Genomic DNA, 105,233 nt, shown 5'->3' on the forward strand with positions numbered 1-105,233 from the left:
TGTCAACATTCTGAATGGTGTGTGGTAAAAGTATGTTTGAAACAGGCAACATGATCTGGGTCACTCCAGAATTGGAGGACACTTTACGTCCCACTCATCAAATTTCAAACAATCCATGTACAAAATACTAAAACATGAAGTTGTGTAAATTTGTTTTGGCCCAGCTATAAAAAAAATCTAGGAGAAAACAATGTCTGAAAATATTTTTAAAATTCAAAATAAGTCTGGAGTTCGCCCTAAATTGCCATTTTTCCCTTGTCCCAACCCCCTAATGACTAAATTGAATTGCAAATAAAACAGTTAAAATAAAATTTAAATATCTTGTTTTTGGTATTATTTTTTCATTGATGTCTCTTGTAATTGTTGGAAAAAAAATTTAATCAACATATTTTAAAGAATAATTATTATGCATGGAACGTGTGTCCACTAACATGCAACGGACAAGGACAAGGTACGTTTTATCCGTTTGATTCCCGGCTGTAAAACACACAAGCAGAAACAAAAAAACAAGCCGTTTTTTCGTTTTTTCGTTTTGAGCAAAAAACAAAAAAACAGGAAACGGTTCGTTTTTTCGTTTTTTCGTGCAACCCTGCTACCATAACCTTTTTAGCAGTTAGAAGATCACAGTGAATCACATGATACACTGTAATTAACATCATCAAACAGTTTTCCAAATAAATTGGTAAAGCGAAGCTATGTTCTCTCTTCTATTTTTCATATTTTCATAACATTATCAGATTGACTGAATGTCTCACTCTCCCTCCTGCAATCCTGTTATGCATATTATAAGGATTTACCTTTTTCATTACTTTTTCCATCAGTCAGTTTGTCCTCTTGGTCAGCAGAAACAGCTAGCTAAATATCTAGCTTCTACTGCTGAGAAAAAGCTAACATTAGCATGGATTAGCAACCCTGTTACTGTGATTGGAGTAGGGTTAGCAAACAACAAATTAAACATGGAATAAAAATGGTGCCATTGGTGTGTAAGCTGAGCCTATGAAGCCTTTGATTGTTTATTACCTATTATTGATGAATAAGGAGCAGAAAATTGTAAAAGAGAAGGTAATTTTTCAAAAAATTTGGAAGCCCAATCCTCATCCAATTCTGGAATGACCTATCTAGTGTCACAGCTCTATTGTTGTTTCAAGTCCATTCAAAGTGTTTCAGTAGAACAATTATTCTAATGTTTTGTTTTTACCTAAATATACTGAATTTGTATATTAGAGGATATCCACATTTAACAGATAAATCTAAAATTGATATTTCTGGAAATACACTAATACTTAAACACTGCTTGAATTCATCCATCAGCTATTCCCACTGTTTCCTGCAGAGGACCGCAGGGTGTTGGAGTCTGTCCAGCTGACATCTGGTGAAGGCAGAGTGTACCCTGGTTAGGTGACCAGTCTGTCGCATGGCTCACACAAGGAGACAAACAACCATGTTCCAACCCCCCCAATTTAGAATCACCAGTCAACCTACCATGCATGCCTTTGGACTGTGGGAGAAAGCCAGAGATACAGAGAATTCCCACATTGACAGGGCAACAACATGCAACGAAGCCCCATCTGACCAAAAGTTCAAACCCAGAGGCTACCTGAAATTAAATAAATCAATTTAATTAAACTGATTTGAAAATATCTTTTTTAAAAATGTAGAACAGTAACATCTTTACCTATTAATAAACACCTCCGATGTAAATGCCAGAGAGACGTAAGCAAGAGTCACACACTAAGATGCATACTAAATGCTTTAAACGTTGCCCTGTGCCCCGATAAGGCTGTTTAACATAAGAGGCAAGTCCTTTTCACAGAAAAAGAGATGAAGCACAAAGAATGCTGTCAGCACACAGCCAAGGTTAAAGGCAAGAGAGAAACAGGACACAGTTTAATTGTCAAGTCAAATGAGATCACTGTTTTACATTCTCACAATGTACAGTCACAAGCATTATCATACTGTATGTATCTTGAACTTGACCTTCAATGCCCTGTGGATGTTTGAGTGTGCACAATATGCCCTTGACTATTAGAAGATTTACATTTTTTCTACCATTTAGCTCATTATAGAAGGCAGCTGATGAAAAAAGCCTCATGGTTGGCAAACTGTTCCTCATGGATACACACTGAATCAAATTTCCATTGTTTTTCTGTGACAGAATCACATGTTCTAAACAGGTGAATCTGCTTTGGGGTGGTTCTTTGTACTTTAATATATTTAGCACTTGTATATGTACATCTAAATGTGTCCATAATATGCAGACAAATGTTTAAATGCATATTTTCTCTTCATTTCTGTCCTCTGATGTCATGAGGCTGCTTTTTTTTTTTAAGATGACAGGTTTGCCCCTTGCAACAGTTACTGCCCCACATAAGCAAATCTATTTTATATTCTTTCTTTGCAATCATCCAGAGCAAATTTTTAATGTGCAGTTCATGTCTATAATATTTGCCATCAGCCATCGCCTCCTGCCTTTATTAACCACCACTGATCAGCAAAGTCACTTCTTACCACAGTTTGCCACAGCTAGTTTTGTTGTTTGTCAGCACTAAACCTCCGGAAGGCAATTCTGGCATACGCAAATTAAATCCAGGAAGAAACTATATATGGACTCACAAGTTCAATAAGTAGGGAAGTTGTGAAGGTGATATCCAAGAAAGGTTCCTATGTTAACATGTAACTTGACCTATAAAGATGTTTTTGATTGAAAGCGCATTTATTTTGAGAAAAAATATCCCTTAATACAGAAAATATAACAGATTTCCATTTTCTGTTCTTTATAACCTATTGAATGCTTTGAAACTCTGTTGTGCTTAATAATTTGGAACACTGCATTTTGAGATATTTAAAAACAAATACTGTTGTCATCATCTGAACTTTTGTTTAAGAAAACCCTGATTATAATATAATAATTGAGGATTAAAAAAATGGACCGACCATCATTTGTACTGGCTATTTAGGAAAAATGAACAAAAACAGCATATGCAGAATAACTCGAAACAAAGTGTAAATAGATTAAATTAAATAAAGGTTGATGAAATGCAAACTGTCAGTAAACATAGACATTTATAGACATTCTTGATGAATTTCAAGCTTTAGAATAGAGAGTTACTCAAGCCAAAAATACACAGAGAACAAAAATAGCATAGAAAAGACAGGAGAGCCAGAATGTAACTCAGTCCTATCTGATAGATGTTCCTCACTCTGTTGTAGTAGACTGTATAGGGTGCTTTGCCTCATGCAGCTTAATTAACAGTTATTTTATAACCTCCCCATAGTCATGCCAGTAAAAAGCTGGCTTCCAAACTCACCCCTGTGACCACCTTTGCTGTTTTCAAGATATCTGAGATCCCTGGGAAATAAAAGCTATAGGCTACTTGCGTAGCCCCGGTTCTCAGGGTAGCATGAGTGAGATGTCTCACTATGGGATACGCCCCCTGCCTATGCCTCTGAAGCATTCATCTCATTATGCCAGTCCTGACTGGCTGGTGATCACCACCAACCTTTAAGTAGACTGCTCTAACATACAGCACCACTCAAATAAGCACCTCTTCTCACTTTGCCGAGTAAGAAGGGCTGTCTGGTGAGACATCTCACTCATGCTACTGTGAGAACTGGGGTTACGCAAGTAACCTATTGTTCTCATTCCTAGCATTCATTTTGATGTCTCATTATGGGATATGGAAACTCCCGTACTCAGATCAATCACCAGCACAGCAGGTCTGCGCGGTCTGTACTGGCAGACCTGCTGTCATCATGGGGGCATTTCTGGGCCAGTCGGTCTTCACTTCCAGTCTTGAGCACTAGGGGCAGGATGGGCTTTAGGCTGCTTCAGGATTTTGAACTGAGCGAACGGAGGTCGTGTCCTAGCCTGTGCTAAAGTCTGTTGTGTGGGGTTGGGGCAGGTGTGGGCTCAGCTCAGAGCTGGAGAACTTAGTCCTCCTTTTTCGCCTCGTAACGCTACAGCATTGAGATGAGAGTGGAGCCAAAGATGCCGTCTGGTATGATTGGCAAGTTCAAAATGTCCTCCTTCTCTCTGTCAGATAAGTTGGCCAGGTTGAGCCATCTGGCTCTTTCCTGCAACACCACCATTCCCAGAGATGTACCCATGGCTTGGACTGCCCATGCTGTGCATGGAGGCAGATGTCCATTATCACGGTAATCTCGCCCCACACCGCTGGGTCAGGTTTGGTATACTGTGAACATGGAAGAGATATTCAGCACTCTGACAGTCAGCGCTGCTGCCCTGTAGGCTGACTTCGTCACAGTGGACTGGAAGCGGTTTGCTTTGGATGGCAGCGTGGGGTTCACGGCTCCATGGGGGAAGGCAGGATTTGGTGGTCTCTGTTATTACCCCAAGGCATGTTCAGCCGGGATGCAACGCATTTGCACATAGACTTCATATTCATACTGGTGGAGGAGGAAGTGGGCGCGCCTCCCTCCTCATCCTTGAAGGCAGCCACAGCACCTCATATGGCAAACTGAGGATGAGGATGTCCTCCTCACCCTCGTCCTCCTCGGATATGAGGAGTTCCCAGGTATTTTCATCGTTACCCTCATAATCCAACTCCAGTACGTCTTCCAGAAGCGAAGCTGGCGTGGCTGGTTGAGTGTCTCTTGCTATGGTGAGGGCAGGATGGTCACAGGTGTGCCAGCTAGCATTCGGCAACAGAGCCAAGCCAAGTTAGCTCCAATATATGAACTGTTCAGCTAGCTGCCACATACAAAGTTGAGATTTGCTACACAGAGTGAGAAGAGGTGTTTGAGTGATGCTGCATAGTAGTGCAGGCTACTTAAGGGTAGGTGGCTCCACCTGATGCAGGCGTCGTGATCACCAGCCAGTCAGGATTGGCATAATGAGATAAACGCAGGGGGCATATCCCATAGCGAGACATCGAAACAAATGCTATGAATGAGAAGCACAGTTATTAAACTCTTCTGCATGAGGAGAAACACAGTGTGCTGTTTTTACATCCAACTGTTCATTTTTCCAAAGAATTTAAGATAAAGGGACTTAGCGCTAGACTACATCGCTCTGCTGTTTACTGTAAGCATAGGCACTTCATACCATGCAAATGACAATTATGTCAAAAAAGATAAATACCATCAATGCAGATACACAAGTCAGGCACATATGCAATTAAAAGCAACACGAACATCAAGCTTTTTTAAAGACTGAGACAACCAAAGCAAATAAGGCAGAATTAGGAATTAAGTAGTGTTGTTTGTTACAAACCTGAGCCATAACACTGCTAAGCATTGGATGCCTGCATTATAGTTTTCTTGATGTGCACTTGTGTACATTTTGCTCAGCAACAGGAGAAGACATGCTGTGGCAGTAAAACAAAACCAAGCATAACTGCTACTGTAAAGGCTAAATGCCTACAGACTGTCCGAGCAGTAATGCTCACTGGGCATAGTCTCAAGCAAATACCCATTAAAAGTATTTATAAAACATACAAAATCTCTATTTGTGTCTTGCAGTTAAAGGAATACACAAAGACCTCTCTGCATAATTAAAAGGACACTCCAGAATTTTGGTATTCTGCTTCCATAGGTTGAGGAACTTCTAAAGTACAGAAGCCCATATCCTGTCTTAATCCCTCATGAGGATGAAGCTTAAACTCCTGGGATCTTACTCTTCCCTTAATGTAATTTGGCAATGTCTTTTGATGTTTCCATCCTCCATGAAAAACACCGGTGGGTTCTGTGATAAAGTTGCCATCTCAAGGTTGTAGTCTCTCCCCAATCTTGACAAAACTTCTTCAGAGCCACAGAAAGCAGAAACTCAACAATGTGACTCCCCATGACTAGAAAACTGGCACATCGAGTTTTTATATTATTTTCCACATCTACACAAGTTGTAAATGCAAATCCTGTTGATATTTCCTTGGTACCTTATATGTTTTGTGACCTACATCATTGCCTGCCAATTTGTAATTCCAGACAGTAAAGGGAGAGTGCAGTCAGTCAAGGCTGCTGTCCAGTTGCTTTTACTGATTGTGTTTGGTCAGCCAACAGGAATGTATGATTGCCACAGGGCTCATGAAGACATCTCTAGGTACAAACAACCAAGTTTATGTGCTTTTTTTGGGATTGTATCACCCCATCAATGGCTTTCTGGGCAGACAGAATCCCTTCTAGACAAAGTATCTTCTGTCTCAAAGACTGGAACCCTGAAGTGCATCAACATTTTAGAAAAATTGAAATTCTCTAAAGTTATACACAAAGAATAACATTCATGTTGATTTACCATTTTACTTGCTTGTCATTTACAGCCTGTGAAATGGAATGGATTGCACTACCACAATACAGAATCCATGAAGAACCTTCCTTTTCCTTTTGGTGGCCTTGTCATGGGTGGCTTCTGACATGTTAGTCATCTAAGAGCTGTTCCTCCCATGTGGAGGTAGGGATTGCACTGTATGGGTCCATTATGACCTTAGCACAGCGGATGATCATGGCCAGCAGTAGCAGGCAGAGGAAGGCAATGTAGGCCAAAGTCAAGCCCTGGTCCACGTCCACGAAAGCTGGCTCCGCAGTGCCCTCCACTTCCATGACTGTTGTCTACTGCTGTTCTCCTTAGACACGCCCTCATATCCTGCTACCATTCTGAAGACCCATCTGCAGATAGAGAGGGCGTAAATGGTTATATTTGGACTTAAAGCAGACAGAGAAATGTGGGTGGACAGAAAAAAAGGCCTAATTTAGTCACATTATGCTTAAGAACAATGCACAAGGTAATGATTTGACTGCATGCATGTCATCATGAACCACTGAGCAAAGGGCATGTTGGTTGTTTCATTTGAGAAACTCTATTCCAGCATTATTAGTGTTATTAGCATCTTCATCATTGTTTGAAATATATGATTTTTCAATATAATGAGTTGAAAAGAAGTCACTGACACAGCCAACTTGATTTCTTTTAGCTGCTGACAAACTTTTCTTTCAATAGCTGAAGAATTTTCAGTGTGATCCAACATCCCAGCCAGCCAAAGTCACACATTCAGCACACCATACCTTATTTAACCTAGCTGGGATTGTGTGCTTAGGCAATTCTTTTTGTTCTCAAGAGCGAGTTCTAGTGTTTTTCTTCACCTAATAATAAGATTAAATACTATTTTAAATGCATGTCATTTGACAATTCCGGGTGATGACAAATTTTTGCTTCAAATATATTTTAATGAAACATTCAGTTATGTGTGAGAAAATACTGAAAATCAGCCTGGTCAATTTGAGATCACATTGACCTATAAGGGTTGTTAATTTGTTTTGCATCAGAAGATTAAAAATGGCCTGACCAAACACTATTAAATGTTCAGTTCTTCATGCCATATGTCAGTGCAAGTGACTGTGGCTGTGACTGAAAGTGAAAAGTTAATCTATATTTTGAGAAAAGCCAATTGAGTTTAATAATTAATTAAATGCTGTGCTGTGGCTATGGTTTTCATCATCCACATGAATGCTGCAGTCACCCACTGCATTTATTGTATCTGCACTGAGCACTAAATCAGATTAAAAAAAAAATCAGAAAACTCATAGAAGACCTCTGAGTAAGAGGCAGAGGCCTGTCCTACGAAGCGAGACGAAAGGGTTCGCATGTATTTTGAGCCGAAAGTCAGAGTTTTCAGTGTCACAAAGGTACCTACCAGATCACGATGGTAAATGATGCTGCAGAACTCATCTGCTCAGAAACTGATTTGTTATGAGCAACACAGGTTCTCATCTGAGGGACTGCATCACATCTGTAATCCACTAACAATCCTGAATGGGCCTACAGCTTTGCACACAGGATGTTTTGCATTGCCAATGGAACCTACATGTATTCAGTTGGTGATGCACATAATGCAATAATATGTTGTTATACTGTTGCGGTTCACAGTCAAGTCGGCCCCGACCAAGTCGACCCATAGTCAAGTCGGCCCCATGCAAACTCGGCCTCTTATCACAAACACAATTGAGGCCAGTGTTGACTGTCAGTGAATAGGTGCCAGCTTATTAATTAATTTAATCCAATTGGCCAGAACTTTGTATGTTACTCCCGGCTTGAATTATAATATGAACAACAGAGACCATTTACCATTATATCAGTTCATTACATACATCAGTATATAACAATACAATCATTATCTGCAACAACTGCAAAAACTGCCTGTAATTGCTGTAATAATGGGGCCGTAATTGCTGTCATAATAGCCCTGTATTACTAACAATACAATCATTATCTGCAACAACTGCAGTCACTGCAATAACTGCAAAAACTGCCTGTAATTGCTGTCATAATGGGGCCGAGTAGACTAGGGGCCGACTTGGTATGGGGCCGAGTTGACTGACCCCCTACTGTTGCTACTCCAGCTAACACAACAGTTTAAAATAGACTAGTCTGTTGGATTCATTACAGAAATTATTCAGTCAATAAGCAGCTGCACTGATCACTAAAATAAATATATGAAAACAGGATAATGGTTTACCACCATTGTAGAAGTTTGTAGAAGTTACACTGTTTACCATCGTAATTGCTTACATTTTTCTTTGTTCTCCACTCTAACAACCTGCTCCTCTGACTGAAAGGGGTGGCACAATATTGGCTCATTACATGTAGAAGAAAAGTCACATGATGCACTAAAGTGCCCTCATCAATGTGTCATAATACCCTTTACCTCTGATTGATATCTGTTTTCTCTAAATTGAGGTTTTGTTAAGCTTACAAAGAAAGCTTGAGGATGTCAAACTTGCTTTGTGGCACTGCCCTTTGATGAAAGATACACAGTAGCACACAGTGCAAATGAGAAGGTTTCTGCTAACATTTCTGCAAACAAATCACTCCATTTTTTTAAGGAGGTTAGAAGCAGAGTGGTTTAACCCACAAAAATCCAAACTGAATTTTGTATAATTTCTGTAATACTTTATGGTCTAGATTTTAGTGGAAAAGTGGTCTAACCCACAACCCAAATACAGAATTGCAGTGGTGCTTTGAATGTTAGACCACTCCTGAAAACACAAAACGTTGAACCCGTTTTTCTCAAAAACTACAGCACGTTTGTTAGACCACTCTGCTTCTAACCCTTCAATTATAGTTGGATAACTCAAGCGCAAAATGATGATGTGAAGTGAGTTAGAGAATTCACGGTATCTCTTAACTGAGTACACTACTGAGTGCCTGATATACGGAATACTTTAAACAGCCACAACATTAAAATAACCTGCCTGTGTGGCCCCTGGATATCAGCACCGGATCCTTTGGTTCCTTGTGTTCTGTGGGTTGCGGCCTTTGTGGATTAGACTTGCATCCCACAGACGCTCAGTGGGATTGGACTATGGAGAGTTTGGAGGATGAAGCAAAACCTTGGGCTCTTTGTGTTTCTTGAGCTGCGCCTGTGCAGCTTTTGTTGTGTAGCAGGGGATAATGTCCTACTGGAGGAGATCACTGTGAGTGTAGTTGTAACCGGGAGTGTGCTTGGTTCAGAACAATGTTTAAGCGGTAGGTCTCAAAGTACCATTCATATGTTAGGATTCAACATTCCCCAGCAGAACATTGTATTACAGGAATGATCAGTGTTGTTCATTTCACCTGTCAGTGGTTTTAATATTGTGGCTGATTGGTCTATGGTGAGCAGTCAAATGTATTTCTACCGCAACTACTTTTGTTCTATTGTGGATTTCTTTTCACCTCTTGTAATCTCAATCAAACAAATAAACAAACACATTAAAAAAAAAGCCCCTTAGCTGATTAAGAACCCATCTATCTCATAATGACTTCATGACTGAAATCGTTCACAGTTGTTTGGGGATTTAAGAAACAATTTGAATTTGGATATGTGAGTCTCTTGTCAGATAACAGGTCCATTTTTTAGAATTAGTAGGTGAGTCAAATGTGTTTTCCCAGTGCATCAGGATAATGTCAACACACTTTAAATAATAATGTGGAAGTAAGAAAAAGAATGCAGCTGAGCTGGAGCTAAATGGGAGTGGCACAACTTATTTGCTTGAGGGAGCATCGCTAATGTATGTGATGGGACGAGGCATGTAACTGCCAAGTGCCAGAAGGAAGCATTGTGCAACAGTCTGTAGGTTGGCTGTAATGCAAAGTTGCTTAAGCTATTGAAGCAGTCCATAAACAATAAAGGAAAGGTGCAAAAAAAATCCAGGAGTCATTATCCGACATAACTGCCTGGGTGTTGGTGAGTTCGTAGGTGGCAGACTCACAAGTTGGATTAAGAAGCTGCTTGAAAATCTATTTAAGTCTCCCTTTCTTGGTTTCCTTATGTCATTGTGAAAGGGTTGTAGCCTGAATAAAAGGATTTGAATGTTAAGTTGCCCCAGTAGCAAATTCTGAATAAGTGCTGCTCTTGGTGCACCGCAACAAGACCAAGCAGTGGTAGGACTGGTAGGACTGGGGTGCAAGGGAATAACACAGTGGAAATGGGAGAGGGTGGAGAAAACAAAGTAGATCCTAACTGTTCAGATTAAATGGTGTTATGGCTATATGTGTTCAAGACATACTATATTAACATTAATATCATTGATTAAATCAGATATGACACTATACAGTAGGTAACATTTGGGACTAATACAGTCTATTAAAATTCAACTTCCACTGCAAACAAACTGTCAGACAAAAGTACTTTAGTGTCACTATCCTTTTTCAGCTGAAATGCACTGCATTGTGTAAAAGTAGCCTGGGAGTGTAAAACCTTACCTGAGGGTGACTCATAAAGATGCTGTAAACAATGAACATTTGTAGCCATAAACTCTTCACAAACATCTGAGGGCTGTCAGTCTTACCTTCATTGGCACCAGCCTTCCACCTGCCCCACTGGGTGATGCCAGAGAAGATGATCTTCAGGTCTGGATACTGCAGATGGAGGTGGATCCAGTCCTCTGTCATTGCTGCGATGAGACTGATACTTAAGACATTCTCCAGGTTATTCTCACCCAGCAGATGGATACATCTGGCATTGCTCTTCTTCATAAGAATGGATGAAGAAAGAGAGAAGGTTTGTCCACCTCAGTGCACCAAAGCTGAACAAACTGATGTAGATACCATCAACACAAAGGTTTTTAGTTGTCCTCAAAACACTGTGATAGTAAGTCTATTGTCATCATAATGGCAATAGAAAAATGGAAACTAGCAGTACTTAAATTTGATGAGATCTACAGAGTTATTATAAAATACATACAGTATTTAGTATTTACAATTTAGAATAAATGTGGCCATTTATTTGTGCAATGCGATTTTGAAGAAAATGCAGTTAACTAATAGTGCTACAAATATTTCTGTGACATTTTACTCATGAAAATATATCCTTCAGCCTTTCCATAGCTTCCTGTAAGTCATGCTGCATTCGTACTAGCAGTTTTAAGCATTGTGTACAGAAGACAGGTGTAGTAATGTATAGCATGCACTAAACGAAGAAAAATCAGAAGAGCAGTGGAGCCCCTCTTGTGTCATGGGTAATAAATGACAATAGCTCTTCCATGAACTCCTAATTAAACTGATGAATGGGCTTCATAATGCTGGGATTCTGCTCAAATCTTTCAGCAGCAATGGAGACTACCAGTGAGTTATAGGTTTGTGCTACATGAGGAAATTAGTTTCAGGCCTGACATGAGCAGCAGCAGCCTGCAGTTCGTGCAGTAAAAAGCCTTTATAAGCTAACTGTGAGGTACCTGTGCATAACCAAACGCTAGACGGACACAGTGAGAGACTAACTGGCAACTACCATAGAGCAGATAAAGAGTCAGACATTTTTCTCAAGAGCAGACAGAGGCAAAAACAGAGATGCCCGAAAGGAGCATAAACATGCGACTTGGATTAAAACTGGCAAAAAACATGACTTAACATAAACGCCTGCGGTTCTCTGTGTCTGCTAGATATGTAAATGATATCCACATCATAACAACTTTCAAAGGTAATAATGATCTATATTATTTATGATAACAATGTTCGTGTTGTGCCTGTATAAAAAGGATGCTAAATCCTGTTTCATTAGTGTTGATACTTTAATTGATCAGCCGTGTTCATGAAGAACAACATTTCTGATCTTTTACATTGATGTGCGACAGCGAGGCATTCTGATTGTTTGCAGCTCTGCTTCCTGCTGGCAAAGTGGGCATGCTGATCACTTTTCACTATTGTATTAATTAGCTGAGAGCCACATTAACCGTCTAACTCGGCTTTATCTTTTAGGCTGACTGACCAACATGGAAAACATCTCTATATGCAAATGCAGCCTTCACACTAGTAATCAGATGTTCACAGTAGGCAGGTCAAAAACACCAGTATTAATGACCAAATTATACTCCTTCAGTACTGGTAGCTAAATCCCCTGCTCTCTTTGACCACATTTCCAGTCAGTCTACCCTCCACTTGCTCTTTCATCATCTGTGTCACATAATTTGCCATGGCCTCTGTGTGTGGCAGAGCAGATGAGAAGAGCCGGTCTGCACACCATTCTTTCTCATTTTGCTCTAATGGCCTGGGTGGAGGGAGAAACGCTTCCCCTCCCTGATAGGGCACTTCTCTTCCTTAGCAAGTTAATTTCTGAGGCAAACTGAGCTAACATGTATCAGTCAAGGGAGTATATCATGTTAGCATTTCAGACACCTGTGTGTTAGAGCACCAGTCTAAACACCGACCATCCACAACCTAAAAACCAACCTAATATTGTGTAGGTAGCCCTTGCGCCGCCAAAACAGCTCTGATAAGTCAAGGCGCAAGTTGTCACCATTGCTATTGTTGCCATGGAGAAAGCTGCTGAGAGCAAACACCTATACATGTGGGGAAGGACTGCTGTCAGTGTCTAAATTGCCAAGGATGTTGCTTGAGAGGTTAGTGCATGTTGAAAAGAAACAAGCATAAGATATTTGTTTGGGCCAAGAAACACAAGGAATGGATACTAGACCAGTGGAAATCTGTGCTTTGGTCTGATGAGTCCAAATTTGAGATCTTTGGTTCCACCTGCCGTGTCTTTGTGCGACGCAGAAAAGGTGAACGGATGGTCTCTACATGCATGGTTCCCACCGTGAAGCATGAAGGAGGAGGCGTGAATCGTGATGGTGTGGGGGTGCTTTGCTGGTGACACTGTTGGGGATTTATTTAAAACTGAAGGCACATTGAACCAGGATGGCTACCACAGCATCATGCAACGAGATGCCATCCCATGCAGTTTGCGTTTAGTTGGACCATCATTTATTTTTCATTCATTCATTATTGCATTAATATGCTACTTCAACTCGACTTCCTGGATCATGTTATTGTCTCACAAATACTTATAAAAAATAACCCCAGCACCACCTTTTAACTGAAGAACAATCAGAGCTTAAAACCATTATGTTCATTGGATTCCTACAGTAAAAACAGCGTGCAGCACACAGTCAGAACACGTACGCGCCCCCATAGAGGGCCTCTTTTGCTGTGTATACACTACATTATTTTTGGTGAGGGCATTAATATTTTATAATGGTTTACACAATAGAAATTGTGAATCTTTGTCACTTCAAAAAATGTGTTGCTTGTTCAATTCAAATAAAAATGGGCTGTTCGGATACATGAATCAACACAGGTTGTGATATTGAATTTTCTACATACTTTATTAGTATTTAATATAATTTGCGTAAACCTAACCGGACTTTAAAGTTGCAGTTTTGAAACAGATTTTTTTTTAACAATGCATCTTACCAAAATGAATACGCTCTCTTTAGCACATTTTTAGCTCCAGCTTTTTTACAGCCCACATTTTTTCTGATTGGTTCAGTTTCATTGCTGTCACCAATCTTGTTTCCAACACAACAACAACAAATGTTTCCACTGACAAAAGTCTCATGTACTCCCTAAACAGCAGGCAGGCTAGCTGGTGAACTTAAAACAAAAAAATTGCAGCGATGATTAAGGAGTGTACATTTTATGTCACTGAATATTTATAGTCATCTGACTCTGACTGTTGGTAACACAAAGCCAGACAACTGAACATAATGCCATGGACTGTAAACTGTTTTTATCCGCATTTTAAGGACATTGGGACAATATATCGATAGATCAAAAGCAGCTCTGAATGTAATTCATCCTTCTATAAACTAATCATTCCAATTTGGCAAAATAATGTTTCCCAAGGTCCCAGTGGCACTGAGCAATCAACAGAAAGTTGCCTGAAGATAACACTTTAAAATAAGCACCCTGCACTGTTCTCCAACTTAGGAACATCTGACTGATCAGATCCAGATGTAGCTAGACATAAGAAACAAGAATTGAAAATTACAATTACAATCACTTATACTAACACACAACTTCACACTCCACTGCACATTAACCTCTTAGATTGCTGCTAGAAAAACCTCAGACAGACACATCAAGGCATCTCTGATTGAAATCATCCAGCCCGTATCACAGCACGCACCACTAAACAGAGAACTGTTGCCTGTGCAGGACAAATACAGAGAGAGAGAGACGGTCAGAGACAGGAATCTTAGGGCTTCTTACCTGCTTCCCCTACATCCTGCACAGTTGCCGAAAGTAGGACAGCCCCACTGCACTGAGGAACCGCCATGAAAGAGAGGGGCGAAAGGGAGGAGGTAAGAATGAAGTCGAGGTAGGATGACGGGTTAATGGAAAGACAGAATAAAGGGGGGCCAGATGAGATGATGAGAGCAGATCGGTGGAAAGCAGAAAAAACGAGTCACTGGTGGCTGCAGCATCCCATCTCTGCATATGAAGCCCCACCAACAAGACAGAGCAGAGCAGAGTGCTGTACACATCTCTGCTCCTTCTCCACTCACATTCCCTGTGTGGTGCAGCTGCATGTGTGTCTACAGAAAAATGCAGCAATTCTGTATGGCACCACATTTGTTTAACTGCCAACTAAAGGTGTGCAATACCTCAGTGAAATGCGTATCTGGTCTAAAGAATCCTTAAAGATTAAAGAGATGACAAAATTTTATGTTGTTCATCTTTACTTGTACAAAGATGCACATGCCAAGAGATTTCCAGTTTAGGGCAAAGCTTAAAACCAAGATTAGGATCAGTTAGGGTAAAGTTTAAACCTGCATTTAACTATGTGTCTGATGATATTTTAGATTTTGCTTATTATCAACAAATCTCTTAAGAAGATCCAAACTAACAATGATTTGATCCTGTCACATATCATCTGTGAATCCAAAGTGAACCCCAGTTTAGTGTCTGTATCTGTATTTGAATCCTTTAGGTGACATGTCCCCTTCTTGCCATACACTGAATGAAATTATTTTGAATCAATCTCATATATACAGTCCTGTTGTCCCTCCATACGAAGGGTTTGTAGCATGTTGGTACTACTTTACTGATGGATCATTTGAATACATAAAATTTACTAAAGATGTATAGATGTATGTAAAGGTTTTAAGCTTTTTACATGAACATTGTTCAGTTATTTTGATAACACTGAAGCCCACTGGTGTAAAGTAACACTAACTAAAGTACCTTACAATTCGACGATACTTATCCTTTAATGGCCTGACATCTATAAGGGCTGACTGACTGGATTGTGGCATTGTGTGAGTTTGTGTGTGTGTGTGTGTGTGTGTGTGTGTGTGTGTGTGTGTGTGTGTGTGTGTGTGTGTGGGTGGTTAGAGGGTTACACGTTTATAATGTTGTCTGTGCTGTTTTTAATAGTCCTGTTTTTCCTATGACTGCCTTTACTGAAAAGCCCATTCTGGGATGGGAGTTGAAAATTAGCTTAATGTTATCCACTATATATGTAATACATCAGATGTGTTCTACGTTAATTGCATGGTTCCTGATAAAATAAATGAATAAATAAAAAAATAAATGGCACTTTGTGTCCACTATACCTTGTTTGATGGCTAGTTTCTGTCCATATTGCTGGGAAGTGTTTGCATACTGAGCATATGATTAGTCTTTACACTGTGATGAATACAAATTAAACCACCCAAATGCCTACAACAGTGAAACTGAAAAAAGTCCACCTCAACCTGTTACAACCTCAAAACACTTTCTTATCTTAATTCACCAGTCCTAAAAAAATCACAATATAATACTAACAGAGAGGAATTGTGCAAAACTAAGTGCATAAATGTCTGAGTGGACAACGAATATTAGTAGAATGTGAAAAAAAATCTTCACCCCAACAAGGTCAGCTCCCCCAGAACGACACGGAACATGACATTCAAAGCGCCATACACAACAGCCATCACCACACCAGCCTCTCTGTGTGGAACATTAATTTATTCAAGCAAGCCGAAAATCTCGCGGTGTTACCATTCAGACATATTGCATGTTATTAAGTCGAAGATTTTTTCATTAAAGATACATAATATATGCGTGTACGTACTCTCCTCAGAAACTGTGTCACAGTGTGAATCCACTGTATTTTTTTCTGCGCGTGAACGGATGTGAGATTGGGGGTTAAACCGAGCGTCGCGTGCCAATCCCGCGGAGTTTCGACGCTCTCTCACGGGGCTCTCAGCCGTATTGTGCGTCATCTCCATCGCCGCCGTTTTGTTATTTCTCTCCGTAAAGGAAGATGGCAACTCCCGCTGCGGTCAACCCATCCGGTAAGTCACCGTTCAGCCTGTCGGCGGAGACGCACCGTTTGCTAATGTTATTTGTAACGTACACCGTGGAGCTGGGTTTTGTTCAGACTGAAGAGGGCTTAAGCGGCGACAGGCCGCCGAAGCCTGGCTCCAGCATCCATCCCCTTCCCCCACAGTGCCGACCTGCACACCGCTGCTATCCTTCACAGTTTTGCGTTCAACTTATGCATTCTAAAACGAAAACGAATGTGATGCTATGTGACAGTGGTATTTGTGCCCGTTTGTTGTCGTGTTTTTGCTCCTGTTCGTGTCGGTAAAGCTAGCTTAATGTTCGTTTCTGTCACCCCTAGCTTTCCCCACCCGGTGATACAAAAGGTTATTTTGCATATCGTTGCCATACATCTCTGCCCTTCATGTGTTAGCCTGTATGTCTATCTGTTGTCAGGCATGGACAGTCATTTCTGTGTGGGTCTGTCTCTTCTTCGCCTGTTGGTTCTTTATTGCACAGAAAGGCTTTAGATATGTTCGCCCTCAGTTGTTAACAGACAGATGAAAATGCCAAACCGTAGCCTGTGTAATAATATACCGATCGAAGATGTATGCGTTCCTTTTGACTTGACATACTGGAGTAAACATGAAATATTTCGCGATCCCTTTAGAGCCACTGTGCAATTCTACAACTGGCCAGTATGGAAGGCAGTGGCACGAATTTGAAGAATATTTAAAGTTAAAGAAAACATGCTCATGATGTTGACTCAGTCCAGGACACACTGTAAAAAAAAAGAATAAAAAAAAGTTAACTTTGATCCAGATACGTGGTCCTCAGTGATTCACATGCTGGCTGTTGTGGTAGAATTTGATGTTAGTGATTGACTGATCTGTTTTTTAGGGACTGATTAGGGATTATTGGGAGCCAAGAAAAGGGCAGTAACTGATATCTAGAACCGATGCACATTAGAACTTTTATCTTGACAACATTTGATAGTGGAAAACCTGTCAGTCATAACTGGATTACCTACATAATAAGGATTGCTGTTACTGAATTTATATAAGCAGACCTCTTTACAAGTAAGGATTGTTTTGACTGAGTATGTACTGTAGAGATAGGGCTGATGACATTTGATGCTAAGATGCTCTCCTGTGCCACGTGAAAGCAGCTCATGTTCTGATTTGTGGACGTGTCAGCTAGACAGACATGTCTGTCAGTTGGAACAGAGTGTTAAAGTTCAAATTACTTCAGAAAGATCTTGAAGTTACTCCAGATAGAGTTAGCTGCACATTAAGAGGCACAGCTGATCCTGAGATACACTAGACATGCTTATTGAAGTCTGCAGTGTTTTTTAAACATTCAGCAGTGTCTGTTACCTCACCTTTCAACCTTTGTTCTGCAAATGTTGGTCTTAGTCCCACTCTGAAATCAATAGCTTTCATTGTCTGCCTTCTTAAGTCAATTACCTGTTTGTTACTGCAGAGAGAGAGAGAACTGTTGAAATTAGAACCGAAGCAGCACATTTTATTTATTTTGCAAAAATCTGTAATTAAAAGGGATGATACCAAAGTTCCAAATATCAGCCTAATGGTATGCATGCTTCCACTCAAGCAAAGGGAATATAAATGAATTAATGTTTAAATGGAGTCTGGCATGATGCCACCACATTTGGTTGCTGAGACTGAATCTGCTCGTGTAAATGATTACTTACAAATGGTGCTAAAGTAATTATTCTTGTGTGGAAGGCAGAGACTCTAAGCTTCTGAGATCTGCATATGAAAACAGGTCAGCCATATTCTGCCTCACGCTCTGTGCCACTTCATTGACAATGTAAATGAAAAGGAAATATAAATAAAGAATTGTCTGGTTATTAATACTTTAGCTGCATACAGAGTGTTGACATGAAGTGTGTTAGAATAAGAAACCAATAGATGAAAACACAGTCCTGTCAGATAGTAGGAGGGCATTTGGAGAGCACCAAAAATTCCTTCCTGTTTCTTTCGGTCAAAGAATGAAATTCTGTTAGTCATTGCAGATGAGAGTCTTACATCTTGCTTGGAAGAAAAGAAAACTCCCCTGACCAGGGACAAACCTAAACCTTTAATTGCAATCCTTTACATGCTGTGCTCGTTGTAATTTAATGATCATTCAGATGTCTGATGGAAGCATGCAGTGAGAGCTACGTGCAGCTCCTCTGCTCAGTGATGACAGTGAGTTCGAGTTAAGTCACGTGACTGCTGTTGCTGCTATAGCCAGAGGAGAACAAAATGAACTGACTGATCTGTGATCAGCTTTGCAGTTGTCCCCTGGCATGACAGTAGATCAGGTACATTGACCTCAGAGCAGATACACAGTGATGTGGGAATGCTGTGTCACTGTAGGATTATCGCTAACTGGCTGTCACTTAGATCCAATTGGTGTAAGAGCATGTGAATCATAATAAGTGTCGTGCTTTGTGAGGACAAATATAATTCAGGGTCGTGAACTGAATACAGCAAAGTGCAGAACACAGAACTAAAATGACTGAAAAGTAGCAGACCATGCTTGATTGCATCCTTAGCTTTGTTTATTTGTTCTTTGATCAGATCCTTCTTGATTCAAACTGCAGTTTGGAAATTAACAATTACGTTGATACTGACTGATATTGATCAATTTGCAAGTCATTTATTAAGGAAAACTGTCAGATATTTATTGATTCCAGCTTGTCAGTTGTGAGTGAACTGCTTGTCTGTTTTATTTCACCGTAAATTGATTATTAATCAGATAAAACACGGCATTCAAACATGTCTCTCGCACCTCCATGAAATTGTGAGGGGCATTTGGCACGTTTTTTTGATACGTTTCCAAAATAAACAGTCAAGTAATTCTTTTGAGAAGTAGTGACCAGACTAATGAAGAACACATCTTTGTGCATTGGAGCTGTTGGCTTCTTTCTTTAAGTTGCAAAAAGGCATAAAACATGTTTGCACTCTGGGAAATTCAGATTTCAGAAAGAAATACTGGCCTGGATATTGTTTTGTTTTTAATGGGATTTAAATTCATAACTTAGAGCACCAGTGCTCAGTGTGGCTTGTGTAATGATTCCTGTTTACTAGGGGGAAGAGAGAATTGAAAATAGATTTGTGGTTGTATTTGTTCAGTATGTGTACACTCTACTGATGGCTAGTTACATGCTGTTGGTAGAGACAACATAAATTTCAGACAGAGGCTTACATATTAGGAACAGGGACTCATTATAGTGTATGTGAGCAGGTATTTTAGATACTTCAGACAGCGAATGGTTAGTCTTGGCCTGGGGCTCATCAGTACTATGATTCTGACTGTAGTACTCAAACAGTAGTACCACTTAAATACATTTTTTAGGCCCAAGTTAGTACCATGATTACAAGGAAATTATTTCAGTCAAATTAAACTGAAAATGGTACAAAATATTTAAACAAACTGCTTAATAATTGTTAAACTGAACTTACTAATTTTGCACCAGGTTCTAGTTAGTACTTTTTTCAAGTGTGTATAATATTTAATTATTAATTGTTATTAATAACTTTCCTGAAGCTCTATAGTAAACTTCAAGGTTGGGGAAAAGACAATGGTGGGAACAAGTGAAGCGTGACAAGGAAAAGAGAGAATAGAAACAATCTTGACTGAGGCAGATCAGTGATCAAGAAGAAGAGAATCTGAAACATTTCTATTGGCTGTTCTTCCAACAGGCTTATTAATGCGTTTCACCCCAGGGCTTTAGTTTTGGGCAGTCTGAGAATGAATATGCCACCGATTTAAAACCAGGCTTCTGACTGAATGATTGTAATTGTGTCTCTGTAAGATACAAAATAGTCATCAGTATGATCATATACATAGTATATACACTACCGTTTAAAATGTGGGTATAGAGGCTCATTTCCAGCAACCATCACTCCTGCATTCTAATAGTACATTGTATTAGCTGTTTGTGTTGAAAGGCTAATTGGTGATTAGAAAACTCTTGTGCAGTTATGTTAGCACATGATTTAAAATGTGAGTTCTCATGGAAAACTTGAAATTGTCTGAGTGACCCCAAACTTTTGAATGGTTGTGTATATACCAGGGCTCCAGACTAAGTTCTTTTCTTAGGAACACAGTGGCCCCTAACTTAAAATTTTAGGAGCACAAGCAGAAAATTTAGGAGCACACACCAAAATTGACTTGCAAAGTAAATATTCACATTTCCTCTCATTTTCACTGTATAAATACTTGCACAATAAATGCAGAAACTATGTTTTCAATTCACATTTTATAGTGCAGCAGTTGACACAACATAACAAGAAAAGAACTCAGAGAGTGCAGTACTCCACCAAGGCTGCTCAGTTGATGTATAATTTCCGACGGATGAAATCTGTAATAAAAATGACCTTGTGCTGAGCACAGGCATGTGTTATGCGTGTGCACGTTATGTATTTATACCGAATCACATGTAAATTACTCTTATAAAGGTCTGTTGATCAGTTCATCAATTTTGGCAAGCCTTTGTTTTGCTAGTGTTGAAATAACCGTTTCCTCCAGGCTTTTATTTTGAAGGCTTTTTTTTTTTGAAAGCGTGTTCTTAATGCTACGGGCTTTTATTTCGTGACCAAGTCACCGGCACAGGAAGTGATTCTCTAAGAAGAGGTTTCTTGACATGACAAAGACGCTGCAGAAAAGTCCGAAAATCCACGTAAAGATGAAAGAGAACGGTTACATGCTGTTGCTGTGTAGCAAAGGATGTGTCTAAAGTTATAAGCAGCTGGAATGGACACAAGAAAGGACTGAAGGACAGAAAGGTGAATTTGTGTTCAAAATAATGCTGAACGTAAATTTACTCGCACTCGCTCAAATTTTGGTTGCAAAATGCGACCATTTAGTCGCAGTCTGGAACCCTGTATACATGTAATGAAATGCAGAGTTTGTTAGTTGATCCAATAATAGGAAGCTTTTACTTTTTTTTGGTTTTATGTGGACCTGGATCTGAGACCTTTCTCTGTGGAGTTTGCATGTTCTCACTGCTGCCGCACGGGCTTTCTCCAGGTTCTCCAGCTTCCTCCCATAGTCAAAAACATGTTGAGTTTCATTGATGATTCTAAATTGTCCATAGGTGTGAATGTGAGCATGTTTGTTTGTCTCTATGTGTAGCCCTGTGAGAGACTGGTGACTTGTCCACTGTGTCCCCTGTCTTCACCTCAAGTCACCTGGAATAGACTCCAGCCACCCTCGATCCTACCAAAAATTAATCCGTGCAGAGATAATGGATGGATGTTTTAAATGACATTGCGAAAGGAAAAGTGAACTGAAAGAGCATTGTCACAAAAATTTTCAGTTTCACTCAGCAGAACTTTAGAGGGAGTTTCAGTTTGTTGTTTATCTATCTGTCCTTTAAAGTTATTGTTTGGGTTTATGCCCATGCTCATAATGATGTTTCTGGCTGCAGCACACAGCTGCTTCAGAAAAAGTTCTTTGCATTACATCCCCACAAAATGACAGACAGGCAGAGTTAGTTACTGGCTACTGTAACTCACTGCATGTAGACTGCAGGTATAAGCCTGCCATTGGCTGCTAATTTCAGGTGGCTTTTTCCTCTTCTTCCTCTGTCTTCATGGCACAGTTTTCAGAATCCACTTTACCATGGAAAACAACAACAGCCACATACCACAGACTGAAAATTTCAAGTTTTGCCAAGGATTTGGCAGCACTGCTAGTTTTTTTTTTTTTTTGTGGATTATGCATTTAATGACAGTGCTTGTCTCTCTGCGTGCAAATGTTCCTCCACATTTCCACCCGTCATCATTTTGAAGAAACATTGAAGTTGCCCCAGACAACTATGATTGGTTTAAAGAAACACAAAGAGGCCAAAACATTTTTTTTCTCCTGTAACAGAATGATAATGAGATGCAACCAGAGCATTATGTACAATAGAACAGGCTGCCCAAGTGATACTGACTGATGAATGTAATGACATATTTAGCAGCTAAAGAAACAGATACTCCCCTTAGGAATTGGTGAAGATCACATAGAATGATAGAGTAACAAATGAGTGAAGCCTTGAAATTTGCCAGGCAGCCAGAGATCCAGTGCCAAATGAATGCAAATGTTGCTCTGGCTGTGGGGATGTTGTAATACCTGAAATCTGATAATTGCCATCAATAATTCTGAATTAATTTCCAGTGAAATAAATCAATTTCAGAAACATCTTGCCCACAACCCTATTTAACTGGTTGTGTATCACAAGTAATGCAGGGATGGCAATTTTCCGCGGATCCGTGGGTTTCCACAGATTTAATTTCAAATTTGAACACTTTATTGTCGCTGATGTTAACGTTGTTAACATCTCGCGGGAGTCCGCGAGACTCCTGCGAGACTTTCACTGAAGCTATCATTCGATTGTAAACAGCCCAGCCATAGACATATATACGTAGACGCCTCATAGGCTGTCGAGAGACGTGCTTTCAGCGCCGCCATCTTGAAACGGGGCCAGCGGAGGCAGCAGTGCATAGACATCTACGAGGCAAGAGGTACTGCTGAATCTCAAAGTGGAATTATTCGCTGAATTTTGAACCGATTGCCAAACTGTTTGATTTTTTTAGAAACGTCACACGTGTAGCTACTATACAATGTGCTCGGATATTTTTTACAATGCTGGTTTTGCCACTCAACACTTAAGCTACACAGTATCTCTCTCTGACTCCAGCATAGTTATTTAAACAGCAGACGAGCTTCGCAAAAGATGCCGGACTTCTGTTCAGCCTATGGATGCTCTAATGAGCGCTGTAAGGAAACAAGAGCTCGTGGGATTACTTTTCACATGTAAGATGTACGTAAGGAATAATATATTGTTAGCAGGTTGTCATAGCTAGAGTGAAATAAACACTGACAAGACGGATAGAATGCCATCAGCTCCGTGTCTGGCTTCTACCCATGATCTAACCAGCTCTCTACATCATCCTGTGTATTACACAGCTGCTTACCAGTGAAATCACTAATCTGAGACAATTTTTTGTTTAAAATTCGATGTTATGAATCTAGCGTTCCTAGCAACAGCCTGTTACAAAGGAAAAAAACAGACTTACTGCAGTAATTGGTGGGTTAGAATACAGCATCTGATAGATCTAAAAATAGCCCTGACTTAAACAAGTCGAGTATTATTATGTTTTTGTTTCTTTTTCAGCCCCCCCCCATTAAAACAACCTGTTGACTGAAGCACCTGCGCATGATCAGTTCATTTTGTGCAAAAGAGTCAGATGACGTGTTAACCGTTCACTTTTATGTGAATGGACACAGATTCTGAAGCAGAAAGTCTGAGTTAAAGAAAATTGAAAACCACCTTTGTGATATGTGCTGACTCTGACAGAGGCTTTAGTTTTTGTCGAGCCGACTGACACAATGTAAATCTTGCAGACTTTCATCTCACTGGTCTCACTGTAAGATATATCTGCATGTCGTCTGCATAGCAGTGAACAGATACATTGTGCCTTTGGATGATTTGACCCAGTGGAAACAAGTATGTAATGAATGAAATAAGACCTAAAATTACTTTAAGTAGTTATGCTGGCTTAATTTTATCATAATATGTTACAAGTGATGACCATCGGTACTGTCTCTGCAAGTCATTTTTTAAGACCCAAGCTTTACATTTTGAATGAAAACCTTCAGAATGGTTTGTCTATTATCAGTACCTATTCCTGTTCAGACTTTCAGTGAAAGGGTGACAATACAGTATGTATGTGTGTGTGAGAGTGTGTGTGCACACACTGTTCCTTCTAAGCTAAATAAGTGCACTGATTGTCAGATGAAGTTATGTCGAATTGCTCACTCCTGCTATACGTTACCATCAATAACAGACTACTAAACATAGAACAAGTTACTCTGGTTGTGTGTGCTGGTTGGCATCAGTGAAGGTTGGATGGCACGTCATCCTTTCGCCTTATTTCCAGGTTTTCGTTGGCAGCCCGACCAATTCTGTGCCGACCCAATATCCTGACATCCATCCTCATTGGTGGTACAGCGAAGCTCTATTTGTATATTAGATTGGCACAAAGAGGAAGACCACAGAGCATAGGAAAACTACACGTACACGACCAGTCATAACAGTCTTCATCTGATGACGCTAGTTCAGAGCAATGCAGCACCCACTTGTATGCATCATGGAGTACTACTCCTTGGAAGGTCCTTCACTGCTCTGTGAATGTGTGTGTTTTTATGAAGGCAAAGATGCCTAAGGGGAATGCACACGGTATCAAATATTAACTATGTTACTTGGTGCACTGGAGCATACCAGAGGGTTTGTTTGGTCTATCCATTGCATCTGACTAAATGAATGAATGAGTGAGTGAGTGAATGGAGCGGAAAGATAGATAGGCAAACAGCAAGGCAAACAGAATTGACTTGTGGATGAGCCAGAAAGAAAATATTGCTTTAATAAAGGGAGGTAAATATGAAAGGAAAATGGACAATAAATTTGCATGCGGTATAATCCCTCTCAGCTGTAATGACACACAGCAAAGTAACTTGATATTCATTTGGACAGCCAGTATGAATAGTCTTTATTCACATTGAAATTGAATAAAAGGTTTTAAAGGGAATTGTGTGCATGAACATATGTGTGTATTTCAAAAAAAATCATCGTAGATAGAAATTGGTATTCGGCATAGCCACAGCATAGTGCATGTCGGTGTGTGTCGACTGACGGCTGTACAGATCTTGGAGATGTTGTGGTAGTTGTGAAATTGCAGGTTGAGCATTATGCAGCCTCCTAGCATGAGCCTTTAGCCTCAGGGGAGTTAATTTCCATGTTTGTGTAGAAGCTAACAGATTTTTTTTTACATATGTTGAGTGCAACAGTTTTGGTCATATTTTATATTCTGTGTTACATTGCAGATCAATGATTGTTATCTGACTGCTGTGCTACTCTCTGTGGGCTCCTTCTCTCTTCTCTGAGCTCCGTGAGCCCCTGCTACCTGCTCCTAACAATGCATTGCTGTTTCCAAGGCTTTGACTCACAGCTGCTTCTGCCGTTTGTGGTAGGCCATAACGTTGAATTGCTGCAGTTCAGGGCTCCAGTGATTAATCAGCATATTAAATGTCATCAGTGCTGAAAATGCATAGAGACTGTCAATATTTTTTATGAATGCATGTTTCCTTTAAACTTCACTTCATTTCAACCAATGCTCTTTGGTATCAGTGAATAGTTATATAATGATGCCAGTCGTTTTTAGCGAAACCCATTGGTCAGCTGCAGTGAGTGCTACAGTTGAAGACAATGGTGGTGGCAGCAGGGTTTGACTTGGTTCAGTGTAAAAGTTTACAAAGACCCAAGGATTTGAGAGTATGGAGATAAATGATCCTAGCATAAAGGTGGTTTCCATACTGCAGAATTTGGATTGCAGAACACTGCAGCACAGCACACACACGTACATCTGAAGAAAAACACACAGGAGGCACTTTACATCTGTAGTCTTCCCTCTGTGTTCACATATATTGTATTTTAATGCAGCTATATTCCCAATAATGCTTTTCTCATTTGAATAGTTTCAGTTTCAGACAATGGAGCAAGTACACAATAATGACAGAAACATGGCTTATTGAGATTAAATGTTGAGCAAACTGCTGTTCTGCATCATTAAAACCTTGATTTTACAAACTCATAACCCAAGGTAAAGAGAACTGCTGTACATATTAATTTGTGCATATATTTTCATACCAAAGTTTAGGAACAGGTGCACAATAGGAGAAAAGGATGTGATCTAGCTGATGGGTGTTTTGTAAAATTTCCACTGTGTCCATAATCCATGTTGTTTAAGATACACACCAAACTTTTTCACTTCGTTAAGGGGCTTCATAGAAACGTGCATGTTTTTGGAGTTGCACTGCTGATAATAATAAATATTATAATAATCAAATAATAGGCCCTCTTTTTATCCCTTTTTTAAATCATGTTTGAGTTTCCAGTTTGCTATGCAGTGTTGTATTTTAATACATCAAGTCTGTTTGAATTTGTTGCTGTGCTACATTTTTCAATAACAGTTAATCAAAATATATATAGCCGAATATTCGGATACCAAAATTAATATCCGGATACCACCGCAGCGAACAGATATTCAGGATATTTGGGTCCAGCCCTAGCTGTATGATGATGTGCATGCTGAGTACTGTACTAGTGACATTTGTTCATACTTGCTTTCCTGTCTATTTTGTGTTTTAATGTCCTTCTGCACTTTAACAGTGTTGCATTCTGCTAATAGTCTTTACTTTTATTTTCTAACTTGCTAGCAAATAAAAGTAAAGTGATGCCAAAAGTCTTGGTAAACAATCTTGTGTGCAACTAAAATCAAAAATTACACGCTCCAGAGTAGGGCTGCACAGTGGAATAGTGGTTAGCACTTTCGCCTTGCAGCAAGAATCTGGAATCTTTCTGCATGGAGTTTGCATGTTCTCCCTGTGCATGTGTGGGTTTTCTCCGGGCACTCCGGCTTCCTCCCACAGTCCAAAAACATGCTGAGGTTAATTGGTTACTCTAAATTGTCCGTAGGTGTGAATGCGAGTGTGATTGTGTCTGTATATCTAGCCCCGCAACAGACTGGCGACCTGTCCAGGGTCCCCAGTCAGTCCCCCCCCCCCCCGCGACCCTAGTGAGGATAAAGCGGTGGATAGAGAATGGATGGATGGACGCTCCAGAGCAATTCATGTTAAAACTTAGTCTGCTGCCTTGGCATTCACACCACACAGCACACTTCTACAAATTTGCATACAAGTTTGCAAATACCTGCACACATTCACAAATCAGACTAAACATTTACAGATTTTGCACACATTTACAGAATACACGCAAACATAGATACAGTTTCACAACCCTCCTCTCACATGTGCGAATACTGTTTCTGACATAATAGTCTGACGATGAAATATGCTGCTGAAAACAGAGTACAAAAGGACCAGATGGTTCTTCCAGTTGCAGGTCCAATAAGAACGCCAGATTGTTTTTAGAATTTTAAATTCATTAACTAACTAACCAAGAAAAGCACTCAAAGTCCAGCATTCTGCCAAGGCTGTTCATTCTCCCATATGGGATTGTCAGAAATGCAACATTTACTAATTTTCTTTTTTAGAAATGCAGCATTTGTTCATTCGTTTTTGATGATCTGAAATCACCACAACATAGAATGTGGCCATTTAATATGAATGTACCCACAAACAAACTGTTCTTTTTACTTGTGTCATTTCTGACCTTCCAGGAAAATTTCATCCAAATCCATTCGTTAGTTTACACATAATGTTGCGAACGGACAGACAGACAAACAAATGCTGATTGTCACATAACTCCACCGTGTTCCTTGGCGCAGTAATTAACCTGGTCTAAATCACTATTCTTTTACACTAATGGGCCTTCCCCTGGAGTCAGGCCTGGTGGGGAGCTCATAGAAGAGTGTTTGGTGGCTGAGCCTTGGGGTCCCGTATGGCTCCGGTTTGGCACAGCCCGAAGAAGTAACACAGGGCCACCGCTCAGTTGGCCCACCACCTACAGGGCAGGAAGTCGGGGTCGGGTGCTATGTCCACCGGGCAGTAGGCAGGAGCGGGCGCCTGGGCGTGCCGCCCCCTGGTGGCGTAGACTAGCTCTGGGGACGTGGAACGTCACCTCACTGGCGGGGAAGGAACCTGAGCTGGTGTGGGAGGTGGAGCGATACCGGCTAGATATAGTTGGGCTCACCTCCACGCACAGCAAGGGTTCTGGAACCAGAATCCTAGAGAGGGGTTGAACTCTCTCCTACTCCAGAGTTGCCCAAAGTGAGAGGCGCCGGGCGAGTGTCGGGATATTTACAAGCCCCCGACTGAGCGCCGCTTTGTTGGCGTTCTCCCCGGAGAACGAGAGGGTCGCCTCTCTGCAACTTCGTGTTGCAGAGGGGAAAACTCTGACTGTAGTCTGTGCTTATGCACCGAACAGCAGTTCAGAGTATTCGGCCTTCTTGGAGTCTCTGGGTGGTGTCCTGGAAGGGGTATTGCACGGGGATTCTATAGTTCACCTGGGAGACTTCAACGCTCATGTGGGCAACGATGGAGAAACCTGGAGGGGGGTGATTGGGAGGAATGGCCTGCCCGATCTGAAACCGAGTGGTGTTTTTATTGGACTTCTGTGCTAGTCATAGATTGTCCATAACAAACACCATGTTCGAGCATAAGGTTGCTCATAAGTGTTGCTCATAAGTGTACTTGGTACCAGAGCATCTTAAGCCAAAGGTCGATGATCGACTTTATAGTCGTAACGTCAGACCTGCGGCCGTATGTCTTGGACACTCGGGTGAAGAGAGGTGCAGAACTGTCAACTGATCACCACCTGGTGGTGAGTTGGATCCGATGGCGGGGAAGACTGCCGGACAGACCTGGTAAACCCAAAGGTGTAGTGCGGGTGAACTGGGAACGTCTGGCGGAGGACCCTGTCCGTTGGGTTTTCAACTCCACCTCCAGAAGAGTTTCTCCTGCATCCCAGGGGAGGTTGGGGACATGGATTCTGAGTGGTCCATGTTCAAAGCCTCCATTGCAGAAGCAGCTGCTAGGAGCTGTGGTCTGAAGGTCACTGGTGCCTGTCGCGGCGGCAACCCAAAGACCCGCTGGTGGACACCAGTGGTGAGGGAGGCCGTCAGGCTGAAAAAGGAGACTTTATGAGCCTGGTTGGCTCGGGGGTCTCCCGAAGCAGCTGACAGGTACCAGCTGGCCAAAAGGGCGGCAGCTGTGGCAGTTGTGGAAGCTAAAACTCGGGTGTGGGAGGAGTTCAGGGAGGCCATGGGGAAGGACTTTCGGTCAGCCTCGGGGAAGTTCTGGCAAACCGTTCGACGCCTCAGGAAGGGGAGGCAGGGCTTCACTCAGGCAGTGTACAGTCGGGGTGGAGAACTGTTGACCCATACAGGGGATATCGTCGAGTAGTGGAAAGAGCACTTTGCGGAACTCCTGAACCCGGTAAACACGTTCTCTATGGAGGAGGCAGAGCCTGAAGACTCAGGGGGATCTTCGTCCATATCCGTGGCAGAGGTTGTCGAGGCACTTAAGAAGCTCCTCAGTGGCAAGGTGCCAGGTGTGGACGAGATTCGCCCTGAGATGTTGAGGGCTCTGGACATTGTTGGACAGTCATGGTTGGCACGTCTATACAATGTCGCGTGGGCATCGGGTACAGTACCTGTGGATTGACAGACCGGGGTGGTGGTCCCTATTTTCAAAAAGGGGGATCGGAGAGTGTGTGCCAACTACCGCGGTATCACACTTCTCAGCCTCCCAGGGAAAGTTTACTCTAGGGTGCTGGAAGGGAGTATCCGACCGATAGTCGAACCTCGGATTCATGAGGAGCAATGCGGATTCCGTCCCAGTCGTGGAATAGCGGACCAGCTCTTTACCCTTGCGGAGCTGCTGAGGGGGTCATGAGAGTATGACCTGCCAGTCTACATGTGTTTTGTGGATCTGGAGAAGGCCTATGACCGTGTCCCCTGAGGGGCTTTGTGGGGGGCACTGCGGGAGTATGGGGTCCCGGACTCGTTGCTACGAGCCGTTTGGTCCCTGTACGACCAAAGGGAGAGCTGTGTCCGCATACTTGGCACTAAGTCAGACACGTTTCTGGTGGGTGTTGGACACTGCCAGGGCTGCTCCTTGTCTCCAATCCTGTTTGTGGTTTTCATGGACAGGATTTCAAGGCGCAATCGTGGTGGGGAGGGTTTTCGGTTTGGGAGCCTCAGGATCGCATCTCTGCTTTTTGCGGATGATGTGGTTTTGTTGGCGTCCTCAGACCGTGACCTCCAGCACGCACTGGAGTGGTTTGCAGCTGAGTGTGAAACGTCAGATCAGCACCTCCAAGTCCGAGGCCATGGTTTTCTGCCGGAAACCGGTGGATTGCTCCCTCCGGGTTGAGGGGAGTTGCTTCCCCAAGCGAAGGAGTTTAAGTATCTCGGGATCTTGCTCACGAGTGATGGGAAAATGGAGCGAGAGATGGACAGGCGGATTGGTGTGACGTCAGCAGTAATGCGGGGGTTTTACCGAACCGTCGTGGTGAAGAGGGAGCTGAGCCATAAAGCGAAGCTCTCGATTTACCAGTCCATCAACGTTCCAACCCTCACCTATGGTCATGAGCTTTGGGTAGTGACCGAAAGAACAAGATCGCGGATACAAGCGGCCGAAATGAGTTTCCTCCGTAGGGTGGCTAGACTCAGCCTTAGAGATAGGATGAGGAGCTCAGACATCCGGAGGGAGCTCGGAGTAGAGCTGCTCCTTTGCATCGAAAGGAGCCAGTTGAGGTGGTTTGACCATCTGATTCGGATGCCTCCAGGGAGACTTCCTTTGGAGGTTTTCGGAGCACGTCCGTCCGGGAGGAGACCCCGGGGTAGACCCAGAACTCGCTGGAGGGATTATATATCTCGTCGGGCCTGGGAACGCCTCGGAATCCTCCAGGAAGAGCTGGAAAGTGTTGCTGGGGGGAGGGACGTCTGGAACGACCTGCTTCGCCTGCTGCCTCCGCGACCCGGCCCGGGATAAGCTGAAGAAAATGGATGGATGGATGGAATAAATCACTATTCACTATGAAGATTTAGTTGAACAAATGTGATTAGATAATTAGTGATGCATTTGGTTACATTAATACAAAGAATGTCCCCTTAACTCATGGCTGAAGTCCAGGTCATCAGTCTCTACATCTTGTTTGCACTCTGATTTAATTCTGAGAGCTTCGACATGGTGAAATAGAGTTTGGTATCTTTGCTGCTGTAAAGCTTCTTTTATGGTCTTGCTCTGCTGTTCTTCACTCTTCATGTTTACGAAATAAACTTCTGGATCACTGTTGTTCACTGAGCTGCCGATCCAGTGAGCCTTGTCTTCTGCAGATGGCAACTACGGGCTACTATCCCACCGTGGATCAACTTAAGTCTAACTTTACGTCTTTCTTCTGTTCTCGAGCCTTTGCGAACTTAGTGTAGCGGCACATGACCCAGTTCCCCACCTACTGCAGGTTCTGGTTGGAGTGACTCTCCAGCCCAAAGGAGGCCAGAGCAAGGATGACTGCCGCAAATTTATTCGCAGTTTGGGAGACTCACTGGAGAGGCATGTCAGTGACGTGGAAGAACACTACAATAGCGACCTGGCCAGCCTGCAAGGAGGGAAGCATGAGATGGGACAGGCCTCGCTGGTTAGAAGCGACTGAACTTTCAAAAAATAAAATACTTAACATATAGGACCTTTAATGACCCCAGTAATCTGTACAATTCCTCTGAAAAGCACGTCATTTGTAAAATAGGAATTGTCCACAATGTATGATCTTTAGATCGCCCGCCCTTCCTTGACACTAACTGGTGCTAGTGCTCACCCACTGTTTGCTGATGTCTTCCAGAAATGGGCAGTGAGTTGCCAGGGACCGTAGCAATGCCCGGAGCAGTTGGGTCTGGTCAGGTCAGGATGGGAGGAGGCGTACAAGGCCGTGGGGGCAAAAGAAGATCGGGAGGGTGAGTATCTTGTATCTTCACTACTGACCTGCAATGTTAAACAACAATGGCAAATCCATTTTCAAAAGTTTTTTCAAAACATTTTTATAGAAAGGTATAAAAATATTACATGACAGTCCCTGATAGCTTTTTTTGGGTCATTTTTCACAATAGTTACATTAATTACTATATATATTAAAGAAAACAGAGGATAAAACCATAAAGCAAGGGTAAAGGAAACAAATAAAATAAATAAGGCAATAATTGTTATTTTTTAAAGTGTTTTAAGTGATTTAGTTAAAGACAAACCTGCAACCCTTTTCTCTGTAGGCAGGTTGTTTCAAAGCTGAGGGACCTTGATGGCAACAGTTTAGTCATTGTTAAGTTTAGACTTTGGCTTTGGAACAGATAAAGGGTCCCACCTGAGGACCTAAAGCTAACAGGCTCATATGGGGTCAGCTTTTCTAGAAGAGAGTGCCTTCATGACTCCATGCTTTTTATAGAATAGAATAGAATAGAATAGAATAGAATAGAACAATGTTTTATTGATCCTTTACAGGAAATGACTTTGTTACAGTTACATGTTTACACGCGGACAACCTACAAACCCAACAGAACACCAACACTAATAGTCAGCAGTATGACTATATACTTAGTATATACGCTAATGCTACTGTTCAAAAGTTTGGGGTCACCTAGAAATGTCCTTATTTTTGAAAGGAAAAACATTTTTTTTCAATGAAGATAACATTAAATGAATCAGAAATACAGTCTAGACATTGTTAATGTGGTAAATGACTGTTCTAGCTGGAATTTTAATGGAATATCTCCATAGAGGTACAGAGGAACATTTCCAGCAACCATCACTCCTGTATTCTAATGCTACATTGTGTTAGCTAATGGTGTTGAAAGGCTAATTGGTGATTAGAAAACCCTTGTGCATTTATGTTAGCACATGAATTAAAGTAAATTTTCATGGAATACATGAAACTTTTGAGTGGTGGTGTAAGTTAGAAAAAAATTATGAAAGTTTAAACACATGCACAGCAAATAAATCACAAGTTAACATATTAATGTGATTTCAAATTGCCATGGTGATTTGGTCCCATCAGTTGATCAATGAAAGTGCTTGTCACTTGTGCCTGTGGTGAGATGCTAAGATGAAAGAATCTAGAAAGATAAACACATTTATCTGGCAAGATAAATGATTCATTGGTTTATGTCAACAGGCACAGCTTGGTTACTTACTGTTATAGCAGCAGAGTCATCTAAGAATAAGAACTTTCACACCAAACCAGTGTCTGCTGTCTGCTGCTGTTTAAAGTTATTATTGTAGATATACATACGGTCATGGAAAAAATGATTAGACTACCCTTGTTTTCTTCTTTCTCTTGTTAATTTTGATGCCTGGTACTACTAAAGGCAGATTTGTTTGGACAAATATAATAAAAAAAATAGCTAATCAGAGTTTCATTTAAGAGCTGATATGCAGCTATTTTTCATGATTTTCTTGATATTAACCAAAATCAGTTCAATTATTACATCAATAGCTATGGCATTGTGCTGCCAAAAACAGTGCTTTTAGGCATAGCTCCAAATTCCTGGCTTCAAATCTTGGCCTGGGGTCTTTTTATGTGGCGATTGCATTTTTCCCTGTGTCTGTGTGAGCTCTCACCGAGTTCATCGGCTTCCTCCCACAGTCCAAAATCATGTTAATGTCAAATTCATTGGTGATTCGAAATTGTCCGTAAATGTGTGTGCCTTGTTGTCATTCTTTCTGCGTGACCTTGTGATAGACTGGCAACCTGTCCAGGTGTCCCCTGCCTTCACCCTAAGTCAGCTGGGATAGACTTCAGCCCCCCTGTGACCCTACAGAGGATAAAGTGGTGTACAGATAATGAATGGATATACATGAAATACATTGAATTAAGTCACAAGTGAATGATACCAGCTCCCACTGTAATAGAAGTAGTAACTGTGTTTCTTGTTTTTGTTTCTCAGAATGGACTTTGATGACGAAGACGGAGAGGGACCGAGCAAATTTTCAAGGTGAGAACACCGAAAACAGACAGCACCAATCCCGTCTAAAATGTTTTCAGACTAGTTTATAAAAGTCATGCAGTTCTTGTTTCAGGGTATCAGTGGGTACAATAAATTGGAATTATTCAAAAACATATAAAAACGGTGGATTGTGAACTTATGGTTTAAAATTTGAAGGTGCTTACTGGAACAAAAATGTAGTTGGTTTTAAAGTGCTCTTTTAAATTCCAGAAGTACTAAAAAGATCAAAAAATCACTCACTGGAATGTGTGTTTTCAAACCCTGCAGATACCCTATTGTAGCTCTGACATGGACACCTCATAACTTGTTTTATTTTTCTCCATCAAAAACACATTGTTGTTATGTATTCAACACATCTTCCTCTGTCACTGCATCAACTGTCCTCTCACGTTTATTTTATCTCACCTTTTTTCCTTTTCTTCCTTCTCATGTTGTGTGTATTTCTATAGGATGTACAGTAAGTGGTTATTTCTGATTTGACAAGATGGCAGTTGATCTGTATCTGCCAAGTTGAGTGGTGACAGTTGTGAGGAGGAGCTGCTCTCTGCTGACCACACGAGGAACTGCACTCTTATTGATGAGCACATTATAAGAAAGCTTCCAATTCATTTTGTGAAATGATTTCCACCATCTATACACTTTGTCAATATGCTATTGCTACTAAATAGATTATTCACTGCCATCTCCAGTAGCTTGGGAGTTGAGAGACTACAGGGGCTAAACTGGAAAAGAAAGAAGAGATGATCCAGTTTGTAATGTTTTGGGGGTGGTGTGTTGGATGTAGTACACTATTCACGCTGTAACACCAGTAAATGTTAAAACAGCTAGTAATAGGATGTCAGTCATTCCTGTTACACTGGGTTCTAACTGTAGTTCCACAGTCCACTTTTAGTAACCTAATAACCTGTCAACATTAAACATTAACTAAGCTTTACATTCGGGTACAGTCTCCACCCCCGTTGTTGCTGCTTTATTCACTAAGCCAAGACCAGTGATCTCACCTAGCCCCAAGATGTCAGCAATTTATTTTGTGAGTCAATGTAAGCAATATAAACAATGCAAGAAGTACATTTAGTAACTTGGAATATAAGAAACATAGTTTTGAGGCCTGTCTTTACCTACAGTGGAGCAGAATACTTTTATTACTGCACCATTTACAGTCATGAACAAAAGTTTACATACACTTGTAAAGACCATGAATATCATGGCAGTCTTGACTTTCCAGTAACTTCAGTAATTCTGAATTTTGTAGTATGGGATCATTGAAACTAGGGATGTGCGCGACTAGTCATTTAATTGTTTAACCACCTACTCATTTATTAAACATTTAGTATTTTACTAGTCGGTTAAATGCTGCATTAAGCATCATGCACCTTGTTCTTCGCGCCTCTGCCTCGACTTCTTTGTAAACAGGCTGAGCCATAGATATATACAAACACTAGATGTCTCGAGACGGAGTCGGCGTCGTCGTCACTTGGCAGCCATCTTAGGACAGGGGACTGCTCTGGCGCACTGTACTGTAGTCAATGGTAAGGTGGATGATTTCCTCACTTTAACACTCATAACTCGCTCAATTCTTGATTGATTTACAAACGGTTTAGTTTATTACAAACCTTATTAACGTGGCTATGATTCAGGCTCAATTCCGAAACCGCAGCTTTTCGTTTTGAAAAATGCGGCATAGTTGTGTGTTTTTTCTGCCTGGCTACTCACATTGAAGATGGTGTTACTCACAATCTGATTTTCAATTATTAGGTTTTCCTGAGACCAACGTTTTTTGAGAACCGAATCTTTAAGTGAAATTACATTCTTTGTGGTTGTGGTTGTATTTATTTGCTTGTTAAGAGACTCTGATTGAGACCTTAGACTTATTGTTTGTATACATCTATGCCTGGATTAGTTTGCCTGCAGCCGAAATGCATTGTGGGTAATGTAGGCACCGGGTTCATGAAAAGAAAAGACATCATCTCTTTTTGTTGTGCATTGATTTTGGTTGAGCTTTGTTTTTATCTGTGCATTAGAAAGCTGATAGTAATAAAAAAGTGCAATGTTAAATATTAAAATTACATTTACATCCATTTATGCTGAAAAAAGATGATATCTGTGTTCATTATTATATGAATTCAATGGTTTTAATTATTCTTATGTAAGCAGTAAAACAAGTACATCTCTGACGTTTATAACAAACCAAGCTGTTGTAAAATCGGTTGAAAATTGAGCAATCTACAGTGATTTTAAAATCCATGCTCCATTGACTTTAATGTTATGAGTGATCGAGCAGCCCTGTCCCAAGATGGCCGCCATGTGGCGACGTTGCTCCCCATAGGCTGACAGCGCTCATGAGCCATCTAGTGTTTGTATATATCTATGGGCTGAGCAGCCAGGGAGAGAATTGCTCCTCCTCCCCTCCCCTCACACGCACACATAGCAGGGGGCAGGGCCACACAGTTTGGGGAAGAAAGTTTGGAAAAGTAAAGTGGGAAGATGGCGACACTCCCGCGTAACCCCGAATTTCCACATAACGCGAAAGCGCCGTGCTCTTGAATCGTACTGCGCAGCACTTGCAACCCATTCTCTTCTGTCAGACAATTTCCACTGCACACGCTGCGGAGCGCCAGCGCGCCGCGTCCCTGAAGCGCCGGCGCTACGGCGCTGGAGATTCGCTTCAGGTCTATTTTCTGAAATTGGGGGTCAGCGAGTTTACACAGCTGACAGGCGACCTTGTTGTCATCTGCTACGTCAAAATGCTGCCAACCGGTGCTGATTTACGCTCTGCTGCCCTGCCCCTGTGGCTCTCAGCGGCAAGACCGAGACGCCCCGTCTGCTCCAGTTGCCCGACCACGGAGCCCGTCGCCAGGTTCGCCAGCCCCCGCCAGCCCCGGCCGCTAAATTGCAGGTTTTCTGGCTTTATAGACTAGTCGACTAGCCGCAAATTTTATTTGCGGCTAGTCGGTGGGGAAATTAGTTGAAATTCCCATCCCTAATTGAAACACGTGTCTTTGTCTCAAAAAATTTCATATATTCATTATAGGGCTTTTGGATATCAGAAATTATGCTGGGTCAAAAATATGTATACAGCAACTTTGTGACATGACCTCTGAACTTCTTGTGAGTGATAATAGTTGTTGATCTCTCTGAGCCATTTTATATAAGGCCTGTTTGATACATCCCATTACACTCTCAAACACAGCAATAGGAAAGTCTGAGGAGTTCAGCAAAGATCTGAAGAATCAAATCATTAGCTGGAACAAATCAGGAAAGTCACCTGGAAACACTTCAAAGCAGTTACAGATCAAGAGTCAACATAGAATCACATTGCATGGACAAAGAAAAGGCTTTCCTGAGGAAAGTTCTGAGTTCAGATGAAGCAAAAAATAGATTTTTGGCCTCAATGACCAGAAATATGTTTAGAGGGAAGAAGGTGTTGCCTTTAACCCAAAGAACACCAAACATACTGTCAAGCATGGTGGCGGTAGTATGATGCTCTGGGGCTGTTTTGCTGCCAGTGGTATTGGCACGTTACGCAAAGTAAATTAAATGATAAAAAAGGATTATTTAGGAAAATGTAAAATCATCAGCCAGAAAGTTCTGTCATGAACACAAACAGGTGTTCCAGACAATGACCCCAAACAAACTAAATTAGGCTAAAATTAAGGTTTTAGACTGGTCTTCCCAAAGTTCTTCACCACCATCAAGAATCTATGGACTGTAATAAAGACAAATGTCTGTTCCAGAAAACCAACAAATTTAGTTTGTTTACCAATTCTGTCAAGAGGTCTGGTCAAACATACAACCAGACACTTGTGGATGGCTCCCAAAAGCTCCTAGTCCAGATGAAAATGGCCAAGGAACATCCATCATTAGGATTGCGGGAGGGCTGGAGACTCTCCCCGCTTACTTAGGGTGAAGACATCTTGGACAGGGCACCAGTCTATCACAAGGCTACATATACAGACAAACACACTTACATTCATACCTACAGACAATTTAGAATCAGCACTTAACCTCAACATATTTTTGGACATGTGGGAAGAAGCCAGAGTTGAAAACCCATGCAAGCACAGGGAGAACATGCAAACTCCATGCAAAAAGATCCCAGGCCCAGGCCGGGATGTGAACCAGGGTCCTTCTAGCTGCAAGGTGACAGTGCTAACCACTGAACTGTTCAGCCAGCCAAGGAACATTTCACCAAAAGTTAGCATTGCTGAATCTATATTTTTGACGCAATAGATTTTTATCGTATTTCTAAAAGCCCTGTCATAAATCTGTGAAATAACCACAATGTATGTTTTTTTTTTTTGTAATGAGAGCTTTAGAGCTGTCATTGGAATCACTGAAATCTCAAGACTACCTTGATATTCATGGTCTTTACAAGTGTATGTAAACTTTTGTCCTTGACCATACATCAGCCATTGCTAGACTGTTGTGTCCAGTTTTCTCCATGATGTTACCATGAAATTTTTAACCATCTGCAGTCATTTCGAATATGTGATAACCATTGCATGTGAATTAAATATGGATACTGAAGATGCTGAACTTTTCGTCTGTGTGTGTACACTGAGTTACATCCTGTGCCCTCTTTCCTGTAGGTATGATGATGATCAGATTCCTGGTGGAGATAAGGAAAGATATGCCAGGTAGGCCTAGCCAGCTAGGATCACAGAGGATTTTCCTTTGACTCAGAGATCAACGACATGAGCACTTACCCCTTTTCTGATCCTAAACAAAGAGAAATACTAACAAGTGCAAAAAACACAACACAGGATAGTGGTTGTGTTAAGACTGAGTGATAAATTTTTTTTATTTAAGTTGATGAATTTGATATTTATTCAATTACCTATTTTTTAAAAAATACCAAGAGAAGAGGGATTTATTTTGAATTTTGGCACTTGTACCTATTTATCAAGGTAAGCATTTTAATGTCAACACAGCAGCAGCACCGGGGGGAGGACCCCGCACCGGCATCTGCTGTCAACAAAGTTGGTCTGCTCTCAGAGCAGACTGATGGGAGTGCTTTGGTTAAGTGGAGGTTGTTTGTGTTTTTAGGCCGTGAAGCCTGTCTTTACCAGCCACAGGAAATAATACTATCTAACATTCTTTTTGAACAATCTCAATCTGATGGAGGGCAGATACAATAAACTACAACAAACTATTGTTTTAATGCCCTGACCTAGTTTGTCTACAAACTATGTCAATATTGGTACAGGTGTTTAGAAGTCATTGCTTGACAATTGAAGAGATCATTTACAAAAACAGGTAACTCCGTTTTATAAATTTTCAAAAAACTCATTTTTTTGTTGTTTACTTAAGATAATAATAATAATAATAACACTGATAATTTATTTTTTCTGTATTTTGTCATGTATTTTTCTACTGAGTCAAATCCACTCAACTTTAGTTTGATTATTATCTTCAGTAAACAATAAAAAAAAGTTTTCTGAAAATTTATCAAAACGGACTTATCTGTTTTTGCAAATGAACTCTTCAATTACTAATAAATGATGGGTATTTCCCTCTTTGTACCCAATTGAATGCAAATATTTTTTGAACAGACAGTTTGTCCAACAGTAGGTTTGATTGAGTTTGCTAAACATAAATAATGATGTTGTATTGGCATCCAGTGTCAGATAGACAAGAGAAGTGACATATCAGAATAAGAAAATCTTTTTGCCCAGAAAGAACCCAGCATAACCCAAGAGCTTTACTGAATAAATAAGGAAACAAAGATGCTGGTGGTGTGGTAGTACTTTGGCTTCTTAAAACTCTGACACACAGTGGATGAGTAAGCCCTCAAAGTAAAAAAAAAAAAAAAAAGCATGATGAAAATCTTTAAGTCTGACAGAAATGTGCATCAACAAAGACAGGAAATAATACAAACTCAGTTTATCACCAGAGGCATTACTGTCCAAGAAAAGATGCAAAGTAAATACAGTTGTAAACAAAAGTGTACGTACACTTGTGAAGACTATGTATATTATGGCAGTCTTGAATTTCCAGTGACTTCTACAGCTTTTGATTATATACGATGGAATCATTGATTCACATACATCTTTGTCACAAAAAACAACATTGTACTTTGTTTCTTTCTTTTTAGTAGCTTTCCACAGATTCTGGTTGTACCTTTGACCACTCCTCTTGACAGAATTGGTCCAGTTCAACTAAATTTGTTTGCTTTCTGGTGCTGACTTGTTCCTTCCATGCAGTCTACAGGTTCTTGAAGGGGCTCAAGGTAGGACTTTGGGGAGAGCAGTCTAAAACCTCAGTTCTAGCCTGATTCAGCATTTTCTTGATTACTTTCGATGTGTTAGGGGTCATTGTTGAAACGCCCAACTGCATCCAAGACCCAGTCTTCTGGCCTATGATCATAATTTTTTCTCCTTTTTCATTGTTTTCGTTGTCCTTTTTCATTGGTGCTTTACTTGTAAAGCACCAGTTCCACTTGCAGCAAAACAATCCCAGTGCATAATAATAGTGCCACCATGCTTGGAGGTGTTCTTGGGGACAATGGCCTCTCCTTTTCTTCTCCAAACATATTTCTGGTCATCGTGGCCAAGTAGCTCAATTTTTGTTTCATCTGACCCCAGACCTGGCCTCCAGCCTCACCCATCGTGTTCATCACAGAACATTAAGAGTTGCAGGAGTCATTGAAACTCAAGACTGCCACGATTGTCTTTACAGGTGTATGAAGCTTTTGCTCGACTGTACACGCACAGTAACATACACCAGGAATTAGACCCATCCTTTGGAACTATCAGAAAGACACTCAGAACACCCTTGAAATATCTGAAAATATTATTGTTCTTTTCTTCTCCTTTTAACATTTTAATGGACAGTAAGTGCAGAAATAGGCACATTAGGCAATATTTTTAAAATCGTGTGGATTCCTACTTCGTAAATGAGGGAGTCGGATTCACCAACATTAAACTAAAATATGAACTCCTAGCTCTTAACATTTCATAGTTTGAGAATATTCAGATTTTTTCTTTGTCATTTTTTAGAAGGATGAATAGATAGGTATTTACAAACATAGAAAAACATGTAGTATAAATCTTCTGTCTGAGTTTGCAAAAACAGCTATTAAACCTGCTGCATTCTACTTGTAGAAGCTGCAAACCTAGCTAGAAGAAATTTATTTGTGGTTCCCAGCCTGTGTCCTCCAAACGTGAACTGTTCTTTTTTCGGTTTCAGAGAGAACCACAGTGAGATCGAGCGACGCCGACGCAACAAAATGACCCAGTACATCACTGAGCTGTCAGATATGGTCCCTACCTGCAGCGCCCTGGCCCGAAAACCTGATAAGCTGACTATCCTGCGTATGGCAGTCTCCCATATGAAATCCATGAGGGGCACTGGAAACACATCCACTGATGGGGCCTATAAGCCCTCCTTTCTCACTGAACAGGTATTGCACTGTCAAAGATCCAGAGCATCATCATAAATGGGATTACGGCAGTTGATCAACAACAAATATCTCAATGTCAAAATGAAAATCAACATTTTGGAAGGGAATATACACAAAATAACAGTGGGTATGATCAGCGGCCTTCTGTTTATTTATAGTGCTAGATGTGAATGGAATATAACAGCTGATAGGTAGAAACTGTTCCTGAACCAACTGATCCTGACTAGACCAGTTTTAGGTCTTATCGTGTCCAAACCAGGCCTTGCTGTCCCATATGAACCAGGGTTTTTTTTAAAGCTTGTTAGTGAGTGTTAAGGAGTAAATTTAGAGCGTGACTTGAGACACCTCCTGAGACAAATCAACCCTGATGTCCACATGTTGCAATTTTTTTTTACAGAGAAAGTAGAATATAATGTATGTGAAACTGTCAAATATTACACAACCTATTTTGTTATTTAATAGGCTTGGTATCTGTCAATTTGCAGCTATGATTTGACTTGTTTTGAGTTGAAAATGATGGCGGTAGAGTGCTCTTTCAGCTGTCCAAGAATTTTAAATATGGCTAATTAGTTAGTGTAATCCAGCATACAGCTAATTATTATAAGGCTACCTTCTACATTTGAGCTGCCTCTTTTACTGTCTATTTGATTTATATATCTCCTGGTTGTATATGTGTGTGTGTTTGCTTATGTTTCCAAGTTGATTTCTGGATGCTCATACCATCTTTTCTCCTTGTAGGAACTGAAGCACCTGATCCTGGAGGCAGCGGATGGCTTCCTGTTTGTGGTTGCTGCCGAGACCGGCCGGGTCATCTACGTGTCCGACTCTGTGACACCGGTGCTGAACCATCCCCAGTCAGAGTGGTTTGGCAGCACTCTGTATGAACAGGTTCACCCCGATGATGTGGACAAGCTGAGGGAACAGCTTAGCACTTCAGAAAACTCAATGACAGGTAAAGAGCTAAGAATCCTTTCCTCGTGTGATAATATGTTGTTTTGCCTGAGTTCCACTCTGCATGCTTCTGTATCCTTCGTTCCACTCTGTTTTCTTCAGTCTCCTCACTTGTGTGGTTCTGCTTTTGGATTTCTCTTTGATTAATGTTGGACTTAGTTTTAGACTGTCAGCTTTTTTCTTTTCATTTTTTTTCCTCACCTGCCTATCTGGCTCCTGTGTCTGTGTTTGGTCCCTGTTCTGACTCCACTCAAACTTTTTTCAAATCTTGTTGAGCCAAATTTTTTGAATAATGAGGGCTTAAAGTCAAAACTGATGTCAGATGTAACTGAAAAAAGCATTTCTTGACATACACTAGTAAGTTTTACGTAAGTTTTCCACTTCAAAATCACCATTTGTAAGAAGGGATTTTTGTTTAACCTGAAGAGTTGAAGATGTCAGCTAGACAATGTTGCATTATTAAATTGCTGGAGATGTATTATGGAGTTTGAAAGACACGTTTACCAGGCAGAGAAGTTCTAGCACAGACAAACCGTAATCTCAGGCCTAGTGGCTATATTGTTCTCTCCTTGGGGAAAGCCACGGTCTGCTTGTCTTTACCCCTATCCCCCCCATACTGTCTGGAAGAGTAATGTAATCCTGGCAACTTTTCTTCAGATAGACAGGCAGAAATTCCGAATTTTTAAGTCCATAAAAATCTATACATGGTTTCACTTCTCTTAAATCTATCTGTGTTTTGACTAGGGATGGGTACCGAGTCCTGGTATTAAAGTAGCACCGTGGTGTACTTTGTAACAGTTCTGCTAATAGTACTTTAAAAAGTGAGTATGACGTTGAGTTGCACATTATTTCTCAGCACCATGAGATATGTGTCTATGATGCGTTCTCGTTTTCCAGACAGAGATCTGTCTGTTGGAGCTGCAGGACAGACAGAAACAGACAGAATTCAGTTTCTCCCAGTTCTGTTGCTCACCTGCAGTAATCAGTAGGAGAGAAATAAACACCCTCAAGTATGATTAAGCTTCACTACAGGTGATACAGAAAACGTTAGTTGTGACAGGAGTAGCCAGTTCTTTCTATACAGGGTACAATATTTTGTTTTGAGGCTCTGAATGCGAAAGCGCCACTTTAATTGTAAAAACATATGACATACTCATAATACTCACTAGAGGGCACCATTGTCTTGTCATCTCTTTCAATGGTGGTCTGCAGACTCTACAAAATCTTAGTGAACCCACTGAGTTTGTATCTCAGTCTGTAAGTCTGCCTATTTGACCCCAGAGGCCCTCTGAACCACACTAACCCACCAGTGTAATGCCCATAACTCAGGAATCTCCATATAAAGATAAAAACACACACAGAAGCATTGCACACATGCCGGAATGTGTGCTGTACCAGCCTTTGAAGACCCTGAGTTTAATTCACTCAAACAAAACCAACATACTTTGTAGGCTCCCTATCTTTGTACTGCTCGGAGGTGAAAGCACACATTTTGGGAGTACACAAGAAATGGCTCCATCACATATCTCATCAAGGAACATTGATGGTGATATATATATATTTTTTTTACAGGATAAACAAAGAAGATAAAATGTGTTACTAACAAAACTGAAAGGGATTCATAGATGTATATTTGGAGAGAGATTTTTAATTTTTTTTAGCTCTCTGTCTTTGTGCTAAGGTTGACTCCAACTCCACTTTCACAAAGCAAGCAAATAAGTGTATTTCCAAAAATGTTGAACTGGAGAGAGGAACATCTATAAACATGTCTCTTGTTTACTTTTGAATGCTTACAATGTTGTTGATCTTGGCAGTAAACTCTGACACTTGCATTCAAAACTAGAATGAAAACAGCTCCCTGCTTCCTGAACGCTCTCATTCAGGTGGACGCTCACTGCGCTCGGCCAGCAGAAGGCGCCTGATCCAACCACTACAACAGGGCCAGTTGATAGCTAGACTCTTCTCCTCTGTGGTTCCCCGATGGTGGAAGGAGTTACCAATCTCTGTTCGATCTGCAGAGCCTCTCTCAGTCTTTAAGAGAAGACTAAAACCCAGCATTTCAGTGAACGCCGTTGCACTTGACAGACTGCACAGCTTGTAGGCACCATAGTCACATTATCACAATCGAACTTGTTTTACGGCACTTCTCTGTGTTGTTTTCTCCTGACTAGATCCTTGCTTATGTTTTATATACTCTGACATGTATGTCGGTTTGGATAAAAGTGTCTGCTAAATGAAATTGTAGGATTGTAGCCTGATATCAGTATCAATCACCAGGACAAAAAATCTGGTCTACGTTGCTTTTGATGTTTGAATGAAGCAACAGGGTTGTGTGCACTCAAGTATTACTGTGTTTGCATAATGCATGGAATTGCTTCAGAGCTTCAGATAAGTCGACTCTCTGTCTCATGCCTTATGGTGGTACAGTCTCCCACATCCTCTGGAATGTGACATGGGAAAAGATGGAAGAATGCCCTTTTAAGCTATCTGTCCTCTTTAGAGTTTTTGTACTGCTTCCAATGTAAGCAAATACCCGTGGAGGATAAACGAATGGTGAAACATCAAAACATCCACATTTTGTATCAGAAAATGGAGGAACAGACAGTGTGTGTCTTACTGCACATTAAGTGTAGAAGAATTAATGGATTGCATAGAGAGCTCCAGTCCTGCTGGAAGTCTTCCTGGTAGAAACACTATGGTTGTAGTACAAGTCATTGTTACTGGTACCGATGTGAGTTGAAGTTTTGTTCATTTGCTTGTGTTTCTTGCTACATGCACAGAAAGGGCCACATATTGAAGAGTTAACTTACGAGTGTTATAAAGTGTGATACTGGTATTGACAAGTAAGGACTAGCATCTTAGACTGAACTGACATTTGCAGCTATGTGTTGCAACTGATGTTCACAGTAACTGTGTGAATGTTTGGTTCGTTCAAGGTCTTGTTTTACTGTTGCGGTTCCTCACAGCAGTGTTGATAGTTCTGAAAACTGAACAAAAGACACAAAAATTGAGGGTAACTCTATGTTCCTTATGGCATTTAGACTTCTTTTAAGTTGGAATATCGTTTCTGCAATTGAGTAATCACCTGACTTATTGGGCCTTCACAGTCATTTTTCTCTGTTCACATCTGTCTCTGCCAGTAAATAGAATTGTTTGAGGAAATTCCTGTACACTTGGACACAGTCTAAAATAGCAGTGTGATGATAAATAAACAATAATATATATAGTAAATTAGACCCATAATGAACTTTTGATGGAGTTAGTTACCTCCGCCAAGGAGGTTATGTGACACCTGGCGTTTGTGTGTCTGTCTGTCTGTCTGTTAGCAAGATAACTCAAAAATGCCTGGGCAGATTCAGATGAAATTTTGAGGGGATGCAGACTATGGTAAGAGGAAGAGCTGATTTAATTTTGGTGGCAATCCGGAAAGGATCCTGGATTCTGGATCACTTTGAATTTTTTAGTATGTTTTAGTATATGGTCCAAAATATGACAAAAACATCATAGGTTTGTATGTCGTCCAACAAATTGGAACAAGGTGTCCAGGTAGCTCAACTGGTTAAGAAGGTGATTTGTAAACAGAACTGTGTCAGAGACGCAGGTTTGATTCCAGCTCATGATCCTTTGCTGCATGGGTTTCCTGTTTTCCTCTCTATCCTTGGCGGAGGTTTGCACTCTCTGAGCGCTTTTCTTGTAAAATTAAAGTACTTTTACATTGAGGATATTACAGTTACATGGATATGGAAGGAGTTACCATGACCCAGATTCTTTTTTATTTGTTAACAATGTACAATGCATGAATATAATCCTGGCATAACCAAAAGGCTACAAGATAAGCTGTTTTTCATTGAAGATAAATGAAATTTTCCAGGAAATTTTTTTTGTTTGTTTTACTAGTCCTAAATACTAATCCGAATTAAGCTTTTCTTAAAAGAGTGCCAGTATACACCTTAAATGAAAGCCCTGGGAATTTCAGAAGTTGTCAGCTGTAAACAGACTTTATTCACCTAGGTCAAAACAAATCATAAATTAGCAGTTACCAGTGCTGCCAGTAATGTCATGTTATTTATTATTGTAGAAAAGGCTAGCCGTAGTGCCTTCTTCAGCAAAATTACATCAGTTACATCTCTTTACTGCAACTTTAGACACTGTTTCTTGTAATTTGATCTTGATGTTATTTTGGGCTAGTGCCACCCTATTGATCTGCTCTCCTTGTATTTCAACAGGGCGAATTCTGGACCTGAAGACAGGAACAGTGAAGAAGGAGGGACAGCAGTCCTCCATGAGGATGTGCATGGGCTCTCGACGCTCTTTTATCTGCCGCATGAGGTGTGTTTGACTAAGTGTGTTCTTGTTTCGGTCCTGTACATCCAGAACTAGCCTAACAGCAATCATGAACAACTATTACATTAGTTTTTGTTCGTGAAGATCAAAGTGCTGTATTACAAAAACCTTTAACACCATCATACCATGCAGCTCCATCTGGGTTAGTTGGAGGAAGCTAAATGGAAGGTCCTGATTGATGTGAAAAGTAGGGCTGAACAATAAAATATAAATCATAAGAATAAACACAGGCTGCACCTCTGAAGGTGTTCTGAAGAGGCCACTACCATAACAGAACGCTACTTCCATGAGGGGATGTACGTAATGTTTAGGTGCTACATTTAAAATCATTCCACGTTTATTCATTATACATTACCTGGAACATTGCCCAGAGCATCACTCTGCCTTTGCACACTTTTGGTAGTGGACAGGAGTCGGAATGAACACTTGGACCAATCAGTCTACGCAGCCCCATATGCAGCAAACTGCTATGCACTGTTATACCTGACACCTTTCAGTCACAGCAGCATTAGGTTTTCAGCAGCTTTTGCTACATTATTGAACTATGCCAGCCAGCCTTGGTTCCCCACAGCCTTGGGCATCCATTACCCTGCTGTCAGTTCACCAATAATAGTTCCTTTGACCACTTTCGGTAGGTACTAACCACTCCATACCTGCCCCACTCAGGACTTGTCATTTTAGAGCTGCTCTAAACCAGTCACTCAGCGATCACACTTTTGCCCTTGTCAGAGTTGTCCAGACTTAACATGCACAGGGTTAATGTTTCCTTGTGATAAAGGGGAGGTGGGGATGTCATCAGTAACATGTTATTGTGAAAGCCTACCAGAAAAATTTAAGCTGAAATAAGTGGACTACTTAGCCAACTAGTACTTACTAGCAGGAATTGGTTCCAGAATAACACATTGTGTTCTATGGATGGTAATTGTTGAGAGTAAGAGTAACTTTGCTTCTGGAAAGAGATGCTGCAGTTGATTTTTTTTTAAATATCTGTTTAAAGCACATTCACAAAACAACATACTCAGCAAGCAGACATGGGCTGATTGTGGCTTGAGGCAATGTGTGTGAGGAACAATTAAGGATACATAGATCACATATAACAACTGTACTAACAGTAAGAAACTACTTGTTGAGGTGTTATTATGGTAGATGGTAGAATTTTGTTGTCTTTTGTTCAAACTCTTTTCGAAGGTGTCTGTACTTTGTCAAAAACATGATAGAGTTCAAATGTGATGGACAGGAAAATTCTTGTTTTATAACACTGGCTTTGAACCTAGACAGCTGTGACAGAGTGCACACACTGCACTCTTTAATGCCACACATTTAAAGTACAAGTGCAGCTATGAGAACAACTTGACCTGTTTTTTAAATTGAGATGTTCATGGACCCATAACCTATTTCACACCACATGACCTCAAGCCATATGGCTTTCTACCCTGATGTAATAGCATTAATATTTTGCCTCTCCTGAGGCTCTTGGTTCAGTGACTGATGTTTCCATAGTTCACGTATAATTAGACTTAGCAGGCTTGCCAGCTACGTATGTTATAGTAATTGTTGCCGTCCGTTGGATCACTGTATCTCTACTCTGCAGCCTCAGACCCTCTGCAAACCCATTGCTAAATTTGTCTCTTTCTTTGTCCTGTTCCATGTCAGCATATGACACAGTTTACCCCACATATTTCTTTTCTCATTGGCTACAAACTACATCAAAGGAGCTTTGACTCCCTCAAGGGCTTGTAAGAGCGTGTGTTTAGTTTAACAAAATAACATACCTTTTTCAAATTTTTGTGATTCTCTGTGGTTGTGCTAGTGTGTAGAAGCATCATGTGCTCTTTTAGGCTTGTTTGCCATGGATCTGTCTAAAAGATGTGAGAGTTGCACGAAAGCCACGGTGTGTTATGTTGTTAGAAATCTGAGGGGTTGACATTTTTTATGTTGCTACTCAGGCTCTGCATAACTCAAACGTTATGCTGCTGGGACAGTCTGAAAGAGACTGCAAGCAAACAGTGAAACACAAGCCCTTCTGTGACACGTACATAAACATCGTAGAAAAGAACATGGCATGATCAGCAGGCTAACATTACAGGGAAGCTATTATTAAAACCAGACTCGCTTATGTAATGTTCAGTCACACAACTAGCCTTTCCACAGAAAAACACCCACTGTGCATTAGCCTTCAGGATACCTCAACTGAAGGCTGTGAGCTATTTGACTCACGGTTACATTCCATATACTGAGCAGGGTTGACTGGAATCAGGCCTCTTTCTGGCTGCAGCACAAAAAGGACAAACAGCGATGAACAAAACTTTGCAAAGTATGGTTACTCACTCATGATTCCGGCAAACTATGGAGAAATCCAAACAGAGAAAGAACTGTTTATAAGGACCTTGTTATTGTCTTGTAACTGTCACCACTACAATACAAACTTGTAATATGAAAATTATTTTACTTAGGAAAAGAGTTGGGCATTGAGAGTTGGTTCCAATTTAGAAGTGGTTCCAAAATTCCAATTCTAAAAGAACCATGAAGAAATTTTGATTTGGATCCAACATTGGATTGGAGCACCCTGATGTGAAACAAACTTCTCAAGATTATCCTATTTAAATGGGACAGCAACATATTTTACTACATTTTTCTTCTTAAAATTTCGTCTTTTGCTGGGATCAGAGTAATCCTGAATTTTTGAATCATTGGTATCCCAAACCTACGAAAACATTTTCAAAAACACACTGAAGTTTGATTATGTTCAGACCAAACTGGATTATATGATGTATTTTTCTCAGAATTCTTTGTTTTTCTTTAGATTTCTCCTAATATCAGATCAGATTGCTTCACTCAAACTAGTAGTCTCTGGAGTGGAACAAATCTTCTCTTGTAGTTAAGTGAGTTAATAGATGGCAGTGAGGTTGCGTATACGTTGTTGTGTAGTGTAGCGCATTTGTTCCTCTTTCCACCACTTTCATACTGCTAAGGTAAGTTTAGTCTTTGCCTTGTGACAGAAGAACTATTTTAAATGAATTAAATCATATTTTACAGAAAAATGCTGAAACAGGGTATCTGTACACTTGTTTACATCTCCTAAAATATAATGCACTAAAAAGGCAACATCTAATGAAGATCCACCAGTATAGTACTTTTTTGAGGCCTCCAGTGTGCTTCTCTACATTTGTTTTCACTGATTATCTACTTCAGCACCTGACATAAGTATGGTATGGAAGGCTACACTATTTAACTCAATATAAATAAATTCACAACTTAAGTCATGCCAGTGCACTTAACAGAGTAAGACTTTGCAAATTATTTTATACAGAGGGTATTAACAAATCCCCACACTTCCCTTTGAGCATGGTGTTTGGCAACACCAGAAAGAAAACAAAACCCTTTTAACAGGAAGAAATCTCCAACAGAAACAGACTCAGGGAGGGCAGCCATCTGTCTTATCCGGTTGGGGTGAGAGACAAGGATAAGGGCAGTAATGAACCTTCTTGCTAGTTCTTAGCAGAACTCTGACTGCAGCATTTTGGAACAGCTGGAGGTTTTTAGTCAATTTCACTTCCAAAACTCACATCAGCTATTCTTGAATTACATAACAATATAACAATCACTGGATTAATTCTACTATTGTATCAGGGTGTAAATTTTGAAAAGCATGAGATAATTACACTATTACTCTATTACACTACTGTGATTAGTAGATACTGGCCAACATCATGAATTTCTTTTAGATGTTATATTCCATGCTGTTTTATTGCTGTTTATTGTATTATTTTATTATATAGTATACATAGGCTAAACAGTGGCGTGGTGGTTAGCACTTCTCGTCTTGCAGCTAGAAGATCCCTGGTTTGTGTCCCAGCCTTCCCGGGGTCTTTCTACATGGAGTTTGCATTTTCTCCCTGTGCTTGTGTGGGTTTCCTCCCACAGTCCAAAAATATGCTGAGGTTAATTGATTATTCTAAATTTGCCCGTAGGTGTGAGTGTGATTGTTTGTTCTGTTTTAAGGTACTGTAGTGTAGTTATTTTCTTTTTTTTTTTTTTACTGTGAGGCACTTTGGTCACCCTTTGGGCTGCTGTAAATGGCTATATAAATAAACTTTGCTTGATTGATTGAATGTAATGTATGCGGTTGTCTTTATTATGTAACTGTTTTTAGGTGCGGCAGTGCTCCTTTGGATCATATCTCCCTAAATCGCCTGTCTAACATGAGGAAGAGATACAGGTACAGGCATTCTTCTCCTACAGTAATTGTGATCCAGTCTGAATTAAAACAGTTTGATTCAGGGTTTCAAAGACCATACACTGACTCTGCTGTGTAGAACGTTTGTAAAACAGTTTTACGTCTACAAGCTCTTACTTGTACAGAAGATAGTCAGTACCATATGTTTGAGGTCTGTATTGTTTTTGAGTTCTTCCATACTGATGTCTGTGTATCTAACATACTGCTACATCTGTGTGTGTTTGATGATCAGGAATGGCCTTGGTCCCTCAAAAGAAGGAGAAGCTCAGTACTCTGTAGTGCATTGTACTGGCTACATCAAAGCCTGGCCCCCTGCAGGTAAGCAATTTCATACACATCATATTTTAGCTCGATTTGCTTATGTACACTCAACAGACACAACATTACAATCCCTTGCTAGTTGTGTGTTGGTCCCCCCTTGGGCCACTAAACAGCTAAGACCCATCAGAGCATGGACACAGGCCTCTGGGACGGTCCTGTGTTGTCTGGGACTCTGACATTGGCAGTGGATGATTTGCGTTCTGTGGGTTGCAGTTTGGTGCCTCTGTTGATCAGATTTGTTTCGGCGCAACCTATAGATGCTCAATCAAATGGGGATTTATGAATTTGGAGATCTGGTCAATGTTTTGGTCTCTTTTGGGTGTTCCGTAGGCGGTTCCTGAGCAGTTTTTATGGTTCGTTGGGCACATTGTCCTGCTTGGCTACTGCCGTCAAGAAGTGGTATTTCCAATGGGAGGTTTAGCTTGATCTGCACAGTTATTAAGTGGATGGTACGTGTCTAAGAAACATTCACATGACTACCAGGATCCAAGGTTTCCAAGCAGAACATTTCATTTCATGAGATGATTATTGTCATTCTTTCACCTGTCAATGTTTATAATGTTGTGTCTGATCAATGTATGTCCATGCTTAACCCACACTGCACTTCCCTGCATGGGTCCCTGCCCAGAATAAGTGTGGTCTGGTATAACGTAAAGCAGCTGTGGACATGAGTTGAGCTCTGGATCAGGAGTTGGATTCAGCCACAAATTCACAACAGCCTGCATGGTTCTGGAGTGACTTTTTTGAAAGTCTGTTCTCTTTTAACATAAAAATTTTCTCCATCCAGCTGATGCTCAGATAAAGCTGCGTGTATTTTATCTTTTCATCGATGTGGAAATTGACAGCTGGAAGGTTTTTGCAGTCTTCTTTTAGCTGATTAATTTCCAAACTAACAGGCCAAAGTGCAACTGTAAAAATACAAAGCTCCCATACTCCTCCTATTCCCTATTCCATCCACACAATTTCATTGTAATTAGAAATCATCCATCCGTTCATTGTCTATACATCGCTTATTCCTCATTTGGGTCACGGGGGGCTGGAGTCTCTCCCAACTGATTTATGGTGAAGACAAATGACACCTTGGACAGGTCACCAATCTATCACAGGGCTACACATAGAGACAAACGGAAAGATCCCAGGCTGGGATAAGAACCAGAGATCTTCTAGCTGTGAGGCGACAGTGCTACCAAACAAGCCACAACGCAGTCCAATTAGAAATCGATCCACAGATATTAATCAAAGCTCTTTTGGTCTGAGTCTAACCATTTCATAGACTTGTCCTCCTGACATGCTGAAACAAAGCCAAGCTAAAAAACTCAGCACCCTAATGACTCAAATCCTGGACAAAAAGCTACACTTTCACTGTCACATTTCTTACCTTTCTTGCTGTTTTGGGTGGTGTTGTGACACCACTGTCAATGAACTCACTTTAGCAGGCAGAAAATTTTAAGCTAAATCAATTTCTTTAGAACCTCTTTGAAGAGTCACGTGGAAAGATATGATGTATCTTATGTGCAGCAAAGCTTCATTGCTGTCTAAAAATTATTGCACCTCAATGAATCAGACTATTTCACTGCGTGACACTTTCCTTCATTACTATGAGCACACACTGTTGTTTGTTATGACTCGATTCTACATTGATTGGGGTCATACATCCTGCTTTTGGAAATAAGTCACAAAAGCACCAAATGTGGATCATTCTGTTCTTGAAAACAGTCTCTAACAAGTGCACTATTTCTTCTTGTTTTAGTAATCTTTGGTTAAAAACAAACAACAGAAACTATATATCAGATTGACATTTTCAGTAGGAACTGGTGGGCTTGGGGCAAACAGTTCAAGAGCAAGTGAGGAAGGCATAAAGTATTGATAAATGGAGCAGTGCATTGTTTATTTTTATTGTTTTGAAGTTGTTGAGAATAAGAAAATCTACATCTATTGTACCTATTTCTGAACCCTGCCCTCAGTGATTTATACAACATCTGTAAGTCTTCTATATGTTAATGTCTGACTAACACCTTATGCTGTTAATCAGTGTAGCTATTTTATGCAGTGGATCTGAGATTATGCAAGATCTCATGCCAGATGCACACGCACACACAAATGCATACAGACAACCGCTGTGCAGTGTTTATAAAGGAAAAGACTGGAATGCGCTGCCTTGATCTCAAACCAGGTGTCTAAATGCTGATGTTAAAGTAAGGTGATGAAACTGAACAACATCAAGCAAACACAGCTAAATTGCCTCTTTGAACTTTGAGGTCACGCTGGAATATTTCCAGGTAGAACACAAACACACATACCCACCACATGTGTTTTCAGTTCATTTACACATGGCTCACTTCCTTGCACTAAAAATACTCCTTTGGAATGTTCTGGACATAATACTGCCGGCAAGGGCCATCAGGCTAGACACACGCACATCGACTCATAAATTGCAGATGGATAACAGACAGACACGAGTTACGAACACAGATATTTTGCACGTTGGGTTCCTGTGTATTTGGTGCTGACTGAAGTGTAAGAAGGAAAGAATGTAGCCAGGAATGAGGATAAAGTGTTACGTGTGGAGAAGCGCTGATGGCAGCTCATCTCTTTGAATTTCATCGTAAACTGTTCTTGTTAACTAGCAGGGAATTTCTGCTCTGTTATTACTACATTTTAAAAGGAACACATATCTGGATGTGATTGTGGGCCATTTTTTTATAATCTCCAGACTCTTCCATGTGATGTTTGTTCAGATGGTATCTTTAAGATTTTCCAGCCTTTGTTTAAGCTATAGATTTTTTGAAGTCATTGTAAGATTGTTAGAAAATGGGTTAAAAACATTTGACAGAATATTTGCATAATGGCATAGATACAAGCAAGTGGTAAGGAAAGCAGTAATGTCAAGGTCACGAGAAGTAGAATACTCAGCTGAATCATTGTAGAAGCCAGAGAGTAACTGTTGTACCAAAGGTGTGAAATGATGTGGCAAAGCAGTGAAGGAAAGCCCTGAGTTTTATGGAGTTGAGGAAAGGAGCTGCAGGTGAACCTCATCAGACAAAAGGGAGGAGGGGAGGAGGGGAGAGGAGCAGGGAGAAAACAAACCAATCTAATCCAAAGCACGAAAAATAGTACAATAATGGTATAAAGTGTAATTTTTTGTTGTTGTACCCTACAGAGTTTTCTTGAAAACAAAATTGTAATTACATTTCAGTGTGAAAAGTGTTTGCTCTTGAAGTGTAATTAATGTTCTATACAGGTGCATCTCTTGTCCTTTGAATATGGAGAACTGTTCAGTAGTTTTCATCAGACATTTCTCACAGTGAAAATCTAATATATTCTAGACTCATTACACATAAACTGAAGTATTTCAAGCTTTTATCGTTTTAACTTTGATGATTACAGCTTACAGCTCATGGACCCCCTCAAAAATGAGTCTCAGAATATTGGAATATTCCATAGTGGGCCACAGACATGAAAATCAGGTCTCTTAGAACTCACACAGTCCTGAGAAGAGTTCTAATCATCTAATTAATTCAAAACACCTGAAAAGAGCCTTAAAATTCTTAGTATGGTTAAAAATACAGTGCTATTAAAATTGTATTGATTTGTCTGTGTGTTTTTCTGGTCTTTATTTCTCTTTGACTGAGTTATTTGTAGTAGCACAGTGGAGCCAGCATTTGTCAAAATATGCTGGCAGCATTTGATGTTGTGTCTGAAATATAACTTGCACACTGGGGAGGCTTAATGGTGAAAAGACAATTTATATGTCATTGTAGAGGAGCGGTGGCAGCCAGTAAATTATCTCTTACTGCCGTGTTCAAGTAACAAATCTATAAACAAATAGGTGTTTACATGTCATGAAAAATTACTTTTTGTTTCATACTTTCTTTGTCTCTCTTTTACTCAGGCATGACTATACCAGAAGAAGACACAGAGGCAGGTCAGACGGGAAAATACTGCCTAGTGGCTATTGGGAGACTGCAGGTATGTGGTAATACAGTAATTTTATCCATTTTGATCAACTGAAGAGATGAGCAAAATATCTCTGAGCGTGTTTGTGTGTACCGGAATCAAGAAATATATTAGCTTTGAATAGCAGATTGAGTTACTGTGTTTTCTCTCTTTTATTTCAAATATGTATTTGCTATTCCGCATGTCTGTCGCATCACAAACATGTCTAACTTGACCAAAATGCTGACCTTGATGCCTAAATAAACTGATACACATATTAAAACAATACCACAACAAAAACCACAAGGTTGCAGCATTGTTGCAAAATTGAAGCACCGACACTGTCTGCTCTCACATTCCCTCACATCTTACCCTCTGTTTTGCGGGAATCAATCTTTATTTACGCGTACTGCAAATTCACATACATATAGCTTTGCCAGTGTGGTTCCTTCTCGCAGCTGATCAAGATGGCCAAAAGATTGCCTGCTCAGAGGGCCTTGCAATTTATTTTGGAAGAGAGGGAAGCTTTTGATGATGATGTAGAGGCAGAGATTTCAGAATGTGAGGATCGTATTTCTGAAAATTCAGGGTCTGACAGTGACTTTGAAGAAGAGGATGAGGTTGAGCATCAGCTAGTTCCAAAATGAAGATGATCACAGGACCAGCCTATCAGCAGCAAGCAGGTGATTAAATTTTGATGTCAAAAATGGTGAAACTGAGTGGTCTTCTTGCCCAAGAAATGAGCCATCGCTGCTGATGTGATAGGGATGTAAGCAGGGCCAACACACATGGCAGTGACTCATGTAGAGGACATCAAGTCTTCTTTTGAGCTTTTCATCCCAGATTCCATCCAGAAAATGATTCTGTATTGAACTAATTTAGAAGGAAGGTGTGTTTTTGGAAAGAGGTGGAAGGAGATTGACCAAAACCATTTACATGCTTACTTTGGGGTTCTTATCCTTGCTGGAGTTTTCAGGTCCAAAGGGAAATCCACAGAATCCCTGTGGGATGCAGAAACTGGCAGAGAATTTTTCATGCAACAATGTCTCTGGAAAATTTCCACATACTTTTAAGGATTTTCCACTTGGATAATCGAGACAGAGAGACAAGCTAGCTGCCATGAGAACAGTGGGGGACAAGGGGGTGACACTGACATGGTTACTGTATGTTTTCAGCTTGTGTTGTGTGCAGTGACCTAAATGGGCTAAATTTCTAATGAAGTTCAAATAAATAAAAATCAGTAGTTATGAACAGCCTTGCTTCATTTGTAAATTTGTTTTTTCCCCACTCATATCTTGATTAAAATTGATTTTCTTTTTGAATTACATTTTATTAAAACACAAACAAGAAACGAGGAGCACTTTAACTCGTAAATATAATCTAACAAAGGTAAAGTACTGATATCAACCATATACAGCCATGGCCATAAGTTTGGACACAGCATGACTTACTATGTCTGTTTTGATGTCTATTACAGAACATAACTAATATTTTTTGACAGCACCAGTTTAATTAGTCAACAAATCAACAAGGGATATAATATTATCAATAAATTCCAACAATTGCCAGTCGTACAGACAACAGTACCTATTTGTGTGAAACACTGACTATTTTCTCCATTTACCCTCCACAATACCTTCTTCATTGTGCCTAAATGCTGCATTTTGAATATTGCTGTGCCTCCCTCAGGTAACCAGCTCTCCAGTTTCCATGGATATGAATGGTCTGTCGGTTCCCACAGAGTTCCTCTCACGTCACAACTCGGATGGTGTCATCACTTTTGTCGACCCGCGCTGCATCAACGTCATTGGTTATCAGCCTCAGGTCAGCCAGGCTAATTAAAGACTTTGTATTGTGAATATCCTTAAAATTTGGAGATATGGATACAAGTGTCATCGACTTGTTTTCAACATCCTAACTTGGACATTCAGCCTCTCATGCCTTTATAGAAGCGGAAGTACTGCAGTTGTATTAACTATGCAAGATGCCTTTATTCTGCCTTTTACTGCAATTGGTCAGTTCTATTGTGCACCCCATGTTTATATTTTCCTTTGTGTTTTACATGAGCTAATTCATTAAAGACACAGAAACCAATCCCTCATCATGAGCAGCCTCAGGTACATCTGAATGTGCAGAGCTCTTGTTATCACACCCATACAGAATTAAAGAAAGTGCTGTTCTAAATTAAACCTAGTTGCAGCAGCCGCACCATCACGTTAATATGACAGTAAGCCAGTTCAACACACTTATGTATACAATGGGACAGCAATGTCAAAGTACAATGAAGCAAAACTACAAATTGAAATGTTGCCTTCTACCACTGTTGTTAAAAATGTGTTGCATTGCTTCACAACTGTGACTTAAGTATTTACAGTCTTATGATTCTTTGATATCTCTGGTTATACAGCTATCTTTGGCTGTCTTGTAAATCTAGAGTATCTATAATATCAACTGAAAAAAATAACACTGATTTGATTAGTTTTGTTGGGGTAGGCAGGCATTTCATTGTCTGTCTGTCTGTAGACAAATTTTGCCACACCGTAAATGTTTAAAGTTTGTGTAGTATGCGTCCCACACTATTTTAGATAAATATCAACATATATTGTGCCTGAAGGTTTTAAAAAATGTGGACAAAAAGGTTTTAATTCTCTAGAGGGATAAACTGCCTGGTTTTCAGTTATTTTTGTATTAATTTTAAATACTTGTTTTCTATTATTGTTGCAATATCCCAGTCATACTATGTTTTCAGATGAGGATATGCAATGGCTCTGCAGTACTTTGCGAAATCAGTTACAGATTGGAGTTTTTGAGTTCAAAACGGAAATAATTAGACTAAGATGGAAAACACTGGTTGGCTGCACTAGTTTTTTTAAACACATTCCTGTGGCCTGTAAGCTTCTGCTTTGCTAAATTCTAAGTCATATTTTTGTTATTTTAACCTAGAACAAGTACATTGCGTTTGAAAATACTACTCTGACTATACTTGTTATATTCCTACAGGGCCTTTTTTGTCTTTTATTGTATCAACTTTTTCTTTATTTTCAAATTAAATATCTGGTCTCCAGTTTATTACATCACTCACATTATACCATCTGCAAGTACCTCTCATTTTTAAGGAAAAATGTTTGAATCACCTTTTCCTGCATTCAGTGTCTTGACAGATGATTCACAGTTTCAAAAAACACTCAGGAATATATAAAACCAATGATTTGGAACTCATGGTTGTTGATCAACCATAAAATTACATTCCGTTTTGACAAAACTCTGCAGCATTATCTGTGTTCAGCATTTGTTTGTCTTGTTTCAGAATTTGTTGGTATATACAGGAGTTCCTCAGTTTACAGGGTCATCAATCTACAGCGTTTTATCGTTGTGTCGGAACTGGTTACATGGAACTAGTTGGCGAGTGGCGCAGACAAATAAGTCTTCATGCGGCGCTATAGGACAGCTTTGTTTACAGTCGCTGGTGGTATGCCACCTTGGATTGTGCTACATTTACTATCTTTTTGCCCTTCATTATGGCTCCCAAGCTTTAGTCAAACTCTTATGATGGCAGCGCTGTAAAGAAAAGGAAAGTCATCTTCATGAAAGGGAAATTATATATAATAAAATGCCCGGAACAGAGCGAAGTGCCAACGAACATCGGTCAGGGTGTTAAAACAGTGCAACATATTTTAGCGACCCACTGAAATGAATGAGTCAGACTTTATCCTGTATCCTTCACACAGGCTTCTGTGAACCGTAGCCAACACCAAAATAACTACAAACACCCTATAAATTAGCTCCAGAGTTAGCCTCCGTTCCCAGCTCTCTCTCTCTCGCTGGACACACGCATCAGCGCTGCACGGAGCAACACACACACACACACACACACACACACACACACACACACACACACACTACTGCTGACTCTCAGCCAATCAGAGGTGAGCTAACTAACATGTTCACCGACATTAGGTAAATCTCGAACTGAACAATAAAATTTGAAACAACATCAACAACAATATCAGTCCGTTAGAATTTTCTGTTATTTTCTTGTAAAATGATTCATACATGCATGGAAGTCATTGGCATTTATGACTTTTCTAAAGAACTGATTGATATCGTGATGCATGTAACAGCTTTGTTTACATATTTTTGCCGGAGTTCCTACTTGTGGTGAAAACTGACTTACATTGATCCCTAGGAAAGGAACTCCGAGGCAGGTCGAAGACCCCCTGTACTTGAAGAGCGCATTTGTGTGTACCAAGAGAGTTCTGTCTACACTCATTTTGATTTGGCAACATGTTAAGTGTGTTTGTAGCATTTTGGCCTCAGTTTTGTTTTGGAGTATATTTTTGATTATTTTTATTGAGTAAGTGCTGATGAATAGAACTGTGAAGGAAAAGAGTGCACACAAGGGAGCGCCTCATCATGTTGCAATGGAACAGATCCAGAGTTGATATCGTGGACGTAGGGCCAGAGTCACTGTCAGTCCTCATGGGTAGTGTCAAGCCCAGATAAAGAAGGGGCTTGAGGCATTTGTGAAGAACCACAGAGGAGTGTAGTCTTGCTTTACTGCATGATTAACAACATGCTACTCCTGCTTCTGCTCCTGTGTGAATGTGCATGGCTTATGTGGTATGAGAACAGAGTTGCGAGAGCAAGTAGCTAAAACAAAGGTAGGGGTTCTGGTTTAAATTTATGAACAGTACATGGTGTAATCCCTTCAATTACAGTGAAGGAGATGATCTGCTGTCCAGATATTGAGCTTTCAGACCTTGCTATGTACCGAGAGAGTTCTGACCATGTTGTCATCGTTGTTTACATTCCGCTATGGAGAGCTGCTCTATTAGCATGTGACTTTATTTATGAGGCTGTTGGGAGAATAGAGACCCTCTGCCCTGATCCATTCATTGCAGTATTTCGAACATTTTAAAGGAATTCAATTAGGCAACCCTAACCTCCCACCTGAACAGCTTTTTGCAGCTTGTTGACTGTCCTGCGAAGAAAAATGCTACATGCTACACTGGTCCTATATAAGTCTATGGTCTTATAAACCTATGGCTGCTGAATTTTAGCAATTTATTTAAAATACTATCAGAACTACTGGTTTTCCATTGTTTTAGGGCCAGGATTTTAGCCAGTAGCTCATCTTCAATGATGTGATAATCTCAAGGGTTTTTATTGTCTTTAGCCACTGATTCTAGGATTTTTAATCTGCTAAAGAGATCGATTTGTGATTTCAGTGTACTAAAACTGAAGTTATTTGAGTCAGTGAGTGCTTCAGTTATATCAAGTTGGTTGGTCTGTTTTAGTTCTGAGTGTTCTTCTGTAAAATTTCAGTGACTCCCAAAATGAAGCTGGATCTCAGGGTTGCCAGGTTGTCTGTGTTTTCGATGGATTAACTTTAAGTGCAAACAGTATGTTCAGCAGAAACATAGTAAAGGGAAGAGGCCTGCTAAAAACTGATATAAAAAACTCTCTGTAGCTCTTGTTGTCGTTATATGTCCATGACTTTGTTAGCATCGACAACCATTTGGTACTCCACATTTCTACAGAGGATTGGAGAGGAAGTCCCCTGCAGGCCCTGTCTGTGCTACTAAGAGTGTTTGCTGAAAAAAAAAAGATGGACATTCATATGTTTTGAGAGGACAGTGGACTACTTCATTCCCTAAAAACACCAGTGCGTTGTAATTTTAGCTCTTGGCACTTTTTTTCTCAGCTACACTAGGGGATCTCAGCTAATATGCACTGTGAGCTACAGCACACCTAAACTGAACTATCATCTGTGCAGTTATGCTCAAATACTACTTTTCTTATAGCCAATTACATTACCCGTTTTGTGATGTATTCTGTGTACTGTGCCTGTATTGCCTATTGTGTGATGTATTGTCATGTGTTGTTGATTGCTTGTTGTGAGCTACTGGACACCTGATATCCCCAAGGGAATGAATAGAGTAGCTATTTACCTGTGTATCAAGTCTAAATGCACCAGCTGTTGCTTTACTAACATCCTTTTGGACATCACAATTTATTTAACAGAAGAAACTAATTTGTGGACATGCAGTCTGACTACAGGATTAAATGTATAGTATGAAATATGTTTGTTTTATTTTTGTATATATCTGGTATGCTTAATATTGCTTATCATATACAATCCTTTATTTGACAATGATAAGTTCTCATCATTGAACCGTTGTCTTGTCTTGCAGGACTTACTGGGGAAAGATATTTTAGAGTTCTGCCATCCTGAGGACCAGAGTCACCTGAGAGAAAGTTTCCAACAGGTAAGACTGGACTTGAGCCATTAATTTAAGGTTAATGGTGGAAGTCGAAAAGTTGACAACTGCACAGACCATGGGGTTAAAATATAGAGGAGAAAAATAATAAAGCAAACTGAAAAACTGCTGTCATCTCAGGTGTAAGTCTTGTTGTGGAGATTTAAATTGCTACACAGGAGTGACAGAAAGTTATTTTCTCTTGTTCAGTGTCATAAGAAGGAAAGCTTGCTCGTATGTTTGTAAAACAAAGGAACGCAGCATCCTATTGGCTTTGCATCTCACCTTTGGAAATCTGGACATTTCCAATTCGACTTTGGGAAATATCCTTACATATGATTTCAGTAAGGTCCAGTTAGACATTCTCCTGTATTTGTTTCACATCAGCAGAGGAAGCTTTTGAGAGCAGGCTTTTTAAAAAAAAAAAAAAAAATCTTTATTTAATCAGATTAAACCCATTGATATCAGGATCTCTGTGACAAGAGTGGCCTGGCCAATAGGTTAGCAGGACACATCATAAAAACAATTACAAGGAGGTGACAGTATAAGTTAAAACATGCAATTTTTAAGGTACAAAAGTGTTTTACAATAAAAAAAAGTGCGAGAGCTGTACCACAGACAACAAACAACAGTTTTCGATTTAAAAGCACATGCACTGTCCAGTGGTCTCACACTGTCTATCCCTCAGGAGAGAATGGAAGGCTCCAAGTGGAATAAATTCAAACAGTTTGTTCAGTCTGTAAGGTATTCCATGCTGAGGGGATAGCAAAGCTGAAAGCTCTTTTTCCAAATTCAGTTCTTACATGAGTTACAGATAAAACAAGAGTAGTGTAGGAATGTATAGCAACTGTTTGTTCTTTGTAATAAAGTGCACAAACAGAGAAGAATTAAGCCTGAAAGAGCCTTATAAATTAGAATCGGCCAATGTGTGTTTATCTGTTTACACTTAGAGAAGGCAAGTGCGATTTAACATTCAGTTCACAATGGTTGGTGAGACGACTACAGCTTGTAACAGAACTCAGCATCAAGTGAAAAACAGTGTTCAAGGACTGGAGACATTTTGATGAAGCACTCAAATAACGCACGTGTCCATAATCAATTCAAGCAGGTTTTTATTTCTGAACTTGAACCTGAGCTTCATCCTAGGTTTAGTGACCAAGGTGTTAATATGGGCTTTAAATGAAAGCTCCCAATCAAGAATAAAACCAGAGTACTTGTAATTTAAAAGCAGCTCTATAGGGTTTCCTTTTGATGTTACAATATTTGGAATGTTCTGTGGTGGCAATCTTGTATAAAAAAACATGCCCTTGGTTTTGTTTGTGTTTAAAACCACTTGAAGATTATACAAACAAGACTAGATAACATGAAAAACATCTTGTAAAAACTCAAAAGCCTGAGTGAAGTTGAACAGCAATAAATATTAGTGTCGTCTACATAAAAATAACACCTTGCATTTGACAGGTTGCTACAGAGATTGTTTATGTAGATTGAAAATAAAATGGATCCAGCACTGAACCTTGGGGCATCCCTTTGGTAGTGTCCAGAAAAGAAGAGGAAGTTCCAGCCACCTGAACACATTGCGTTCTGTTGGAAAGGTAGCTGGCAAAGCTACAATGGGGCAATGATCACGCAGGTCATTTGCAAACACACCTTTGTCCCTGTACTTATGGGGAGCGTTTGTTGAGATAAGGACAAGTAAGAAAGATTTTGGGATTCATCTTGTTTCGATATTCTGTGGTGCGGTGCTTTTTTTTTCAAATCCTTAGTTACATTTGTGGTCTAACCAAGGTTAGAAATCATCTCTGTTAAAAAGAGTGTTAGAGAGCATAGAGTTTTACAAAGAATTAAAATAGCCTTTATCTTTAAAGTGAGTTTTAAATCCAGATGAACTCTGTAATATATGGGAGTGAAGCACATATTTTAGTCTCAGCTTTATTTGGTTTCTGCATTTGGTTTATTAAATCTGGCCAACTACTTTAATTGATTTTGGATGTTGATTTTTATGTAGGTATCTAGTTTAGTAGATTTATCTCATTTGATCAAGGTACAGGGTTTATCTTGAATTTTTCTGTAGTTAATTTGATCTGATTATCTGGTCCATTTGATCTGGCTGGTAAAGAATCCTTGAATATCAGCACCTCAGAGAACGAAGTGTAGAACTTGTTAATGATTTAATAAATAAAAATGTAACCGATCTGCAAAATAAATTTGGTCAGTCTGATGAAGAATTTTCTGGATTTATGATAAGTTTTTTTTGTTTTTTTTTAAAAAACTCTAATCATTTAGACAGCAGACTGTGTTATCTGGATGACAGCCAGAGGTTTCTGCAGTGAGCAGAGAAAGTATCAATTGAGAGACAGCATTTTAGACGAAATTACTTTTAATTCAAAAGCAGGAAATAAACTAACAGGTAACCTTTACTGGATTCTGCATAAATCATCATTTGTGCAATGTAGAGTACCTTTGTGGATCCAAGATTTCAGGAAAGAGATTTATGGGATTTAATGAAAGTTATTATGGTCAATGAAAATGTGGATTTATTTAATATATACAATAATATACATAAATTATTATTAAAGAGATTAAGTTATTAAATTTGGTTAAGATATGTCAGGGAATCGTTTTAATGTGGGATTGCAGATTTGTAAATCCATACTTTCTGGAAATAGCAAAATTTGTAAGATTTGCTCCATATTTTGCTTTTTTTTTAGGTAGTGTCTACAGATACGGACCCGTAGCCTGTGGCCTACGGATACGGCACTTTCCCTTAACATAAATATTAATGAGACGTACATGAATATTAATGAGCCGGCTGATGAACGCGCTTTGTGATTGGCTGGTAATCCGACGTACATAAATATTAATGAGCCGGCTTGGTAATCCGAGTGATGAAGGCGCTTCCGTGATTCGAGGTGAATCTGCGTGCCGAGCCTGTCATGTCAGTCATCTGCTGTTCTCTTTTCTATCATGTATAATGTCTTATAAATATCATTATCTGACTTTTTCACGGACAGCAATTTGGGGGTTGAAATCAGCACTACTATTAAAAATAGCAAAACTTTTTATTCACGTGACCCTGTTCTAATAAAGCACAAACAGCAAACAAAACAAATGGCGGAACTAACAGCCAGCAAACGAAAAGTATTTTTTACCTTCAAAAGTAGCGACAGACTATTACATATTAACAACCTAAACAAAACCCTGACGTATTTTCTGCGTCTGTCAACACAGACCCTGTCACAGTCACTTTAATGTTAGCGGACTCTGTTGAATGGCTAAGTTACATCACCACAAACAAATCTCACAATATCACAGTAAATCAAGTTTGTGGTTTTTTTTTTAATTCATGCCGAATTAAAGAGCTGCTCCTCACCATTCACGAGTGTTTGTTTCATATTCGACATCCTTAATTTTATCTTGTAAATTAGCGTCCGAAATTAAATGGGAACATTTGCAATGGAGTTCGTCAGCCGCTTCCACCACTGAACGCGGTAAACTAATTAATAGGAACTGGACTTCAAACAATTTATACACGGCGTCTAAAAGCGTAAAAACTGCAATGTCTAAAGTGTGAGAGGAGACGGTGTATTTTTGGTTAAATTATACAATGTTCGCCGTCAAAGTCATTCATATAAACTGCCTGTAATGTGCAGCAAATAGTAGTTAACCGGCGCCAGCTCTTCAGTGACCTTAACGGGTCCGTACCTCTAGTACAGATGCTACAGGTACGGGTCCGTACCTGTAGCATCAACCTTTTTTTTAAGTTATATAGAGTGTTCATTAGTTTTGCTAATGTGGGAAGTGTGTATTGGACTTATTGAGAAATTTGAATAAAATCTTAGAATAATACAAAGGAAAACACATTAAGACTTAACTGGATCATTAAGACATAATATAAAGGTAATATTCAGTGCTTTTTCTGCCTCTGCAGGTGGTGAAATTGAAGGGTCAGGTCCTGTCAGTGATGTATCGTTTCCGGATGAAAAACAGGGAGTGGATGCTAATCCGAACCAGCAGTTTCACCTTCCAGAACCCATACTCTGATGAGATAGAGTACATCATCTGCACCAACACCAATGTCAAGTAGGTCTTCCATACGTCACATTTTTTGTCTTTATGTATTTATTTTGTTCTCGCTGCTTTGAGCAGCTGCCACACTGGTTGACAAAGAATGCAAGTGAATACTTTCATGATGACTTCTGACTTTTATTTATTTTTTGAGATTTCCAACATGGGACACACTGTGCGAAACTTGATTAAATATCAAATTTATTCACGTCAGCAAGTGTAAACCATCTGCAGTAGTGGAGATAAAATAACAAGACTCTTAGGCGAAACAGACTGATTGTGGTTAGCCATATTTAATATCACAGAGTTTAGAAGGCTTTTCTGTCATTATTTTGTAACCTGCTAAACAAATAATAACTTTGTACTATAAGTGTTATTGGGATTTGCTATAAACAGTACAAGAAGTTCAAACATAAACATTTGGTGACTCAAGTTAGAAAACAGACTTAACAGAATCAGGTGAAGTTAATTATACAAAATATGATTGCCTCTTCCTTGTTGAAAAGGGCATCCAGCCAGTGTTGATGTTGCGGTCATATGAAGCCTACAGTACCATCTCATTAAACACTGACACCTTTAATCAGCAGGGAAAAGATGCAGGGAGGCTCAGAGGGAAGGTTGGTGTGTTAATGCAGTATTATACGGTGAACGTGGAGCTTTATTACCATGAAATAAATAGTACCTATGTGCACTGGAATTAAATCCACTTCATATGTAATTGGTTATGGGATTGTTGGCACAGATGTGTAAACAACCAGCAGCACACAGAGGTGTTTGACAGTAGAGGCAGAGGGCTCACTGTTGATTCAGTTGAGGGACTTAGGTGCACATTAAGTGAATAGACACAGCCCTTCATCTGAGCACCGATCAACATGAGTTCAGAGGCTTACACACTCCAACCATATATACTGTTCCACCTGGATGAACTCATCGTAATAAGGACTGCCATGAGCTCAGCCAATTAGCAGTATCAACATACAGCTCATAGCTTTTAGGCACATGTTTGTTTAGGGAACAGTAGGAAATTTGAAAAAATAGTAAAAGTACAAAAAGGTAAAAAACTGAATAAGTGAAGAACTTCCATCTGATTCATAAAATATGTATGTACCACTGATTACTTTTATATTGGCAGGTAATCAGATGCATCAGTAGTGCTAGTAATCATGAATATGTACATAACTTGTGTGGAAGTGGAAGCAGAAGTATTCTAAATGAGATCCATAGCCTCAGTGTGTTGCACTCTTTGAGAGTCTTCAGTAACAGTTATGATACTTGCATACTTGAATGCATATGCAAAAGAAACAGTGATTCTAGTGATTGCCAAGTTATGCACTTGTCCCTAGCACTGTGTTAATATTTAGTTATTGTTACATATACTGTTGTATATTGTTGGCACTATAATCGGACTCAAAAGCTATTTTTATAGATATTTTTTTAGAGACAACCCACCAAAGTGTTTTTGGCCATGGACTGACAAATTGTTTTGCATAATTCTTTTGCTGTTTCCTTTTAAATATGACTGAGAAGTTAAAGTATAATTGGCAAAGTATGTCACATTTCATCATGTTTGCAGTACTTTGTTGCTCTTCCTAAATTGCTCAGATTTTTTTCAAACCTTCCATCTTATCTTTCCGCTTCAAAATGTTGTCATCTGTCTACCGTGTTTTTTAAATTAATTTTAAAGTGACATAAATTCACCACAGACATGCCCCACCTGCTCTGAAATAGCAGTGTTTTTTTCTCCCCAGCCACTTTAACAGCCTCTACATTTAAATTGCCACTTCAGCTACAGTTTACTCCTAATACGCTAATCCAAATGATAATTAGAAAGGCAGTTAGCTAGCTGTTGATTTGAGAACTTGGAATCTGAGGTATTTCTGCTGAAAGGTCCGATGCCTCTCCTGTGCTGCCTTTATGCAGCAGCTGAACACAACTGACAGGTTCTGGACGTGTTGCAAAATTTGTTGTGGCATCACTGACCAAGAGTATTAGTCGATAGACCTGACCTGCCGTGGCAACATGCTCCTCAGCCCGCACTGCTCTCTATCAAATTGCAAGAAACGTGCTATTCAGCTAGCCCAGGTTATGCTTCTTCTGTGTTGAATTTCTACTTCATGACTTTATGCCTGTTGACATGTTAAAACTAGGCCCTCCCTCCTTTTTTTTCTATTAAAGGGCCAATGCCTCCATCTCTAAGATTCATCACATCTCTCTTCTCTTGGTGATAGCAGAGACTTCATCCTACTTTGGAGTATTACTGTTTGCCTTTAAACAACACTTTGTGCAGCCCATTCTCTGTCATTGCCCCAATGCGGACATATTACAGAATTTTTTGATTTCATGTGAATTACATTTAGTGTATTTGCATTACACACAAATGTGTACATGCCTTAATAGATTGATGGTTCTTTTGATGGCTACACTGCCCCTGCTCACCGTTGTACAGCTACTACTTCCTGTTTATACCCATCTGTCATTATTTTTGTCATATAAATTCAGTCGAACTAATTCCCTATTCGTTGTATTGGTTTTCTCCATATATTGAATTTATGTTTACAGGAGCTTCAGTTCAGTAAAGCGCTGCTTATGTCTGTTTGTAGTCGGAGGTGCTGATCATGCATGTGGTGTATTTGCTTTGCAGGCAGTTGCAGCAGCAGCAGGCAGAGCTAGAGGTTCACCAGAGAGATGGGCTGACTGCGTACGATCTTTCCCAGGTAACCTTGTCCTTTACAACTACTCCACAAGTCAAATTAACTGTCTTGGAAGGTATTTGCAGAATCTATGGAATTTCAGCTGAAATAATTTGATAGAATTATGAAAAAAATCAACAACTTTGAAGTTGATGTACATCATACTTGTGTTTCTTGTATTCATGAAAAGATTTTTCTTGTGTATTGAATGACAATGTATTAGTGTATACCAGGAGTTGGTGTGAAGCAAAACACAGTAGATATCAGTGCTGTTCTTGATACTTTCACATGATGTAGATTTTTCAGGAGTTTAACGTTGAACACAATCGTTTTCCAATGAGTCAGAGTCCCAAAGTTGTAATAAAACACCATCCATATTTAAAGTTTCGTCCATTGTCATATTGGTCAAGGTTGTAAACACATACAAGAAATCTGACTCTGCCGTTTCTTTTAATCAACTTACACATTCATAGTCTTCAGCATATTTATTATATGAGTCTGGAGAGACGTGGATGCAAATTGCCTCTTACTGGGTTGACAGAAGCACTCTGAGCTGGCAATTTCATTTTATCCTTTTGACTTGGCTTCTTGACTGACCCTTCCAATCCACATGGGAATTATTTAGATTTGTGTCCAGCTTGTGAGACATCTGTTTATTTTGTATGTAGGCACATGTGCAGATTGTATGTTTTAATATGTAGTCATCTCCTCTTCCAACATCAAAATTTACCCCAAACCTCAGGTACCTGTGGCCAGCGTCAGCAGTGGAGTCCATGAAGCAGGGAAGAACATCGACAAGACAGAAGCCCTGTTCTCCCAGGAGAGAGACCCACGCTTTGCTGAGATGTACACCAGCATTTCTGGATGTATGACACACGCACACACACACACACACACACACACACACACACACACACACACACACACACACACACACACACACACACACACACACACACACACACACACACACACACACAAAGAATATCTGTACTCAGAGTTGCTTGTTTAACTTTATATTTCTCTCTTTCACCAGCTGTTTTTTTCTGCATTTCTGACCCTGCTGTGTGTACTTGTGTGTATAGCGGGAGACAAAAAGATGATGGTTCCCTCCTCTACAGCTGGAGGCCAGCAGATCTACTCTCAGAGCTCTCCCTTCCAGCAGGGACACTCTGGCAAAAGTTTCAGGTAAATGTCAGAGATGTGTGTTAGTGCATGTAATTACATGATTAAATTACAGCAGCTTTCAGCCGTAACTGAATGTTGTGATAGCCTCTTGAGAAAAGTGAAGGCTGACTGAGCTGCATCTTTCACTCTTTCCTTTATGTTTGGTGGTGGTGGTGGTGGTGGTGGTGGTGGTGGTGGTGGTGGTGGTGGTGTGTGTGTGTGTGTGTGTGTGTGTGTGTGTAGTTCCTCTGTGATCCATGTCCCTGGTGTGAACGACATCCAGCCAGCTGGCTCATCTAATCAGAATCTAGCTCAAATCTCAAGACAGCTTAACCCAGGCCAAGTGGCATGGTCAGGCAACCGACCCCCCTTCTCTGGACAGGTAACACATACAGACACACACACATACAGACACACACACATACACTATGGTTTTGCTGATTTCAAACTCGTTTTTGTCCAATTTTGTCCGATCTCTGGTGCCTGTTAACAGATGGACCTGTCATGCTTGCCATGTTTGGTGTGTCTGTTTTACAAACTTGCTCGGGGAATGTGCACGGCATGTGTTTCTGAACAGGCTCATCTGTCTTCTACACACACTGCACCACTTATCAGGTCATTCCACTCAACTGAATTCTTCAAGTTCTTTGTTTAGTAACCCCTAAATTATCAAAATAAATAGAGCCAGATGATATGAGTGGAAAAGCTGCTTGAATGTTTTCAACACTGTAAACACTGGGTTTCCACATGCCCTGAAAAACCCGGATAACATAAAGTTATTCAATGTGCCGTTGCCCCATAATGAAAAATCCAATTTGCTGACAGTGTTGTTGAAAACAGTAACTGTGTTTACATAGACTTGAGTATCCTGACTATGATTCAGTTAAAGTGTTCTATTTTTGTTTAAGCAAGTAAACATCATATCCTGATTTCAGAAACCTCAATAAGTCCTCATCTCAGGTTTAGAAAACTCTTTTTTTTGCCAGGATGCTGTTGCATGTATACATTGTATCCCCGTTTAGGACTACTGCCAACTACCTATGCAGGCACAACTTCAGAAAAGTGACAAAGAGAAACATAAACCATCTAGATGGCTTCTTTATAGTTGTTGATTTTTATGAAGTGCCTCATAGCCTCCAAACTGCGACAGAACATACATAGAACTTTTGTGGCTCTGCTTCCATCCCTTAAACTGAAACGAGTAACCAACATTCCCCAAAGCCCCGCCGTATGCTGCCCTCATTATGAACTGGACTAGTTCTCAAACTGCTGCTTTATTGGCTGTCATGAATAGTTGAACTGTATCATACAGACACTAAGAGGGTGCTCCACTAATACAGAAATTTTCTTTCTGCCCGGGGTCACAGAACTCCATTATGACAATCATGATGTACATGGAGATATGAATAAGGCACAACAAATATTTCCTTTTTTAATGTAAATGCTTTGTCTCAACTGTGGTGAGAACACATAATTAGGACATTGGTGCACATGGCTGTGAAACGATATCACCAGGTTGTGTTTGAAAATGACAAGCCTTCATTTGCTTGCAGCAGCTTAATGCTTTCTTTGCAGGAGTAAAGGTGCATCAGTCTCTAACAGCAGCAACCCCAAATGCATATTAACGCAATTAATTAATAGATAAATAATGAATGACTGAATTCATGTAAGTAAATCAAAAGTAAGTTCATCCCTATGGCCATTTCTAAGCTACAGCTATTGTGTAACTCCTGTTTTACTTTTTACCATACAAACATATTTACAGGTGGAGGTATCGGTCCTAGGGCTGCACAGTGGAGTAGTGGTTAGCGCTTTCGCCTTGCAGCAAGAAGAGCCCAATTTAAATCCCAGCTTGGGTCTGGGATCTTTCTGCATGGAGTTTGCATGTTCTCCTGTGCATGCATGGGATTTCTCTGGGTACTCTGGCTTCCTCCCACAGTCCAAAAATATGCTGAGGTTAATTGATCACTCTAAATTGTCCGTAGGTGTGAATGTGAGTGTGATTGTTTGTCTGTATATGTAGCCCTGTGACAGACTGGCGACCTGTCCAGGGTGTCCCCTGCCCTCACCCGAGTCAGCTGGGATAGGCTCCAGCACCCCTATCCCCTATAAAGCGGTGTATAGAGAATGGATGGATGGATGGTATCGGTCCTGATGGGCAGTGTTTGTTGGGATAGGGTTGTCATGTTGTCTGAGTGGACGGAGTGGGGTACAGTCATTTCTGAATGAACTTCAGGAAAGAAGGTGTTATGGAATGGGATTAGTTTGTCCTTTAGACTTGATGTGAGCTTTTCTGGCATTGTGCCGTCTGTTGACTGACTGAGCCAGTGGATTGCTGATGACTTAGTCCGGACTTTCCAGTTGAGTAATGTGTTTTTTTTGGTCATACTCAATGTGATTCAAATAAAGTTTGGAGATGTTGTGGGACTGTAAATATCAAAGATCCTCACTCAACTGTAGAGATCTGGACCTAAAGCGAGATCATCAGAGGGGAGACGGGGAGATAGGGGATGTAGAGGTTGAGGGTCTTTCTGTCTATGTAGAAAATATGATACACTGTATTGAATCGTGTATGTCAAGAAGAGTTTGTAAATCTGTGATAGTATTTTTTGAGTCAAACAGAAGGTAGTGTAGTAGCAGTTTAAGTGAATTGTTTGTCCAGTGGTGGATGTACTAAAGGGGAGTGGAAGTAATGGTAAAAATTGGGTGACCTGAATCAGACTGATTGTTTGGGTTTTTGGAGTGAAGTTATTTTGATCCCTGATCTTTTGCTTTTCTAATAAAATATGGCAAGGAGAAGGAACCCGGGGTTAGATTAACATGGGTCATTTCAAAAACATAGTGAACAGATTTTCAACAGCATTAAAATTTTGATGTTGTCAATGCAACCAATTTAAGAGAGTGTGAGTTCATTTTATCTATCCAGATCTTCTTTCATGGCATGTAGTAAAGGGGTAAAATTTAATTTTAAAGTGTTTTTGGTTTTTCGACACATATGTTCTTAGGGATTAATGCATAGAGTTTTGTTGCGTCACCAAACTCAGCATCCCAGTCAGAACAGCTTAGAGACAGAATGTGACATGTTGTTGTGTCACATGGCTGAGGTGAGTGCTTTTATGGAAAAGGTTTCAAGTAACTGTGATGATGGGCATCCTTGTCTTGTACTTCTGTTTAGGGTAAACAATTGTCAGTTCCTAAGGGCATGGTACACAGAGTCTTAATCCACTTGAAAAAGTCAAGGATGTAAAGGGGAAAGGCTGGCCTACCTGAACAAATGCCTTTTCAGCATTTAGAATTAAAATAGTTGCAGAATGTTTAATCTTTATATCTGCTGTGGTTTTAGATCGATGAACTATTTTAAATTCTCTTTAATATGTTTACTCTCTTCCTTTGATGAAGCAAGTTTGACTGCAGTTTCCCTCAAAACCCATGAAAATAATAAGTTGGATGAAGGACATTCACTTAATTCATGTTGTTGGAGAGAAAGTTCAAACTAGTTAAAAATGTATAATTTGTTTTTTTTTTACTTATTTCATGTTTGCAGAAAGCATAAATATTCTACATTTCTTACACTCATAATGCTGCATAATTTTTCTGTGTCTGTGTTCTCCAGTCCAACAAAGCCCAGTCCAGTCCATTTGGTATTGGTTCTGGCCACAGCTACCAGACTGACCCGGCCTCCTACAGTCCCTTGTCATCACCAGCCACTTCCTCCCCCAGTGGCAACGCCTACTCGGGACTGACAAACCGCAGCACAGCTTTTGGTGAGCCCTCCTCTGCTGTCTTTCCCTCTTTTTAATTAATACTGGGTAATCTGTTGTAACATCCCACCTGTGTGGTATGGGGAGTGTTACACTGATATTTGGTGCAGATGTCTCTGTGTCATTCTCTCTCTGTCTTTGATAACAAAACGGAATTAACTGCAAGTTAATAAATCAGGACAGATTCTGTTCTGTAGAAGAAAAGTATTGAGACTGGTAAAAAACACTATGTTAATAAAAATACATTTTACTGTATATCACAGTACAAAAATGTGAATCAAAAATGGGATTTGAAATAATCAAACATATTTCATTATTTAAATTATGCAAATCTTTGGATCAGTATATAAAAAAGTCTGAGTGATGAGTTGATCCCAAATTCTAATTGTCTTGGAATCAGTCATGTAAAATGACAGCAGTCATCTGATTGTATCATCAAGCCAGGATTCCACATCAGACAGTAATACTAGTTATCATTAAGCCATTTTTATAAGGCGTGGTAGTGCTTTCTTCATCTGTGTGCCTTCATCTCATCTTCATCTCTTTACTATGAACCAGTGACACTTGATGTTATTAAAAATGTTGTAAAAATTCTGCAGCTGCAACACTTCCAGACAGCAGGCAGCAGAAGACGTGGAATGCAGTGAGATTATTATTTTTTCTATAGACTATGACTGTGTCTACAGAGACACTCATTCCACTTAGTACAGTTACAGTAAATTGCCTTTTTTCCCATTTGGTTAAGGAAAGATGCTTCTGTGGAAAAAGCATTATGGTAATTACAGAATGGACGTCCCATTAAAACCCACTATAAAACTGCCTCAACTGCTGATTCTTCTGCTATTAGGGTCACACTAAAATGATTGGTAGCCTCAGATAGTTAAAGTCATTATATGAAGTGTTTGATGTTTTGAACTAGTTCAGAATTTTACTTTCCTTACTTTAAAATTAAGCACATGAGACTTCTGGAAACCAGTGCTGAATATTAAGTGAAGAACTAAGGAACCGTCTGACTCTTTTACAGCAGAAAACATGAGAAATGTTGCCCTTTGCAAAAAGGAGTTGATCAAATAATCATGCTTTAAACATCACAAGTAACTGAGATTATCCTAATTATTTAATTTAGTTCAATAAAAAGTTTCATGTACAAGCTGATAACGACAGGGCACCCCTGTAGCTTAACAGGGACTATAGTGTCTGATGCAGCAGTCATGACTTCATGTCCAACCAATGACCATTTACTGCAGGTTTTGCCCCCACTCTTCTCTCCATGTTTCTTGTCTCTATTATAAAGGGCAAAAAATGCTTTAAAAAAAACTAATGAAGACACACATCATAAATAATTGTAATTTGAAACAGGATAACAGTAGTAGTGTGTGAGCTGCAGATAATGATGTTAACGATCCATAAAACCGTGTTGATTAGATGCTCAGATGGAGATCAGAAAACTGATGTCGGTGGCTGTGCTGTTTATATTTAAGATATTTTTTTATTATTGTGAAATCTTTTTTCTGAAGAGCTGTTTTCAGGAATGATTGTATGTTTCCAGATGTGTCGGGGGAAAGCAGTCAAAGTGGAGCCCAGTTCCAGGGTCGTCCCAGTGAGGTCTGGTCCCAGTGGCAGAACCAGCATCACTCTCAGCAGGCCGGAGAACAACACACACACCCCAACCCCAGCCAGACAGAAGTCTTTCAGGTATGATGGACACTGACAAACACTCTGCTGCTTCTCATCTGTTTAGTATGTCAGAGCATCTTCCAGCTGACCGTTCTGACCCCTCCATCCCCCTCTCTGTGTCTCTGCAGGACATGTTACCCATGGCTGGAGATCCCACACAGGGAACAGCTAACTATAACATTGAGGACTTTGCCGACCTCGGCATGTTCCCACCCTTCTCTGAGTAATAACTTCCTCTCTCCGTCACTCTCCCTTTCAAAACTGGACTGATGTTTGCATTTATCTCTCATGTTCTGTCTCGTTTTATGTATAGCTGCATCACCAACACACATCCATGTGCAGCACGGTGAATGTCTGGGTGAACTCATCATTTGCGCACATACAAACACACAGTGCACTCATGTTTGGGCTCCAAGGCCTGCAGTATGTATCTGTGAGCATGCACATACCTCATCACTGCCAAGACGAAGGCTCCATGTGGAAGGACCACCATCAGTCTGCTGTTATCAGCTCTTTGTTTTAACGGGCGTTGTTTGAAGCTCTCTGAACAAATGAAGCAGTCTGTGACATTTAGGCCAGGGAGGCTGCTCTCTGCGGTCGGCATCAGCAAGACCAGCCGGGTCATTACAGCATTTTCTGTCAGTGTATGCATAGACTAAGGTCAGTATTATCATTTTACTCTTCCTCTCTTTAAGATTTGATCGAACAAAACTTTTTCAGATGCGTTCCTACACCTACAGTATTCACATTATTTATGACTGTCTGTGCCAAATGTGCATGAGGAGTAGCCAGTGATAGAAAGCAAGGTTTTGTTTTCAGGCAAGAACGAGTACATCTGAGCAAAAACTAAGTAAAGCATAAACTGCTTTCAACACCACAGGTGGAACCTTTGTTACATTTTATGTAACACGGTGGTTTTATCATAAATGTAGAGTTGCTGGATTGCATTAATTTCCTAACATCAGTTAATTCAACCTGACTTTCGTGTGACATTTTGAGTGTCAGATCCTTTTCATGTGATTGTTTTAGCTCCATAATGGCTTTGGACAGTGGAAGCATGCTGCAGTTTTAGCCAGAGAAGGTAAAACTATGGAGATTATTCATAATTTATATAATGAAGGAATAGCACTACTCCACTTACAGTTGTCCAGAATTATTGTAGCCATTGGCAGGCTCTGGGCAAGTGGAAGATTATTTGGTTTTTTTTGTTTGTTTCTTTGCTTGTTTGTTTTTGCAGACCATTCTAAGGACAATATGTGTATCTCTACACTTTGGACACAATCCTACAGACCTGAGATCACCCACATGCTGCTATAGGCCTCATCACAGACTCACAGTCCTGTTCAGTGATCATCACACTGTAATAACTGCTGCACTAACGGCCCTTTTACATTCTAGCGTGATTATATTGTAGTGTGCAGGGTTCTCGCCAGGATTTTTTTTCAGCGTAACGGCAGGTCCTCCTGCACGCACGCGCAATAAACGGGAACGCGCATGCGCAATAGACGGGAACGGGTCAATCGACAGGAAAGTACGGCTGAGGTGGGGAGACATAAATTAACCTAGATAGGCACCCAGTCGATTTAAAACAAACGCACATGGCGTTATCTGTCAAAATAACAGCGCAGCGGCCCTAATCACAGTGTTAACCCTTCCTGTTCAGCCCGTGGTCAGGAAGCCCGGGGTTAACCCCCTTCACTTCCTCAGCAGCCGTAGAGGCAAAGACACAGGAGCCCAGCCGCATCGAAGAACACTGCAGCCTTTATTGTCTATCAACAGTGGCTGAACCGCACAGTACCGCCAACCCAGGAACTACACACCTCTCCACCTCTACTGACTGCCGTCTCGGGCTGCATTCAAGGTAGCTTGGACATCTCGCTCTCCCCCTCTCTCCCACACACACACGCTGCTCTCTCTCCCTCTCTCATGACGGAGCCACACACTCTCATAACAACAGCGTAATCTTTGAAATGCGCTGGCGTAGCGGCCCTAATCACAGCGTAATCTTTTAAACTGAGCGTAATGGGCTGTTAAGACTGCGTAACGGCCCGTTAGACAGTGTAACGGGCTGTTATGACAGCGTAACGGGCCGTTACGCTGAAATGCGCTGGCGAGAACCCTGGTGTGAGGGCAGAGGATAGTAGATGGACATGTAGTTTAGACTGCAGGAAATAACATACATGAGGTGGCACATTTGACCTGCTAATATCCATGAGGGCCGTCACAGCTTGCATGTTTTGACATTTTATGTGACACAAAGTTTGCTTTTAGGCATCAGGAAAATGTTTTCAACTAACAAGAAAAGTTTGTGTTCAGTCACGTTGACACCCATTTGTAACTGAGGCAAAGTGGACCCGCAACAACGCTGGTCAAAGACTGTATGCACAGTTCTATTTTTAGATTTGAGGTCCTGGTTTTTATTTCGACGGCGTGGCTCTTGCCTGATCTTAGACCAGCAGGTGAGCGGTCACTCTCTGGTTCCCACCTGGACTGACTGTAGAGAGCACCAATTAACAACACTATTGATGTAAATTTACACAAAGTACCAACACTACCCGTTGGCATGAACACACAGTAAGATATATGTAAGTGTTCCAGATGTACACCTCCATGTGTCTGGTGCCGCTTTTTGCACACCATCATCGAGCGCTAAGCAGCAGCAGGAGAGGAGAAGCCGCTCATCTCCACCTGCTGCTGTCATATCTCTGTCCATCAACCTTATTGTGTAACCTATATGTAGTAATGTCCTGAACTCTAGAAAATAACTTTAAGCGAGTATAGAAGGATTCTATGTATAAATGAAACAACCTTCTTTTTTTCAAAAAAGTCATTGCAGACAGTTGCTAAGCTAAGGCTTAAAGTGCACTTCATGAAGCTAACCGCTAATCACACCAGCCTGCTTTAAAAGGGAAGAACTGCCATACCGTCCAAGCAAAGCGCAGTATTTACTAGTATATTTGGTGTTCTTCAGCTCTCGCTACTTGACTTTATTACTTTCTAATCTTTTCAACAATTAAGAGACTGAATAATACTTTCTAGTTGGGGAGCTTTTACATGATAGATTGTATAATGTCTCTGACAGATGAGAGAACCTTCAGACATTGGAGTCCTTTTGCTAAAGATCTCAAATTGATGTTTTTTTGTAAATAATGTGATTTTTATGTCAACTCGTGTTAATTTCACACAGTACTTTTTGTGTAGTTTTAACGATATGGTGTGCAATGTGAGTACGTATTTAACGATTGGTATTTAGTTAGATGATTAATTGTACATTGAGTTCTAGACTTGTATAAATTGTGTAAATGTGACCCATTACTTTTGTGTAACAAATTGTGCTTGTGACAATAAATTCTTTTTGGTTATGTGGCTTCCATTCAAAGTTTAGTCTTCTATTATTCAGACATATTTGACTATCAGAACTTTATGAAGTAAAATCTTTCAATATATCATGTTTTTTTATGCACAGCAGCAACAGTTATAGACACAAAACATTCACAACACAAACAACCAGCAGAACTCCATAGATTCACAATCCATTGTAGAAGTAAGTTCAGACTCGCTTCAAAACTCACTTTTTGTTCAGAACATGTTATGGATGAGACTTGAACCACAGTGTAACATACGTGGTATATGACCAGTGGGCAAACATAAGCACATTTTGAAAGTTTCAGTATGCTTAAATTACATCAAAATTAATTCTAAATTGTCTGTGTTTTACTGTACAGTCATGGATAACATTATTAGATCACCCTTAAACTACTAAAGGTGCATTTGTTTGGACAAATATGACAAAAATAGCTCATCAGAGTTTAATTTAAGAGCTGATATCTCGCCATTTTCCTTGCTTTTCTTGATGATAACCAAAATCACTTAAGTCCTTACATCACAATATATGGCATTGTCCTGCTAAAAACAGTGCTTTCACACATTCTATGTTTTCTTTTCTGTCTGTTTTAGTCACGATACACACAGGAATCAGTACTTGAATGGCTGTTCTGGAGATCTTCAGTTTTTTTGCTACCTGTCTCTCACTCTAATTGCCATCAGTATGTAAAGACTCTGTTGACCCTAATGAAATGAACCCACCTTGGAGCCACTGTTACCCATGATCTATCAGTGACAGCCTGTAGGCTTGATTTTGTGTGTAAAATGACCTGTTAATATTTTCACATTCTGGGCCTGACTTCATTTAGAAAGAAAAGCAAGTATAGCTGTAAGTAGTTAATAGTATTATTATTATTACTTTATTATTAATAATACTAATTGTTACTCCTACAATTCAATTTAATACAAATACTTCAATTAAGGTAAAACAAAAAAAAGGATAAGAGTTAGGAAAAAAGTAAGTACTGGTGATCAGAAATGTATTGGTGAGTGCAGGAAATGAATAAGTCAGTGTAATGTCCTCTGAAATGATACAAATACGACTGTGATGTGACAGAAAGAGCTGAGAGGACAGAAGTCTAAATGATTGTCAACTTCCAAAAAACTCATGACTGTTGGAAAAATGATTTATTTATCCATCCATTATTTATCCACCGCTTAATCCTCATTAGGGTCATGGGGGGCTGGAGTCTATCCCAGCTGACTTAAGGTGAAGGCAGGAGACCCCCTGAACAGGTCACCAGTCTATCATAGGGCTACATATAGAGACAAACAATCACTCTCACATTTACACCTACAAATAATTTAGAATCACCGATTAACCTCAGCATGTTTTTGGACTATGGGAGGAAGTCAGAGAACCTGGTGAAAACTCATGCATGCACAAGGAGAACATGTAAACTCTATGCAGAAAGATCCCATGCTTGGACACAAACCGGGGATCTTCTAGCTGTGAGCCACTGTGCAGCCAAAATGATTCATATGGGCCTTAATATTAACAACTTAGGTTTGATAAAGCAATAAAACTGTTTAGATAATGTTTGGTAATGATTGTGGTCATGATTAAAAAATAAAAATAAATGAGTAAAATAAAATAGTACCTTCCTAATGGGGAAACCCCGGTCTACTGGCTTTGCTTCTGAATATCAAACTATTTACTGATGCTGTACAGCTCAGCCAACTTCATTCACAGAACTTCTGGGTTGTTTGAGACCTTTTTGGTCTCTTTGACACTGTTCTTTTTTGTTTTCAAATGAATGAGAATTGAAAACACAGACTGGTTAAGGGGCCCATGTATTATGATTGGAAGGGTTTTAATAATATCATTCTGCAGGGGCCCACAAGAGGAAATCATGTTGTAGTGACTGACAGCAGAGCATGCAGCACTTTATGGGAAACTGGTGTGTTCATGGGCATTATGAGTTCAGGTGGACATGGATGTGGGGTGGAGAGCCGGGGCCAGCTGGGCTCCTCGTAATAAGACATGAGCTCCTCTCAAAACATCTATCCATCCATCCATCCTCTATACACCGCTTTATCCTCACGAGGGTCGCGGGGGTGTTGGAGCCTATCCCAGCTGACTCGAGCGAAGGCAGGAGACACCCTGGACAGGTCGCCAGTCTGTGGCAGGGCTACATATACAGACACACAATCACACTCACATTCACACCTACGGGCAATTTAGAGTAACCAACTAACCTCAGCATGTTTTTGGACTGTGGGAGGAAGCCGGAGTGCCCGGAGAAAACCCACACATGCACAGAGAGAACATGCAAACTCCATGCAGAAAGATCCCAGGCTGGGATTTGAACCGGGGATGTTCTCACTGCAAGGCAGAAGTGCTAACCACTACTCCACTGTGATTGAGCTGTGGCTCAGGTGGTAGAGCGGGTCGTCCAATGATCGAAGGGTCAGTGGTTCGATTCTCGCTCTCGCCTAGTCATGTGCTGCATGCTGAAGTTTCCTTGGGCAAGATTCTGAACCCTGAAGTGCCTACCAGTGACTGTTCCACTGGTGTATGAATGTATACTGACTGATGTTGCAGTTTGATTAGCAACCTGCACATTAGTGTGTGAATGTCTGGGTGAATGGGAGCAATTGTTGTAAAAGTGCTTTGAGTACTCTGATGAGTAGAAAAGCGCTATATAAGAGCAAATCCATTTAAAATTTTCAGACCTCCTAAATATTGACATTCTTCTAATTTGTTGTTCTTTATTATTTTTCTGGTCCTGTGATGGACTGATGGAGTTGTACCCTGCCTGTGCCTTTAGCCAGCTGAGAGAATCTTTAACTTCACTGTAAACCCCCACAGGATTAAAGATGCATCGCTAATAAATGGATGAATGGACTTCTATCTTTCTGTATCTTCATCAACATGGAGCCCACATATTTAACTATTATTGATGTGTGGTTTGTAAGTGAGGCAGATAGCTGGCAGCAGGCAGACAGCAGACACTTTTCATTTCTCTCACTCCTGTTTTTCATATCCTCATTCATAGGAATAATGATACATAAAAGTTAAATTAGATGCTTCATAATATTGTATGTATGTGAATAAATAGGCTGTTTTTTGGTAGTGAAAAAGTTTTTTTTAATTGCTTCCCCAAAAGCCACGATGTAGTTTGTGTACTGTTCCAGACCAAAACAGCAGCAAATCCGTTCATAAATAAAGACAGTAGAATATCCAAACAAAACACTAAGCTGTAATTTAGAGAATTTAGAGCGATACCAAGGCAGCTTAACAACATATTTCCCATCACTAGAACATTGTTCAGGAGATGTCCATCAGTCATGAACTATGTGAAACTGTCCTTAAAAGTTCAGTTTAACTGGAATTTGTGTCAGAACATGAATCATTCTGTTTAAGATGATAAAAGCACCCAGCAGACTTACTAAATGTGAACATATGAATGTATGTAGTAACATGTTTAGAGATGGATGCATAAAGACAGAAGCTCTTACAGGCAAATATTGAATGTATGTCTGTGTAAAGCACTGATCTATCTGTGGTGTTGCCTTTTGTTCAGTAAATACTGAGACAAGCTCCCTCTAATCAGTTTTCAGCAGTCACAACTACCGTAATAGAGCTACACAACAGAGCTGCCTTGATGCTATTTCTCCATTAAAGTGACTTGCTGTTATGTTGTTGGATTTATGTGACATTTATCATGTTTAAGGACAAATATTTGAACATCAGACAGTGTTTTTCAGCTGTGTTCAGTCCAGCTGTAGATATACTTCTGTTTGTCCACAGATCTGTGGGGGAGGAGGAGTGGTCCTTCTCTATTGCATATGCGGATGTCCAGTGGACAGTTTGGCACCAAGGCAATCACCGGTGCATAAAAATAAGCATGGCTACAGGTGGTGGTGCTAGCTGATGTGCTGCTTCTCTCTTTCTTCTATTATTCGGCTTGCACCACCTTCGTTGGCTTTTGCACATTTGTCACCTCCACAGCACACCACACACATCAATGCTTGCGTTACTGATCTTTGCTGGTTTACACCTCACTCTTGTTTTTGTCTTAATTCCACTCAGTTGTGTTAGTTTTCATTTAATGCCAAATAGCATTCGTTTCAACTACAACCTGTGCATGGCCTCAGTCCTGGTGATATTCTTTGAGCCGGTGTGGGAATCACTAATAGACACAGCCAACAGTGATGTAACGTGTTCCAAGAATACACCTGAACATCACTGCAGAAAGGTGAGTCACATCACTGGAGGACAGAACAGACAAGACTCTCACGGTGTGTTCAGTTGCTTTTTATAGAACGTGGTCACATGGTACCACTGCAAATAAGCAAAATATAAGACATTTACTGTGAGGATACAGAATAATAAACAATAAAGTAAGTTATGCTGGCAATCACTGTTCTCTCTAACAACTCTGAGGACATCCTCCTGGACAACATAAACTGTTGCTGGTGAATCAGAATCTTGAAGACAGAACTGAAAAATCTATTAAAACATACTCAGGTCTAACCACTGATTCTGTGTTTTTAGTGATTTTATTTTGTTTACACAGATCTGCACTGTTGTTCTCTGTCATGGACATAGTGCTGGCATGCTGTGTGTGTGTGAGTGATCCGCTACTACGTGTAACTTTACAATATGCGTCTTCTTCATCCCATCGTGGACTTTTGCTGTAGACAGAATGCTGTTCTTGGAGCCGATGTGCATTTGGCAGGTCAGTGGCAGCACGCTGCAGGAGTACTAACTGACTCAGCCGAGCTCCTTTTCAGTGCAGTTCTCTAATATGCCTACAGGTGGCGACCTACCCTCAGACAGAACAGCAGCAAACAGTCAAACAGGTCAACCACCAGGCACTGCTTCTTGGTCTGAGCTCAAATCAGAAATTAGATTGGAAGCATATCTGGATGTCTCTTACCCAAGTCACTGGATTCAAACTCAGGATCGTGCAAATCAATAACCTCAGGGGAAGGATGCGTTTTGCTACTAGCGATGCTATTTCCCAGTGGTGAAGTCCAAACCATCAATAGGAAGAAGAGGATAAGCAACCACCAGGATGAAACCAGTTACCAGTTTAGATTGCACATGAATACAGTAAATAGCAGAATTAATTTGAATTTCTCTCGCAGTGGCAGTCACATCTTGGGTAACTTACTATGAAAAAGTAGACATTGTAAAGGATGAAGGATGGCAAACCACTGCTATTTTGCAGCATTGTGATAGGTTTCTGGTCCTCAGCCTTCCTTGAAGGACGCACAGATCCCTTGAAGATGAACAGCTTAAAACAAGCATCAGATACTTTAGCAGCAGCAAACTGGTTAGTGGAAGACACGGTTTTAATTAACTTCACCCCTTCCTGCTTTGGAGCTCTCACCTGCTGTTTCACACTCAGCAAGTCAGTATCCAAACTTAAAGTCAGAGAAACTTTTCCCCCCTTAGGAAACAGCAGAAAGTGTGAGTTGCATATCACAAGCTTTAAAAAAAAAATCACAAATCCATTTATTTCAGTAGGAAAGTATACACACGTGGACAAAATTGTTGGTACCCCTCAGTTAAAGAAGGAAAACCCCACAATTCTCACTGAAATCACTTGAAACTCACAAAAGTAACAATAAATAAAAATTTATTGAAAATTAAATAATCAAAAACAGCCATTACTTTTGAATTGTTGATTAACATAATTATTTAAAAAAACAAACTAATGAAACAGGCCTGGACAAAAATGATGGTACCTCTATAAAAGATTGAAAACTATTTGACCAGAGTGACATGATTAACTCAGGTGTGTCATTTAATTGACATCACAGGTGTTTCCAAACTCATAATCAGTCAGTCTGCCTATTTAAAGGGAGACAAGTAGTCACCCTGCTGTTTGGTGAAAAGGTGTGTACCACACTGAACATGGACAACAGAAAGCGAAGGAGAGAATTGTCCCAGGACATCCGAAAAAAATTAGAGACAAACATCTTAAAGGTAAAGGCTATAAGACCATCTCTAAACAGCTTGAAGTTCCTGTGACAACAGTGGCTCATATTATTCAGAAGTTCAAGACCCACAGGACAGTAGCCAACCTCCCTGGACGTGGCCGCAAGAGGAAAATTGATGACAAATTGAAGAGACGGATCGTTGGAATTGTATCCAAAGAGCCCAGAGCAACCTCCAAAGAAATTAAAGGTGAACTCCAAGGCCAAGGTACATCAGTGTCAGATCGCACCATTCGTCGTTGTTTGAGCCAAAGTGGACTTCGTGGGAGACGACCAAGGAGGACACCACTGCTGAAAAAAACTCATAAAAAAGCCAGACTGGAATTTGCAAAAATGCATGTTGACAAGCCACAAAGCTTCTGGGAGAATGTCCTTTGGACAGATGAGACCAAACTGGAGCTTTTTGGTAAGGCACATCAACTCTATGTTCATAGACTCAAAAACCAAGCATACGAAGAAAAGAACACTGTCCCTACGGTGAAACATGGAGGAGGCTCAGTAATGTTTTGGGGCTGCTTTGCTGCATCTGGCACAGGGTGTCTTGAAAGTGTGCAAGGTACGATGAAATCTGAAGACTATCAAGGCATTCTGGAGAGAAATGTGCTGCCTAGTGTCAGAAAGCTTGGTCTCAGTCGCAGGTCATGGGTCTTCCAACAGGACAACGATCCAAAACACACAGCCAAAAACACCCAAGAATGGCTGAGAGAAAAGCGTTGGACTATTCTAAAGTGGCCTTCTATGAGCCCAGATCTGAATCCCATTGAACATATGTGGAAGGAGCTGAAACATGCCATTTGGAGAAGACACCCATCAAACCTGAGACAACTGGAGCTGTTTGCTCATGAGGAGTGGGCCAAAATACCTGTTGACAGCTGCAGAACGCTCATTGACAAATACAGAAATTGTTTAATTGCAGTGATTGCCTCAAAAGGTTGTGCAACAAAATATTAAGTTATGGGTATCATCATTTTTGTCCAGCCCTATTTCATTAGTTTGTTTTTTTAAATAATTATGTTAATCAACAATTCAAAAGTGATGGCTGATTTTGATTATTTAATTTTCAATAAATTTTTACTTATTGTTACTTTTGAGAGTTTCAAGTGATTTCAGTGAGAATTGTGGGTTTTTCCTTCTTTAACTGAGGGGTACCAACAATTTTGTCCACGTGTGTACATTGAGACAAGGCTTTTTAACTCCAACAAAATTAGCTCATGCTAGATGCTGGAGGTAGGCTGCAAGCACTGTCTATCAAAGAGGACCCCTTTCTTTCTAGTAAAGTCAGTATAGAGACAGATGACAATTTAAAGGAAAAAGCCTAACCTTTGATCTCTGCAGTGATGGTGCGGTGAATTTTCCTTGCGTGTTTTGGTTTCACTTGTCAACGCTCTTCAACACCATCATCAAAACACAGAATGAGGCAAAATCTTCTGGAAAAATGGTGTTCCATCCCTCCAGTGGACTTCCAGAGACTTTAGGAATCAATGCCAAGGCCCATTTAAAGTGTTCTTACACTTCATGGTGACCCAACAACTGACCAAAGCACTTTATGAACACCTCATAAAAAATAAGTGTTTTTACTTATGTCAGATGTAAGAGTAGAACCTGAGGGGACCTGTGTACAAGTAGGACAAACTGAACCTGAACAGCAACTCTTACTGCGGTTTTTCTGAACTCCAACTCTGTGGCTTCTCTGTCTGGAATTTCTCAAACTCCAAGTCCCTGCAGAGCTGAAACTTTCAGAATGTCCTCTTTGTCCAACTGAAGATGCACTAAACACACAAATAAATGCCCAACCACAAACCATGAGATGACTACAGACAAAATGTATGAAACTGTGGCAGTGTAGCTGTCTTTTCTTCACTGCTTTGTACTTTGGGAGGAAGATTAAAAAGCTTCTTTTAAGTTATCTCTACCGGAGTAAAGAAGTCTTCACCTAAGGGTGCTGCTGCCACGACCAAACCAGGGGATTCTGCAGATACTGAAACTTGAAGACTTTCTAACCAGGTCCTCAACAACAACCACTCCCAGCTCTTCTTCAGTCAGGGAATTCAAGACAGGAATTCAAATGCCTGGCAATCTCACACAAATCATTTTTCCTGCAATGATGTAACTGAAGGCCTGAGCATGACACTGCTCAACAATCAGTCCTAAAACACATGAAAGCCTGCTCTGGTTGCTCTGGCAAAAACAGCTTGATCTGCTAACATGCAATGAAGGTGATGAAATAGTAAACCTATGGATAAGCAGGTGCCACGAGTTACTTTTAGCTTTGGTTTTCACCCAAACAGCACCAGATGTTCTCAAACATAACTTGTGCATTTCAAATATCCCATAGCATTTCAGCTTCCCACTTACCATATGAGCCCCACATAAGCCATGAAAACTTTTCTAAAACCTGCCTACAGTGTGTATGGGATGCCAAAGCTCAGACGTATATTTCTGAACACAAACTGCAGCTCTTGGCACCTCTCCCGCTTGGCACTTTAACACCTTTCTTCATTCTCGCCTCTTGAACAAACTAGTAAGTGATTTAAAAAGAAATTGCTTCCCACATTCTTTCCTGACACGACACGCACTACGATTACCCTCCTAAATTCCCCTCTGACATTTGCTAAGCTTGACAGCACTTGTGAAGGACTGGCAGGGAGTGAGGAGAGAAGAGAATTTCATTCTCAGGATGTCTTCACTTTGCATCTACATGTTGCTGTTGTCTGGCTGCAATCCACATCTCCTGCTGGATTGTAATCAGCTGATAAGTGCTAAATAGACGGTGCCTGCTTGGAAAAAGTCCCAACCCAAGTGGTGCATAGTGTTTGAATGGCATCTTTCATCTGGCCCTGAAACCATCACAGAGACACTGTGCTGTGCTGCATGTCTTGGAGTGGGTGTGTATTTGAGATAATGCTCAATTTGCATAAACCACTGAGATGTTATGCAGTATGTGTGTTCTCTGTGGTTGGCGGAGCATAGCTGCATTCTTGTCTGCAGTCAGCATGTCTCCATGCTGACAGGTCTATCATAAATCATGCTGCTGTGAATCGCCTCCAAATACACTGGCAATCATATTCAAGCCACAGGGAACAAAAAAAAAACAACCTATTGTGCCCATAAACACTTGCTATATGTTTACCTGCAGTCCCACAGTCAACCTAACTTTAGAATTTCCCACCCATCTCCATCCTCCATTTAAATTTCTCCTTGAGTTTGGACAGTTAAGTCAACTGGACATGAAAGCTGAGTGTAATATGCCTGATCATAAGTCTGGAGACCACAAGCAGTCATTCTATTTCAGATCATTACATCTCTTGAACAATTTCTGCTTCACTAGACTTGAGGCTATGTTTGAACCGCAGTATGTCAGAGACCAAATATATTCAATGTTATTGCTCTTTGATTCATTTGAATTGGAAATATTTGGCAGATCAGTTCTGATTAAGGGCGAGTTGAAATGTGGGGGGAAAAAATGCTGTAATGAAAAGACACACAGTAACAAAAAACACAAATAAAATGACGATGCAGAAGTTATCTACTGATGTTTTCTGGACCACATGTAGACGCATGTCACAAAGACACAAACTTAAATGTATAGAATATTTTTAAATATGAAATACTTGGCCATCAAAACTGAGAAAAGCTATTTTATTGGAGTTTCATTACTGATTAAGCAAGAAGGACAAGTTGTACCATAAAAAGAAAAAAAATGTTATGGGCACATTTTTTTTTGTCCCCGACTGGCTGGAGAAACAGACTAAACTGTTACCTATTATACTTACCTAATTCACCTACCTATTGGAAGAGATGCTTGAAGGTAAACTCTAAAAGCTTTAGCCATAGACACCACTTTGTGACATTGTTCCTGAAAGCCAGGTTTATTCCCAGTGGAACACAAAGCAAGGGAGTCCATTTAATCCTATGAAACTGTATCCATAATGATCAGAGAATAAACTTGCTTCTTAATATGAAAAAAAGTAAAACACAAAGATATTTTTTGTCTAAGTGTTATTACTTATCGAGAAGATAGGACAAGCTGTAAAATAAAAACAAACATAATGGTAAATAGTCTGAGCCAAGTAGAACAAAGTTCTGCTTTCAAAATGACTCTCTAAATATAACTAGGAACTACTTTTTTAATGTTGGCCTATCTTATATTTTCAGACATTTTCAAATTTTGCAGATTCTGAACCAATGGTACAATAAAGGATAACTGAAAATCAAGCTTTTATCATTATTGATTTCTGATATTGTCATCCAAACATAGCCTCAGATTTCAATGTGTAAAAAAATTGTGCTGCAAATGGCTCAAAGAGTAACTTAAAAACATCGTGGAGTGTTTGACATTTAAACCTAAAGTTTTACAGAGATAAAAAAAACAAAACAACGAAATGAGCAGAAGAGAGATGATTGAGCTGAGGGCTCCTGATGATCTGAGATAGAATGACCCCTCAGCAAATCAGCTGATCATGGGTTTGATACCATGCAGGAAATGGGAATGTTCTTTGTGTCGGTAACAGCTTCTTCTCTTTAGAACAGGACATTTAAATGGCAAAAAAACAAAGAATTGTTTCATATTGATAAACTGTTAATGTATGCAACTGACATAAAACACACATTCACTGATCAGAATAACATTCAGACCACTGACAGATGAAGTGAATAACACTGATTGTCTCATCACCGTGACACCCGTTAGTGGCTTGGAAAAATCAGGCAGCAAGCGAACATTTTGTCCTCAAAGTCGATGAGTTAGAAGCAGGAAAAATGGGCAAGCATAAGGATTTGAGCGAGTTTGACAAGGGCCAAATTATGATGGATAGATGACAGGGTCAGAGCATCTCCGAATCTGCAGCTCTTGTGGGGTGTTCCTGGTCTGCAGCGGAGAGTATCTATCAAAAGTAGTCCAAGGAAGGAACACTGGTGAACTGGCGACAGGATCATGGATGGCCGAAGTTCACTGATGGACGTGGGGCGTGAAGGCTGGCCCATGTGTTCCAATCCAACAGAATATTGTTGCTCAGATTGCTGATTCTGATTGAAAGATGTCAGAATACACAGTTCATCAGTTTGTTGTGTATGGGGCTGCATAGCCACAGACCAGTCAGGGTGCCCATGCTGACCCCTGTGCATTGCCGTAAGCACCAACAGTGGGCATGTGAGCATCAGAAGTGGACCACAGAGCAATGGAAGAAGGTGGCCTGTTCTGATGAATCACATTTTCTTTTACATGACTTGGATGGCCAGGTTTGTGTGTGTCGCTTCCCTGGGGAACATATGACACCAGGATGCATTATGGGAAGATGGGAAGCTGATGGAGGCAGTGTGATGCTTTGGGCAATGCTCTGATGGGAAACCTTGGGTCCTGTCATCCATGTGGATGCTGCTTTGACGCGTACCACCTACCTAAGCATTGTTACAGACCATGTACACCCTTTCATGGAAACAGTATTCCCTGATGGCTGTGGCTTCTTTCTTTGCCACAAAGCAAAAACGGTTCAGGAGTGTTTTGAGGAGCATAGCAACACGTTTACCTGCTGTTTACAGGTCAGGGCTGTTTTGGCAGCAAAATGGGGACCAAGACAATACTGGGCAGGTGATTATAATGTTATTCCTGATCGGTGTAAAGAATGGATATACTTGATTTAAATTTACAATTGCTCTTTGTCTGGACCAATCAGTGCCAACAGAACCACTGATAGGTGTAGGTAGGTATCAGTACATCAGTATATAGTGCTCAGTACCTACTAAAAGTTCCACAACAGCTGCTCATTTAGATGTTAAATTATAGTAATAGTGTAGTCCTGCTGTCAACTCTTCTCTATTCTTAGCATTTTCTACTTGCAGCAGCAATTAGCTTTGAAATCTGTGATTAGACATGAAAAGCCTGTGAGCCATTTGTGACAGTACATGCAGAGCTGGACATGCCTCGACTGAATGATAGCAATTATGCTATCACAAAGTGCAGCTAATGTAGTGCAGAAGCCTGTTGACTAAAACTGAAGTTTTTTGTTTTTCTGTCTCCCAGGGCTTTACGTGCTAATTGACTGTGAACAGTACTCCTGTCAGGGGACCGATGATTTCTGAGAATAGAAGCAGTCACGGCTGGTCTTACTCATTTTGTTCTAATGTCTGCTTCAAAGCTGTGGGAAGTGCATGTTAAAATGACTACTCTTTAGGCATCCAATCACACCCAGTGTTACTGACTCCATTCATTTGCTTTATTATAACATGAATCTCTGAGACACACTTGTTTCCAGGCAGCTTGATTCTCTAGTGATTTTCATTTGCAGGAAGCCATCAACACAAACCTTGAATGGACTGGGTATATCTCAACCCTAAAGACACAATGGTAAGGCCCCCTTTGAAACAATAGTGACAAACCAAAGGATAAGGGATGCCATTCCCCAGAGAATCATCCTGCTCTTAACCCTTTGATGTGCAGTGTGTCATAAGCAGCCCTGCATATGCAAAGGCCTAGAGTGGGTTCATGCTTACATTCACACTATAGCACAACTCAGAAATTGTCAGCTGTCACATAATGCCAAAAACAAAAGGATAATGTGAAGCAACAAAGGCAGCCATCTTGGCACTGCTGGAAATTGACATGAGTGAGAGACAGGTAGTGAATATACTGAAGATCTCAAAGACAGTCATTCATTACATCAAGAAAAAAACAAGTCGGACATTGTACTACCAAACTGCTAGCTGGTTGCGGCAGGAATCACCTTTCTACCTCACGAGATGACTGTGCACTCATCCGTTCCTGTGTCAGGAATCGTCCTCAGACCTTAAGAAAAAGGGGGCACTGTGGAGAAATGTGACTTGTCCGGCAAGGACAGTTCAAAACGGACTTCTTGAAGCTGGTCTGAAGTCACACAGGGACTGTTTAATGAATAATGAAAACACTGTTGTTGTTGTATTTTAAAGATATCTTTATTATTTTCCAGTTTATACAAGAAAAGCATTACATAAAAACCTAAAAGCGCTTCATACTACACAGAACATGGTGAACAACAACTCCCACACAGTGAAAACAAACAGAATAAGCCTAATAAGTAAAAATAAATTCACAAAAGATTAATATGAAGAATGGGAATATGTAACAACATAAGGAAAGAAAAAAGAAAAAACTAACATGCAACAGCACTGAAATCTCAAATTGACAGTTGAAGGGATACATAAGCAGATATCCAGGTGTTACGGTATTACTATAAGGTGTTTGGTTCTTACCAAAACTCACATGTGGTTTTTTCTAGAAATGTCTGACCAGATAAGTCCATAGAGGCCCTTCTGCAGGGTCTGCACACTCTCCATACTGATAGAATTTAAAAACAGGTTCCAAGTTTTATAAAATAACAGAGGTGTGTCCTTAAGCTAGTAGGTCATTGCTTCCAGGGGAATAAGTTCAGGTTTGTAAACCTATGGATCTCGTTTGAATATTTGCTACTACCACCAAGATCTGCTTCTCCACTGTGAGAGCTTAGGAGGTTTATCAGAGATCCACTGAATTATGACATGCCGTCTTCAAAGAATAACAAAATTAATTCTACTTACTTTTCTTCAAAGCACTGACAACCGAATGTTAATTTCATTTGCTCTATGTACATTTTCATGTGACGCACTCAGCAAATAAAATAAGTTTGCTGATAAATTTTGTTATTTACTGATCTGTGATACTGTTTCGCCTGTACTTGCTTGTTTGGTGACATCTTTCTCTGCAAGGATTTCTTGGTACATGTCCTGCAGGCTACGAGTTCGGTCGCTCTTAGATGGGGGGTCCTGGTCCTCCTGGTCCTCATCTGCACCAGTAGCTTCTTTTTTTTTTTTTTTCCCAGCAGCTTCTTCTTTCTGATCATTGCCCTCACTGGCCATTTTATCCACAACATTCAGCAGTATATTCCATGCTGCACGGTTGCCACTGCACAAAGAGGTTCACTTTGCACAACATTAAAGCATTTACCGACAGCTTACAATAGAGTGTGTTTGACTGTTTGCACACCTTTGTCTGATTCAGCCATCTTGGCAAGCAGCTGTGTCAGGGATACCACACCAGGGATGACATCTGCAGCAGTGGCCTGGTGAGCTGATGTCCCTGGTTAGCTGCTCAAATGGTTCTAGTAGGGTGATCATCTTCTCCATAATTCCCCACTGAGTTGTTGTCCATGTTGTAGGGAGTTAACAATCAACAGCATATTCACTTAAAGCCCTCTTCTGCTCCATCAGGCTCTGCATCACATAACACGGCACATGGAATTCCACCTGGTAGGGACTTCTTGCTGCAGCTTTTTCATGGGCATGTTGAGTTCTTTTTGTGTGTCCTCAAAACGACTCCTCAAAGCCAGAGCAAGGTATGCACCATACAGGAGAAATTTGGGACACCAAATGCCAAGGTAGCTTTGGCCATGTTGCGTGTGTTCTCTCTGACCACTACATGTACATTCTCCTTTGGAATTTTCACGTCTCAAACATCCGTTCAAAAGCAGATGCAATTTCTTCTGCCGTATGAGACTCACGACACTCGTGGGAATGTAGCACACACCTTCTCAGCAAAAAAACCTTTAACTAGCCATTGAGCAGTCTAGCTCAACATGCTAACCTGGCTAATGCTTGAAGACCAGATATCTGTTGTGAAGCTAATGGATACAGCATCAGTAATTAGCTTCTTGATGTGGCTGCAAAACATTGTACAACTCAGGTAGGGAAACATCTGAGAAATACATGTAATTGGACATGGCAAAACGTGGCTCGAGGAACTCCATAAGATTGGGGGATCAAGAGTCTAGCACGATAGAAAAGGGCTAGTTTTCCAGTGCGATACACTCCATGATTTTCTGATTGATGGCTTTCACCCTGAGGTGGTCCTTATTGTATTTTGTTTTTTCTCAGTTGACTCTTTAAGCATCAACTGACTGTTGTTTTTTTTCTGTGCTGCCTGTCCCTGTTGCTTCTTCTCATTACTTTGCGGAACAAATGCTGTCTATCTCTTTGAATGATTCATCCTGAGGTGGGAGATTAAATGAAGTACTGAAGGAAGAAGCCTTGGTTCCGCCTCACATGCTTTGCAGGTATTGCAAGTCGCAAGTTTAAAATCCGAAGGAGACACTTGGAAATAATTCCAAACCACTGACATATTGTTTGTCAAGCACAGCAAGCTTGTTACTGTAGCCACACTTGTTTACATGCTTCATGATGCAGTTTGATGTCTTCCTTTGTGTGCCAGCGAAATCCAGGCATTATTTTATCGGTTTTCATGATAGGCAAAAAAATCGATAACGATATTGACTGCCAATATCGGTGGGCCAATATTATCGGACATCCCTAAAGATAATTAACTATTTAGGATGGAGAGTAACCTTCTAGTCAGAAGAACTGGGACCATTTGGAACATGTAAAGCAGACAAGGAAGTATGTTCAGATTTTCCCTATTTATAAGAGACAATGGAAGACTGGTCCAGTGTGCCAGATCCTCTCTTCTTTTACAAATTAAAGGTATAAAATTGGCTTTATAAAGACCAGAGAGGGAGGGAGTTATATGTATACCAAGACAGATGAGCCCAGAAGGTGACCATTGAAAAGGGGTAGCACAGAATAGGTCCAGGGGGAATAAGGGGTTAGGGGCATAGTCTCTGACTTTAATAATTAATCTTGTAGGCCGAAAACTGACTGAAAGTTTTAACTATTTTAACAATTCTGACAGTAGAGACTTCAGGCTTACTTAGAAAGAGCAACACGTCATAAAGCCAAATGGTGTGCCTTTGGGGACCTATAGCAATGCCAGCCATCTGAGGATCACTCCTTATCATCTCCACTAAGGGCTCAATGGTGAGCGCAAACAGGAGAGGAGAGACTGGACAGCCTTGGTGAGTGCCACGTGTAACTGGAAATGTGGAAGATTTCCAACCATTTGAAATGATGGATGTGCAATGGCAATCATATAAGAGAGAAATCAGTTTGATGATTCTATCTCCGAAATTAAATTTAGAGAGGACCCTTAGCAAATATGGCCACTCAACTCAGTCGAAAGCCTCCTTGGCATCAAGAGAGACTATGACAGCTTTAGCTTTCAAATTTGTCCCACACTGAATAATACTCAGAAGCCTCCTAATGTTATTACACGAGTTACATGCTAAAATAAAACCGGTCTGGTCCATCGAAATAAGGTCAGGAAGGACATGCTCTAATCTTCTAGCTAAAATTTTTGCGATAAGTTTTCTGTCTACATCAAGCAAAGCAATCGGCCTGTATGAGGAGCAATCCTCTAATAGTGTGCCCTTCTTCAGAATCAGTGAAATGTTGGTACCCATCATAGTATAGGGGAGGTGGCCAAAATTAAATGAGTGGGATAACATTTAAGCAGAGGATCAGCTGACAGGTTCTGAGAAGGTTATTAAAAACCCAGGAGTCTGACCATCAGGCCATGGGGGCTTCTTATTTTGCAATTCATTAATAGCAGCAATGACTTCCTCTCATGAGATGGGACTGTTTAACAGATCTTTCTGGGTCTGAGAAGTCTGAGGTAGATTGATGGCTGACAAAATTTTTCATCAGGGCCTCAGACTAACCCTCAGTTTCAGATTTATATGAAGATTCATAAAACACCTGAACGCATCTGTTGATATCCTTGCCATAATGGACTATTTTTATCGCTGAAATAACCTGTGAGTCAGACCTACTCCTAATTAAATTTGCTAAGCATGTATTGGACTTATTCCCAAACTCATACATTCTGTGTTTAGCAAGAAATCGAGATTTCTGAGCCTCTGATGACATGAGTGTATCCAGAGCTGCTGTTGTGGTATCGAATTGAGATCTCAAGTCACTGGAAGGGTTAATATCAGCTTCTCTCTGAAGCTTCTTTAATTAATTCTGCTGTTCTGCCTCCGTATGTTTGAGATGTTCTGAAAAAGATATTGTAAAGCCCCTCAACACAGCTTTATCAGTCTCCCAGAGCACATTAAAAGAGGCTTTTGGGGTATCATTCTCAGCCAAAAAGAGCTTGAACTGCTCTGTAAAATATTGTATGAAATCTGGGTTTATAAGAAGATAGTTGTTAAATCACCACTGTGGCGGAGAACGTTGCTTTTTACTTAACATGACCAAAAACAATGGGGAATGATCTGAGATAATATTACCAATTGAGCATGAGATCACTTTTTGAAGGGCATGACTAGGTGTAAAAAAATAATCAATCCTCGAGGAGGATTTGTGGACCTTAGAATAGAATGAATTTAGTTTGTCTGTAGGGTGGAGGGTCCTCCAGTTATCGATGGGATCTAAATCTCTGCAGCAGTCTAAAAGAGTCTGACTAGTACTGACACGAGATCTCGACCCAGTATGTGATTTATCTAGGCGGGGATTGAGACGGCAAATAAAATCACTTGCAACTAACGAGGATTCAACAACCCAATCCGAAAAACAGGCAGCATACTTTGGTGTGGAAGTCAGGAGGACATATTGGTGGAACATAGACAGAAACGCTATCACAATATAGTGTCCCTAAGATCATTACAAAATGTCCAAGTTTATCACTCTTGACCTTCACTTCAATAAGGAGTAAGGCTGTCAGGATTCTGCCCTATTGCTGCCTCTTTGTTCCTTCTTCCACCTTTAGTCCCCTCGTTTGAATTTAACCTTTTAGATTCTGTTGTTTGTTCCTTCCGTGTTGGTTGCCCTTCTGTGTGTGTTTTTGCTTGTGTGTCTCTGTCTCCCTCTGGCTGTGTTTTCACCTTCTGTCTCGCTCATCCCCTGGCTCTGTCATCTGATTAGTTCATCACCCTCACCTGTAGCAATCAGCTCAATTCAATCCACCTGGTTCTCTTCCCTGTTATTTAAACTCTGCCATTCCCCTCAGTCTTTGCTGGCGTATAGTTGGATCTACATGCAGCTTCTCTCTTCACTCCCCGCTTTCCCCTCCACCGCTGGATTATCAGTTTGTTGGACTTCGTCATTTTTCACCCTTTTCTGGATAACCTCTTTTGGACTCGACTTGTTATTTGGACTCTTGTTTGCTCTTGCGTTAGTCATTTGTTCTCCTTATGTAAGTACCTCTTTAGTCTGCCGTTTTGCCTTTGTCTAGTTAGTTTCTGTCCCCCCTTCTCAGTCTGCCATTTTGCCTCTGTCTAGTTTATTTTTTTTGTTCACTCAGTCTCGCTTCCAGTTTGTAAAGGTTTTTGATTTTGTTAATGAATTCTTTTAACTATGCCTAGTGTTCTGTCTGTGATGTCTGCGCCTGGGCTCACCACACCCCCCCAATCCTAACAAAGGCTTTATTGATCAGAATTGCAACCCCTCTGCTCCTCAGTGGAAAAAGAGGAATAAAATATCTAGCCAACCTAATCTCTCTTTATTTCTTGGTGCTCTTCATTACTCAGGTGAGACTCCTGTGTGAAAGTTGTTTGTACCTTTTCCTTCTTTAACAAATTAAGAACTTTCTTCTGTTTGACAGGGCTCTGGATCCCGTGTACATTCCTTGAGCAGAGTTTCACTGTTGAGTTATCAACCGTAATCAAACAAATTGGAACAGACTAATGCATGCCTGAGATCTTCACAGAAATATGTTTAACCCCCCAATGTCAAATTGGAGAAATTGCTGGAGATCGGACAATCTAGAAATAAACAAATGGGGGGAAAAAAACAACACACATGTGGGAGATAAAACCCAAGTAATAAAAATAAAACCTGCCCCAACCCCCTCAGTACTTCCCCAAACGAAGCACCAAAATCCTAAGCTACAACTGTACATAAACTGTGCACTAAACCAGTACTCCAGATGCATACATGTGCAAAATTACAATATGAGGAATAATTTAACACATGTAATTTAACTGTAAAAATATAAACAAAGAAGAGAAACAATATCCTGACAGGCCCCCATGGTGGCACCTAAAACAGTTTGGAATGACAAGTCATCAAGCAGTGCAAACTGTTAGGCTTATTTTAAAAAGAAAAACAAACCATGGCCCACTACATGACAGTTAAAGCACAAATATTGATTGCCATGTAACAAATACAGCCGCCAGAGTCCTGAACGTCATACGGCAAAACGAATGCTTTGTGGAGCCAGTTTATTAAGCAATTCAATTTGTGAAACCTGCAATGTTTAAAGATGTATCTCACCCTGAAGCAGAAGTCTCAGTCCCAAACATTAAGTCCACAAATTTCTACCTGGCCAACATGGACCCTGAATAGAGAGAAAAAAAATGTAACCATTTGGGGCAGGTCCCATCTTGGAGTGGCCGGAATGGGGCACTCTTTTCCTCATCGTGTTTTTTGCTGGCCTCTTTAGTGTTGAAGCTGTACTTCTCATTGGTGAATGTGAGCTGCAGTCGTGCGGGAAAGAAGAGGCCATATCTGACCTCAGTAGGTTGGAGTTTCTGCTTGATGCAGGTGAATGCAATTCTGTGTTTCGTGACATCTACGGTGAAATTTAGGAAGATCAGCACTGGATGCTTATTTTGTTGTTTATTTTGTCGCACTGGCTGTTTATTTCGCCGCACGGGCTGTTTATTTTGTTACACTGGTTGTTTATTTCATCGCACTGGATGTTTATTTTGTTGCACTGTTTATTTTGTTGTTTATTTTGTCGCACTGGTTGTTTATGTTGTGGCACTGGTTGTTTATTTCGTCTCACTGGCTGTTTATTTAGTCGCACTGGATGTTCATTTTTTTTGCACTGGATGTTTATTTCATCGCACTGACTGTTTATTTCATCGCACTGGCTGTTTATTTCGTCGCACTGGCTGTTTGTTTCGTCTCACTGGCTGTTTATTTCGTCTCACTGGCGGTTTATTTCGTCTCACTGGTTGTTTATTTCGTCTGACTGGTTGTTTATTTCGTCGCACTGGTTGTTTATTTCGTCGCACTGGTTGTTTATTTCGTCGCACTGGTTGTTTATTTCATCGCACTGGCTGTTTATTTCATCGCACTGGCTGTTTATTTCGTCGCACTGGCTGTTTATTTCGTCTCACTGGCTGTTTATTTCGTCTCACTGGCGGTTTATTTCGTCTCACTGGTTGTTTATTTCGTCTGACTGGTTGTTTATTTCGTCGCACTGGTTGTTTATTTCGTCTCACTGGCTGTTTTTTCCGTGTCACTGGTTGTTTATTTCGTCTGACTGGTTGTTTATTTCGTCGCACTGGCTGTTTATTTCGTCGCACTGGCTGCTTATTTCGTCGCACTGGCTGTTTATTTCGTTGCACTGGATGTTTATTTCGTCTCACCGGTTGTTTATTTCGTCGCACTGGCTGTTTATTCCGTCGCACAGTTTATTTTTGTTTATTTCGTCGCACTGGCTGTTTATTTCGTCGCACTGGCTGCTTATTTCGTCGCACTGGCTGTTTATTTCGTTGCACTGGATGTTTATTTCGTCTCACCGGTTGTTTATTTCGTCGCACTTGATGTTTAGTTTTTTCACTGGCTGTTTATTTCATTGCACTGGTTGTTTATTTCGTTGCACTGGCTGTTTATTTCGTCGCACTGGCTGTTTATTCCGTCTCACTGGCTGTTTATTTCGTCGCACTTGATGTTTAGTTTGTCTGACTGGCTGTTTATTTCGTCGCACTGGCTGTTTATTTCGTCGCACTGGCTGTTTATTTCATCGCACTGGTTGTTTATTTCGTCTCACTGGTTGTTTATTTCGTCGCACTGGCTGTTTATTTTGTCGCACTGGCTGTTTATTTTGTCGCACTGGCTGCTTATTTCGTCGCACTGGCTGTTTATTTCGTCTCACTGGCTGTTTTTTCCGTGTCACTGGTTGTTTATTTCGTCTGACTGGTTGTTTATTTCGTCGCACTGGCTGTTTATTTCGTCGCACTGGCTGCTTATTTCGTCGCACTGGCTGTTTATTTCGTTGCACTGGATGTTTATTTCGTCTCACCGGTTGTTTATTTCGTCGCACTGGCTGTTTATTCCGTCGCACAGTTTATTTTTGTTTATTTCGTCGCACTGGCTGTTTATTTCGTCGCACTGGCTGTTTATTTCGTTGCACTGGATGTTTATTTCGTCTCACCGGTTGTTTATTTCGTCGCACTGGCTGTTTATTCCGTCGCACTGGCTGTTTATTCCGTCGCACTGGCTGTTTAGTTCGTCGCACTGGATGTTTTTTTTACGCACTGGCTGTTCATTTCGTCGCACTGTTTATTTTGTTGTTTATTTTGTCGCACTGGCTGTTTATTTCGTCGCACTGGATGTTTATTTGTCGCACTGGATGTTTATTTTGTTGTTTATTTTGTCGCACTGGCTGTTTATTTCGTCGCATGGGCTGTTTATTTTGTCGCACTGGCTGCTTATTTCGTCGCACTGGCTGTTTATTTCCTTGCACTGGATGTTTATTTCGTCTCACCGGTTGTTTATTTCGTCGCACTGGCTGTTTATTCCGTCGCACTGGCTGTTTATTCCGTCGCACTGGCTGTTTATTTCGTCGCACTGGATGTTTTTTTTACGCACTGGCTGTTCATTTCGTCGCACTGTTTATTTTGTTGTTTATTTTGTCGCACTGGCTGTTTATTTCGTCGCACTGGATGTTTATTTGTCGCACTGGATGTTTATTTTGTTGTTTATTTTGTCGCACTGGCTGTTTATTTCGTCGCATGGGCTGTTTATTTTGTCGCACTGGTTGTTCATTTCATCGCAGTGGTTGTTTATTTCATCGCACTGGTTGTTTATTTTGTTGCACTCTTTATTTTTGTTGTTTATTTCATCGCACTGGCTGTTTATTTAGTCGCACTGGCTGTTTATTTAGTCGCACTGGCTGTTTATTTTGTCGCACTGGCTGTTTATTTTGTCGCACTGGCTGTTTATTTTTGTTGCACTGTTTATTTTATTACCCTAATGAGGATAAAGCGGTGTATAGAGGATGGATGGTTGTTTATTTTATTTTTTATTTCATCGCACTGGATGTGTATTTTTTCACACTGGCTGTTTATTTTGTTGTTTATTTTGTCTCACCGGATGTTTATTTCATCGCACTGGTTGTTTATTTTGTCGCACTGGATGTTTATTTTGTTGTTTATTTTGTTGCACTGGCTGTTTATTTCGTCGCACTGGCTGTTTATTTCGTCGCACTGGCTGTTTATTTTGTCGCACTGGCTGTTTATTTTTGTTGCACTGTTTATTTTATTACCCTAATGAGGATAAAGCGGTGTATAGAGGATGGATGGTTGTTTATTTTATTTTTTATTTCATCGCACTGGATGTGTATTTTTTCACACTGGCTGTTTATTTTGTTGTTTATTTTGTCTCACCGGATGTTTATTTCATCGCACTGGTTGTTTATTTTGTCGCACTGGATGTTTATTTTGTTGTTTATTTTGTTGCACTGGCTGTTTATTTCGTCGCACTGGCTGTTTATTTCGTCGCACTGGCTGTTTATTTCGTCGCACTGGCTGTTTATTTTTGTTGCACTGTTTATTTTATTACCCTAATGAGGATAAAGCGGTGTATAGAGGATGGATGGTTGTTTATTTTATTTTTTATTTCATCGCACTGGATGTGTATTTTTTCACACTGGCTGTTTATTTTGTTGTTTATTTTGTCTCACCGGATGTTTATTTCATCGCACTGGTTGTTTATTTTGTCGCACTGGATGTTTATTTTGTTGTTTATTTTGTTGCACTGGCTGTTTATTTCGTCGCACTGGCTGTTTATTTCGTCGCACTGGCTGTTTATTTCGTCGCACTGGCTGTTTATTTTTGTTGCACTGTTTATTTTATTACCCTAATGAGGATAAAGCGGTGTATAGAGGATGGATGGTTGTTTATTTTATTTTTTATTTCATCGCACTGGATGTGTATTTTTTCACACTGGCTGTTTATTTTGTTGTTTATTTTGTCTCACCGGATGTTTATTTCGTCGCACTGGATGTTTATTTTGTCGCACTGGATGTTTATTTTGTTGTTTATTTTGTCGCACTGGCTGTTTATTTCGTCGCATGGGCTGTTTATTTTGTCGCACTGGTTGTTCATTTCATCGCAGTGGTTGTTTATTTCATCGCACTGGTTGTTTATTTTGTTGCACTCTTTATTTTTGTTGTTTATTTCATCGCACTGGCTGTTTATTTAGTCGCACTGGCTGTTTATTTAGTCGCACTGGCTGTTTATCTTGTCGCACTGGCTGTTAATTTTTGTTGCACTGTTTATTTTATTACCCTAATGAGGATAAAGCGGTGTATAGAGGATGGATGGTTGTTTATTTCATTTTTTATTTCATCGCACTGGATGCCTATTTTTTCCACACTGACTGTTTATTTTGTTGTTTATTTTGTCTCACTGGCTGTTTATTTCATCGCACTGGTTGTTTATTTTGTCGCACTGGATGTTTATTTTGTTGTTTAGTTTGTTGCACTGGTTGTTTATTTTGTTGCACTGGCTGTTTATTTTATCGCACTGGATGTTTATTTCGTCGCACTGGCTGTTTATTTCATCGCACTGGCTGTTTATTTCGTCACACTGTTTGTTTTTGTTGTTTATTCCGTCTCACTGGCTGTTTATTTCGTCGCACTTGATGTTTAGTTTGTCGTACTGGCTGTTTATTTCATCGCACTGGCTGTTTATTTCGTCGCACTGGATGTTTATTCCGTCTCACTGGTTGTTTTTTTCGTCGCACTGGCTGTTTATTTCGTCGCACTGGCTGTTTATTTTGTCACACTGGCTGTTTATTATGTCACACTGGCTGTTTATTTTGTTGCACTGTTTATTTTGTCGTTTATTTTGTCGTACTAGTTGTTTATTTCGTCTCACTGGCTGTTTATTTCATCGCACTGGCTGTTTATTTTGTCGCACTGGATGTTTATTTTGTCGCACTTGATGTTTAGTTTGTCGTACTGGCTGTTTATTTTTGTTGCACTGTTTATTTTATTGTTTATTTTGTCGCACTGGATGCCTATTTTGTCACACTGGCTGTTTATTTTGTTGTTTATTTTGTTGCACTGGTTGTTTATTTTGTTGCACTGGCTGTTTATTTTATCGCACTGGATGTTTATTTCGTCGCACTGGCTGTTTATTTCATCGCACTGGCTGTTTATTTCATCGCACTGTTTATTTTTGTTGTTTATTTCGTCTCAATAGCTGTTTATTTCGTCGCACTGGCTGTTTATTACATCGCACTGGCTGTTTATTTCATCGCACTGGTTGTTTATTCCGTGTCACTGGTTGTATATTTCGTCGCACTGGCTGTTTATTTCGTCGCACTGGATGTTTATTTCGTCACACTGGCTGTTTATTTTGTCGCACTGGATGTTTATTTTGTTGCACTGTTTATTTTGTTGTTTATTTTGTCTCACTGAATCTTTATTTTGTCGCACTGGTTGTTTATTTTGTTGCACTGGCTTTTTATTTTGTCAAACTGGTCGTTTATTTTATCGCACTGGATGTTTATTTTGTTGCACTGTTTATTTTGTTGTGTATTTCGTCGCACTGGATGCCTATTTGGTCACACTGGCTGTTTATTTTGTTGTTTATTTTGTCTCACTGGATGTTTATTTCATCGCACTGGTTGTTTATTTTGTCGCACTGGCTGTTTATTTTGTTGTTTATTTTGTCGCACTGGTTGTTTATTTCGTCGCACTGGCTGTTTATTTCATTGCATTGGATGTTTATTTCGTCGCACTGGCTGTTTATTTCATCGCACTGGCTGTTTATTTCGCCGCACTGGCTATTTGTTTCGTCACACTGCATGTTTATTTTGTCACACTGCATGTTTATTTTGTCGCACTGGATGTTTATTTTGTCGCACTGGATGTTTATTTTGTCGCACTGGCTGTTTATTTCATTGCATTTGATGTTTATTTCGTCGCACTGGCTGTTTATTTCATCGCACTGGCTGTTTATTTCGTCGCACTGGCTATTTGTTTCGTCGCACTGCATGTTTATTTTGTCGCATTGCATGTTTATTTTGTCGCACTGGATGTTTATTTTGTCGCACTGGCTGTTTATTTTTGTTGCGCTGTTTATTTTGTTGTTTATTTCGTCGCACTGGATGTCTATTTTGTCACACTGGCTGTTTATTTTGTTGTTTATTTTGTCTCACTGAATGTTTATTTCATCGCACTGGTTGTTTATTTTGTCGCACTGGCTGTTTATTTTGTTGTTTATTTTCTCGCACTGGTTGTTTATGTTGTCGCACTGGTTGTTTATTTTGTTGTTTTGTCGCACTGGTTGTTTATTTCATCGCACTGGTTGTTTATTTTGTTGTTTATTTTGTGGCACTGGTTCATTTTGTCGCACTGGCTATTTATTTTGTCGCACTTGATGTTTATTTTCTTGTTTATTTTGTTGCACTTGCTGTTTTTTTGTTGCACTGAATGCTTATTTTGTCTCACTGGTTCTTTATTTTGTCTCACTGGTTGTTTATTTTCTCTCACTGGAGGTTTATTTTGTCACCCTGGATGTTTATGTTTTTGCCCTGGTTGTTGATTTTATCATACAGGATGTTCATCTTAGATTTAAAATCTCTCCAGAATGTTTTTTTAAACAATCTCCTTTTGCAACATTTGCAAATTGTTTATTCTTCTGTTTATGAACAAATATAAGCCGCCAATCCATTGGTGATACAAGATTTAGAAACTGATATAATGTAATTTTCAGCTGACGTAAGAATTGTTATTCACTGAACTTTTAACACTGAACCAATTTTTAACCACACAAAAGGGATCCGCTGTTTAGCCTGAAAGTGATGGACCTTGACGATCATTGGGCGCAAAGGAGCTCTTGATTTGAGTTCGGGGGCCAGTTAGCAGAGGGCTACTGTATATCTAGCAATGGAGAGGCTCCAGAGTTGTCGATGCCCAGCAGCTAGGCAAAATAGTCAGACATCAATAAAGTTGTCTGAGGTTCTTCTGTGTTTTCCGGGAATCCCTAAACCCTCAAATTTGGTCGTCTGCTTCTCAACTCCAAGTCTTCAGTTTTGGACACAAGCATTGTGTTGTTTTTGCTCAGCATCTCACATTTAGCCTCGAACTCTGTGACCCTGCCATCAGTATCTTGAAGTGAAGAGGCGAATGAGTCACTTGTGGACTAGAGAGTGCCCATTGATGCGCGAGTCTTCTTCTGAAAGGATCTAATGAGCCTGACCACGGAGAAGAGTGACGGCTCCTCTTCTTCAGTGTCGTCGTCGCCATTATGTGACCGAGGACTATTAGCATCAGCCTAACATTGTTTCAACATTGTTGATAAAAATAAAAATCATATTACCACTTACTGTTAGTAAAGTGTTGGGAACGGAACTTGAACCTGTATTTGTAAGACTGATGACATCAGATGTAATATTATCCAAAGGGTTTGCAATGTGTGGTTTTTGAATATAAACAGTCCACTGTGTATTCTGACTCATAGATACATACACACACAAAACATCGCTATGTTGTTTGCCTTATGAAACAGTCAGACAAGCAAAAAGACTTGTCTTTGGAGCATGTGTTGTACTGTGGATGGCAATGCCTTGGCCTCCAATTCTATTAGTTATTTTTGACCAGAATATGTCCTTTACATTCGATTACATATAATGCACATCTGTAGGATGGTCATGCATTTGTAACTTCTAGGCTGGACTGTTGTAATTTTTTATTATCAGGGTGTCCCAATAATTCTCTTAAAAACCTCCAGCTGATACAAAATGCTGCAGCCAGAGTTCTGACTGAAACCAGTACCAGAGATCATATGTCTCCCATTTTAGCTTCTCTTCATTGGCTACCTGCAAAATTCAGGATAGAATTTAAATTTCTGCTTCTAACATATAAAACTCTTAATGGCCAACCTCCATCTTATCTTACAGACCTTATTGAACCATATCATCCTAACAGAGCCCTACACTCTCAGACTGCAGGTTTACTTGTGGTTCCCAGAGTTTCCAGAAGCAGAATGGGAGGCAGATCCTTCACTTATCAGATCCTTCACTTATCAGCTCCTCTGTTGTGGAATCAGCTCCCAGTTTGGGTTCAGGAGGCAGACACCCTCTTTACTTTTAAGATTTGGCTTCAAACGTTCCTCTTTGTTAAAGCTGATAGTTAGGGCTGCTCAGGATCACCTGAGCTGTTCCTTAGTCATGCTGCCATAGGTTTAGACTTCTGGG

The 105,233-nt window shown here is 40.3% G+C and overlaps 2 protein-coding genes across 3 annotated transcripts; one reads left to right on the plus strand and one right to left on the minus strand.

Moving 5' to 3' along the window:
• Positions 1-1,858: 1,858 nt before the first annotated feature.
• On the minus strand, positions 1,859-14,871 carry LOC110962455 (cortexin domain-containing 1-like). The gene is made up of 3 exons (XM_022210401.2): positions 14,477-14,871; positions 10,783-10,963; positions 1,859-6,621 (listed from the first exon to the last, which is right to left on the minus strand). Exon 3 carries the CDS (start codon positions 6,553-6,555, stop codon positions 6,373-6,375), a length of 183 nt encoding a protein of 60 aa, XP_022066093.1. The 5' UTR covers positions 6,556-6,621; positions 10,783-10,963; positions 14,477-14,871; the 3' UTR covers positions 1,859-6,372.
• Positions 14,872-16,234: 1,363 nt separating this feature from the next.
• Positions 16,235-78,213, plus strand: arnt2 (aryl-hydrocarbon receptor nuclear translocator 2). Of its 2 annotated transcripts, XM_022210396.2 has the most exons (20): positions 16,235-16,545; positions 31,875-31,986; positions 33,967-34,014; positions 38,616-38,663; positions 41,215-41,428; positions 42,167-42,380; positions 46,606-46,708; positions 50,877-50,942; positions 51,193-51,278; positions 55,174-55,250; positions 56,907-57,041; positions 61,412-61,486; positions 65,409-65,560; positions 68,187-68,259; positions 68,978-69,101; positions 69,321-69,423; positions 69,646-69,784; positions 73,016-73,166; positions 74,713-74,858; positions 74,969-78,213. In XM_022210396.2, the coding sequence occupies exons 1-20, from the start codon at positions 16,515-16,517 to the stop codon at positions 75,065-75,067; spliced, it is 2,196 nt and encodes a 731-aa protein (XP_022066088.1). In that variant the 5' UTR covers positions 16,235-16,514; the 3' UTR covers positions 75,068-78,213. The 2 variants fall into 2 exon arrangements, with proteins under 2 accessions (XP_022066088.1, XP_022066089.1); XM_022210397.2 differs by lacking the exon at positions 38,616-38,663 and having other exon boundaries at positions 16,238-16,545.
• The last annotated feature ends 27,020 nt before the right edge of the window (positions 78,214-105,233 follow it).

Source organism: Acanthochromis polyacanthus, chromosome 2 (assembly GCF_021347895.1).
Source record: "Acanthochromis polyacanthus isolate Apoly-LR-REF ecotype Palm Island chromosome 2, KAUST_Apoly_ChrSc, whole genome shotgun sequence".
NCBI classification, from domain to species: domain Eukaryota; kingdom Metazoa; phylum Chordata; class Actinopteri; family Pomacentridae; genus Acanthochromis; species Acanthochromis polyacanthus.

Bases quoted from the DNA above. Each gene is read 5' to 3' on its own strand.
- LOC110962455 (XM_022210401.2), bottom strand. From the start codon at position 6,555: ATGGAAGTGGAGGGCACTGCGGAGCCAGCTTTCGTGGACGTGGACCAG.
- arnt2 (XM_022210396.2), top strand. From the start codon at position 16,515: ATGGCAACTCCCGCTGCGGTCAACCCATCCG. The intron at 16,546-31,874 runs GTAAGTCACCGT...GATGTCTTCCAG, and splicing joins CGCTGCGGTCAACCCATCCG to AAATGGGCAGTGAGTTGCCA. The intron at 46,709-50,876 runs GTGTGTTTGACT...AACTGTTTTTAG, and splicing joins TCTTTTATCTGCCGCATGAG to GTGCGGCAGTGCTCCTTTGG.